This window comes from Carassius auratus, chromosome 46 (genome assembly GCF_003368295.1).
Source record: "Carassius auratus strain Wakin chromosome 46, ASM336829v1, whole genome shotgun sequence".
NCBI lineage: Eukaryota > Metazoa > Chordata > Actinopteri > Cypriniformes > Cyprinidae > Carassius > Carassius auratus.
Genome location: NC_039288.1, coordinates 5,023,540 through 5,167,718, shown reverse-complemented (window position 1 = coordinate 5,167,718; position 144,179 = coordinate 5,023,540). Strand labels below are relative to the sequence as shown.

Below are 144,179 nucleotides of genomic sequence, written 5' to 3'. Positions count from 1 at the left end.
GCTGAAAAGGAAATTATAAAAATGTTATACCAATTGACAGGAAACATCTATGTAGTACAGTATTTTTCTGTTTACAATAGCCCTATGAGATGTAACATGGTGAGGTATATGGACAACTCTGGTAGCGCTGCCCTCTCATTCATTGATTCGATAACCGCTATGTTATGCTCACGTGTTCTGATAATAATAGCTGTATAGGTAATACACGTGTTCTGATAATAATAGCTGTATAGGTAATACACGTGTTCTGATAATAATAGCTGTATATTATCCTATAAATATAATTAGGATAATTGGTCAATTAAAAAAAAAATTAGACTATTAGACTATAATGTGACAGTCACCATCAGGGCTAGAAGGAAATTAAAACAGTATGTGTTAAAAGATATATGTTAAAGAAGATATATGTTAAAGGTTGTATTTGCATCAATGAATCATAAACATGTCAGAAATAACAACTTTTGGGGTATTCTCTGGGTATAATCTTGAGGCAGTTTATGAGAAGAATTCATTTTGTAACCCATTTTCATTTCACACTTTTAATCTGATGGAAGGGGGAAAAAAATGAATCCGGTGATCAAGAACAAAGTCAATGTGTGGAACTCGAGGCTATTTATTCTCTTAAACATTGTACACAGGGATTAATTTCTCTTTAATACAGATGTTGCCAATGTATTTTTCGATGAGTCCGACATACAGTAGGTACAACCCTTTTGGACCATGTGCCTGGTGCACCTACCATTTTTCCCATCGTTAAAGGGTTAGTTCACCCAAAAATGTAAATACTGTCATTAATTACTCAGCCTCATGTCATTCCAAATCCTAACCTATGGAGAGTATCCACTAAACGCAAACAGCGTATGTTGTTCTGTGTCAGCTGTGCCATGTTGATAAGTTTTCTACGTTGTTTTTGCTTTGATTTGAACGAAAACAATGTATCAGCGTGTGGCTGACACAAAACAACATAAGTATTCTCGTAGCTTTGTAATATTACAGTTGAACCCCTGATGTCACATGGATTATTTTATCTCCTAGCTACATTTCTGGACATTGACCATAGTACCCTTGCTATGGAGGGTCAAAGAGCTGTCAGATTCCATCAAAAATATCTTAATTTGTGTTTCAAAGATGAACGTGGGTCTTAAGGGTTTGGAACAACACAAGGATGAGTCATTAATGACTGAGTTTTCATTTTGGGGTGAACTATCCCCTTAAACTGGCAAAACTGGTTTAGGACATGTCCTATGTGCACTTGTGCCATGCGCTTTAGACCATGCACTTAGATTGTTAAAATATGGCCCTAAGTCTCCATTCCTTTATAAAAGAGTATAAAATGGGCCCCTGAAATTGATCTAGATTTTTCTTTCTGTCTAAATAAACAGATGTCAGTCACAATTGTTAGGGATATTCGTACAGTACCATGTTTACTTAAAGTGTCAGCAATCTCAGGCTGGAAAAAGACAATCACTGTGGCATGTGGGGGCAGCCACACCTTTGATGAGACCTGGACCAGATCCATATCAACATATTAGAATGATTTCTGAAGGATTGTGTGACACTGAAGACTTGCTGTAAGTAATAATGCTGAAAAATCAGCTTTGCATCACAGGAACAAATTACATTTTAAAATATATAACTTTTTTTTTTCTTTTTTTACTGTTTTTTTAATCTAATAAATTTCAACCACACACTTTTGAATGGTAGTTGAATGGTATTTTCATAAAAGCACATGTTGAGAACTGCATCCACAAATGCACTCGATATACAATGGGCTCCAAGTGATTGAGACCATACTGAAAATTGGAAAACTGTATGGTGTAAAATGAAGAAGCCATATTTCTCAAATCAGGCTGGAGAGCATGATCATCATGACACACCATTCAGCTTTTCATTTTTTTTTTTTAAATATTTATATTCAGTGAGAATCTTTGTTTGCTGCTTCCTGTTCCTGGACCAAAAATCAAAGGATTTGACAAACAATTGCTCAAGGTAATAGAAAGATCCCTCATGAATCTCGGAAAAGGCTTGTGTCCAAATCAAATGTTAAAACATTTTCAGGTTAGCTTTCAGGTAGACTCTGTAATTGCAACATTTTTGGTGGAGCATTTTTTAGTTTTTTGTACCTTCTGACAGCTGATGACACATAGGCTATGTTTGAATGCTATTTAGTACTGTTTTATGCAACCATTGCAAGTTAATTTAAGCTGTCACATTTATTTCTATTAATACAATACAGATTAAATCAAAGCAGCTTCACAGTAATAAACAGAACAACCCTGCCTTATGAGATTGCTCACCCAAAAATGAAAGTTCTCTCATCATTTACTCACCCTCAGGTTTTTACAAACCTGTATCTTAACCTGTTTCTTTCTTCTGTTGAACACAAAAGAAGATATTTTGAAGAATATTGGTAACCAAACAGTTGCTGGTAGCCATTGCCTTCCATAGTACTGGAAGAATTGTATTCTTCAAACATTCCTCGAAATATCTTCTTTTGTGTTTAGCAGAAGAAAGAAACTCATACAGTTTTGGAGACTCATACAGATTACAGCCAGGCTGATCAGTGCACAACCAAGCAGTCATCTCACTGCTGCAAACCTGCTGTCCACCAATGGAACAGTGTGATGCCTCAGGAAGGCATGATGGTGATGGGAAACGGTTATGTAGTTTATGTAGTCTGTTATGTAGTCTTAATGCCATCTTACTAGCACACAGTGGTCCAATGCATGAATGTAGAAAAAAACAAACAAGCTGGAACAAGCCCACCACAAAACCACTAAACTGTCAACAAATCATGCCAAGCCCCGAAACAGGCACTCCATCTCCATCTCAGATCTTGCTACAGTGTTTTTTTTTTTTTCAGTGGATTATATATTTTTTTTTAAATCACTTTTTATTAGATTGTATTAGATGTAAGGGTCTTGTTTCACAGCTGAGGTCTGAACTTTTATGTAAGCACTGTAAAAGGCTGGATTATTGAAAATAAAGAAGAACCTTCAACATCCATGGAACCTTTCCATTAAATCTTTATAGTGGAAAAAACTTCTTTAGATTATTCAAATGTCCTTCACACTAAGAAAACAAAAGTTATTTTAAGAACTATCACTGCAATGCTCTTTGGGGAACCTAAAAATATTTCTTCCATGGTGCTGCTGTGAAAAACACAATTTTGGAATCTTTATTTTTAAGAGTGTGAGAAGTCATCGATTTAGTTTCTTTGACAGATTGTGTACTTTGATGAGATGACACTTATTAATGCCAAAACAATTTTCTTTACAATTAAAAGAGCTTTAAAAATGTTAAATAAAGTTTTTAAAGTTAAAATGAAACTGAAATGGAGCTGATTGTCTTTAATACAAGTTTCGGAAAAATTCACTTAAATTCTGCTGTGCCACTGATAGAATTTTTCCTTTTGGCTGCATATTAGTCAATAGCCAAATAGCCATTTAGTGATTGTTTTTTTTTATTTCATTGGAAATTTCATGGAAAGCCTACTTTTCATGATCCATGATCATGATTCATGAATTGCCACTGGAATTCTCCTACTGTATATTTAAATGCTGTTTTACTGAGAGATTCATGGTATTTTGGAAGTCAAATGGGTTATGAATGCCATTTTATGTTAACTTGTAATGATTTGACATATTTAGAGAATCTATTTTTCCAAGTCTGTAAATCCTTAAATCATAGGTAGCTATTGATTCATGTTTGCTTTGATATTAAAAAGGAAATTATAAAGATATTTTGAATATGTTAGAGCTCTGCATATATGCATTCAATCCAACCAAACAGTCATGTTGTTAATGTATAAATCACTAACTATTAAACCAGTTACAAGGAAAATTTTAGCTCTTCCAAGTGCAAGAGTCAACGTCCACATGTTGCCTTATTTTATGCATGAATCTCTGAAAGCAGGCTGAAGAGTATTTTTTGGAAGGGGTCATTTACATAAAATGTTTATTCAATAGTTATATATGTAGAAATGCATTTATATGTAACCTACAGATACTTTATATACCAATAAATAGCTTTTAGGTTTGCCTAAGCCATACATAAATTATCCCATCTAATTTTGTTGATTTATGAGTTATATCTTTATTGTTTACCAGCCATACATTCTCGGTTTCATGAATAATAAATCTTCACGTAAAAGCATTAATCTCGTTTAATAGTAGATTTCTAACTCACACACAAATATTCTATACTGTATCTCCAGAGTTTTGTAATGGATTGCTTGACTATTTTTGATTATCATAGTTTATAAAATCTATTTCATGTTTTTATAGAGAATTTTCATATTTTAAGATTTAAAAAAATCAATGCCTGGTACAATGATAACGCAATTAAAAATTAGAAGAAAAAAATGTAAAGGAATGGGAAAAAATAATGAGGCATTTTCCATTTGATAAAACAAAAAGAGAAATAGTTAGTTGTAATAATAAATATAATAATTATAATACAAGAATTATTATTGTTACTATTACTGTTTAAATGTCCATTTATTTGAAAATATTATTACAGTATCTACAGAACATTTTATATTCTGGACCTTTACATTTATTTATTTAGCATTATTATATATCATAGACACAACCTGATGAAATTAATCTTGATTTCATATACTTTTAGCCTTGAATTAACTGCATCATAAGAATAAGAATCTCAATTTTATTTTATTTTTCTTGAATATAAGATAATATTTAAATGAACAGCCCTGCCCTATCTGAAAACTACCTTGATACAGACTTTACCCCCACATACCATTGGCTGAGCTTGCCACTCCCCAAGCTATGTTAGGGGAAGAATTCACCACAATCAACAATTAATTTGTGGATTTGGAGCAGAAGAATTTATCTTTACAACAGCAGTAATGCATAAAGTCTGTTCTCGGCTACACGGTCCGACTCTGTTCGGGAAAATGGACCCATGGAATTCATTGGATGCATGTGTGAAATTCCACAAAGGTACCGGTAAGAATTAAGTTTTTTAACTTACATTTGTGCTAATGTTACCCTGTCAGGTTAACTAACAGTGGATAGTACAATTCGACAACAAAAAATTCTAACATTACATGTTAACTTCTGGTTTATTAACATCTACACCAAAACCCTAAACCTACCCTTACAGGACACCTAAACATTTATGTGAAGTTTTGATATTTAGTTGCATAAATTGTGTTTGCATACAGTATTTTGGCTCAAAATAATCTTTAGTCCGGGTTTCTGAGCATTGACTTACAAAATCATAATGGTGTGCTGACGATTTGTTCAAAATAAGTAAGTTTGGACTAGAGATGCTCTGATTGCAATTTTCTTGGTCGATTCCGATGTTCGATTTTTTGTTAGTGTTATCTGCCAATACCGATTTTTGCAGATTCCGATTTTTTCCCTAAGTGATATTATTGACAGCATATACAAACAAAAATCTACTTTTCTTTAATGTAAATGTTTATCAAAAGGTAATTTTCATTGTAAAATGTTACATTGTAAAATGTCTTCATTGTAAAAATTAAATACAAATGAATGCTAACCATTTAAGTTATAAAAAGTATTCAGTCAAGAGCAGAAAGTGATTTTCTTTATCTTTTGTTCTTTGATTAACACGACAGACAGCTGCAGGAATATTGGACTGCGGTTCCTTTAATGGTGTGTTCACACCAAATGCAAACCAAATATGCCCATTGCGTCCCTAACTCTAGCTATGTTTTTATTTGCGTGAGTGAGGGGAAAAACATCTCATGAGTAAGAATAAATAAGAACGCTGATTTGTACCTGTTGTGGAAGTCCCAAAAATGCCGGAAAGCCAAACGCAGACATATCTGTGTTCACAGCACCATACATAAGCGGGCACAACTTGGTGAAGTTGTATCATATTTTTCGGGGTACCTGCAAACAGCTACAATAATGCACTCCTCCATTTTCTGATTCAACCAGATGAGCTAATAAACTCTTTGCTGATTGGCTTGTGTGAGAACGTGTCAGGTGAATTTTCGGCTTGAGTCAAAATTTTTGAACTCACCCAAAAGATGCGATTGAGGCAAATATTTCGTGCTTGCAGCAAATGTGTCATGCATTTTGCGTCGCCTGGCAGGAATTTCACATCTTTGCACTGACTTCGTATGTAATGTACATGCACAAATGGTACAAATGTTGAATGGGCCCGAACTCCTACAGGAACTGGCAACCCTCTGCAAGCATCGGAGATAACATCAAACAACCAGTGTGACAAACTTTGCTTCGAAAATGGCAACCCTAGCCTGGCCTTTCCATGACAAACAAAAAGCTAAGAATGAGATTTTCTCAAAGGCTGAGTAACATTCACATAAAAATTTAATGCCCTTACAGTACATAGGAAAAGCAAGCCCTTTCTGTTTTGTCTGTGAAGGTGGTTGAAACTGTGCCATCTCCAGTATTTGATTCTTAAACTGGAGTTTAATTACTTTTGGTAAAAAGGCAGGGTTTGGCCAAAGTGACACCCCTGTGCCCTCTGGTTTCCAACATAGACAGTCATTGCTAACAGATAAAGCACATAATTATCCTACCCTTTTTGTAGAGCAAATGGCCAAGAGAAAAGCTTTAAGATTTGTGTAAGCCAATGGTCCATATGGGGGCTTAGTGAGATAATCTAATACAAGAGGCAAATCCCAATTTGGTGCCCATAGAGTGTGATTTGGACAGAGATGACGAACCCCTTTCAAAAACTGGCATACCAAGGGATGTCGGCCTACTGGCTGGCCATCAACCCTTCCATGAAATGCAAAGATAGATGAGGCATAAACCTTGATTGTGCTGGCCACTTTCCCTTGATCTAGTTGAATTTGCAAAAAACAAAGAACAGGAGTCACGGAACAGGTTATTGCATCAACATATGTGCCCAAACACCATTCTGAAAAAGATTCTCTATTTAATGGCATAGTTAGCACAAGTAGATGGGGCTCTAGCATTGTTTAAAGTCTCCCGCACAGCATCATCTAGCTACTGAGGGATGGGCTCTGCAGGTGCCACACCCACAAATGCAGAGCCGTTGGGTTCTGATGCCAAATTTGGCCACCCACTTGTGATAGGACATATGCCCATGATGGTAGCTGCCACGGGTGACCCTGAATCAGATGAATCATCTCTGAAAACCATGGTCTTCCTGGCCAACATAGAGCAACTAGCAAAATCACATAACAACCTCCCCTGAACCTCCGAATAACTTGAGGTATTAGGGGAAAGGAGCGAAAAGTGTACAATAAGATCTACCTGGGCACTATTCCCCAATGTGGCTCCCCTGTGAAGGTAACTCCTGTTCCTCCAGGGAAGTAAGGGTCGCATTTCAGGCCTATGAAACACACATATTCTTCCTCCGGTCATCTCTTGGACGAAGATGAAAAAATTTTAACCACTATTGTATAAGGCATGCCCTCAACAGACCTAAGGGAATTACAATCGATGCTGCTGTTATCATGCCTAATACTTTTTGGACCCTGTGGGCTGTCAAAATCTTCCCTGTCTGGAAGTGATTTATTGATTTCTCCAATCTGTCTCTTCTCAGAGAATTAAGACATACATCGATTGTGAAGGAATTGATCTGTAGACCCAGGAAATCCACTTGTTGTTTGGGTTTGAGACTGCTTTTCTTCCAATTCACAGTGAACCCCAGAAACGGAATATGGGCTAGAACTCTTTCTGTTTTCAGAATTACCTGTTCTCGGGAAGGAGCACAAATTAGCCTATTGTCCAGATATGGCAGGATCTTGATCCCAGGTAACTGAAGGGGAGCTAAGCCGGCTGCTACCACCCGAGTGAAGATACTTGTTGCTAATGACAGGCCGAATGGTAGAACCTTGAACTGAAAGGCTTGGCCTGAAAAGCAAACTGGAGGAAGGGCCTGTTCTCTGGGCAATGGAACATGAAAATAGGCATTTTATTTTTAGATCCAGAGATGTGAACCATTATCCTGGACTTATGGAGTGCATTACAATCCTTGTATGGATAATTTTGAATAGAAGAACTGTCAAGTATTGGTTGAGTCCCCTGAGGTCTAATATGCAATGATGACCACTGTCTTTTTTGGAACTATGAAACAGGTTGAATAAAATCCAGTCTTCTGTGCATTGAAGGGCACATTTGAAATTGCTACTTTTTGTAAGAGATTTTCTATCACTTCTACCAGTATGGACTTTAGTAGTGGGTCCTTGACAACTTTTGAAAAGGGTGTAGGTACAGGTCTGTACCCGTAAGCTATGGTGGATAAAACCCATGGGTTTGAGACAATTTTTACCCAACTGGCCCAAAAAAGTTGGGTGGAAATGTCGACAGCTGGGCCCCCCTATGCAGGTCCATTACTGCCAGTGCACCTAGACCAAGCAGGATGTTGCATTCCTTGGGATTTTTTATACTTCTGCCTGGAGGCTGTGGGAGGTTCATGACAGGCTCACTGAACAGTTTCCCTCATTGTGACAGAGCGCTCTGCCCTATCAAGTACTTTTTGTACCTCTGAATGACCTGACCAGGCATAACTGGCAAATTTATTAGCTCACCTCTTAAGGCATCAGGCAAAGTGGTTTGTGCCAGCTATATTTTGTCTACGAAATAAAATAGCTTAAGAAATTGCCTCCCCCACATCACGTGCCAGTTGAGAGTGGGCGGACAAAGTTTTTAGGAGACTGCAGGCCAAAAATCTTGGCTGCACTAATTACCTTAGTAATAAGGGTATTTAAAGGAAACTCCTCTTTCATTGTTGACTCATCATCAACTTCTGCAGAGTCTGAATGAGATCCATCACATTGGCTCCCTTCTCCTGACTGTTGTGATTCATCAAAGAGAGTGTGGGGAGCCAGATGTGATAACACATCATCATCCTTTACACCTTCCCCAGGACAAGACTGTTGCCCATCTGTTGGAACATCCTCTTTACCGGGAGGTGGAGATGAGGACGAGGACCGATTAGCTTCAAACTGCTCCATTCTCCATGATAAACTCTGAATAGCTGCTAGGATCTGCAGATGAGTATCAGTGTTACCACCTTCTGTTGCCAGCCACAAACTCAAGGCTTGATTTGTGTCTGGAGTCATAACGGTCACATGAGTGTTTGCGTGGGTGCATATGATCATGCCTGTCCGATGAGCATTCCCTCAACCTACCATGCTCTGTTGAAATACATCAAGCTGACACGAATCCAAAGACCCGCACCAGTAATTAGCAGGCCTTTATCAATCCCATCAACTGCGAACAGTGATATAGGATATGAAAAAATATACAATACTCACCAATATTCAATATCTACTGATGAATACTCTGAAAAGCAAATCAGAAAAATCCCAGTTGAACTGCTAGTATATATAACTAGCCTTAGACTAATCGGCCGGTCACCGTTACTGGCCGATCATAAGGAAAATCTTAAATCTTAAATCTTAAAAAATGATACAGTATACAAAATGTGTCCTTTATTAACACTGCAAATCTTCTGTCCTATTGCAAGGTTTCGAGGAGGTAAGCAGATCTCAGGGCAGGGCTTTCCTGCATGTTAAAAGATAAAATATCACTTTTGCATAAGAGCTGGCATATAACTGCCTAAATGTATCTCTGCCCAGGTGTGCTTTGCCAAAAATCAGCAGTGAAACACCCCCCACCTATCCTGCCCCAGATTCCCCCATTTGACTTTAAACCTGAACCATATCAGGTAAGAGGTTTATATCTGAGGGCATTTCTAACAATAATTATCAGAGAGAAATCAAATAATTTTTTAACAATGAACAAATCTCTCCTTTAGGGCATGTCTAAAGACCGTTTACTAGACATAAGGAAACACAACTGCAACCCCATGACTATGAAGGTAACATACTACAAGAAGCCAGTCTTCATAAACCAGGGTTACATGCAGTGGCTGTGGGACGTGGATGGAAAACGCTATCTGGACTTTTTTGCAGGGATCGTTACTGTTAGTGTAGGGCATTGCAACACGTAAGGTTCAGTTTGTTGATATGCAACATTTGTGTTTATTTTATGACTGTGCAGTACAGTAAGCTTGAAATTAAATGACTAAACTGTAATTAGATTAATGCATATTGATTTGCTGTGTTATTGCAATGAGCTCTTACATGGGCTGCTGTTTAAAAAAAAATTGTTTACAAAGTTGAATTATTTGTCAAATTTAATTATGAATATGGCTACAGGAAAGTGACAGAGACAATTGAGAAACAGCTGAGGCGTTTATGGCACACAACAGCCATCTATGTGAATCCGCAAATGCAGGAGTATGCGGAGAAACTAGCATCCCTTTTGCCAGACCCACTGAAGGTACTGTATGATTGATGGAGCCACTGCTATTCCTGGACGAGGAAGGTTGAGCGCATTGCATAATGGATATACTATATAGCATGCAGCATTCTCTTGCCTACTGTAGAAAATAATTAAAATATATAACATACATAAATGAAAAAATATATATATACAGTATAATATGTCATATATCACTTACTAAAAAGATAAATTACTTATATATAATATATAAAAAACAAAATTATAATTAAAGTCTTAATCAAAATAAAGTATAAATACACAGAATTTGACAAATACATTTGATTGTGCCTTTTAATGTTGGAATTCATAAGATTTTCCAATTCACACACACACATAGATGTGCATTTATTTTCAGCAAAAAAAAAACTCAAACAGGTGGAAGCATTGTCATTAATATCATAATGGTCTTCATTTCTAGGTTGTCTGTTTTACCAACAGTGGCTCAGAGGCTAATGACCTTGCAGTACTAATGGCCCGGCTTCACACAGGAAACTTTGACGTCATCACACTGAGGTGATTTACCTAATTTGCCCATTTTTTAACAAATAGAAGATGGTGAGTTCTTGGGAAAGCTGTTTCTGACAGATCAAGCAGCCCTGCACAGCCTTAGATTATCACGGCATCATTTGTGTTTGTGTGCTCAGGGGTTCATATCATGGTGGCAGTCCCCAAGCGATTGGTCTGACATCCAACACACGGTACAAATATCACATCCCCACTACTATGGGCTGCCATAATGTACGTCTCGCACCCACACATCTGTCCTGTCTGCTACCTGCTTTATGTAATGTAATATTCCTCTGGGTCAAGTCCACAAATCACATTAGAAGAGGAAACATCATAACAATATAACAATATAGTGTTTTTGTTTAATGCAAAAGTAACAGAATTACTGTAAGACCAAATTATCATATTTTATTTCGGCATTTTGTTTAATGAATTGAGTGCTTTTGCAAATAAAAAAAGCAATTTTTAACAAGATTCACTTGCTAACGCTAACTTGTATAAGTCTTATTTTATTTTATTTTAAGTCTAAAATATGTTGAATGAAGTTATTTTTTTCTTAATTGCAAATAGTATTTTAATAGTTTAAGCATAAGATTTAAGATTTATGATTTAAACAAGGTAAAAAAAATCCAATACAAAAAAAAAGTCTATTTCTCAAGTAATGGAAAATAAATAAATTTCATTTTCAGCATTTACACATTTTGCATTATCATATTTGAAAAAGATATTATAACAGTATGTTTTTGAGCTGTGGATTTTTTTCATGCAAATCTTTAATTTATATATATAATTTTTGTTCCTATATGGGTTGTGTTCATTGTAGACCATGTGTCCAGACGTGTTCAGGGGACTCTGGGGAGGAAGCCACTGTAGAGACTCCTCAGTTCAAACCATCCGAGAATGCAGCTGCTCTCCAGGTACAAACACACATTCAGCTTAATGTGGACATATCATAGACTTCTACTATTTTCAATATAAAGGTAATACTCTTTTGTAAATTCTACAGCCAAACATTTAACCAAATGTTTTGAAAGGGTTAAAAAAATATTAAATAAATGAACTGTTTCTTCTTGTAAATTTCACATATAATCAATGATTCCCTGTTAAATAGCTCAGAACAAGGTGTTTAAAATACAAGGTCTGATTGTCTCATCAGGTCAAATATTGACAGCAGCTACTATATTAAAAAATAACCACACAACAAATGATCAGAACTTGTTAACTACTTTTCACCGTAATTATTGTTTCTTGTAAGCCAGAATTACTAAGAACATCCTAGTAACATGTGGAAAACCACTCCCAACATCTCAGCCGGCACCCATGTTTATCACAAGCACCGCTCACATTTTCTTCAGAAAATGTCAAATTCTTCTTGTTAACACAAATGTCACATCGTGTAGATGAATCTCTTTCTCTCTGTTCTCAGGTCACTGTCAGGCCAATGACATGTATATTCGTGAGCTAAAAGAGATGTTTGCCACAACCGTTCCCGATCGCATTGCTGCTTTTTTTACAGAACCCATCCAGGTTTGATTAACACCACATCTGACATTGAAACTCAAGTACGAATGGAATCAGATCAAACATAAATGCTATGAAAATATAAACTGAGTGCTCTCAAAATCAGCATTAAATCAGCTGTCAAGGTATATTAAAGACAGTTTCTTGTCCAGTTGCAAAAGTGGGTGAAATGTTGAGAAATCTGCATCATTCACCTCTACTTAGTTAACTTTATTGACCTTAAAGGCAATTCTTTATGTAGGCAGCTGTATACATACGCATACAGAATATTACAAATAAAGATTCCTTATTGGCATCTATGGTTCCATCAAAGAACTTTTTCATCCATGTAACATTTCTACTCTCCAAAATGTTCTTTATAGAAGGAAAAAATGGTTCTTTGAAAATCTGTTGACTGAAAGGTTCTTTGGGGAACCTAAAAGGTTTTGTCTGGACCCTATATTTCTATAGAGTTTAACAAGGGCATCAGTTATCATTGAAACAAACCCTGTCAAACAAAATCACAGTTATAACCCAGCACTTTGAAAAGTTAGTAATGGTGAAAATAACTGTAATCTGTACTGTATATACTGTCGTCATTTGTGACCCTGGACAACAAAACCATTCATGCACGCTGGGGTATATTTTTATCAGTACCCAAAAAACATTGTATGGGTCAAAATTATTTTTTTTTTTTTTTAATGCCAAAAATCATTAGGATATTAAGTAAAGATCATGTTCCATTAAAATATTTTGTAAATTTCCAACCGTAAATATATCAAAATGTAATTTTTGATTAGTAATATGCATTGCTGAGAATTCATTTGGACAATTTCAAAAGCGATTTTCTCAGTATTTAGATATTTTTGCGCCCTCAGATTCCATGTTTTTCCATATTCAATAGTTGTATCTTGAGCAAATATGGTCCGATCCTAATAAACCATACATCAATGGAAAGCTTATATATGTATTGTGCAATGGCCCACCCATTTTCAGCTGTGGCCCACCCAGTGAGAAGCTGTTAATTTTCCAGATGAATATTTTTTATCAAAAGATAATTATAAATCTATATGTTTCACTATAACTTCATATATGTGCTTTAAAATATATTTTGTTAATTGTCAATTACAGGCAGTTTATTCATTTTCTTTTAGGTGCATACCATACACTTGCCAAAATAATGATTGGTCAGTTTAAGTTAGTCCCACCCACAGTTATGTTAACGCCGTGAGAAGGACACGCTTGTTTTAAAATATTGTTACATTTGTAAGTTTAATTTGAAAATAGTGAAACAAACCTCATTCAGTTTTTAAAAAGTATATATTGGATTTCCCAAATGAAATGTAAGTCTTAGCACTGAATATGGACCGCCTACAAATGAAACCAGAGCAGTGGAGGATGAATTTATGGATTAGACACTTCTGAGACAAACGTGTTTAAAGCATATTACCACAGGTACAGTGTTTGATCCACTAAATAGATGCATTCTTTGTAGAAAGAAAAAAAACTTTTTGCTAAATACTTATCTCCACAACGAACTGCATATTTGCAGTTTCAATTCTACGGTCCTCAATATCTAACGTTACTCTGCTATGAACGCGAACAGACAGCTGTAAGATCATCTGCAAAGCCCCAGCGTCTAATATAATCCATAGTTAACTTTAGCTAATGTTTGGCAATGCCTTAACTAACATTAACAATAAAAATTACATTTGGTACATTACATGGTACATTCGTTAATATTTGTTGACATTAGTTAATAAAATTTCAACTTTTCATTAGCTCAGGTATGGTTAACAGATAAAACTTTTAATTTTAATAATTTATTAGTTAATGTTGAAATTAAAATTTCATTTATTCAATGCTTTAGTAGTATTGTGTATAGAATCTTTTTGCTGTATTTTCTGTTGCCAACTTGATATGCAGTTTTCATATGCTACACTTTGCCTAGTTTTATGTAGGTCCACCCACTTAAACATTTCTGGCTTCGCCCGTTTCAGATGCTGTATAAATCTCAATTTCGAAAAATTGACACAGTAAGAATGGTTTTGTGGTCTAGGGTCACACACACACACACACACACACACACACACACACACACACAAACACACACACACATATATATATATATATATATATATATATATATATATATATATATAATGTATGTAATTTCCAGCATTGACTAAATATTCCACAAGGGTTCTAACTCATTGCTCCCAAATATTAACATGTGGCACGTTATATCATGAATATAATTTTTATCTTTCTACAAGGGTAACAGTGGAGCTGTTCAGTTCCCAAAAAATTACCTGAAAGATGCCTACCAGCTTGTTCGGGAGAAAGGAGGAATCTGCATAGCAGATGAGGTCTGAAAACGAAAATAAATGTGTTATTTAAAAAAAAAAACGAAAGTCTCTGTGTAAACTAAAAAACTGCTAATTTGTAAAAACTGTGAATCATGCGCATGCTTTTTATGTGTTTGTGTAGTGTTAAGGCCTGTTCACACCAAGGACGACAACTTTAAAGATAACGATAAAGATATCGTTCTAAAAATCATTCTCTTGTTAAAGAATAGCAGAGTCTACACCACAGCGATAACTATAAAGCCACAGAGAAACTTATTGTTGGAATCACTTTCAGGACTTTTCTTTCTAACTGATGAGTGCTAAAAACATTGACAACCAATCAGAATCAATACTGTGAGGAGCTCAAGAATTTATAGGAGCAGATGAACGTGTGCTTGGAATAAAGAGACTAATATTGTCCTCTGGTGTGGACGCTAATAGTATAATATAGTACTCTTTTAGTACTATACTGTACTTATTTAAAAAAAATATTCTGACACAAAAAAATATCTTCAAAATATAATATTTTTTTTGTTTAAGGCTTCATAATATGCAAATGCTTGTTTGATTATGGAATAAAATTATTACTAATGGCAGATGTTTTTGGTTCTCTTAGGTCCAGACAGGCTTTGGCCGCACAGGAAGCCACTTTTGGGGTTTCCAAGGACATAATGTTCTTCCGGACATAGTTACCATGGCAAAGGGCATAGCAAACGGCTTCCCGATGGGGGCTGTAGTGACCACAGCAGGTGAGGCTAGAGGGAAATTTAGATGAGCTTATTGTGTGACTTGCTTATGGCTTTGTAATATTTATTCAGTTTCTGCAAGTGTGTGCAAGACTTACGCTTCATTAGCCGCTGTAGCGAAATAGTGAAAAGAATAAAAGTGCGGTAAACGGTAGAACTGCACTACAAACCATAATTACGTCTATCACTGATGAGGCAACTGCACAGGCTACTCTTTGCATCGTGGTCGCATCACCACCTCGGGGGTACATTATTTTTCTAATAATTCAATGGCCCGGAGTCAATTATTCCTTACATATAATAATGTCTACAATTATGAGTGCACCTAATGCCTAAATCAGTGCCAAATGAATAAAAATCCTGATGAAAAAATCTTGTGATATAATGTGATTTGCATTTTTTTGCAGAGATTGCCAGGTCATTTGCGAAGGGACTTCATTTCAACACGTTTGGAGGAAACCCATTAGCATGTGCAGTCGCCTCATCAGTGCTAGATGTAAGCACAGATCATTTTATTTTTCAGGATTGTGTATAGTTACATTGGTGTAAACAACAGGGAATGCATAAATTGTCATTTTGAGTGTGAAGATTATCAGTATATTGTTCAGTATATTAAAATAATAAAGTATCAATGGTTTACAATCAAAAAAAAGAATGAAAATAAAAGAAATAAAGGGACCTACGGGAACATGACAGATGCAGTTTCTAATTTACTCCACTTGTTACTTTCCTTTTTATTTTTGCAAGTTTTTAACAATTGTATTTAAGTGTAGTTTTATTCACTGTATCAAATCATTTATAATAGCTAATAGTACTTAAATAATACTAATAATGAAATGCTGTATATTGCTTTTAGACAATAATAGAGGACAAGATGCAGGAGAACAGTGCTGAAGTGGGGACGTACCTGCTGACTGAACTGGCCAAACTCAGAGACAAGTACGAAATCATCGGTGACGTGAGAGGAAAGGGGCTTCAGATCGGGGTGGAGATGGTCAAAGACAAGGTGAAAGAAGCAGACATTAAAGTGAACAGATGTAACGTTCATTCATATTATACTGATCTGATCACAGGATGAAAATAAAAATATGAAAGTAATTGCAACATGTTATGTCACAATCAGACTGTTTTCTTGCAATTTTGAGTCTATACAGTAGCTGGGAATTTTGAAAAAAAATTTCCCTCCAAAAACTGACTTTACATCATACAATAGTTTTTTATCCTGTCACAAAATTATGAGTTTATATCTCACATTTTTGACTTTTTTCTCAAAATGCTGTTTACATCTCATAATAAAAAATATAAAAAGTAATTGTGACTTTTTCTCTCACAATTCTGCCTTTTTCTTAGAATTGTGAGATAATATCTCTGCATTTTTAGTTTATATCTAGCAATTCTTACTTTTTTCTTAGAATGATGTGAATAACTACAAATCTGTTTGGTCCGCAGACTACGTTTCATAACCAAACGCACATCAATAATCGATAAATCGTTCTCCTAAAACCCCACTGACAGCTCTCTCAAACCCATGTTTAGGCCAGCAGGGACCCACTCCCTTCTGAGGCCATGGCTGAGATCTTCGAGGACACTAAAGACATGGGTGTACTGATCGGAAAAGGGGGGCTGTATGGACAGGTAGGTGAGGGCTATCTGAAAGGCCATGTGTAAGGTGATTCTTGCAAAGGTGGAATATGAATGCATAGGGTGTGTGGGGATTTTGAGCAATGGGAAAGGTATTTCAGGGATTCGCTTCAGTCCTGTAGTGGGATGGAAGCTCAGTGCCTCAGGAATCCTGCTTTCTTAACTCATGGACACAGTTAGTCACAGTTAGCACTGAATGTACATTTAAAGCAGGGGTGTCCAACCCTGTTCCTGGAGATCTACCTTCCTGCAGAGTTCAGCTCCAACCCTCCAACACAACTGAACCAACTAATTAGGATTTCTTTTTTCTTTTTTTTTAATGAAAAAATTATTTTGTTAACAATTACAATAAAATGCATGGTAACACTTTAGTATAGGGTCCAATTCACACTAATAACTAGTTGCTTATTAGCATGCCTATTATTAACATATTGACTGTTTATTAGTGCTTATAAAGTATATATAATGAATGACATCCATAATCCTACCCAATACCCTAAACTTAACAACTACCTTATATACTATTAATAAGCAGCAAATAAGGAGTTAATTGAGGCAAAAGTCATAGTTAATGGTTAGTTAATAGTGAGAATTGGACCCTAAAATAAAGTGTGACCAAATGCATTTATAAAACCTTGTACAGAATAAAAAAGACTTTAAACTTAAATTCATATTAGTTTATATAAGTACATTTACAATTTGTAAAAGTAAATATAAAAAAACATCTATTAAAATATATATTTACTTTTATTACTAATTTATTTTTTTATATTTTAGTAATATAAAATGTGTATGAAAGTTGTGATATTTGCCAAGTATGGTAACCCATACTCGGAATTGGTGCTCTGCATGTAACCCATCCAACTGCACACACACAGCAGTGAGAAGTGAACACACACCCGGAGCAGTGGGCAGCTATATATCCACCACCCGGGGAGCAATTGGGGGTTCAGTGCCCTGCTCAAGGGTACTTCAGTCATTGGTATTGAGGGTGGAATAAGTGCTGTTCATTAACTCCCTTCCCCACCTACACTCCTGCCAGCACAGAGTCTCGAACCTGCAACCTTTGGGTTACAAATCCAACTCTCTAACCATTAGGCCACATTAGTAACATTAGCTTTATACACAGTATATTTTAAGCTTACTGTATCAAAATACAGTAAATATACACATTAGAACTTATATATATATATAAATATATATATATATATATATATATATATAACTTATACATATATATATATATATATATATATATATATATATATATAACTTATATATATATATATATATATATATATATATATATATATATATATATATATATATATTAAAATCAAAATACTTTTTTAACTTTCATTTAGTATATATAAGTAATATAAAATACAGTATAAAAAATAAAGATTTCATAATTTTTCTAGGAGCTTTTTTTAGGTTAATTTGGTAAAAATATGCAGTTTTGGTAAATATGCTGTATCAGACAACATTAAGGAATATATTTTAAAGTCCATATTTAAGTATTTGAAACTTAGTCTTGCTCAGCCTAATTTTTCCTCAAAAAATGTTTCCCCCTCTCACCTGTTCTTTTCCAGACTTTCAGGATCAAACCTCCTATGTGCATAACTAAAGACGACGCAGACTTTTTTCTTGCTGTATTCAACCAGGCAGTGCAAAACTACATGGAAAGAAGATAAGAGACGCAGAACATGAAGACAGATTGGATCATATTTCACCTGGAGAGTTATACATGACATAACAGGTCTGGGCAGTTCATCTAAAGACCACCAAAGACAACTAACACAATTTCACACTCACACTACTTAATGAGCACAATATATCAAGAGTGGTTCTTGTTGGAGCCCCTCTCACTTCTGTAGCTGTTTGAGTTCATTATATGTCAGAAATCTATCACCTTCACATCTAAGACCAGATTTTTCAGGAAGTTTCGGGAACTGGGACTAGTTTTACTCTCTAATCATTAAGAGACTTGTCTTATCAAACACTTTAATAAAAAGTGTTATAGAAAAACAATAATTCTTAGGGTTTCCACGGGTCCTTAAAAAGTAAAATTTAGTGTTTTAAATCAAATTTAAAGGCCGTAAAAAGTCTTAAATGGTACAAGAAAGTCTTAATTGTGATTTCAAGTGGTCTTAAATTTGGTGACAAAAAGGACAAATAAACTTCAAATGTTTTAAAAGCACCACCTCCTGGCAGAGAATGAATGTGCATTTTCAGTGAGCTCTTCTGCTGTTTATGTTCAGACCAGTGTAAAAATCAACTCACGTTTTTACGTTGCAAACATGCAGAGTTGTAAATGTGAACTATGGATCTACAAGAAGATAATGCATTATAAAAATCTAAACAATAAAGACAGTAAAATATATCTATATGTAATTTAATTAATAGAGTAATAATATGATACTTTAGACTAAGTATGCAAGTGTTGTGACAAGCCCCAGTTATTCCAGCAAAGTGGACGTAGCAAGGATTTTCTCTTTTTTATATAAAAGTAAATAAGTTAAGTTAAAATAGGTAAATAAGTTAAGTAAAAAGTAAATAAATAGAGAAAACAGAATAGAAATAGAAAAAGTAAGTGATAATATCATTGGGTCATTTGGCTTTTTTCAAATGGCTAAAGATAGATTTAGCCAGGAAGGTCATTCCACAAGCAGGGAACAGACTAGGAAATGGTGAATGAAGAGTGATTTTGTGCGTTTTCGGATGGGACCAAAAGGCGCCATTCAGTTGCAGAACACAAGCTTCTGAAGGGCACATAGGTCTTAAAAGTGAGTTTAAGTATAGCCAGTGGTTGTCTTGTAGGCAAATATCAGAGCCTTGAATTTTCTATTGGCAGCCAGTGCAAACTGATTAAGAGAGGCAACTTCCAAGTGTTGTATAAGGCAAATCTGCAGGACTGGGCCAGTGCAACAATATGGTTTGTGAAGCTTAAACAATCATCAATCACTAAAAAACTAAAGGGTTTCTGAATGTCCTGGAAGGAATTATGAGAGGTAGAGTTGTGTGTCATCAACAAAGCAGTGTTAGGAAAAAACATGTTCCTGAATGACAGATCCAAGTGAAAAGAGAAGTGGTCCAAGCACTGAGCCCTGAGGTAACCCAGTAGCAAGATGTTGCAACTTATGGTGTTTTCCACTGAATGGTACGGCACAGTACGGCAATGCCTGCCAATGCAATGCCTGCCAATTGTGAATGCCTGCCAATGCCCAATCTAAATATTAGTCAAATTTCTGAATAATAATTTATTATTATTCAGAAATAATACAAATAATGCACGCACATTTCTTAATTGCCAGAGGATATTTTCAACACCGCGGAAGCTGGTAAGTGGTGCTTCATTCTCAGCAAAGTGATTTTGATATTTATTTACTTATTATAATTTAACAAGAATGACGTGATGTGAGAACATGCAGATATGTTGTTTATATTGCGGTGTGTAGTTACTTCTACTAGTGAAGGAGTAACGTTAGCGTGCTGTTTGAGGGAGAAACGTTTCACAGGCATCGAGGGCAGAGGCGTCATGCTGCTAGGCTAAAATGAACCCAAATTGAGCTAGGCATTAAACTTACAAATCTTGTTTATTTTAAAAATCACTTTTACACACAAATAATAACTATCAAAAGGTATATATTTATTAAAAACAAGACAAATGTCAAAAAGTAACACGCATGTAAGAAGAAATGCAGAAAAGTATGGCATTTACAGCTATAGAGTTCATAAATAAAGCATTGAACATTTGTTGAATATAACTTTTAAGATCAAATTGGTTTTTTTTTTTATATTGTATAAAAATGTACGGAAACACTATTATACAATAAGTTCTTTACCAACTATTCTAGCATGACACTACACAAAAAAAAAAAAAAACATTAACATTGATATTATAACAATGTGTATGAATGACAGAGTGTAAACACTACTAAACAACACAGAACAAGCATTTAACACAGTATTTACAAATTATACACTTACAGTTTATTTCATAGTCCATGAATACAGATCATGCATCACTGTCAATTTTCATGATCTCTTTAACATAATTGATGTAATCATGGAGAAGCCCCATCAGCACAGCATGTGTCATCTTTTCCATCATCCAGGTCAGCGTCCTCCTTTAAAATCACTGCTGCATCAGTTTAGGGGAAAGGACGTTTTCCTCTCTGACCAGCATTCATCCCAGTCACCACCTGTTCTTCATCAGTGGCCTAAAAAGAGAAATGCATTTGAAAAAAGAAAACATTTACTTAAACTATCCATTTTCATGTAGAGGTGTATTCACATCTGTAAGGATAGGTAAATAGTCTGTTTTAAAGTTTCAACACTTTGTGTGGTTGTTTAATTTCTCCGTCTACCACAGCGCTCCAGGAGGCTATAATGGCAGCACTAGTGTGAGGGCATGTGAAATTGTTTGAATAAATATATTGCTTTCAGAAAGCTACTTTACTAAAACATTAAGCTGTTCTTCAAAGGGTTAGTTCACCAAAAAAAAAAAAAAAAAAAAATGGTCATAATTTACTCTCCCCTATGTTGTTCCAGACCCATACAAACTCTGCTTTGGAACACAAATAAATATATTTTATATTCTCTTCATTTTTGTCCTCCATTGCTAGTCTGGGAGACCAGTATTGTCTTTTGAAAATACATGTTTGCTATCATATAATTTAAAGGGGGGGGGGGGGGTGAAATGCTATTTCATGCAGAGTTTTTTACACTGTTAAAGAGTTGGATTCCCATGCTAAACATGGACAAAGTTTCAAAACTTAAGTTGTACGTTTGAAGGAGTATTTCTGTTCCAAAAAAACCTCTTCCGGTTTGTCACAAGTTTCGGAAAGTTTTTTTCGAGTACGGCTCTGTGTGATGTCAGATGGAGCGGAATTTCCTTATATGGGTCCTAAGGGCACTTCTCCCGGAAGAGCGCGCGCTCCCGTATAGCAGAGCACTGAGAGCACAGACATTCACTGATCAGAGCGAGAACATCGCAAAATGTCACAAAAGGAGTGTGTTTTTGGTTGCCAGGGCAAGACAACCCTGCACAGATTACCAAAAAAAAAAAAAAAACAGCATTACGGGACCAGTGGATGGAGTTTATTTTTACAGAGAATCAACGGAGTTGTGCAAGTGTTTTTGTTTGTTCCCTGCATTTCGAAGATGCTTGTTTTACAAACAAGGTCCAGTTTGACGGATAATGATAATGCAGTCCCAACGAAAAAGGGTCACGATCGTGTGTTGGAACTGCATGCGGTGAGTAAAACTGCTTCAAATATCTCTGTGTTGTTAACTTAGCTATCGGCGCGTAAGCACATCAAGTAAACAACATGCGATGTTGTCATCAAACTGCACTTTCCACATGTACAGCTTAAAAAAAAAAAAAAAAAAAAAAAAAAAGACGACATAAAGTGGAACTTAGTCATTTTCCAAAACCGCTAAGCAAATATATACAGTTTCAGTACATACCACATAGAGACGTCGTTGCTGATGCTGCTCTTGTTAAATTTCAGCCTCTGGATCTGATTCTGGATCATAAATAAACGGCTGAATCTGACTGTAAGCCATGGTTTGTTTTGGATGATGGTTTTTCCCTCACGGTAATGTCACAGCTTCCACATGCTCTCAACGCAAAAGCCTACTGGCGCTCGTGATTCTTTAGCTCCGCCCACACGTCACGCCACCAGCCGGTCGTGTTTTTCCGAGAAAAATAGGTACATACTATCTTTCTCTTATGAATATAATAAAACTAAAGACTTTTTGGAGTTATGAAGGATGCAGTACTACTCTATAGGTACTCAAGATTAACAGGATATTGAGTGAAAACGAGCATTTCACCCCCCCCCCCCCTTTAAGATTTATTCATACATAAATATTGGAATGGAGTACTTCTACAATAACTCTGTATTTATGAGACTTGAAATTACTGATTATCTAGACTATAAATGGATTAACAAAAAATTTATAAAATTAAAAATATATTCAGAACAGACAAAAGTCTTATAGGTTTGGAATGACGTGAGGGCAAGTAAATTATTTTTTGTGTGAACTATTCCTTTAAGAGGGAAGATCAAGAATGATGACTCTCCAAATCAGACAACTCCAAAGTTGGTTTGAGTTCTGCAATAAAAAACACAGACATCAATGGTTTTAATGAAATATAAGCACGTAATCACACTGTTGTTGCATCAAAATGTGAAGTAAAACAGCAGAAGACAACAAAAACATTAATATTTCTAAATAACTTGCATAAATCTCAAAAGAATGATGCTCTCCTATGTGTCTGGCTTTCAAAATCTACAAAAACAAAAAACAAACATTATTTTACTCTTAGTAAAAAACAACAACTGATAACTGATAACATGAAATTATGAAGTTTACTTGCCTTAAACTATCTTACCCTGAAGAAGCTGAGAAAACCGCCTCCTCCTCACACAATCAGACTTCTGTATCCTTAACTCCAAATTTAGTTTGAGTTCTGCAAAGAAAAAAGGGACATCAATAGTTAAAATATGTACATATAATCACACTGTTGTTGCATCAAAATGTGAAGTAAACAGGCATGACACAACAGAAACATTAATTTTCTAAAAAATAACTCACATCAGTCTCAAAAGAATGAAGTTATCTTGTCTCTGGATTTCGACATCTTCAAAACAAAAATTATTTTAGTCTTAGTAAAAATCTTTCCCGCTCTTCAGAAGAAGCTGAGCACACCGCCTCCTCCTCACACAATCTGTGACTCCTCACACAAACAGCTTCTGTGTCTTTAACTCCCGGCACGGGGATAATGAAGACACAAGCTCAACAAGTCTGAAATAATACATGTAAAACATACTTTTAACAATTACCACTTCAACAGCCTCAAAATAATTATGCTAGTCTTTATTACATAATGCCGTTTCCTTTAGGAAACTACCTTACATTCAAGTTTAACTGCGAAAATTAAGTTAACAAATTAACATGTGTAACCGTAACCATAACCGTCTATTAACACCTCAAAAAGTGCATATATTTAAAAATCGTATTTAAATATGACATAACACACTCACTGACGTTATATTAAAAAGTACCTCTGTTGAGACAGGGGCCGAGGCCCGGGGAATGGCGGCTTCACAACGAGGTGATGAAGCAGAGTTGGAGAGGTTGGCCAGACTCGGGTGGATCTGTTTGCGACTCGAGAGACATTGCACTGTCCCCTCTGGCTTCCTCTGACTCATCCAGCTCCACTGGGGCTGGACGCCAATGTACAGATGTGGCCGAAGCTTCATCTGTACATTTCAGAGTCCGGCTGCTGTTAGCAGCCCCGTTCAGGCTGGGCCGGGTTGGGTACGGTTCCTGGGCCTGATTTCTCTTTTTGACGCCACTCCATGGGAGGTTCCCGTCAGGAGAGATCTCCTCTCGCAGGCGGAGGGTACGCATGGAACTTAGAGGCTGCAGGTGTGGTCTCTGAGGAGGCACAACTCTTAGCTTCCAGTCTCTCAAACGAGGTTGTTGAGACCGTTCTGCAATTCATATCTCCGTCAATGAGGAAACTGTATGCCTTGAAGTGGAAACTACTCACTTGGTGTGGAGCCCGCCAGCTCGACCCAGATAACTGCCCGGTTGGTACAGTGCTGGAGTTCTTGCAGGCCTTCCGCAGGATTGACCCACTCCACCCTGAAGGTCTACGTGGCAGCCTACCGCGCCCCTCTCGGTGGCCAGTCAGTGGGCAGAAACCCTCTGGTTACATGTATCCTCCATGATGCGCTGAAGCTGAGGCCTCCGGCCAGAAGAAGCTTATGCTAAGCAGTGATCAGGATGCTATCCTAAGCCTTGAGTCCTCTGATCTCCCCTCTCTTGGGGGTCAAGACTCACTCCTTCTGAAGTTGGCCATTGGATGGGTTTTCCCCAATTAGTGTCAGGCTCCTGTCTCCTTCTCTTGCTTTAGATGTGCTCTTCCACACTAGGTAGAGATTTGAAAGTCTGGCGGCGTGGGCATTCTCGTCCCCCAAAGCGCCATCGACGCAGTTCGAGTTCCTGATGAACAGACTCAAACTAGCTGATTCTGGAGGTAAGAGCACAAAAAGATAAAAAGATAAGGTTTTTTTTATTATTGTTAATATGCACATTCTTTTATAGCAGGTGGATTGAACGAGTTGACAGCTAAGCTTTAAGGTAATAGAGGACAGGGATTATAGAACAATATTAATTTAGTATACTGAAACAAACTGAAAAAAACAAAGACTCACATTTTGCTTTAATCATATATACAGTTAAAACTATTTAGGTAACATAATAGACTTGTTTTGTGAACAAGTGAGCATGTAGGGATCTTATTTATTTATTTATTTTCAATTCAGTTTCTTCTTTTAGAATTGTTGTTTGGACTGCATGTCTTGTCAGCAGGGATTTTATGATTTAAATAAAAATAAAATAAAAAGGATAAACGCATAAAGAATTTTCCATACCGCTATTTTTGGCTTTCTGATGATTCAGGGAGTTCACATTTTTCTTCCTGTCCACACTCTGGATGAAATCACAGAGGAGAGGATCTGTACACTAGCCTATAATATTGCAGTGGTGACACAGGGGCAGAAGACAGACAGGCCTATGTGGTATGAGATCATGACAATTTCTTACTGCAAGCGGGCAGGCTTTATTAATCCTCAATGATGGAGATGTTTTGAAAAGTATGGTCAGTCAGGCAATTAAACTCTTTTAAAATCAGGAAAATGGTAAACAAATCAAACTGTCTCCTTACCATTTCCAGGGCACTAATTACAAGCGGACAATCACAGCTGCAGAGATCCAAAGAATCCAGAGATTATTTTTGGGTACAAGCAAAGGTATTGAGTGAGTTTTTATCTTAAATTAAAATGATTTTTTACATTTTAGAATAATTATTTGAAATTTTTAACCCATAGCATGGCATGACATTTATAATGATCGGAGTTTACCTGTTTTTATTTGAGAATTTGAACTTAGTACAGCAACATTAACATGTTACAAACAATACAAAAGCATACAGAGGTTAGTTTATTAATGTATTTTACAGAAAGAAGAGGAACAGCGGAGGGCAGCAGAGGACAGGACACAGAGAGAGAATGAACGATTGCTCCAGGAAAGGATAGAGGCAATAGTCAGAGGCAGAAGAAAAAACTGAAAATAAAGGAGCATTCAAATACTTCCATGTATGTATGCAAATTATTCCAAAGGGTCAAAGGTGAACTTTTTAGTTTTTTAATAGGAGGATACAGGCCCAAATGGAGGCAAAGAAAATAAAATGGGTATGATAAATTAGTTTCTGTGTGTGTGTGTGTGTGTGTGTCTGTGTATGCACTTATATTCTTAATCTCTTTTATATGACAGGAACATGAGGAAAAGTAGCTTGAAGAAGACATTAGAGCCTAAGCTGCACTAAACCCATCCCCTAAATATGTGCCCTGTGATTTCCTGAAGTGATGTAATATTATTTATGGCCACAGGAGGCAGCAGCTCTAGTGTCTCAGCGGGTTGTAAATCTCAAAGAGCTTTTCAGACAACTGTCCTCCTCAAGTGTCCCATCCCAGCTCCACATGTCCAGGTAAAGTGTAAGACAAAGGGATGTGTTTCTATTAGCTGAAACTGTGAGAGTAACTATGCTACTGCATAATCTCTTCACAAACAATGATGTCTTACATTTGAAAACTCATTTTGAATAATTTATTTTTGTGTTCTTATGGCATCGCAACCAGCTTTAATGTAAATATAAGTTTTAAATTATTTAGCATTTACTACAGTTACTGTAAAATGACAATAAACAATAGGCTATTTTTACAACATTGATCATGTTTCTACATATTTCTGCACTACTGTTCAAAAGTGTGGGGTCCAGAATATTTTTTACATTCTTTGATGCATTGATTTGATTACATTCTCATTCATTCAATCTTCAATGTCAAATAAATGCAGTTCTCTTCAACTTTATATTCACCAAGTAATCCTGAAAAATATGCATCAATTTTTCTACTAAAATATTAATAATAAGAAGTATCACTTAAATACCAAATCAGCATATTAGAATGATGTCTGAATGATCATGTGACACTGAAGACGGGACTAATGATGCTAGAAAAGTTCAGCTCAGCATCACAGGAATATGTAATTTAATCCTATAATACAGTAAAATAGAAAACAGTTATTTTAAATTGTAATAATATTTTGGAATATTACTGTTTTACTATTTTTGATCAAATAGTACTGTACTTGATTTTTGACTTTTTCAAAAGTGTAATAAATAAATAAATAAATACATCATGCCCCAGACTTTTGAAGTGTTGTATTAGCATGAAATCTAATGTACAGTAAAAAAAAAAAATCAAGTAAATTTTACAGCAGTTCATGATTAATGGATTAAGTTATGTTAACAACTATAAATTATTGTGATCTGTTATCAGTTATGTAAATATATAGTACACACACACACACACACACACATATATATATAGAGAGAGAGAGAGAGAGAGAGAGAGAGTTCAAATTCCTTGTAATCAGTTCATTTGATTTGTTAAAAAAGTTAATAAAAAAATAAAATAAAATCATATATGTTTTGAGCAGATATTTAGCATGACAAAGATGGAAACTGTGTTCCGGAACTGGACAAGTCTGTCTACACATCAAGTGGCAGTAAAATGACGCACGCATTACTGCAACAAACATGAAGACAGATTTGTGGATTATAATTACAGTAGTCTTGTTTTCTAACCATACTTTTCATATTTTAGTTGCCTATAGTTTGTTTCAAAAATTCTTTTTTGCAGTAAGTGGTCCCTATAGAGGATTACATCGAAGTCAGACGGACAATATCTACAGTTTTAAAGAATCACCTTCTTCTAAACCTACATCCTTCTTCTGCACCTACATCCTTCTTCTACACCTACATCCCCGTACAGATCATTCAATTCAATTCAATTCAAGTTTATTTGTATAGCGCTTTTTACAAAATAAATCGTTACAAAGCAACTTTACAGAAAATTATGTTTCTACAATATTTAGTAGTAGCTAGTAGTTTGTGCACATTTGACAGGATTTTAGAAAAAATAAAAATAATAATAATAATACAAGATGTAGTCAGCTAGACGATGAACTATCAATATTATTAATTAAGTTATTATATGATTCAGTCACACATTTAGCAATAATTGTTAGTTCTGTTTGTTGATTCAAGGTAGCATCATCTGGGGTCCTCTGAGGGTCAGCATCATCTCTTCTCAGGTGTTCTGGATCCAGACTGGAGCTTGTTTAAATCCTAGTTACCACGGGATGTAAATCCCGTGGCGAAACATAGAAACAAAATACAGACATCATTAGCATAGCTGCTGATCCAACAAAGTAAAATTAGTTTAACCCAAGTTAATGAATAAAAATGCACCTTTGAACAGATGCAACTACACTCACAATTTAAAAGATACATTATTCGAATGCTTGGTGAAAGAGATGTGTTTTTAATCTAGATTTAAACAGAGAGAGTGTGTCTGAACCCCGAACATTATCAGGAAGGCTATTCCAGAGTTTTGGAGCCAAATGTGAGAAAGCTCTACCTCCTTTAGTGGACTTTGCTATCCTAGGAACGACCAAAAGTCCAGCGTTTTGTGACCTTAGGGTGCGTGATGGGTTGTAACGTGGTAGAAGGCTAGTTAGGTATGCAGGAGCTAAACCATTTAGGGCCTTATAGGTAAGTAATGATAATTTGTAACTGATACGGAACTTAATAGGTAGCCAGTGCAGAGACTGTAAAATTGGGGTAATATGATCATATTTTCTTGACCTGGTAAGGACTCTAGCTGCTGCATTTTGGACTACCTGTAGCTTGTTTATTGACGAAGCAGGACAACCACCTAGAAGTGCATTACAATAGTCCAGTCTAGAGGTCATGAATGCATGAACTAGCTTTTCTGCATCAGAAACAGATAACATGTTTCGTAGCTTGGCAATGTTTCTAAGATGGAAGAATGCAGTTTTTGTAACACTGGAAATATGATTTTCAAAAGACAAATTGCTGTCTAATATAACACCCAGATTTCTGACTGTAGAGGAAGTAACAGTACATCTGTCTAGTTGCAGATTGTAATCTACAAGATTCTGTGTAGTGTTTTTTGGTCCAATAATTAGTATCTCTGTCTTATCCGAATTTAATTGGAGAAAATTGTGTGTCATCCAATCTTTTACATTTTTAACACACTCTGTTAGCTTAGATAATTGGGAAGTTTCATCTGGTCTCGTTGAGATATATAGCTGAGTATCATCAGCATAACAGTGGAAGCTAATTCCGTATTTTCTAATAATATTACCAAGGGGCAACATATATATTGAAAATAGAAGGGGACCTAGGACGGATCCTTGTGGCACTCCATATTTTACTGATGATAAATGAGATGACTCCCCATTTAAGTAAACAAAATGGTAGCGATTGGACAGGTAGGATCTAAACCATCTTAGAGCCTGCCCTTGAATACCTGTATAGTTTTGTAATCGATCTATGAGTATGTCATGATCTATGGTGTCGAACGCAGCACTAAGATCAAGTAAGACTAGAAATGAGATGCAGCCTTGGTCTGACGCAAGGAGCAGGTCATTTGTAATTTTAACAAGTGCAGTTTCTGTGCTATGGTGGGGCCTAAAATCTGACTGAAATTCTTCATACAGATCATTTTTATGCAGGAAGGTGCTCAATTGAGCAGACACAACTTTCTCTAAAATTTTAGACATAAATGGAAGATTTGAAATAGGCCTATAATTTGCCAGTACACTACAGATCATCAATTCTCTCAGGGGGGGCAAATGTTTGCATAATTAATGAGGATTGGTCAACTATTCAATTTGGAGCCACCACTGGTGATATCACTGATGATCTGTACGGGAATGTACTGTAGGTGTAGAAGAAGGTGATTCATTGAAACTGAAGATATTGTCCATTTGACTATTATGTAGTCATCTATAGGGACCGCTTACTGCAAAAAAGAGAAAGAATTTTTTAAACGAACTGTAGGCTACTAAAATATGAAAAGTATAGTTACAAAACAAGACTACTGTCATTATAATCCACAAATCTGTCTTCATGTCTAGTTGGGTTGGGGAGGGGGGTGGGGCGGCAAATGTTTGCATAAGTAATGAGGATTGGTCAACCATTCAATTGATAAATTAACGGCTAGTTAAAGATGTAAAGGGAACTGAACTACTATAGTATTAATTTAAAATAAACTGACATTAGGAATCAATCTCTTACTCTCTTTATGTTTCTATATGCGTGTTAACACAATTCAGCAAGAAATTAAGACTGACGCCAGGATGTGGTTTTTCCAAAAAAACATTTTACTTCAGTTTAATAAAAATAATTGAAGTCACATAAATCACTGTTTACACAACTCACTTATATTACACTGCTCACTTATATCACATTCCTCACTTACAGTATCCATATGCATCTTTGCTCTTTCGTGTTTTTTTCACCTTCTCCGAGAGATGATGCATTTCGGTGACACCTGTAGTTGTCCATGCGATGTCCGTCACGTTATCGCGACGGTACAAAATGCAGCGTTAAATTAGCAGAATAAAGCGTCATTTTAGAGGCAGAACAAACAGTCTAGAATAGTGCAAGCTAGCGTAATACTGTGGTTGATTGTAAAAGAAAAATAAAATAAAATCCCTCCCTTTTGCACTTTGGTGGTGCTTCGGCCAATCGCCCTAATGGAGAAACCGCCACAGGGTATCACCATACTTTCTGTTGACTCCAACATCCTGGAGCCCAATCCTTTTCACTAGCACTACGGCTTCCTCGCAGCTGAATGGGGCAATGGTATTCTAATCCTAACCATAACCCATCACCTACAGCCAATGCAACTGAATCTGAAATCAAAACTCCTGTCAGTGATATACTAGATAGTCTGGTCTTTTAATCACCTCCACCATCCCCTGAGCAGCTCCAACCAGATGAATCAGAGATAGCTGATGAGTTTCCTCCACCTCCCCCTGGTTTTGAGAATTCACCAGAACCATCTGTGGGCCAGCATGAGACACTTGACGACCCCTTAGACCCTCTTCTTTCTCCATCATGTGTTTCGCTAGCTGAGCTACCTGCCAGACCACTTCCTGCTATGCCCGTTTCTCCACAAACACTGAAAGACCTGGAAACGGAGGGATTTTACTCGGTTGAGGAGGAGAAGGATGAAGGGAATGAAACAAAAGAGATGAAATATGAAGGGAAAGATGCAACTGAAGAGAGTGAGAGGGGCATGAAGAAGAGAAGAGAAGCTGAGAAGAGAGAGCTGAATCTGGAGAGACGTTAAACAGAGGACAGGAAGAACATGATGGGATGACTATGGAAAAACATGAAAGTGAAAAAGATCAGGATGGGAAAATGTTGGAAGAACATGAGAAGAATGGGAAAACTGTGGATGCGTTTGACAGTGAAAAAGATGAGAAAATCATGGAAATATCTGAATCTGAAATGATACAATTTGCAAAAATTATGGGAAGATATTGGCTTGAAAATTTGCAAAACATGAAAAGTGAAGAAAAATGTGATGAGTAACATGACAAGAAAGACTTTTGAAGTAGTGTAGATTAGCATGAAGTCTGATGTACAGTATGTTCAAGTTAATTTTACAGCAGTTCATGATTAATGGATTAAGTTATGTTAAGTTAACAACTATAGCTTATTGTGATCTGTTTTCAGTTATGTAAATATATAGTACATTAATATATATAGTTCAAATTCCTTGTAATCAGTTCATACATTTGATTTGTTAAAAAAGTTAATTCAAAAAATGTATAAAATCATATCAGATATTGTTTGTGCATATATTCAGCATGACAAAAATGGAAACTGTGTTCCCCAACTGAATAAGTCTGTCTACACATCAAGTGGCAGTAAAATGACACACACATTGCTGCAACTAGACATGAAGACAGATTTGTGGATTATAATGACAGTAGTCTTGTTTTCCAACCATACTTTTCATATTTTAGTAGCCTACAGTTTGTTTCAAAAATTCTTTCTCTTTTTTTGCAGTAAGCGGTCCCTATAGAGGACTACATAGAAGTCAGACGGGCAATATCTTCAGTTTCAATGAATCACCTTTTTCTACACCTACATCCCCGTACAGATCATCAGTTTATCAGCAGTGGCGGCTCCTGCCAATTTTCTCAAGGGGGGGGGGGGGGGGGTGTTTGCATAATTAATGAGGATTGGTCAACCATTCAATTGATAAATTAATGGCTAGTTAAAGTTGCAAAGGGAACTGAACTACTATAGTTTTAATTTAAAGGTCCCGTTCTTCATGATCACGTTTCAAAAATATTTGATATTCAAAAATACGAAATATTTTATTTAACAGAATTCGCCTACATTAAACGACCAGTTTGGACTACATCCCTCTACTTCCTGCAGTAATGACGTCACTCAAACCATTTTTTGACTAACCTCCGCCTACAGGATGTTCTGTTAATGTCTAATAATTTTTTCAATAAAACTGTTTTGACATGCAATATTTAAATGAGTAGAAAGATAATTGTATTATCAGAAAACTGAGATTTTCCTTTTTACTTGTATTTAAAGGTACAATTTGTAAAATATATTTGCAGTAAAATATCCAAAAATATTTTGTCCAGCTGATTACTAACAATATCTCTAATGTTTTCAACTACTTGTAAATCATGAGAAAATTCCCATTCTAAACAGTGACACGTGGCAGTGCAGTCTCCTGTCAATGACGTTATTTCTTCTTAGTTTTATGGCAGATTGCAACCATAGCTTATCAGGTGCATACCGCCACCTACTGTATCGGATGTAGAAACCACATGACAACAGTGTTGTTCACATATGCAGAAGTAGCTTCACGACAAACTTAGATAGATGCCGATCTCGCTTGTGTATTAGTCGACATGTGAGTTGTTTTGATTCGTATCTTTACAGAAAACATATGCTATTATAACGATCAACAAGATTATAATCGGTCATATACGCCAAACGCCGGGGATCACATCTCTAGACCCGCGCGAGGACGCGTCTGATCCATAGTCTGATCACGTCTTTGCATTGACTTTGTATGTAATCAAATTGTTGACCTCGATTTACAGTAAATCCTTAAGATTTGCTTGCATCTGATTTGATTGCCGTCAGCGATTGGGTAGAAGACAACAAATCCCATCATTCCAGGCTCCTTCTTAGTGTCATCAAATCATGCGATTGTTATTGTTTTGATAGTGAGCCCTCTAGTGGCAGGTCCTACAAACTGTACCTTTAAATAAAAATAAAAAATAATGTCACAGTGCATAAGAAACATGTTAGGCAAATACATCCTAGCCAGTGACACAGATGTGGAGCAGAACTTAAAGTGTGCTTCTGACCCTGATCAAGTGAATGAAGACATTAAACATAAAATTCTGCAGAACTGCCAAACCATCGCGGAAACACCCAACGACATGAGGAATGATAAAGACAGCTGATGAAAAGTAGAGAACATAATTGGTAGGTGTGTACTGTTAACTGTTTAATGGAATGGATCGTTCACCCTCAGCCTCAGAACAGATTGTTCTAATAAAGAATGCAGTGCTTCTGGTTTTGATTGGCATTAAGTATAAAACTGCAAGGAGTGGAACGGTAATTTAGGGCTAATCGCACATTTGTGCTTTTCACCCCAGGATGGTTGCTTTTTGTCAATCTTGGATGGAAATCCAACAATGTGATATAACTGCTATAAATAATTACCCCAATTTAGAGATTAAGAGAACATTTTGTCATGAAAATTAATATTTTCATGAAAATTAGTAAATCTCAATTGTTTTTGATGGATGGAAATATAACAGTATAAACACCTCAACCTCAAATTATCTTGTCAAACAAACAGAAAAAGCAAACTTGTGCATGCACAGCAAAGGATTACAGGATAGAGGAGCCATCACTCATCAACAGACAGACAGGCGACATGTTTATCAGATACACACAGTTCAAATACTTTAACTGTAACATCAGTATCAGTATCTCTCTTCACACTACATTCTTCTGGCAAAAAAAAAAATAAGATAAGCTGCAGCACGAACAAAAACTTTTAACGAAACTTTCAAGTTACTTTCAAGGATAGTTGAAAATGAAAATATGCTGAAAATTTAGTCACCCTCTGTTGTCCCTTCACTTGTACATCCACTGATAAGTACACAGTAGTTATTATTGTTGTTAACTAAATTAACAAAACATATTTTAATTGCTTTAAATTAAATAAACATTAACTGAAATAATCCATATTATAATTATTATTATTATTAATAAACATTTAAGCTTGCTGCCAACATTTCTCATTTTGTGTAACCCTGAATCAACAAACAGAACTAACAATTATTGCTAAATGTGTGACTGAATCATATAATAACTTAATTAATAATATTGATAGTTCATCGTCTAGCTGACTACGTCTTGTATTATAATTATTATTTAAATTTTTTCTAAAATCCTGTCAAATGTGCACAAACTACTAGCTACTACTAAATATTGTAGAAACATAATTTTCTGTAAAGTTGCTTTGTAACGATTTGTTTTGTAAAAAGCGCTATACAAATAAACTTGAATTGAATTGAATTGAATTTTTGTTTACTTTAACTTTAAGGACAAAAAGAACTAAATAAAGTAAAACTGAAGACTTAATAGAAAACTAAAGTGCATAGACAAAATAATTTGAATTACAAAAACACAACAAAATTACTAAAACTTTAATTAACATTAAAATGCAACCAGAAAATATAAAAATGTATATAAAAATATTAATTAAATATTAACAAAAAATTTAATAGTATATCAAAAACACTGTTCTAGACAAAACACACATTTGAGTAATTAAACTCAAAACCTCAGGGTCTATTTTAACGATCTAAGCGCATGGTCTAAACTGCATGGCGCAAGTACACTTAGGGTGTGTCCGAATCCACTTTTGCAAGTTTAATGAGGGGAAATACGGTTGGCACATCGGACACACGGTCAAAAAGGGTTGTACCTATTCTCTTAATGACTACTGGGAGTGTTTTGGGTGTAAAATACCATAAACCAATCAGAGTCTCATCTCTCATTCCCTATAAAAGACAGTTGCACTTGCGCCATTGTGGATTCACTATTTACATGGCACACTTTGCAAGACCAAAGAGAAGAAAGGTTCTGCTCCATAGGCAGAATTCCTGGGGGATTTTAAGTTTAAAAACATTTTGAGTCTCCCCCTCCCTTGCCTCAGTGCTTTGGTCCAAATGCTTGCTTTCCTCTTTTACATCACCTCAGTTGCCGAGTCTGTGGTTTTACTTTACCTACTTTAACAATGTTGCTGTGGGTTGAAGCGACCCCAATAACATGATATGAATGCAGTTCACTCAAAAATCGAGCTGACAAGAAACATCTATGTAGTACAGTATTGTTTCTGTTTACAATAGCCCTATGAGATGTAACATAGTGTGGTATATGGACAACTCTTTTAATGCTGCCCTCTCATTTATTGATCTGCTAACCACTATGTTATGCTCATTTGTTCTGATAATAATTACTTTCCAGGACTAAACATTATTTGAATAAGTGATTAAAAAATAGTAATGATAAATCTCTTAATAGTCCTAAATTAAGACCTACCTTCATTTGTAGGCATTTCGATATTTTGTATGTGTGCTAACATTTGTAATTTCTTTATTTGTTCTTATTGTATTACTGATTGCTTACTTGTAATTTTTTATTCAATTCAATGTTTGAAATCAAGCCATCTCATGCTATTGCAAATTACCCCACTGTAAAATCAAAAATACACTGAGCGAGCAAAACTTTGTGAGATATCTAGTTATAACGGTAATTAAACAATGTTTACATATGAATAAAAGGCTACATTAAAATCTGTCATAAAAATTGGTCTCTTTATTAGAAATTAGCCATTGATGGACAATATTAATATTAAAAATATCTCCATTACAGTATATTCTGCAGTTCTTTCCTGCTTTACTGAATATCTATATTTTTCAAAGTATCATATATCGAAGTAAAAAATTCAAGTATTGTGACAAAATGAATTTTGTAGGGTGCCACAAATTTGTTAAAATTTCCAAAGGGTGCCGCGACTAAAAAAGGTTGGGAAACTCTGTATTCGACTTTAATGTGACAGTCACCATCAGGGCTAAAAGGAAACTAAAACAGTATGTGTTAAAAGATATATGTTAAAGGAGATATATGTTAAAGGTTGTACTTGCATCAATGAATCATAAACATGTCAGAAATCACAACTGAAACCTTTAGGCTATTCTCTGGGGATAATCTTGAGGCAATTTATGAGAAGAACCCCCCCATCCCAACTTTTAGAGGAAATTTACACCCCTGTTATTCTCGTGCGTGAGGTTAAAATGCACGAGCACACCATATGAACTACGGGGACAATAATAATCTTTTCCATTGTAATTCTTTCATTTTTATTATTTGGCATGTTTGTGCAATGCTGCACGTCCCATTTTCGGTTATCCAGGAGTGAAGTGCGGTGTCTGATGGCCCGCTCAACCCATCTTGAGCTTCAAAAACGCTCTTCAGGAATCTACGGGTGATGTCACGGACACTACGTCCATGTTTTTACACAGTCTACAGTAATAAGCAGAGTGTACATGCGTTGTTCACTCACTTTTTGGCTTACATTACTAACGCGTTCTTTAATAAAAAAAGAAATAAAAAAAGAAATTTTTCTGGTTAAACTACCAAAAGTTAATTCGGACAGGCACTTGTGCTGTGCACTTTAGACTTTGAGCTTAGATCACTAAAATATGGCCCTAAGTCTCTTTTCCTTTATAATAAAGTATAAAATGGGTTCATACAGGTTTATCTAGATTTTTTTTTTTACATTTTCTGTATCTATAGGTGGATGTCAATCTTAACTGTAAAAAGATATTATCATTGTGGCATGTGGGGGCGGTCACACCTTTGATGATCACGAGACCTGGACCAGATCCATATTCACATTCATATCATTGCTGCTTACAAAATTAATCTGCAAAAAGAAAGTTCCCATCATTAAAGAAAAATTCTGCAATTTTATAAGCAGACAAAAATGTTTACTGCAAACCAACAATATTTCAAGTTAACCCTGTGGCACCTTGCTTTAAATGAAGATTCACTGAAGTGTTAGTTTACGACTGGTATTGGTTAGAAGTGACAAATGAAATTGTTGCAACAAAGTGACACTTTTGCCAAATCTACAAACCAGGGTTGTTATTGTAAATGAAACTAAAACCATAAAAACATGTTAATTTCAAAACAATTTCAATAATAAATATGAAGTGAAATATTATAAAATAAAAAATACTTTTCATAGGGACTATTTATATAGATAGATAGACAGATAGATACTATCAACTTTCTATTGATAAACATGTTGTACCTGAGATCTGGAAAAAGTCCACTATAATTCCAGTTCCAAAAAAGGCATGTCCTCAGGAGGACAACGATTATAGGCCTGTTGCATTAACTTCCAATGTCTTCAAGGGCCTGGAACGACTTATGTTAAATGTACTTCGCTCAGAGGTGGAGCCAGTATTAGACAAATATCAGTTTGCATATACAAAGAAACGAAGTACAAGTGATGCCATATCAACTATAATGCACCTTACATTAAAGCACCTTGAATTCCCAGGTGCATATGCTAGACTGCTCCTTATTGATTTTAGCTCTGCTTTTAACACAATTCAGCCACATATTCTCCTAAGAAAATTAGCCCTTCTGAATGTAAATCCATTTTTAATCAGGTGGTACCACTCATTCCTTACTAAGAGGCCACAGCAGGTGAAGTTTAATTCCTCCTTATCAAATACAGAAATATGTAGTACTGGTGCCCCTCAGGGATGTGTCAGTTCACCATTTTTGTTTATTCTGTATACAAATAACTGTGTTAGTTCTGAGCCTAATCAATATGTGGTGAAGTTTTCGGATGATACAGCTGTTCTTAGTCTGCTCACTAAGAACTCTGACTCATCCATTCACAGAGATGCTGTGGACAGGTTTGTGGACTGGTGCGACAATCATAAATTACAGATTAACACCTGTAAGACTGTAGAAATGCTCTTTGATCCCAAATCAATTGGTGACCGAAGCCCTGTGACGATACATGGCAATAACATTACTCAACAAAATTAATGCAAGTACCTAGGCATTCACATTGATAGTGACCTGAGCTGGCAGACACAAGTAGCCACTGTGTGTGCCAGAATCCATCAGCGCCTCCACTTTTTACGCAGACTGCGGTTGTTTGGTGTCAGTAAAAACATAATGTTAATTTTCTATAGGGCAGCAATAGAGTCTATCTTACGGTATGGTATCACCAGTTGGTTTGGTAATCTGAGTGTCAAACTTAAATCACAGATTCTCAACCTGGTCAGAGTAGCGGGCAGGATTATGGGTCACCAACCCCCCCCCCCCCCCCCCCCAACCCTGAGGAACTGTTCAACGAGGCTGTCCTTACTCAGGCAAAAAACATTCTAAATGACAGTTCCCATGTTTTGTGCAGCGAATACTCGCAGATGCCCTCAGGGAGAAGATACAGGGTCTCCTTATGTAAATACAACCGGTTCAAACATTCTTTTGTCCCAGTGTCAGTTAAGCTCATTAATGAGCAAATGTAGGGAGGTTTTTATCAGAACTGTAACATGTACCAGCATCTTTTTAAATTCGTACCAGAATTTTTAATATGTATAGCATTTGTAGTATGTGTTCGAATGTGTATCAGTACTGTATTGTCCACTGCACTTTAACATGCACCAGCAATTTACTGTGCATTGCACTTTAAATGTGTAAATGTAATTGCAATGTACTTCAAGTATTGAAGCTTCATCCTCTTGCACTTTGGTCCCCATCTGGTTGCCAGTTATGTACCCTCTCCTTTGTTGGATGTTTTATGTTTTATGTTGTCTATATGTTTTATGTCTGCCTATGCAGCAGTACCCTGTCTCTAAACCAAATTTCTCCCAAGGGAGACGAATAAATGAACTTGACTTGACTTGACTTGACTAGATAGATAGATGTAAAATATTATGAAATATTAAAATATTTATTATTAAATATAAAAATATTTATTTGAATTAATTATTAAATTAATTAAATTAATTAATTATTAAATTAAAACGTCTCAGGTTGCACATTATCATGGTTCCCTGAGAATGATGCAGCCTGCATGACCGTTGTCTACAGGAGAGCGCTCACCGCAACTGCCAGTAAGACACAGCTAGCCTCGAAATTCAAAAATCAAGTATTGTGACAACATGAATTTTGTAGGGTGCCACAAATTTGTTACAATTTCCAAAGGGTGCCGCGAAACTCTGTATTAGACTATAATGAGACAGTCACCATCAGGGATAAAAGGAAATTTAAAAAAGTAGGCCTATGTATTAAAAGATATATGTAAAAGGAGATATACGTTAAAGGTTGTATTTGCATCAATGAATCATAAAAACATGTCAGAAATCACAACTGAAACCTTTTGGCTATTCTCCGGGGATAATCTTGAGGCAATTTATGAGAAGAACCCCCCCATCCCAACTTTTAGAGGAAATTTACACCCCTGTTATTCTCGTGCGTGAGGTTAAAATGCACGAGCACACCATATGAACTACGGGCACAATAATAATCTTTTACATTATAATTCTTTCATTTTTATAATTTGGCATGTTTGTGCAATGCTGCACGTCCCATTTTCAGTTATCCGGGAGTGAAGTGCGGTGTCTGATGGCCCGCTCAACCCATCTTGAGCTTCAAAAACGCTCTTTTGGAATCTAAGGTTAATCATTTTTTACATTGTAATTCTTTAATTTTTTATATTTGGCATGTTTGTGCGCTGCTGCGCGTCCGTTTGTGTGTGACAAGCAAGCGGCAAACTCCCGCTCTCTCTCTTGTAAAGCCATCAAGGAAGTGACTTAAACTGTAATTCATCGACTGGCCGCTAGAGGCTGAGTGCAAAAGGCAGTCAGTCCCATAGACTCCCCCTGTTAAAATGCCCAACTTTACAGCAGAAAAAAACGTTTACAACCTGGATAAAAAATTATTTTGGTTTATATAGCTAATTTTGCCCTTCATGAAAACTGTGAGTTTAAATTATATTAAGGCTTAAATTTCTAAGTAATTAAGGGCATGGCCACTTGAGTGACAGGTGGATTGCCACTGCTGACATTACCTTCACGCTAGGTGGCGTGGCTTCAGCAACCAGCTCCCGCCTTTTTGCCAATTTTCGGTTATCCGGAAGTAAAGTGTGGTCCCGACAGTCTGCTCCGCCCACTTTGAGCTTCAAAAACGCTCTTCAGGAATCTACGGGTGATGTCACGGACACTACGTCCATGTTTTTATACAGTCTACGGTAATAAGCAGAGTGTATGTGCATTGTTCACCCACTTACAGGCGTATATTACTAACGCATTCTTTAATAAAAAAAAAAAAAGGACAATCTCTGGTTAAACTACCAAAAGTGGATTCAGACACGCCCTAAGTGCACTTGTGCCATGCACTTTAGACTATGCGCTTAGATCACTAAAATATGGCCCTAACTCTCTTTTTGAGATGGGCCCCTGAAATTGATCCAAACAGGTTTATCTAGATTTTTTTTAAAATTTTCTGTATACATTGACGGATGTCAACCTTAACTGTAAAAAGATATTATCATTGTGGCATTTGGGGGCGGTCACACCTTTGATGATCACGAGACCTGGACCAGATCCATATTTGCATTCATATCATTGCTGCTTACAAAATCAAAATACAAAATTGCTGCTTAATCTGCAAATAAGAAGTTCCCATTATTAAAGAAAAATTCTGCAATTTTATAAGCAGACAAAAATGTTAACTGCAAACCAACAATATTTCAAGTTAACCCTGTGGCACCTTGCTTCAAAGTAAGATTCACTGAAGTGTTAGTTTACGACTGGTATTGGTTAGCAGTGACAAATGAAATTGTTGCAACAAAGTGACACTTTTGCCAAATCTACAGTTCAAACCAGGGTTGTTATTGTAAATGAAACTAAAACCGTAAAAACATGTTAATTTTAAAACAATTTCAATAATAAACATGAAGTGAAATATTATTATATATATATATATATATATATATATATATATATATATATATATATATATATATATATATATATAAAATACTTTTCATAGGTATTGTTTATATAGATAGATAGATAGATAGATAGATAGATAGATAGATAGATAGATAGATAGATGTAAAATATTATGAAATATAAAAATATTTGTTATTAAATATAAAAATGTATATTTGAATTAATTATTAAATATTTCTGCTAGTTGCCAAGGCAGTATTTCTCATTTCTGTTTAAAGTTACAGTACAAAATAGCAAAATAATTAACAAACTAAATACTAAAACTATATAGTTATATTTATCACAACACATTTATGAAAACAAAAAATATAAAAATTAAATTGAATTAAAAATATTAAGAAAAATGTCTTGTGTTACACATTACCATGGTTCCCCGAGAGTGATGCAGCCTGAATGACCGGTGTCTGAAGCATGTGTGAAACAATGCCAATCTATTGGTCCACTTGGCCCATGACATCATAGGCGGGGGTGCCCGGAGCTATAGAAGGGTATCTACTGAATATGTCATCCACTTAGCTGTCTGAAGGAGACAGCCGAGGGCATGGCAAGGGACATTGGAGAACAAAATCCAACCGCGCCATGCCAAGGCGCATGCCTGCCAACCTGGTGGTGGAGAACCAAGGAAGCGACAGACATACACCAAGCCTTTCCTCAGAAAGGCGCCATGCCACTGATCCATGGGCCACTCACACATCTTGGTAGAAATGGGGAAAATCCCACCCAAGTTAAGAACACAACTATCCTCAGATAGCTATGCTATGTGAGCCACACTGTATAAGCCTGGATACCCAAGACCACCGAAGAGACTAAGCTAGAAATCCTCTAGAGGAGCTTAAAGATCCAGTAAGGAGAAATAGCTTAGGAGCTAGAACACAGCTATCCTCAGATAGCTATGTCCTAAAGGTCTTATGAAGGCTTGTAGACCAGAATAACCATACACAGCTAGCCTAGATAGCCAGGCAACTAATCATTATAATAATAATTCCTTACATTTATATAGCGCTTTTCTAGGCACTCAAAGCGCTTTACATAATCAGGGGGTATCTCCTCTTCCACCACCTGTGTGCAGCATCCACCTGGATGATGTGACGTCAGCCATATTGTGCCAGAACGCCCACCACACACCAGCTTACTGGTGGAGAGGAGACAGTTTGATGAAGCCAATCAGTGGACATGGGGATTGTTAGGAGGCCATGATGGTCAGAGGCCAATGGGTGAATCTGGCCAGGATGCCGAGGTCACACCTCTACTCTTTTCGAAAGATACATTGATACAGAATTTAGCAGCGAGGGTTGTCTTCAATGAGCCAAAAAAAGCTCACATTACTCCTCTCCTCATCAGGTTACACTGGCTACCAGTAGCCACTCGCATCAAATTCAAGGTACTGATGCTTGCCTAAAAGACAACTACTGGCACGGCGCCATCATACCTAAACTCACTGGTTAAATCTTATGTGCCCTCCAGAAGTTTGTGCTCTGCAAGTGAACAACGCCTTGTGCTGCCATCCCAAAAAAGTTCAAAATCACTTTCATGGTCCTTCTCCTAGACTGCGCCCAGCTGGTGGAATGACCTCCCAATCTCAGTTCGTACAGCTTCATTTTTCAAGAAACATCTAAAGACTCATCCTTTTCACCAGCACTTCCTTCTTTTCATAAAAAAAAAAAAAAAAAAAAAAAAAAAAACCCTGGCTATGCATTCTGTACTACACTAACTGAGACTTGTCATGGCACTTGTATACTGTTGTTGTTCTCTTGTTGACCTGACTGCTTCTATTGTTCTCATTTCTAAGTTGCTTTGGATAAAAGCGTCTGCTAAATGATTAAATGTAATGTAAATGTAAACCCGAACCACGAGACACAAATGCTTGTTACTCATTACTCAAGAATAGGGTCAAATGTGAATGGAGCTTCCTGTTGGAGACACTCACAATGAGCACATTCAGAGCACCGGGCGTGCAAGCTCCAGATCAAGACACATGACCGTGAATGCTGTGATGCAAGTCTCACCATGACTCAGAAGCAGCTGGACCCGAAACCATGAGACACAAACGCCTGTCACTCATCACTCGAGAAAAGGGACGAATGAGAACGGAGCTTCTCATTGGAGATACTTACAATGAGCGCGTTCGGAGCCCTCAAGCATCGAATACGCAAGTTCCTAACCAAGACACACAATATATAGATTGTGTATACCAAGCCGCGAATCCTGCGATTCGAGTCCTCGCCGTGCCTCAGCCACAGCTGGTCCCGAACCAAGAGATGCAAATGCTTGTCACTCATCACTCAAGAAGAGTGAAAAATGGCACAAACATGAACAATGAGTGCACTCAGAGCCCTTGAGCACCGAATTCCAGACCAAGACACATGATGTATAGATCATGTGTGTCCTCAAGAGTCAGAAACCTTGGGCGCAGAGGCACACAGTCATACACACTTCCAACAGATGCATCCTGAAGACAGCAAAGAGGATGACGTATTCAGCAGATGCCCTTTTATACTTCCGGGCACCCCGCCTATGACGTCATGGGCCAGGTGGACCAACAGACTGGCGTTGTTTCACACGTGCTTCAGACACTGGTCATGCAGACTGCATTCCCCAATGTGCCCCCCTAGTGAGCGCAGCGTGAAGATCCCTAGAATGGGAACTAAATTTAAGATACTAAAGTAACATGATGCAAACAGCTGAGAGCTACATACCATTTAGAATATTTGATATTTGTGCACAGAATTATCCAGGTGTTCAGATGTAAGAATTCAGTGACTCAAATAATATAAATTTTTAATAAGCAAAAAATTGCATTTATATTTTAGCATATGATTCTTTTTATATTCATTGAAATATAAAAGAATGTATAACACTACCTTTCAAAATGTTGGGGTGGGCAAGATTTTTTATTTATTTAATTGAGCAAGGATGTTTTCAATTGTTAAAAAGAACAATAAAGACATGTATAATGTGTAAACTTTTTGTTTATCTAAATAAATAAGCAGAACAAATATTGTTTAACAAATAATATGTAATAGATCTTTCTTAAGCAGCAAATCAGCATGATAGAATGATTTCTGAAGAATGTGACACTGAAGGCTGGATATATAATGCTGAAAAACAATATTATAAAAAAGGAATCAGTTATTTATTTCTATATCAATGGTATACACCAAATTATAATTATATATAGCAAATGGCAATTTGGGCAAGTTGTGTGGCATACAATAACCCATGAACATAATTACACAAGGTAAAATAATATAGCAGACATACTATTATATACAAGTTCACGGATAAATTAGTTATATTGTTCGATCACCCACTCAAAAGTATAACGTTCATTGTTAATTTTTACGGAATTCAAAATCACTGTTCTCAATCATAAATAATATAAAGTATGTTTTTAAAGAAGTATCCATAAAGAAATTTGCATGAATCACATCTTAAGTTTTTCATTGAAGATTTTTCATCTTTTTTTGTTTTTGTTTTTAATCTAATAAATACCAACCACCACTTATGAATGGTAGTATTTTCATAAAATTGAGCCCGGCAAAAGACCACATGTGTACAGTGTGTCTTATACAAAGACATACATCAAATACCGCAAAACAAGTGCTATAAATATACCATGTCATAAAAACATATATGTGCATGTTCCTGGAACTACGATCCCTCTGACATGGGGAATTTACTAGCAACAAGTTTGATCTTTTTCCATAACCCTCCTTGATACATGTGCTGTTTTCCCTCTTTCATTCTTCCTTATAAATTCTTTACATCTACAGTATAGTTTTTGAGTTGCCTTGCTTCTTATTCTTTAGTTGTGCTTTAATTTAATCCATTAAGGAAAATAAAAATATTTTTCATGTGCTTCTACATCCACCTAATCATTCATTATTTCTGTATTATTCTCTCCATCTCTTTCATGCAGGAGACATCATGGGAACACTGTAGCAATCGTAGAGTAGCCCGTTTATAGAAATAGACCAAAAGATGTTTCTCTCAACCAATTACCCAGCCAGCAATGACATGTGGGGCCCAGATGGGTTATGTACAGGTTCCATGGTTACTGTGTGGGCGGGTCCCATGTAGGTTTTGTAGTATGAGTCCCACATAGGAAGCCCACATGAGCTGATTACATGGGACCCATAAGGGACAGGCAATTGGGCACGGGTTTGAACTGAGAACACATTTATGGGTCCTGCACGGCATATTTATGTTCTAAGCTTGCTTTGAACTGGGAACACATGGGTCCTGCATGGCAGAGGCGCAAAGTAACTATGTAGGTCTATTGAGTTATGTGATTACTTTGAGATTGAGTAATTGTAACTCAATACATTTCAAGTCATACTAGTCACCAAAGAACAAACATTGCATAAATGTAGATCTTTTGCCAAAACAATCCATCAGTCATTTTTGTTAGTCGTGCAGAAAATGAAAAATGTAACTTCCCCAAAATGTAAAAAACATCAAAATAGGTCAACGTTTACGCTGTGTTGAATTATGCTGATTAGTGGACTCTCAGAAAAGTTCCAGGCCTACCGTAACACTTCAAATAATAGCCCAGTCCCATACTCCTGTCCTTTCAGGCAGAAACACACATTTAGACAACTAGGGATGCTCGATATTATCGGCCGATATTGGCTTTAAAATTCAATATCGGTAAATATCAGTATCGGATTAAAGATCCTTACAGAGCCAACTTTAAGCCAATAGGGGCATTCACGGTTGAATCCTGGTGCAAGCCCACTTTAAACTCCTTTAGGCAGGTGGGGCCCAAATGAGTCTGACATGAATTGCCCGATTAAGACACATGCAGTACCCTTACAGGTCCCACTTTTAGTACGTCTGGGCTTCCACGGCTTGCCTCAATGTGGATCCCGGGTGCAAGCCCATAATGGGGCCCTAATTCGCCGCCCATGAAGCCCTCATCTGGGCCCCACATGTCATTGCTGGCTGGGTACTGGAGGCCTTTCAGTGATTTTCTCAAAATTGTTTTCATATGTGCACAATAATGCAATATAAGCAAGTAGCACATGTTCAGAACTGCGTCCACAAATGCACTTGATATACAGTGGGTCTAAAAATGATTAAGACCACACTGAAAATTGGAAAATTGTATAAAAAATTCTTATGAATAAAAAACAGGGGAAAAAAATAAAAAATAAACGTCACGATGTAAAATAAAGAAGCCATATTTCTCAAATTAGAATTAAAAATGCACTATATTACAAAAGAAGCATTTTCAAAAGTGGACTCAGACTTGCTAGAAATGTTGTTACTGTATAATGGTTCTTACTTTCCAATAAACATTTCTCTGCCATCATCTGCCAAAGTAGTAAATATGGTGTTGCAGGCTACTCATGTGACTTATTTGTTTGTATTTACAATTTAGATGGAGATCTCTTCTCGAGAGCATATGTGTAATGAATCTGTTTGCAGGGTCATCAGCTGTCCATATATCTGATTTGAGAATTAAATCACATCAGTTAAACACAGTCTGTGCAAACATAGTCAAAAAATAAAAGAAAACTTTAATAGCAAATATAGTACTTTAAGCAGATGTAAACACACCATTGGCATTCTAAGATTCACTGGTATACGTGCTTTGAAGAGGTCCTGCTGCAATTTTGTTCATCTCATGAAGATAATCATGTGCACCTGGTGATAACATATTTGAAATACTTTGCACGTTTACGTCATTTTCTGGAAACTATCGTTAAATAATTTCAATCTTGTGACTGGTTCACAGGTGAGGCGGCACGTGTTTGGCTCATGAATATTAATCTCATTATGCAAAATAGTATCTTTACATCTTTGAAAATATTTTATATGATGTACTGATCCAGACAAGTGAAAACTGACATGGAAACCATATTGTTAAAAAAAAGCACTCTTGCAAAGCACTCTTAAAAACAAAGGTTATCGGGGCAAGTAGAACACATGCGGGCATTACGGAAATGTGTTACTGCTATGCATTCATGCAGTTGTGGGGACAAAATCAGCCATTGCAACAAGTGAAAACTGCATTAATTAACCCCATGCAAGGATGCATTTCAAGCATGGTATGTGTTTTAAAACATGATGTTTGTCCATTCTCTATGTGAGCGTGTTAAACAAAAATGGCAAAGAATTAGATCTTTTGACAACTGAGGTAAAAAAATTGGGACATTTTTTGAAAACCGATGCTTGCAGGAAACGGCCTAGTTGCTAATCAGGATCTGAGAATGAAATGAGGAAATATTCCTTTTTCGACGGGAATTTTTCAGAATGTTCCTTTTCGTTTCTTTAAAAAAAAAAGGTGCAATGCATAGCAGTTGGAATCTTATCTAAGATCAATCTTTAAAAAAAAGTTGGAAAAAATATGTAGAGACATTTTTTGAAGAACTATACTTGCAGAAAACAGGTTCAGGATTTACTGCCAATCATTTCATCAGCTCACATTTAGTTGCTAATCAGGATCTGAGAGTGAAATGATATGGCATATTTTCCTTTTTCAATAGATATTTTCATAATGTCCCTTTATGTTTCTTAACAAAACAAATATGCTGCAATGCATATCAGTTGGAATCTAATCTAAGATAATTTATATATATATATATATATATATATATATATATATATATATATATATATATATTCCTTTTTTCCCCTCAAGTTTCATGATTAAATATGATTTAAAAATATCAGAAGCTTGAGTAACCAAATAAATTGTAACTCTACAGGTAACATGCATTAAATACAGGGATACCATTTTTTTATGTCCTTTTATGTTCCTCAACATAAGTTTAATGCAATGCACCCTGGAATCCAATCTAGATAAAAAAAATCTTTAATAAATACTCCTAATTTTAGTTCTCTTTTCTTTATTCTGAAATGTTTACTAAAAAAGTTGCATGCTTAACATTATTTTTAGTCTAGAATTATCATGCATTAAAAAAAATGATGAAACTAAATATCACAACAAATGTCTTTTTAAAACTAGAGCTATTTTCAGAAAAAGATCACTTTTCTGATACATTTTTGCAATGACTTTAAACCAACTGCTCTCAAGATGATTTAAGTAGATGTATTTTGTCTCTGTTTTGAACAACATAAATAATTGCTATATTTCCTCACAAAAAAGCTACTTTGTTATTGTGTGTCTGTAAAGAAATTGAACCTTTTTAAGTGTGTATTAAATGTCCAAATATTTTCCTGCAGTCACTGTTTTTATAAGAAAATCTGGTTTTTCAAGACAAGAAAATCATGCTATTATTAGGAAAGTATGACCTTAAATATATGGTTGGATAAGTGTGGACAAGCACAAGTGAAAAAGACAGACAACACAAGTAGTCTGTCTTGCTGCCAAAGCCCTGACAAGCAAACACATCAACACCGTCGCACTTCAGTCTGTCTAGCACCATGCCAAATGAATGCTTGTAATCATGATGGATGGACTAACTTTAACCCTGTTTTCAACATGTCATTTCGAGAGCTGACAACTTCTCAAAAGAACGTAAACCTATACCACAATAGCCAAGACTCTTACATAATTTCAGTCCAAGTCATGTCTGTTTCTATTTGCTTAGTGACATATTTTACGCTCACGTTACTATTAAGGAGGGAAATAGGAGAACAGGTTCTATTTGCGGTTATTTTTTCCTCATGGTTTGCAAATGAGTCAAAACAATTCCAAAGTATCAATAGAAGATAAATCTGCATGACAAAGGTACATTTTATGAGTAGATGACAATCTTTTAATTTATTTCTGCTTTTAACCTCACCTGCCCAAACAAAGCATGTTGTCTAGCAATGACCTTTTTCTTAACCTACGAACAACTGTTTCCTCCAGTCTGCAAAAGAATGTATATTTTGAGGAAAATTGTCTCAGATGTACCAATGTCTCAGATTTACTGCAATACCAATACCAATCTGCAATGGAAGGTTAGATCTCGAAAATGTATTCATGCATTTCTCTCAAATAATTATTTCCATCAGTAAATTCTGAGTTATGTAATCTTAATATTAACGAAACATATTACGGCGTCTATGTTTATTCATCCTAAGAAATCTTATACTTCTATTTAATATTTGTTGGCAATGAGACATTCAACATCTGACCAAAAACTTGTGACAATACTGATCAATTATAATATTATGAAAGACATTTTCAACAGTTGGCGCGTTGAGGTCAGCTACAGTATGTAAGTCTGATTAAAAACGTGTCTTTATTGATATAAATCTTATTGTGGAATGCATTGCCAATTAAACTTGGGTGTGGAAGTTATTTCATATAGTGTATAAAATAAAAAGTCATTCATAAGAAAGAAGAATGACACTGTTCTCCTTGGAACAACAAACCTTGATGATTAAGTATTAACGTAAAAATCAGCGATATTTATACTCTGAGGTTTTGGCATTTGTCTTCAGAACAAGAAGAACCTGTTCAACTTAACATTCCAAACAGGAAGACAGTTGAAAAGACATCTCAGTGCTATGAGGCCATGATTTCATTCAGGTGTAGAGAAACCGTGTGCAAGCATCACCAAACGCTTCTGTGAAACAAACAGGATACTTAGCTTCCTCTGGATTACTATCCTCCAAATAGGATCTATCCAGCAATCCATCATCCCACTGACATAAATCTGAAGAGGAGCAGGTAAGATGTAGTGGATGACGCCAAATTTGGGTCAAACATAGTGGTTGCTTAAAGACTAATTCTCTCAAAAAATAATGTTTACTCACCTTCGTCATTTCAAACCTATATGGCATTAGTTTTTTCGGACAGAAACAAAATATATTTTGAAAAAACAAATGTCTTTTTTTAATCATATATTGAAAGCCAATGGGGTCCAGTGTTGTTTTGGACACCATTGGTTTTCGTTGTATGAAAAAACTCAAAGTTCTGGTTTCTTTTAAACCTCAGATCCTAGATGGCTGTGTTAAACTGATTGCATCATGATTAAAGATTAATAGTAAGTTTGATTGTGCTTCGAGTAAATGATCATAGGGAGTTGTCAATAACACAAAATAATAGTTTGAGTCAAGTAATTGGCTCCACAGCTTATATGAAGCATTGGTCATTGTTTATAAATCACAGCATTCATGCATATCATTTAAAAGCCTGAAACTGTTGCATCAACCTGGAATGATCAGACATCTTCACAGATTCACAAGTCCATCACTGGTCTTTTTTTTATGAGTGAAAGCAAGAATGAAAGCTGTATTATTATAAGTTTTCAATGCATCATTTCAAATCATCTTAAATTACCTTGAGGAATAAGGAATCAACTAAACCGTATGCATCAAAAAAACTAAAAATCAAAGTGGTAGGAAATATTAGAAAAGGTGTCATAAGTGCAGCTAACAATGAAAGATTCAATATTGCTGTCAATCCACATTTTCTACTCGTGCCGGATAAGCATCGTGTGCGTCAGACACGTTTAGATAAATTACTTCTGACGGTAACAAGTCATGGTACACTGAGTGTTTGAGACAGATAAGTCATGAGTTTAGGATATTCTTGATATGTCATGATTAATATATTAATCTGCCACACAAATCGTAGGCCAGGTAAAGTTTGATCTGAGGATAAAATAACTGATCATCTAACAGAGCTTTGCAAAGTTAACCGGTTAAGGATGGGTTGAAGATACAGTTAGTAGATTAAAGGGTTGAAGATCAAGTTCATATATAAGTTACTCTGTGCAAGAACAATTTGTGAGTATTACTGTACAGTATGTAAAACTGTTCAGAATGACAATAAGAGATACATAGATAATAAGTAGCATCATCATTTAAGGCAATCAAAAAATAGAAAATATATTAAGTAAATAATAAAAACCTTTTTTGAAAATGTGAAAATCTTAGCGATTTTTAATATTATTATTATTTTAATTGTTTTATTATTATTAAACTGTATTAATGGATGCTTAGGAGCAGATAGGGGAAGGAATATCAATTTACAATGAATTTGTACATAATCCCCATACTGCCACGAGTGAAATTTCATAGTGGCATTTTCAATTATTTTCAAAATGTGGAACATAATATTAAAGAAAAAGCAGGTTTCCGAAACTGTATCTAGATAAAATTTGACCTTTTATTTTATTACCCAAAACGTGGTCACTATGAAATGTTGAACATGCTGATTCTGTATTTCCAGGTCAGCGCGATGGAGCAGGAAGGCCCGCAGGAGAACAGATCAGAACAGGGAGAGGAGATGACAGAGGAGAGCTTCCTCAAAGACCTCTACCTCTTTATGAAACAGAGAGACACTCCGATTGAGAGAATACCTCATCTAGGCTTCAAACAGAGTGAGTGAGAAATACAAGTTTCTCACATGTCTAAAAGCATTTATTTCAGAGTATTAACATCTACTTTGTTACTTTTCCTTTTCAGTCGATGTGTTCCTAATGTACAAGACAGTAAAGGAGCTTGGAGGCTATCAACAGGTAAAAAGACATTTAATGTGCGCCAACCACAAAATGAAAACAGAATCGCTTCATCTTGGAAAACAATTTCATAAATGCTCTTACATACAAAAAAAAAAAAAAAAGTGACATTTCAGATCAAAGGACTCATTTCCTTAGAGCGAAAACCACAACGGTACTTCCTGTTGGTGTCATCTTCTATGTTCTTGAGATTAATAACTTCAGATTCCTTCCTTCAAAAAAAAAAAAAAAACGTTTATTTGTCAGCAAAAAATAGAAATGCCCTGTGTGTATGATTTCCAGGTTACAGCGCAGCAGCTGTGGAAGAAAGTTTACAACATACTTGGAGGAAACCCGCGCAGCACTAGTGCAGCCACTTGCACTCGCAGACACTATGAAAAGTAAGCGCATGTAACCTTAACCAGCAGCTGCTCATATATAATAAAATATTTTTTACATAAATTATTTGAATACATTTTAGTCAGTCACAAATCTTTTTTTGTCCAATCAGGCTGCTTCTTCCTTATGAGTGTCACCAAAATGGATACAGGGATGATATTGTCTTCAGGACCCCTCGATCACAAAAACGCATCCATCCCAGCAATTACAGTGACTTTGAGCACGAATACTCCAGGAATGGCAAGCGTGCAGATTTCCAACACCTCCCGGCATTCCCTCGGGTATGAGATCTTAAAAATAGAATGTATACTCCCAAAGACATTCTCTCAGAAAAAAAGGGACAAAAGCTATCATAGGTGGTACCTTTTGGAAAGGTACACACGTGTACTATTAAGGTACTCACATGTACATTTTAGATACTAGTAGATACTAGATACTAGTACTTATATGCACTTTTTAGGTGTAGACATGGTACAACAGTGTAACTTTTGAAAGGGTACCACTGTAGTGACGGCTATTGTACCATTTTTTCTGAGAGTGTAGTAAAAATAGAAACTACAGATTTTTTTATCAGAGCACTAAATTAATTGAATTCTACTCTTATTTCCCTCTCAAGCCCTCTCTGAACATGTTTACGGAGCATCAGAGACAGATTTTTAACATGCCTTTGAACATTGCTTCGTACTTCCCACACGGCAGTACATCTCTACCCAATTATATGGCTCTTCGAGAATCTACACTTCCCCATCTGAGCCTCAGCCCTTCTCAAGACCTTTCCCAACCACCTGCTTCGTATTTAAGCACATCATCTGTGGAGGTTCCAGGCTGCAAAGAGTCTCTTGATAGGCTACGCCACTTAGCTAAAGAGTTCAAGTCGTCGGCTGGTTGGGAGGAACCGCTCAACCTCAGCCAGAAAGAAAGCAGACTTGAGACTCTGAGTGACACACCATCATCTTTCAGCCCACCTTCAAAAAAGCCCAAGTTCCTCAACGAAGCCTCACCTCTTTACCCACCAAGGGGTGTGACAACCGAAGAAGATGCAGAAAAGGAGGAAACAGCGGACAAAACTTCCTCAGGAGAAGGAGATGCGGAGTCTGTCCAAGTAGGACCGAGCCCAATGACAGCTGACATCGTTGATCTCACTAGCTCTTCCACCGCCAATCCAGTCCCACGTAGAGCAAGTCCTCCTTCAGTGAATCTCTTCAACCGGAGACCGAACTACTCAGAGCCATTCGCTATGAAGGCACGGGAGCGAGACCAGCACACGGACTGGTTGAAAGAAGAATCTTCTGGTGCACCTACACCTAAGTTAGGGATCCTAAACCGAAGCAATCCCCTTGGACACCCACCCGTAGATCCGAACGGCAATATGGAGATTAAGATTCCTCTAAAGCTTCTACATGAGTTGATTAGGAGAGGACTACTCTTCAACCCAGAATTTGCGGCAAACAGCCCCGCACCGCAAGAGCCAACTAAAGCTGAAGCACCAGCTGAGCACAAGTTCCACATGCGATATCACTCAGAAACGTCTGAGAGCTCCACCAAGGGTGAGGAGCCAACCAATTTGAGTTTGAAAAGTCTTTTCAAAAACCTTTCTGATTCTAACCCTCAAGAAAATGGCATGAGGAAGCAACGGCTCTTTGGTGTCAATCGCATCCCAGCAGAACCAAAGCTCCAGATGATCAATTCTCTGGAAAGTGACGCACCAAGATCTTCTCAACCTCTACAGGCACAAATTCCTATGACAAAGAACCAAGAAAGCACAAATCCCAGACCACACAGTTGCAGTGAAGATAGTCCACTCTCTTTGACCATGAAGCCTGGAAGAAAGTCAGAGCAAATGATGGGAACATCTAACCGTGTGGCAAAGGAAATCTCGACTTCCCCACCTTTCATGCAAGTGACACCAGACAACCTAAAACTATTTATGGCAAACCTACCCTTTAGAGTTGAAAGAGGGCAGACATTTTGAGAATTTGCACATCTGACAATTGACCACCTCAGTCAATGTTGCAATCTTTCCAAATCAGCCTCTTGAGTTGCATTACTGAAGGATTTTTGAAAAGAACTGAAAAGAAATTGTTAACGATATGCAACTGTAGCATGAAAGCACTGTCCACTCCCAGTCAAGATGTTAAATTAGACAAGACAGATGCTTTTCAATGATTCATCTTTTGTATAAAAAGATTTAAATGGTCAGATTAGGAAAAACACTTTTTGTTTGCCTTTTCATTTGTAAATCCTATTTAATTGTGACACTTCAAATAAGCAATGATACATTTTTGTTAACTCAGTTTATGAAGAAGCACTGATATTTTTTTTTTGCAACAAAGCATAGACCTTTTTTAAAAGATGTATTTTTGTTCTTGCAGTTTATTAGGATAGGAAAGTATTGTAGGCAAGAAGTTCAGTTTGTTTGTGTGTGTGTGTGTGGGGGGGGGGGTCTGCGAGCTGGGACTTGAACTCGGGATGGCCAAAGCGCAGCAACACTAAACGTCAGCGCACTGCCCACAAGGCTATTGTAAACATGTAAAATTGTTATATAAGGTTGATAATGTTTTTGTTATATTACTGTTAAATACTGTTATTGTTTTTTCAATAATTCATTTTTTACAATGTGTTTTTTTTTTATTTCCTAGAAGTAAACTCACAGTGACTTTAAAACAAGTACATTAAGGATTATGATTCTTTCCAACTCTATGACAAATATACCAATATATATATAATTTACAGTATGTATTATATTTTGCATTCTTTTGTACCGAATATGAAGTCTTGACAAACAGTACCTCTGAATTTCTAAAACTATATTAGGTATCACATGCACATTTTATTGTTTTACTGGTTGCACAAGAACCTACTGGAATATCCCGCAAAGATGTACCCCCGATACTTCAATACAAGACTACAATTAAATATGAAAAAATGCTTTGGTCTACATTTGTTAGTTCACACTGTGCACACGTATGCAATAAAACAAACACACAGCATGTGCTCACATGCAAACACACACCCATAAACAAGAAGTGACAGGGATTTCCAATTGTTCATTTTATTATCATGTCACTATTAAAACATAATTGTCATAAGGAAACAACAGATTCATACTGCAACTACAGTCTGCTCAAAAAGACCAGGAACAACGTCTCAATGAAGCAACCTGACATCTTGTTCATGGACACAATGGTGGCAGGTAGCTTCACCTAGGATTTGAACCTATAACCTTTGGATTACCAGCCAAATTATTAATCAATGAATCACAACACCCCCATATTACATAAACAAATAAGACTACGTTTGATAGGATTGCCAAATTATTAATATAAAGAGCGTTAACTTCTTAGTCTATGCTAAAGTGGTTACAATCATACAATAAGACAAATCAGTCAATAACTTTAGCTTGCTATTCAAACCTTTGTTCTCAGAAAGGAACTGCATCAGTGAAAATCTCTGATCAATGCATTCCATTTCTTATGCAATACAAATTCAAAGTCAAGAAGCTGTAGGGTGTACCTTTCTAGCTATCACTGACAATTTGACATTGATCTTGACAGATCGAAAATAAAAATCCAGGTAAAGTTTATAGATGGTTATATTCATAATTTGGAACTGTGATTGATTTGTCTTAAATAAATGTAATTTTAAAGATAACTTTTTAATTTGATAATTCATTTTAAATCATACAAATATTTGACAATATTGGTTGCTCAATTCTCTTGAACAGCCTTGGGGGATATGATAACAACTTACTGTGAATGAAAAACAAACGAAAACAAAACGAAAGGGTTAAACTGTCAAACTCCTGTCTGGTAGGATTTCCATAGCTTGTGGCAAGTTTGGAAGTTTGAAGATTGCAGCAGATAGTCCGGACCGCTGAGCGAATCGCTAGTACAACCTTCTCCACTCTCCAAGACCTGTACTGATCCAGAGTCAGTAAAAAGGCTGGCAAAATCATTCTGGACCCCTCACATCCAGGCCTCTTCCTCTATGAAGTGTTGCGGTCTGATCAGTGCTATAGAACACCGAGCACCAGAACAGCCAGTCATAAGATCAGTTTCTTCCCTCAGGTTAAATTACAACATACTTGGCAATAAATGTGAAATAACAACACTATTTATACATTTATCTATTTAACACACATACTTATTCACATTTCATTGCATCTGTACATATCATACCTGTAAACTAAATTACATCTACTGACTATTTTTGTATATTGTGTACTTTAAAAAAAATATTTGTTGTATATTATTATTTTCTATTATTCTATTTTTATTTTCTGTGTCCTTTCACTGTAATCTGTTTGTGCTGTTAAAGCTTCTTCAAATTAAACCGATTCCTCGTCTATGTGTAAACATACCTGGCAACAAAGCTCTTTCTGATTCTGAGGTAAAAATGTTCAAGTCAATTTTAAAGGTGAGTGTTTTTAATACAGCAACAAATGTAATGGGAGTCCTGATCCAGCACATGATCGAGTTACACTGCCAGTACAGGCTTGTAGAATCAAACAAAGAAGTATTAGGGTTATTTCTGTGATAATGACAAACAGTTTTAAGCCAATAAGGTATTCGGTCATGAAGAACTTGGGTATGCATTTTGGATTTGGCAAATAAACATGAAAAAAATACTCTGGGGTGTGTTGAGCTGGGTACAAACAGTTTTTTTCTTGCTTTAGTTTCCTTGATTCTTCAGTAACTGAAACAAAGAAGCAGAGGGAGAGGAGTGTGAAAGAACTAATTAATTATATATACTTATTGATTCTATTTTGGTGTGGCATGCATTTATGTCTTTAATTCTGGGAAAGTCTAAACTGGTAGAGTGACTCTGTGAGACTGCGGAACTGCAGCCATAAAAAAAATTTAAAATAAAAATAGAAAAAAACTGTCAAAATCATGTACATGTAATCTATGCATGTGTGTGCCTCCAAAACTATGAATACATGCCAATGCATAAAATGTCTTAAAATAGAAATCAATTTTTTCGTGTGCTTTAATGATGATGTATCCAATAATCATTTGTACTCTGCACATAGTCAATGGAGAATAAATCGCACACCGTGCAATTTTACAACAAACCTATTAATGCAATTAGCCTTAAACCAGATTCCTCACAGCCATTCATGTTAATTTACAGATAATTATTGTTTAATCACGAAATTTAAAAAAAACTAAATCACTAGGGTTGGCCCATCCTAATAGTCTTCTTTGGACTTTAACAGGCAATTTATTACAATTTGTACACTGAAGGAGTTTTTCAGCAAAAGCCCTGCTATCTTTCATAGTCAAAACTAACCGGATAAATTCAATTCTCTGATAGTAATCGACCAATTTATTATTTTTGCAGAGTTACAGCTTTTGGAGCTTGAATATGAAAAAAGAGCATTAAAAGTTAAGATTAAATCAAACTTGATTTAACATTCTTTTTACATTCTTACTAAAAGTCCCTGATAAATTATTTTTCAGTGCATGTTATTCTGAAGAAATACAATAATTGTTTTTGCAATTCCATTCTGTAATGTAACATCCTATAAATAATCCAATCAATTCTTGGTGGATAAAAGTCCAACCCTACACTTTTTTTCTTCTTCTTAAATATCCTGTTTCACATTGGGAATCATATTATGGAAGTGAAATGGATTACATTTACACTACTTGCCACATAAAAAAAAGTTGTAAAAAAAAAAAAAAAAAAAAAAAAAAAGTAATTCAACACAGTGTAATAACTGTCCAAATGTTTGGGTCGTTGTTTTTAAAAAAAATGTTTTTGTGTTGCATTTATCTGAACAAACACACAATTAAAACATTAATATTGTAAAAAAAAAAACAACTTAAAATATATTTTCTATTCTGAAATATTTGAAAATGGAATTCATTTCTATGATGGCAAAGCTGAATTCTCAGCAGCCATTACTCACATGAACCTTCAGAAACATTTTCTAATGTGCTGATTTGCTGTTAAATAAATATTTCATATCATCATCGATACAGAAAACAGCAGTGCTGCTTAATATCTTTGCAGAAATATATTAATTCTATTTCATTTATTTAAAATAGCAATCTTATGTAACATTATAAAATGTCCTCGTCAAAAAAACACAAATGGACAAATTTATGCTTTTTCATAGTTCAGAAACATGCATAACTGTTGGCTCAGATCACGTACGCCATAATTATCTGCAACTTCCTCATGCCACAGCACAGCTTTTCTGGGTGGATTTAGACACGTGTAGACGTGTACAAACGCCTACACACGACCACAAACACCCACACACTGCACATAGTCATTAACAGATACCAGCAGGTGGTGGCTGTTGGAATGTGACCCCACAATACAGACGTCGCAGTGCTTGTCTGAGAGTTCACAATCTTCTCAGTCTACCCTCAAATGGTTGTCAATAGAATGAATGGACCCACCTGACACAAGGCAACCACAGACTGTTGTGGGCCCAGTGGTTCTCTGTTTATCAGATGTGTTAAGTTTCATAAGAGAATAAAATGATGCAAGCTATGTCCATGACCATTACTGGAAATACTTTTTTTTTCCCCCTCACATATTTTCTTTTCCATTGCTAATTAATTATATTACCAGCATAAGAATTTCAGTTGAACTTTAAAATAAACAAAGGAATGTTTTCATATTTGGTATGTCCCTCTTTTGATTTACCGGCAGCAGCACTGAAATTAACATGTAAAACCTGATAATCATGTTATCCATCTCATGATTTGAGAACAAGCATCCTGGGTCCAATCTGTCTTTCGTCAATCTGGCTACTAATCTATTATTTGTAACCTTAAAAATACTGCAAACAATGCAAATAGTGAATCTTTGATTTATTATTTTTGGGTCAAAACATTTCTTTCCAAAATCCAAAAACTTTTTTTTCTTCAGGTTTAAAATAGAATTTTGAATGCCGGATTAAAATGTGGACACCAATGTATATTGTATTGCCTGTTTAAAAAAAATGTCTAAAAAAAAAAGTGTCTAATACAAAAACTATTTTCCAAACAATAGACTGGGTGTAGCATGCTGGGTGAGTGATTTCAGATCCTGTATTTCATTTATTATTCAACAACAATATAAAAAAAAACAACAACAATGAACAGGCACACTTGTTTCTCCATCAATGTTAATAATGTAACTTGATAAGGGGCTTCAATAGACATACCACCACTCCCATATCATCCAAAAAGGGGCTTTATGATGAAATAAAATCCAATAATAAAATATGATGTTTCTAAAAATATTTTTCTGATGTGATACTACTGCAAGTCATTTTATCCCTTTCTCTGATGACTCCTGGGCTGTGATGTCAAAGGACACTTAGACTATACAAACTTACAGGTATCCTTTCTTCTCAATACCAGTGAACACTTAATTCATAGCTTATACATGACTTACTAAAACACATACCAACAAAGTTCTCTTGTCAGAATTTCATGTAAATAGTCCAAGTCAGAGTAGTTTGTTCTCAGCCGTCTTATCAAGTATGAGTGTTCCTGTAGCTCAACTGGTAGAGCATTGCGTTAGCAAGCAAGCTAGCACAAGGTTCGGGGTTCGATTCCGCCGGGAACACATGATATGTAAAAATTGATAGCCTGAATGCACTATAAGTCGCTTTGGATAAAAGCGTCTGCTAAATGCATAAAAAAAAAGTATGAAGATATAGCGTAAAAATGCAAGTCTCGTCACTTCATTAAAACAAGCTGCAGATGATGAATCAGAATTTGTTTATAGATGTGTCTCAGAGTTTGGTATGTGTGACAGTGGCTCCACACCTAAACTATTATGGCATGTGTGAACACGACTGAATGCAATGACATGCCTCTCTATAGCTTCCATTGAAATTATAATATTCTTTCAATGCAAGGGTAAACTAAGTCAGATGATTTCAGAGTTTGGGAAGCCACTCCCTGGCATTAAAACTAACATGGATGCCTAGAATCTATTCAGGTGTCTCAAGTACATTGTGAACCATTACAATGCGTTTCATCTGATTTAAAGGGTATCTGGTACGTGTGCTAGTAGATGTCGTTCTGCAGCACGCATGCCTTCAGAAGTGTATATGAGGGCATTTGCTATCCAGGCATTGGTGTGTGTGTGTGTTTACATGCTTGTGGAACAGTTGTCTGAATCTGTATCACCTGTTATCGTAATAAGTGGACAGCAGGCTTTGGATCTCAGAAGAAACAGGTCTGTTCGGGGATAGCAGATGGTTTCTGGTCTGGGTGGAAGGTGGCGTAACTGTAAAAAAAAAAAAAAAAAAAGTAGACAAAAAAACATAAAACATAATTAGAGACCTTGAAAATAAGTCACCAAGTTCTAACAGACATTTTACGGTCTTATTATCTGGTGAGATATATAAACTGTGCTTAAATATAACAACATGTATATAAAAATAGATTTTTTTTATTATTAGAAAAAACTTTTTTAAATGAATAATTAAAATTTATATAATCGTAAAATACATAAATGACCAAATATTAACTAAATGGAAAATATAAATCTAAAATAAATCCTATTTAAACAAAAAAAAACTAATGCTATTTAAAATATGCAAATGAATTACAAGTCTATATTCTCTGGCAGCCCTAATTATTACATTTTTATAATTTAAATTCCTTCAAATTTGGGCTTTGCATATTTTAGCATACTGTGAATGTATTAAAGAAACACACTCTAAAGGTTTTTTTCCCTTTTTCGTCTGTGGAATGCAGAAAGAAGATATTTTGAAAAAATCAGTTTTCTCCAACAATCCAAAGTCACTTTGATTCAAACATTCTTGAAAATATTTTGTTTTGTGTTTTTGCAGAAGAGTGAAAATAACTAATTGTTTTTTGTTGTTGTTGTTTGTTTCTTTTAAATCGGTCAGCATGTCATGTTCCACACGCATATTTCTCAGTTTCTCTGCTCTGCTGAACAGGTATGATCTTCAAAGAACACATGTCTAAAGATGGCGCACAACTATGAACTGCATCTTAGTTCACTGGCTGTATATAAGCATCAAAGGCAACTGGAAATGAATAGCCTGACGGCACGTCTGGCTCGACACTTGGCTGAACTGTCTGTCAACTAAATTGTCTGAAAAGAAAATACATCCCCACCCAACAGGGCGAGGTGACTAGGTGAAGTATGCACTACACTCAAATTAGTATCAAACGTCTATCATACACTTAGACTGGCAAGTTCAAGAGAAAGTCTGTATGTGTATTTTTCAATATGTGTCTGATGACTGACAAAGTACATTCAATCCAAATGTGCAGTCATGTCTTCGTACCTACTGTAGTTTGTTTCCATTTATATAAAGAAAACGCACACATTTCTTCTGTGTGTGCTATTAGCCAGCAGTCTCTAAAATATTTTTGAATGAAATATGTTTGTAATATGTAAAATATGATCCTTCTGAGCATAAATATCAGTATTAACGCAAAACTGAAACAGTACTTTTACCATTAAATATATTTTTTACTTTTGCATGAAGATCTTTTTCACAAATTTTTTCTCACTTCCTGTAGTTTTCTGTTCTGCAACTCTTTGAAATTCTATCACATTGATTTTTTTTTTTTTTAATATTTTTGAAATTCCGCATGTGGATATTGTGTAATCCTAACATACAGTACAGATTACACAAAAGGATCTCATCTCAAAATAGTCTTTATAAAATATTTACAAATAAAAATCATCTTGGTTCTGTAATTCACTTTTTGTGCGTTAAAATTTTTTTAGCGTTCCCTTATCATCAAGAAAATAAAAGTTTTTAACTTAATTAATTGAGCTAAAGAAAGTTACTAAATACACACTGCTACCCCACACATTACACACCTGACCCTTACAATACACCATATCTCTAAACACATTCAAAATATAACATGATTAAGTTTGATAATGTATATGCTTGCAAATTTCACTTTAATTTACACTAAGCTAACAGCTCTAGTGATTTTTTTTATTTAAACTAATTATATCAACTATTTATAATAATTTATACAAAACATTTTTAGCTATTGTATGCAAAAGGGTTATTCTCAAAATGTATGCATAAGAGACAACAGTCATTTTAGTAAAATTTAGATTATTACAGTTTTTTGTTATTTTGAATTCATTTTTAATTTTAGATTTTGCGTTTTCATTTCAATTTGTTATTTTTATTAGTTTTTATGTCTATATAGTTTTCATACATTTTTATTTCAGCTTTAGTTTTGTTATTTTATTTTTTATGATGGTATTTTAGTATTGTTGCCTTGGCAAATGTTTTTATATCTTAATTTAAGGTGAAGTGTATTTCATTTAAAGTACCAAAATAGTTATTTTTTATTTTATTTTTTACTTTTATTAATAACCCTCCAAGAGACAATTAAAAAAACCTTGCCTAGAAAATAAATGTGTCTTAATTCCCTCAATCCCACAATGCTCTTACCCATTTCATGATAAAGGGAACCTTGTTTTGTCACCACCACCATTTTCTTTGGAGATGGTTCCTCAATCTTCATGAGCTCCTTACAGCACTGTTTCCACTGGCCTACATAAAAAAAAAGCACAGAGCATCAATTAAAAGACAGCCCTTAGCTGTTTTGTTTGAGTGAAGTGCATCATTTTAAATATCTGACTTAAGAGTTTCAGTGTAAATGTGAAAAATGGACAAACTAGACACAGACGGGACCATCTGTTAACATTAAGAGAATGTAGGCCATAAAAACCATCGTTCTTGCACGCCATGTAATAAATACCTAGCACAAAAATAGCTGAAACACGGTATTAACAAGGATGTTTTTTAGAGAGGAACTTCATGCTCGTGTCTACATAATTGTGTTAGATATGTATTGAATTCCAATCCTTCAGGAACCGCATGCTTTTCAACTCATCATGACACATGAGCCATTAGACAAGAGTACAAAACAAAAAACCTTTTTTTGAAACACAAAAATAATCTCCTGACATCACTGCGCAGAAACCAAAACCAACTGTACAGAAACTGTCAGATCAACCGCTTCAACGCATGCCTCCTTATCTTTTCAAAACGTGAATGCGAAACATCTATTCTATAATCAGAGATAAGATATTATTCCGAACAAGCATTGAACTATTTCCAGTTGCCTAAACAATAAATCATATTTGATGTTGTGATTCAGCGCAGAGGAATCGAACGCTTTTGAATAAGAATATGTAAAATTGCTCAGTGTCAAATAATTTTAGAAATGTTACACAGCAGGGGCATCGCTAGGCCCTTTTTAGGGGGGCTTCAACTTCTGCCCAGCCCCCCAAAAAAATTATTTAATTAATTAATTTGTGTATTATTAAATATAATTTTGTATTAACTTTAAGTAATCATTAGTGTATCATGATACATATATTAGAGTAAGAGTAAAGGGATCTGTGTTTTTCAGGATCTGTGATAATTTTTCAGGGGATGACTTGATGTATAACCAACTGTAATGTTGATTAAAAAGAATATATTTCATTGTAGATGGATATGCAAATGTTTTTCTTTCAAATGAGCAAAAGTCAGGTGAGAATAGAACAGACAGCCTCTCAAACACAATACCCAAGATTCATTGCAGTCATTGAACCCTCATGTTGTTTTAATTGTCTGCCAATTTCCACATTTCATAAGAGAAAGTAGTGGTATCGTCAAAGGATAAAATCAAAGGATAAACATGAATGTCCTAATAATGAATCAGGAAGTCTTTATTGTAAAAAAAATAAATAAATAAATCTACATTCCCAACTCAAAATCTTCTAATGACGGGACTAAATTTTTCAATTGTTTTTTTTTTTTTACAGTGTTGTATATGGCTCAGTCAGTACTCCTACTCCCATAAATGAAATACAGGGAATACAATGGAAAAGTGGATTGAAATAAGGTTAGTAGTATACAACCCTAAGCTAATAGTCAAATAATATTTTTTAATCATACCCTTATTGGGGGCTGAGCCCCCCTAAAATGAAAATCATAGAAATGCCCCTGTTACACAGTAGTTTCGTAGATCCGAGTCGCATTACACAGTAGTTTTGTAGAATCGAGCCTTTAAATTTACACTGCAAAGGTGGCTAAGAAGCACCTCTGAAGTAGAGTTGAATGGGATTTCAATTGAATGGGATTTTAGACATGTTTAAACCCATCTCTACTTTCTTTATTCTATTAATAAACAACCACCATGTCTTATATCAAAAAACACTGATTAAAAAAAAAAACCCAAAAACAATAGCTGATGAATTTGAAGATAAAAAAAACTGTAATTTGCCATGAAAATGAAATCAATATTTATGAATACAACATATTCCTAGTGGGTGAGAATACCGGTCTTAACTTTATATAAACTGAAGTATGATAACCAACCCACACTGTTCTATCAGTTGCTATCAAACCAAAACAAAGAAAGCATTGTTCTCGGTGCTTGATTCCGTTATACATTGTATCTACTGAGTTCTAAAAACACGTATTCTTACTAAAAAGTTCAACTTTTTGATTGTTTAAAATATATATATATATTATATAAATGAGTCATCTTATAATCCCCAGTGAAAAATAATGTAAAAAAGCAGCACAAACAGCAGAATAATTCCTGTTATAACAGAAACATTAAGTTTTTTTTTTTTACAATTAATTTCTTAAAAAGTTTTCTTTTTTCACTATGTAAGAATAATATGCATGTGTGTTTCAGACAACAACAGCATTATCTTTTTTATCAACAGTTTGTAAAGCATTTTAAAAAGCATTGAGCAAAAAAGTGTTGAGCAAGCAAGCACGATGATGCAGTTAACCACAGACAGTCTGCTGGTTGTTTTACAATAATGTATTTCATTCATGATTAGTTCAAAACTTTTTTTGTGGGGGGGGGGGGGTCCTTTTAACATGAAATCTTATTACAGTACCCTTATTCAAGTCATTTTCCACCTAAACCAGTTTATCCACATCTAGTGACAAATTATCTCCAAAGATCACTCACTTTAGCACACACACCCACATCTTTCTGTGTTTCTGCTTCTGCAAGTAACTTGGTTTCAAAGATGCCAAAACCTGTTGAATGTAGATTAAATTTCCACGGTTGGCTTACTGGTAATAGTTTGTATCATTTCACATACTGAAATCATAAATATGGGCCAAATGGTATTTGAAACCCATTATTGGTGATATCGACAGTGGTTTTGCCAATCGTCTTAAGCTGTTGTGGTATTGTAGACACGCTTGTAAGGAAAATCCTGACAATTAAAATGTAAGAAATTAGAAAAATAAAAAAATGTAAAATGCCATTATGCAATAGTTACGACATATACAGTAGTATATAAATGTTTAAAAAAAATACAGTAAGTCTCTGCAAAGTCGCTTTCTATATTGTCTTTTGTCGCGGCAGCGGGGATTGAACCTGCGAGTGGAAGAGTCCTGAAGAACATCTTCGCCATGTGTCGATGCACTAGAGTTGCACAATTAATTGAATTTCTAATTGGAGACCAACAGCCAATCACAATTGACCTTTTATTTTCCGATTGGTTGATTTTTTGGCACACTTGTAATGCTGTTGTAAGTTGTGCGAGCGTGTGTCAAGAGTTGAGCGCGCACAGTATTAAGAGGTTGAGAGAGAGAGAGAGAGAGAGAGAGAGAGAGAGACTTGACAGGAGCGCAGAGAATAAGTTTGTGAGAGAACACCTGAGTAAACCGCGTGAGATGGGTTATTTCTGCACGTTAATATGGATAATAGCAAACAAGCAAGTGAATTTTTTTTTTTTTTGCGATTGTTAGTTTCAGTTCAAAATATAAAGTAATGTGCTTGCAAAATATAGTTCTCTGTGCTCAAAACGTACAATTACTCTCTCAGGATTAAGGCACAAAAATAACACCATATTACTCCCCTTAAAAAAACTACCATTTTGTAACTTGCATTGCATCAAATAGGCATAGCAAACATTTGTAAAACAAAACAAATCCTCAGAGTTTTTGCTCCGAGGATAAAACTAAGTAATATAATAATTATAGTATTTTAATTTCTGGATGAACTGTCCTTTTAATTTTACAATAATAATAATAATAATAATAATAATAATAATAATAATAATAATAATAATAATAATAATAAATTATATGCATTACAGAAGTGGTTTATGTAGGTGGAAAATTAATTTAACAATATTTTACAATCTCAACTTTTTTTTCTCTCCCTCTCTGACCTACTTTGGCTCATAGTTTACCGTTTTTTGATACTCATTTATCTCATGTTCTTGTCCTTCATCAGTTTATCTGCTTTTAAGAGCGATTGGAGGAAAGAATCTGTTTGACGGTGCTTTTCTTGTCAGTGATGTCAGCACTGTCCTTCAAGCGTATCAGTTCCTCATACCTCAGGAAAATGGTTATGCACATGCAAATATGAATGCATGTTTACTTTTATGAAAGTATCTTGTTTATCATATCAGCAGATCATCAGAACAACCTTCGTGAACCCTCTTATTCTAAATTGTTGAAAAAAAAAAAATCTTGCAAATGAAACCTCACAATATATAACTGCTGCAGTCACTAAATACCAATAAAAGTGTGTTGCGTACTTTGCTTACTATAGCTTTAAGTTACTAGGGAACTTAAAAGCAGTTATGCAAAAACTGAACAAATCTAGTTTAAATCCATGTTGACTTATTGCTATGCAGATGAAACAAAGTAATTTAGTAGTTACATTTTTGGATGGATCATTCCTTTAATCTTAATTTGTTTTTCTTAGTTTAATAAAAATAATAATAATAATAATAATAAAAATCAATGCATTACAGAAGTGGTTTATGTAGGTGAAAAATCATTTTAACTAACAATATTTTAGAATCTCACTTTGACCTAGTTTGGCTCATAATTTACTGTTTTTTATACTTTATTCTCATGTTCTTGTCCTACATCAGTTTATCTGCTTTTAAGAGCGATTAGGGGGAAAATTCAGTTTGATAGGGCTTTTCACATCAATGATGTCAACACTGCTTATAAGTTCCTCATACCTCAAGAAAATTAATGAATGCAAACCTGTGCAATTATTCATGTTTAACTTTATGAAATAATCTTATATCAGTGGATCTTTAGAATGGCCATGTTGAACTTATTCTCAAGCCAAACTTAAAAAAAAAAAATTGAAAATGAAACCTTATATCTAACTGTTGGAGTCACTGTATACCAATAAAAGTGTGCTGCATACAAAGGAAGTCTTTGCTTACTACAGCTTTAAGTCACTAGGGAAATTTAAAAAGCAGTTATGCATAAAGTGAACAAATCTAGTTTAAAGGGCTAGTTCACCCAACACATTTTTTTAATTAGCTTGTGTTTTACATACCCTTGAAGCATCCTAGGTGTATATGACTTTCTTCTTTCAGACGAATCCAGTCAGAGTTATATAAAAATGTTTCCTGTCTACTCCAAGCTCTATCATTGCAGTCAGCGGGTGTAGCTAGCGTTGTCATGGTACCGAAATTTCAGTATTCGGTACTGATACCAGTGAAAATCCACGGTTCTCGGTACCAATACAAAAGACAAAAATGTTCTAATTAAAAAAAGAAAAAACACTTTTTATCACTAAAAATAAAACCAATGCCATTCTTTATACTTATATACAATTATGTTTAAAGTTTTTCTACAAGTAATATAATTACGAAAAACAGTAAACTAGTTTCACCCAAATTTAATTTGCCTTTTAATTAATGAAATGAAATTATTATTATTATTATTATTATTAAAATTGAAACATGGAAGAAATAGTGTGATTTATTTCTTTAAACAATACAGTTTTATTAATTTTTTTCAACAGTAGTAGCAGTATCGCATACATTCTACTAAATAGTAATATTTCTAGCACACTGCCTTTGTAGCCTATCAGACCCGGACCAGACAAATTAAAGAGTCGATCAGGACTGTGGTTGAAACACAAGCCAAATTCCTCATAAAAGGCAACAGGATGTTGTAAATCAATTCCTAGTGCCACAAGTCAGAAACAAGTTAACCAACCAACCAACTCTTTCACAGAACAGCTTTCGACATTAACACCATTAGAACAATTATTGACAATTTCAATTCAGAAAAAAGATAGTAAAATTTGGGGCAAGTAATTGAGATGCAACGCCGGACATCACACGTAAACCCATGAGAGTAATACACAAGATCCTTGGATTGACTTAAATTGAGACTAAAATTCCGGAGGGGGCCTTTTAACCTCTCTCCACAGAAATGTTTATGTCAGAGAATGGCACAAGAAATGTCTTTTAATGAACTCCAAAAGACATTGTTAAAATGAACTTCTGCTTCGCGGAAATCATAGCGCTGTATGCATCAAGAACCTGGTTGACTGGGTCCTCGGTATCACCGGTTCTTGAAGAAACCTGGTACCGTCACATTTTTTAGTACAGACTTGGTACCGAAGTACCGGCTCTTTTGACAACACTAGGTGCTGCAGTTGAACAGTCCACAAGTTGTCAAATGAAGCACACGCATTCATAATAAAATGAGCCACACACAGCTCCGGGGGGTGAATAAAGGCATTCTGTTGTGAATGTATGCATTTTGTAAGAAAAATATCCAAATTTCAAACATAATAAATCCCTTTTTTCACTTCCTTATCTGTCATACGCGGAAGCCGTTCCGGCAGATGTCATAAGCTGCATCCGAAAACTTGACTTGCTGCCTTGCTGTCTAATCAGGCAATGACTTTGCAGGCAGCGTTTTTGCACGAAGGCACCTCATGAAACTGATTTCGGACAGGCTTCTGAGACAGCGTAATGGTAAAATGATCTACAGCAAAATATTTAGAGCCTTGGTGAAAACTAGGTGTATATTTCATTACTGCAATATTAGTTTCATGCTAGAAATTGCATAAAAAAGGAAAAACATACATTTACACACAAACTGACCACCGACCGCAACTTTCAGATGCCATCTTTATTTTTTGGCTTAACTCTCACGGAATGGAACGCACAGGATTGTGGGATATCAAAGGCAGCGAAGGATACATCTACGCCTTCAGAAATCGGCCAGATGAAGGCATCTCAGGAGACAGGAAGTGAAGCTAACTTTGAATTCGGACGTGCCTTGATGCCTTCCCACCTTGGAATGCGTCCTCCGAAGGCAGCATTTTGCAGTTTTTCGGATGCAGTCATAGTATGTGTGCAGCGGGCACCTCTGAGATACCAGGGGGGCAGGGTTTCATATTTTTTTGAAGCACCCCTGGGCGCTGCCATTGGCTTGTGGACCCCCACCTGCTGTTAGCATTCCATTGACTCCCATTCATTTTGGCGTCACTTTGACAGCGAATAACTTTACATCTGAGGCGTTTAAAGACTCCATTTGTCCATTCATTATTTCTTAAGAAACATGAAAATGTATAAAAGTTATGGTCCCGTAGAAGCAGTTTTTGAAAAAAATAAAAATAGGCTAACGATTGCGACATAACCAGTGACTCTCTGACGCACAGTAGATAAATTACCGCATGGACAGGAGGAGAAGCTCGCAGGCAACCTTTTACTTTCTATGAGGCTATCAGGGGGACGTGGAGGCATAAATTCAAGGGAGATAATTAATCAGAATACTTACCAAAATTTGCTCCTGTTCACGCTCACCTTCTCTGGAAGATTAGGTGGGTGATTCAGATTTGTCTTGGCACAGCGGTTAGAAGACTTACAGGTTGCTCACATGACATCTACGTCATAAGTTTGAGTCTGCGCAGTACATCTGACCCCAAGGAAGTGTGTGCTTCTAATTGACTCAATTTGTCTCCGTTGAATCCAATGGGGTCGCTGTGTCCATTGCTTTTACTGTCTATGTGAGATACTAGCATCGTGAGTTTGATTATAGGAGCAAAAGGAAAACCAGCCTCCTATTGGTTTATATCGAAATCCGCGACATTTTTCTTTCCAAATCCTCTGTTAATTTGTGACCGGCGTTTTGTTTTGTTCTCTGCATTTGTCAAAATCACGCAATGCTGATGTACTATGACTTCCGCCTATGACAGATAACGGAAGTGAGAGTAAGGGGTTTATTACGTTTGAAATATGGATTTTTGTTTTGAAAAACTCATGCATTCACTACATAACTCCCCTTTTAACCCCCCCTTAGGTGTGTGAGGGACATTTTATTATGAATGCACGCACTTTATTTTGATGACTTTTGGAATTTTCAATTGTGACATTTGCTGACTGCAATGATAGAGCTTGGAATGGCCAAGACAATTTTTAATATAACTCTGACTGGATTTGTCAAAAAAAAAAGAAAGTCATATACAGCTAGGGTGCTTCAAGGGTGAGTAAAACACAAGCTAATTTTCATTTATGGGTGAATGGACCCCCTTTAAGCCTCCAGCTTCCGGAAAGGAAAGCAGATCAGCTGATTTCACAATAAAAAGAGTAAACAAGTCAGGCCTAACAGGTCTCAAAACCTGTCGCCAACAAGCCAGATTTTAAAACAACAAGGCTGGATTCCTTGCAAAGTTCAAGGTCACATGTAAAAATTCTTACAAGTTCAATACCTTTAAACTGTCACTCATTTTAATCAGTCAAAGACTTTCTCTCTACTTTGGCTCTTTGAGCTAAATAAACCAGTTCAATGCTTGGTGCTTATTATTTTTACTAGAATGCTAAACTATAAAAACTGTAAAGCTGCTTTTCTGTGGAGGTAAACTTTATAATACAAACATTTTGAATGACCTCTCCATATTAAGCAAATACATAAGAAAATATATAATGTGTATTGTGTACACAATAAACAGTACTAATGAAACAAGAGGTAATAATATCTTGCACTCATTTCAATATGCGACACTAAATTATCTTCAAAGATCACTTATTTAAAAACATCCACCCACGTTTGTTTGTTCCTCTTATGTTTAAGAATGTAACTTGGTTTTGGCATTTGAAATAAAAAGGAAAGTATAAAAGTAAATCTATAAGGGTGTACATTTAATTTGATTCCTTCTAATGCAACAATAATCATCTTAAAATCTAAACTTTATATGATTTCACTTAAAAAAAAACAAAAAAAACAAAAAAAAAACATTAAGATGAATGATATTTAAACATTCACAAGTTTAATTCCAAAATTGACTGCTATGGAACGACTGAACCGACTGATAAACCTTATATTGTATTCATTTATTGATTTTATGTTACATAAGCAACACTCCCAGTTCCGATCACTCACTCTTTGTTGTAACTCAAGTGGCTTTTATGTTTAGGAATGTAGGCAAATAAGTCTTGTCATTGTTCTTTGTTTTGCCTTTGATTTCTTATGAATGCATATATGAATATAAATTTGCTGAATCCAATTAATAAAAATCCCTTTTAGATCAAATTGACAAGCAATCAATAGTGTATAAACTGATATTTTTTGTAAACCAAAATCGAGACATATTTTTTGTTATTTCTTGCTAAATATAATGAATCTCAATTATGGGATGGGTTAATGCTTACAGGTGCATCTCAATGAATTAGAATGTCATGGAAAAGTTCATTTATTTCAGTGATTCAACTCAAATTGTGAAATGCATGTATTAAATAAATTCATTGCACACAGACTGAAGAAGTTTAAGTCTTTGGTTCTTTTAATTGTGATGATTTTGACTCACATTTAACAAAAACCCACCAATTCACAAATCTCAAATTAGAATATGGTGACATGCCAATCAGCTAATCAACTCAAAACACTTGCAATGGTTTCCTGAACCTTCAAAAAGGTTTCTCAGTTTGGTTCACTAGGCTACACAATCATGGGGAAGACTGCTGATCTGACAGTTTTCCAGAAGACAGTCATTGACACCCTTTCCAGGGAGGGTAAGCCACAAACATTCATTGCCAAAGAAGCTAGCTGTTCACAGAGTGCTGTATCCAAGCATGTTAACAAGAAATTGAGTGGAAGGAAAAATTGTGGAAGAAAAAGATGCACAACCAACCGAGAGAACCGCAGCCATATGAGGATTGTCAAGCAAAATCGATTCAAGAATTTGAGTGAACTTCACAAGGACTGGACTGAGGCTGGGGTTAAGGCATCCAGACGTGTCAAGGAATTTGCTGAATCACAGACAATGTCAGAGGCTTCTTACCTGGGCTAAGGAGATGAAGAACTGGACTGTTGCCCAGTGGTCCAAAGTCCTCTTTTCGGATGAAAGCAAGCTTTGTATTTCATTTGGAAACCAACGTCCTAGAGTCTGGAGGAAGGGTGCAGAAGCTCATAGCCCAAGTTTCTTGAAGTCCAGTGTTATGTTTCCACAGTCTGTGATGATTTGTGGTGCAATGTCATCTGCTGGTGTTGGTCCATTGTGTTTTTTTAAAACCAAAGTCACTGCACCCGTTTACCAAGAAATTTTGGAGAACTTCATGCTTTCTTCTGATGACCAGCTTTTTTGAAGATGCTGATTTCATTTTCCAGCAGGATTTGGCACCAGCTCACACTGCCAAAAGCACTAAAAGTTGGTTAAATGACCATGGTGTTGGTGTGCTTGACTGACCAGCAAAACCCATGTCTAACCTGAACCCCATAGAGAATCTATGGAGTATTGCCAAGAGGAAAATAAGAAACAGGAGACCAAAAAATGCAGATGAGCTGAAAGACCACTGTCAAAGAAACCTGGGTTTCCATACCACCTCAACAGTGCCACAAACTGATCACCTCCATGCTACGTCGAACTGAGGCAGTAATTAAAGTAATTAAATTAAATTAAAGTAATTAAAGGTCGTTAGCCTAAAAGGAGACACTACCAAGTATTGAGTACATGGACAGTAAAAGAACATACTTTCCAGAAGAAAAAAATAAATAAAAAATTATTGGTCTTATGAAGTATTCTAATTTGCTGAAATAGTGAATTGGTGGGTTTTTGTTAAATGTGACCCAAAATCATCACAATTAAAAGAACCAAAGACTTCAACTACTTCAGTTTGTGTGCACTGAACTTATTTAATACACAAGTTTCACAATTTGAGTTGAATTACTGAAATAAACTTTTCCACGACACTCTAATTTATTGAGATGCACCTGTAGTTGAATGGAAAAATAAATGTTAAGTGCTAACTTGCCTACAGTTTCATAAGTTCATATAAAAAATTAACCTGCATTTCTGAAGACAACTTATCATACTTTCATTCCAAGTATAACCAAAACTATGAGGAAAAAAACAAATAAAAAAAGCAATACATACACAGCCAAGTACACACCCCAAGAAACTTAAAGACTACATTTTATCCAACACAACTTCAAGGTTGGGGTTAAGAAAACCGGTCTCATTATGGGAACAGAGCAGGTCTGGGACCCCATCTCTGTTTTAGACTTAGACCTGTAGGCACTGGACCAGTTTATGACTGCAGCTAACACACACAGCATATCAGAGACAGTGTTGATTGCATACCACACATGTCAAAAGGGGAATAAGGAAATCTGAAATTTGATGAAGGACACTGCTGTGATTTCCGTATGGACATACCAGTGGCTTTACCTCATCAAAAAAAATTATAAAAAATAAATGGTGTTGACGTTAGGCTTGTTGCAATAGTCGGTGTTACCGGTGATACACGGTGTTTAACCCATCTACCGGTCAAAGCACTTGACCACCGGCACCGTCCCCATCATGTTGAAATTTTAGCCTATAGCAATAAAGCACTTAATTCAGTTAGTGACTACGTGCCTTCGTAATTTAACGTAAGCGGAACGAGCGCCGCAGTAAAGCAGCAGGTGTCCGATTTCATTTATCATTTGAGGAGAGTGAGGCGAGCTAACTGGCAAAGGATGGCGGAAGATCTGGTTTCAAAGCAAAATGCAAAAGCACCTATTTGGAAATATTTTGGATTCAAACCAAATGCCAACAGGGAACCTGAAAATGTTAACGAGCCAACCTGTAAACTTTGCCTGATGAAAGTGGCAGCATGCGGAGGTAACACTTCGAATTTACACGCACATCTTCAAGCACACCACAAAAATGAAGCGGCCAAGATGGGTCCAGCGGCAAAAAAATCGACCACAAAAGCCTGACAAACAAACACAGCCTTCAATAAGTGGTGCATTTGCGCAATGCACAAAATATAAAAGGGACAGTGCGAGGTGGAACACGTGCACTGACGAAGTGACGAAATACATATGCAAAGAAATGGTGTCTTTTAATACTGTTGAAAAGCAATCTTTGAGAGACCTCATAACCACACTCGACAGCCAATATGAACTGCCAGGGCATTACTATTTCACCAAAACAGCTGTCCCACGTGCCTACAACCGTGTCTGGAGTGTTTCGTTATTTCTATTTTGTAGGCTACCTTATTAAACGAAGTTTTTGATGTTCGTTCGTTTCATATTCGATGGTTTTGCGTTTATTTTATTTTTTTGCTGAAAAAGGCAGGCACTTTATTTAACGAATAGTGAATTTTTTTCATATAATTTCTTGTTTGATGCTTGCACGATGTGTGCAGAGGTTCGTTTTGTTAATAAATGCACTTTAAAGGTGTTTCATAAGTGCTTTGGTTTAGTTTTTGCATGGTGTGTTAAGTTATTATTCATTTTGCAATAAAGATGTGTGTAATACAAGCGAGTGTCTTATTGTTTTGTGTATTTTTATTAAGAATAAAATAAATTAAGCCATGAATAATTCAAACAAATGCTACTGAATTGCCGCTAATTAAAGTGAAAGTAAACTGAGACGTGTGCACCTCTGCACGACCGCATTTTCGGCCACCCGAAATCTCCGGCGACACGCAACCCCGGTGACACCGGGATTACCGTTTTTTTTTACACGTCGATTAACCTGTGGAAAAAATCCGTCACCGCAACATCCCTAGTTGACGTTTTTATAAAAATTTCAGTTCAAAACATCCATTAAAAAAATTACACATAAAATTACACACACATGCACACTTTCTGGGAATGCATTCTGGGAACTCTGGTACTCACTCATGTCATAGAAATGCTGCCAGAAGGCTTCCATCCAGTTATGTGTGTCTTCAGAGGAGTGCGTGAGAATCGTGTGTGTGGTCTCATCACCACACTGGTTTATTATGGTGATACTGTGAGTATGTAGAGCCGGATCTCTCTCTCTGGCACACACACGGGTCTCCTAAAGCATGTATGCACACACTTGGTTTAAAGACCAGGTTACAACTGCACAACAATTCATAGTTTGTAATACGTGGGGTCAGTGTTGTAAACAACTTCCAAAACTAGGTATGCTGTAACAATGGATTTTAAATCCCTGGCTGCACATTACATATCCTCTTACTGGAAAAACTCACATAACACAATTATTATCAAAGACAACTTGGCCATCTGTTGACTACAAGATGCAACTACAACTGTTCTATTGAGAACAGCGTATCACTCTTCCAAATACACTGACACTCCTCACCTTATTAATGGGAATCGTGAACAGCGGTGTCTCTAAAGAGTCTGCATCGTCTTGCTGCTGGTAACATTTTAAATCTGACCCACTCAGGACACTGTAGACATCTCTCCAGTCTTCAGGATTGGTCTCTGACTTGGGTAGAAAAATACATGAAAGGTGAATGAATAGGGAATTGGGAAATTCTGGTTATTTATTTTTGATTACATTAATATGTCATCTTTTACAAACCCGAATTCTGAGTTTTCCACACATAACAACTTGAGTCATACAGAGAGGTTGGGCCACGAGCCGACAGCACATGTTACCATAGAGCGGCAACCAGAACGAAGACTCCTCTGAAATACAAGAATCAAAAACAAACATGCTATCATGTGCATAAAGATACAGTGCTGTGCGAGTTAAAAATCCTAAAACCTTGATAGTGAAAATGTTGAATTCAAAATCTAAATTCCCAGACTTTTGGACTCGATGTGTAAACATAAATTCACACATAATAGACTCTGTTCTGAAATATTCCATTAGAAAGTGCAGAATAAAGGGTTTTCTTACCGGTGTCTGATATTGTCAGGTCATGGGTTCGGAAAGAGTTCTGTACGTGGCACAGGGTCAGAGATGTGTGGGCCAGGAGGTGATATTTAGGGCCCCTGAGGACAAGAGGTGATATTGAGGGCCTCTTGAGCACATTTATATTGTACAAAGAATGTTTTGGACTCAAACAAAATATCCAACCCATGTTTAAACTAGTGAGGTTTCATTTTAAAATGGTCTACATTCCATTACACAGAGATTTCAAACTAAAACGGGATGTGCAGCGTTTTCGAAAGTCTCTGTTTTCAAGGGTTAAGTAACACCGGGGTAGTGTAAATGACAGGCGTAAAACTAGCACAAGTTATGCGTTTCACTCTAGGGTAAACATAGCCTCCGTTCTGTTCCAATAAAATTGCTTTTAGAACATATAGAACTGATCTGAGTTGAAGTACACACAAATATTTTTAAAGATTCAAACAACACTGATGCCTTTTTCATAAAGTGAAACATTAAAAGTAAAGAAAACAAAACATTCTTAGTTAAATTAAAAGAAAACTTAGAAACAAAGAAAATAATTTTCACTTGAAAACAGTATATTTAGTTAATATTTTACAAGAAAATATAAATTATTGTGTGACAATAAGATTGCTTTTTTTTTTTTACTTTATTTTCGTTACAGTTAAGCACATCCATTCACTCACATTCTTACTGGGATCAGATGTTTTATATTTGAGTTTGTCTGTAATCAGGGTCAACAATGATTCTGTAATGTAATAGGGAAAACTATCTTTTCTCAATAGATATTTTGTTATTATTATTAAAACTGCAAAAAAAGAAGAAGAAAAAAATACATGACAAAAAAAGAAAAAGAAAAAATTTATTGATGTATAATTACTTTACAATTAAAATATTTAAATAATAAGAATGTAAATAAGATAAATAATTTAAGTGGTGTATGCTCAAGAACACAATGACACAATATATACTTCTATATAATTCTATATAAAAATGTAATTCTATATAAAAATTGAATATATATATGACTTAAGCGTTTTGAAAAATCCCCGTTTTGTAACTCGCTGTTTTGTAGTCTATGTCGTGTGTCACTATATGAGGACGCGAACGCATAAACTGTCACTTCATGAGAATTTACTGTTTCATTTGAGAAAACTGTCATATCATAAACACAGACACTCAAAGATCTTCATGGCAACCCATCAAAACAAATGTTCGGTTTAACGTGGGTAAATTGACAATATATTAAGCTACTGTTGTTGCCTAGAGTAGATTTAGCTATGTCTCTATGTAGTAATAATAATACGTCTCTATTAATAATAATAATTATTATTCCTAGACCGTTGCTTGTTTTTTTTACTTGTTTTGTTGTAATGAGATTATCTGATTAATATCATTTTTTTATATTCCTAGACTTATTTGTTGCAGTTTTTTATACAGTTAAACTAAAACTAAAATAACTTTTTAGATTTAGATTTCTGGTTGCATTTGAAGTTCTTTAACGCTTAAGAAAATAAATAATATTACTGTCAAATTCATGTCAGATAATAAAAATACTGTAATAAATTCAGTAGTTCACCATGTATTTGTTCATGTTTTATTAAGGGATAAGTCTGAAGCACACCATAAAATAATTCAAGCAATTTACATAGGGCTAGTAGTATATACAGCTGTACATACAGATGCACACCCAGGTATCGGATCAGTACTCGGTATCGGCCGATACCCTTAGCCCAGGTATCGTAATCGGTATAGGGAAGAGAAAAAGGGTATCGGAACATCTCTACCTGATATGTCACAAAAACAAGAGTGCACACACAAACACACACACACACATGATGCTAAAGATGAAAAATTACCCAGACTTGTTTTTGACAGCCTTCATGACACTCACCCTTAAAAATATTTAAATGGTTTCGACATCTCTCACCATCCATCTCTTTAATTTTTTTTGCTGTGCTTTTTTAGCCTATTTCTCAGACACACTTAATGTTGAGAAAATAAACAATCAAGGTGTGTCTGTCTGTACTGACAATCACTATGGATGTGTTTGTTTCTGTTTATGAACTGGTTTCAGCAAACGCAGCCCAAGTGTGAGACCATATCAACATTTAACAATCTCCCATGTGTCACGTATCTGTTTGTACACCGCTTTGGTATGTTGAATAGTATATACTGTATGTAATGGAAAATATTCTTCCCCCTCACCGTTCTGACAGTACAGGCAGCAGAACTGGTGATTCTCCTCTGGGTGAACTCTCTCCCGATCTGGTTCCACTGCTTTGGGAACTGCAGGAAGCTGCTGTCTCTAAAGATGCCATGAACTTCTTACTGGAGGCACTTCCCAGCCGGCTCAGCCTCCGAGTGGAGAAGCCCGTGTTGAATTCCTCCTCCACACAGCAGCTGTAGAGCTCCACCCGCAGGTCAAAGCCTGGAGGTACGTCAGTGCTATGAAGACGGGACATACGGAAACTGGACTTAAAAAAAGAGCTTTATCATTTTATTTTAGTTACAGACATTTTATAAATAAAATATTTAAAATGTATACACTACTGTTTAAAATATGCTCTCTGCTTTCTTAAATATTATACATAAAATTATATATTAAATATATTAAGATATAATCAATATTAAAACATACAATAAAATATTTTGGTAACACTTTTTATGTACCAATTCTCACTATTAACTATTTACTTATTAGCATGCACATTACTGGTATACTGGGTGTTTATTTGTACTTATAAGGCACTTATTAAAGGGTTAGTTCACCCAAAAATGAAAATTATGTCATTAATGACTCACCCTCATGTCGTTCCAAACCTGTGAGACCTTTTTAACCCTTTAATGCCTTATTCTGTATGAGCATATTTTAGATCCCTTAACCCTACTCCATACCTAAACTTAACAACTACCTAACTATTAAAACTATTAATAAGCAGCAAATTAGGAATTAATTGAGGCAAAATTCATAGCTAATTGTGAATGTGTGTTCCCAAAAAAAAGTTTTTCCTGTCACTTTTGTTCAATTCAATGCATTCTTGCTTATTAAAAGTATAAGTTTCTTTCAAAAACATATCTTTATGCTTTTTGAATGGTAGTGTAAATTGACCAAAATATATATTTAAAAAATTCCTTCTTTATCTAACAACTAAACTAATCAACTATATATAATGAATATGACATGGTGAGACATTTTAAAGGACATAGGACAAAAAAAGGACAAAAAAAGTCAAAAATTTTGTAATGAAGTCCATTTTAGAGAGGACCATTTCTATTTTGTCCATTGATATCAGAGAGATAAAAGAAAGTAAAAGCTTCTCACAATATCACTGGTTCAACGAAACAGATGTCTGTGAGCGTCCTGTCCACTATTACGAGATCTGTATCATGAATCTCTGTCCCCACCTGCAGCAAACAGAACACAGCACACTGGTGCAGCTCTAAACAGAGAAAAGAGGGACAGAAGTTTAGAAAATCAGTGAAAAAAATGTACTGATTTTGTAGGCAAACAGATTTCGCCACCTTAGTATTTTTAAAGGTTCTGTCTGCATTGATCAGTTTAGTGTTACTGAGCTTCAAAGTTTTTGCATTCCATATACTTTGTAGACAGAAAATTTTTGTTTTCTAAATAAAAGGTGCCCAAAATGTTAATAACTTTACATATTAAAAATAAAAATCACATAATATAATTAATTTGTGACAGACTCAATTTGGACAAAAATGTCAGATAGATCCAAGATGACGATTTGTCCAACTCACCTCCTTTGTTTTTGAAATACTCGGAGTCTTTCCACATGAGAGGAATGCGAATATCTGAGGATAAGTCAAGCAAATAGAAAAATAAAAGCAGTTACAAATCAATGCAAATAAATAAGATATAGAATTTTGCAAGTTGTTGCATTTGTCTCTGTCTATGTAACCTGACCTGAAATGGCTATTTTTCCAGAACAAGGTAATCGCTGATCAACAGACCCACCATCAGATGACCTAAAAACATTGAATCAATGGATCAGCGGCTCTATTCCAGACATTGTGAGCCATTTTAAGTGCACTTACAAAAGAACCATTACAACAGTTAGGCATCATAAATATGTTATACTTTCATTATTATTGTCTGTTATTTTTTATGTTTATTTCTTTTTTTTTTCTTTATTTCTATTTCTTTATTTCTTTTTCTTTTCATAATTGCAAGATATAAAGTCAGAATTGTGAGATATAAAGTAATAACTGCAAGATCACAAAATCACAATTCAGAAAAGTGTGATTGTTAAACTTGCAATTACAATCAATAAACGTACAATTCTAAGAAGAAAAGTCAAGGAAAAGTTGCAATTGTGAGGAACATTTTTTTCAGAATTGTGTGATAAAAAGTCGCAATTACCTTTTATTAATTTTATTTTGATGGCAGAAACAAAACCAATTGGTAGAATAAACTCAAAAAACAACAGATTAGTTACTTAGTTCTTAGATTTAAACTCAGAATTGTGAGAAAAAAAATAGTTAAAATTGTAAGATATAAACTTGAAATTGAGAGATTTAAACTTAGAATTGTGAAAAATCTTGCAATTCTGCAGTTTTGTATTACTATTCTCAAATCTCATGGCAGAAACAGGCTTCCGTAGTAATGCCAAACTATATGGAAATCATTTGCGAGTTGAAAATGTTTTGTTTGAGGAGACATTGAGTTGCTATTCATTCTGTTACTATCTACTCGGTCCAACTTATTAAACTTCCATTCCCCAGTCCAGTGACTCAATGATATACCTCCGTTCTGCTCTTTGCATAGCCTGGGCTTCCTTCATGCGCTGCAGCTGGGTCATGAGGGCCAGTATGCGGCTGTTGGATGTAAGGAGAGTCTTGGAAGCTTCCAGAGCCTGATCTCTCTGAGAACATGCAGCTAAAAGCTTACAGGCCCCTTCTCTGATCCTCACCTCCATCTCGATCTGTCTCTGAACCTCACAGTCCTGCAGAGAGATGAAGAAAGAGCAGTCATAACCTCAGACGATACACCCAGAACCATTCACTGACTGTCTGGTGCATATTAAAATAAAAATAAGGTAAAAAAATAAATCTGGTCAGCTGAAAGTTGGAATAATTAAACCTACACGCATACTAGAAGTGATTTCAGTGGGTTAAATTTTGTTCATGATCCACATCATATGACCTTATAAGCCCTAAAGCATGTCTTTTGTTCCATGTATTTAAGTTTATTTAAGATAAAGCTTTAGCTCCAGAGCATGCTACAACATTCAGAGTATTTTTGTTAGTATGTTAAGCCGTTTGTATAGATTAGCATGAGATGTTTTGTTAAATGGGGTTAATTTGATCACATGCCTAGCTCAAATCGATCTTCTTATGCCATTCAGCAAAAACTAAACTTATCAGTTGCAATTTAATAATTTGACAATTTGTCTTAATAATATTGTTACAATTAGGAGTTGACAGATTATCAGCCTAGCCGATATTAAGCATTTTTTTGTTACCATTATCGGTCGTTTTCAAAACCAATTTGCAGATATAATAAATTTAAAACATTTAAAGAAAGTTTTTTTTCAGAGTCCTTGTTATTATTAATTTTGACATAAATTTACATTTTTACAACAGACACATATATCGGTTCAAAATAACGATTATCGGTCTATTTCATCTGCAATAATCAGTATCAGCACTGAAAAATACATATCGGTCAACCCCTATTTACAGTTACTGTCTGGATAGCAGTGTTGTATTGCAAAGTAAAACTACTAAAATTATTATATGGAAAAATGTACCTTAAAATATGAACAAACATTAACAATTAAATAAAACTGCTGAAAACAATGACAAGCAAATATTAAAATTACTTAAAGTAAAATTAAAATATTTTAAAATATAAAAGCGATTTCAAAATATTAATAAATACTACCAAAACAACACTGCTTAAAAGTCCTAATTCTTTCTTTTGATTATTTTAAGATACATCCCAGTGTGCCACAAAATTTGCATTCAGTCAAACCAGAGCCACACGTCTGGTCACACACAAACAAACACTATGCAAAAGCAGAGGAGAGCTCTGAAAACATTCAGCTAACAAGAGAAACAAAGTTGAACAAAAAGCTAAACTTCAATACAACAAAACCTCACCATTTATGGTTGGCTTTTATTAGCAGTAGGGATGTTCATTTTGGTTATTTTTCCTAACCGGCAAACGATGCTCGTTAACCGATTATTAACAGTTAACCAAGAAGGTTATTTTAAATTAGAACTGAAGTAAATTAGAAAGGATAAGTGTCTGTGAACCATTAAAAATACTAACATTTGTTTCCCGGGAATACATTTTACATGCGCAAAAAGCAGTAAACAACAGAGCATGAGGATTCACATGGTCATCATATCACATCAAACACCTGCAGAGCTTCTGTGAGAAGAAAAAAAAAACATAATAAACCTAGGCTATATATAGGCCTATACATATATAACTATTAAATAGGTCTATGCGAGAAAAATGAACAAAAAACTGTTCAAATAGCCTAATATGCAGAGTTTCCGTTTATTTTTGTGCTGCGCGAAAGGAAACAGACGGCAGAAAGCGGCATTATATTTTTCTTTAGGCTTATATTACAAAAGCACAAAGATTTGTTTTCATTGTGAATGTACACAAATGAAGGCCAACTTTTTACAATTACGATTTTCTTTATTATCGCTACCTTGACAATGCAGCCCGTTCATTATCATAATAAAATAAAGTTAGTCAAATATATGGAGAAAAAAAACAGACACTGCTCAGTTTAAATATGTAGTAAAATGATAAATAAATAACTTTTTAATCCATTTAACTGACTGTATTAATGGGTCAAAATTCTTAACTGTCGCTTAACGGTTAAAATGAACATCCCTAATTAGCAGGCAGTCAAATACCTTTCATCTGTTCACATCCTCTCAACTGTGATGCAAAGCACCACAGTTATGTAAGAGGGAATAATCTAAGTTCTTAAGATTACCACTAAAAAGTGCACCTTGATGTTCATAAACAAGCAATTTAAGGGTTTATCCATCAGGTACGAATGGATTACTCATAAAAGCCAAATGAATGAAAGCTATTTACTAATGAAATTCTCAATTTACACTGTCCTCAAGCTGCAGTTAAATATGTGTCAAAGTATCTAACAAAAAGATTAGATAATGTGGACATTAAGACCTGATATGGACTGTTAACTGATAACATTTGTGATTTGGGTTCACAAGTACAATGCAACTGCAATGCAGGATGAAACAAAGCCATTTTGTTCAATTAAACAAAAGCACTCGCTGAAGATTGATTAAACTGCTCTTAAACTATTAGTCCCTACTAATAGCAGATTAAAGCATGCTGGCACCGGCTCAATGCCTGTCTGCTCTGATGACAGCGAGCCCTGTGAACTGACTTGAAATTCCCTCGGGGTCCTATGTCTAAGAACAATTTCAAACAGGTTGTGTCTAATTCTAATAGGCAACATTAAGACGACATATTAGCCAATTCTTATTACTCTAAAATCTGCCCCGAAAAAATGCCCTAATAAAACAGTCATTGCCTTTGTCTAGTCATAAAAGAGGTTAGATATATTGTAGAGGAAATTAGGCAGAGCATAGTTGCATTGCTCAGAGGGCTCGGTTACAGATCATTTGTCTTTTTGTCTGCAAGTTACTTTAGAGAAAGAATAACAGCTACAAATGAGAGAAGTGTTGATATAAAACAAGTGTGGACAATCTCTGAACAATGTTTTAAAGAAATCTTTCAGAAACTCCAGATGTGTGAGATTACTAGAGCATTTTTCAGCATTTACACTTGATGCGCCCAAAGAGAAAAATAAATAAATACTAGATATTCCTGAACATGCAAAGTTGTTTAAAACATGCCACAAAATTAACTTCAGGAGGAAAAAAAACTCAACAATATGCTTTGCAAATTCAAGTACGCTGTCTTCTATGAATGCAGAACAATTCAATATGCCAGAATACATTGTTTATTTTAAACAATATGACGTAATGCAGTCTAGTCACAACAAAGGTGACTTCATGCAATAAATTCTTACAAAACACGACAATAAATCTAAACTGAAGAGCACAATTCAACAGACACTGGACTCAGAGCTCATCAATGAGTTTAAATCGAGTTCAAATAGAATCTTTGGCCATCCATATGCATATTATACCCCAACTTTGTGTAAACAATGGTCTAATTTATGTCATTTTTCTTCTCCTAAAGCATTTTACAAGACACATCTGAGGCAAAGTTGCCATGTATACAAACCATAAGCGAGAACTAACTCCATTCGATCTCCTGGGATATGAACGAGCAACATCTGAGCGATAAAATCTTTTTCTTTTCTTTTTTGAGTCGTGTTGTGGATCTGCGCCTGCACATGTGAGGTGCTGCGGCTGCTTACTTCAGCGGAATCCTCCAGCATGCTCAGGCGGAATCGGCCTCTCTTCACCTCCATCTCCATCGCGGATCCCCGGGCCACAGTTGCTCTGGAAGTTTGGTTTCTGCAGAACATTGCTGCTGTAGGTATGTTGAAGATCCAAGCACCAACAGAAGCGGTTGAGTGTTAAATCAATTAAAATATCTCATTAAAATAAACATAAATCCCGTCCCAAATGTTTAAATAAATCTTATACTAGGCGCGTATAAAATCCAACCGGACATGCTGCAACAACTATGGATAAATGGGATGTGCTTTCCCCAGTTCTTCGTATGGGTGGCGCCTGAAGTTTGGAACACTGAAACAGCGCCAAGCGTGTGGGTGGAGCTTACATGAAGCAAATGTGTCACACGTTAATAACGTATAAACGAGCTGCTGTTCAACAGCAGTTTGAACGTTAATTTGCACAACACTCAAAAAACTTAACAGACATTGTCTTTATAATACAGTTACGAAGAAAATACAAGACTTTATTTAAACTCTATGCTTAAAAACAAAAAAAGAACTAACGTCTTTGTCGCTAAATACAACACATTTTATGTTAAATTTAATTGCTATTAATTTAATTATATTTCTGTGGAATTAAAGCACGCTATTCATACACTTATCCACACAAGGTAGCTAAAAATATATATTTTATTTTCATTATTTTATTAATCTAATAATTGTGTAAATTCTTAAAAAGAAATGATTCCTCATATTCAGACAGATAGAAAACATAACATACTGTAATGTTTTAATTAAAATATTTACAAAGACGTACAAGTTAAACATTTGCTTGAGAACCTTTGCATACACATGAAAAGCAAATATGAACAGCATAAAACTGAACAAAGGTTAAGCTTTGTGACTAAAAGATGAATACAAAAAATGCTACAAAATAATGTGGAGAAATGCATGTAGACAGCATGGAGCTAAAAACTGAACAGTGCTTATTTAAAATTGAGGCTTGTTTTAAAGCTGCTAATTAAAATTTATATATATATATATATATATATATATATATATATATATATATATATATATATATATATATATATATATATATATATAAGAAACGCCACTTAAAAAAAAGCATACAAAATTGTATGCCATTTTCAGATAATAATACAAAAATAATAATAGCAATTGGTGTAAGAGAACTGAGAGAAATTAGCATGTTGCTGATTCATAACTATGAATAAAATTTAAAACAACAACAACAAAAAATTCAGTTCAAACATGAATCATTTCAACTTTACTTTTACACAAAAGACTGCAACTGTATCAAAAACATAAGAAAATGAATACTTATTTATCCTTAAATAAAAATATAATAGCATGAAAGACATCATTACATCGACTAAGTTACTGAGGTACGTTTTCACTGCATCTCTTCATTTGTGGTTCTTCTTTATAAAATGTCCTGGTAAAAACTTCACATATTCACACGTCTATACACCTGCCTGATGTCCAACTATATTCCTGACTATTTAGTTAATTGTGACTGGTTCGTTATTTCAACTGTTGGCCTTAATCCATGTCTTCTAGCTCATCAACTTCAGTAAAGATGTCACTGAAAAAGTACTTGGAGACACTTGTGGGTTCTTCGTCTGAGTTCTGCTGAGTGGAGAGAGATATAATCCAGTTTAATTAATGCAAATACACAAAGTGGCCATAAGTACTGCAATATCTGACTATATGATACCTCGATGACAGACGCAGTGGTGAAAGCAGGGGTCGGAGAAGGCTGCTTTACTCCAGAGTTGGTTGGAGTGGTAACGGGTCCAGCCGCTATCCGTTTTCTCTCAGGACGTGCAGTGTTGACTGATGGTTTTGGGGGGCCTGGTTTGGCCCCTCGATGAGCTGCTGGGGGTCCTTGTGTACTCTTAGAAGAAATGAAGGACAGGAACCCCTTGGGTCTTCTACCAGGTCTATAGAAGACATTCAAATTAATAAAAATCAATGGTAATGTCAAAATATCTAGAATATATTTGTCAAGAATAAAATGAAAGCAAATGTCAATTTACTGTCCGGCACTGGACATATACAGGTGCATCTCAATAAATTTGAATGTTGTGGAAAAGTTCATTTATTTCAGTAATTCAACTCAAATTATGAATCTTGTGTATTAAATAAACTCAATGCAAATAGTCTAAAGTAGTCTAAGTCTTTGGTTATTTTAATTGTGATGATTTTGACATTTAACAAAAACCCACCCACTATCTCAACAAATAATAATATACTTCATAAGACCAATAAAAAAAAAAATTGTGAATTGTTGGCCTTCTGGAAGGTATGTTCATTTACTGTACATGTACTCAATACTCGGTAGGGTCTCCTTTTGCTTTAATCACTGCCTCAATTCAGCGTGGCATGGAGGTGATCAGTTTGTGGCACTGCTGAGGTGGTATGGAAGCCCAGGTTTCTTTGAAAGTGGCCTTCAGCTTATCTGCATTGTTTGGTCTCCTGTTTTATTTTCCTCTTGACAATACCCAACACATTCTCTATGGGCTTCAGGTCTGGTGAGTTTACTGGCCAGTCAAGCACACCAACACCATGGTCATTTAACTAACTTATAGTGCTTTTGGCACTGTGAGCTGGTGCCAAATCCTGCTGGAGTATGAAATAAGCATCTTCAAAAAAGCTGGTTTTAGATTTATTGGTAAACGGGTGCAGTGACTTTGGTTTTCAAAAAACACAATGGACCAACACCAGCAGATGACATTGCACCCCAAATCATCACAGACTGTGGAAACTTAACACAGGACTTCAAGAAACTTGGGCTAATATTGATTTCCAAATGAAACACAAAACTTGCTTCCATCTGAAAAGAGGAATTTGGACTAGTGGGCAACAGTCCAGTTCTTCTTCTCCTTAGCCCAGGTTAGAAGCCTCTGACGTTGTCTGTGTTTCAGGAGTGGCTTAACAAGAGGAATACGACAACTGTAGCCAAATTCCTTGACACGTACAGTATTGTTCAAAATAATAGCAGTACAATGTGACTAACCAGAATAATCAAGGTTTTTCGTATATTTTTTTATTGCTACGTGGCAAACAAGTTACCAGTAGGTTCAGTAGATTCTCAGAAAACAAATGAGACCCAGCATTCATGATATGCACGCTCTTAAGGCTGTGCAATTGGGCAATTAGTTGAATTAGTTGAAAGGGGTGTGTTCAAAAAAATAGCAGTGTGGCATTCAATCACTGAGGTCATCAATTTTGTGAAGAAACAGGTGTGAATCAGGTGGCCCCTATTTAAGGATGAAGCCAACACTTGTTGAACATGCATTTGAAAGCTGAGGAAAATGGGTCGTTCAAGACATTGTTCAGAAGAACAGCGTACTTTGATTAAAAAGTTGATTAGAGAGGGGAAAACCTATAAAGAGGTGCAAAAAATGATAGGCTGTTCAGCTAAAATGATCTCCAATGCCTTAAAATGGAGAGCAAAACCAGAGAGACGTGGAAGAAAACGGAAGACAACCATCAAAATGGATAGAAGAATAACCAGAATGGCAAAGGCTCAGCCAATGATCACCTCCAGGATGATCAAAGACAGTCTGGAGTTACCTGTAAGTACTGTGACAGTTAGAAGACGTCTGTGTGAAGCTAATCTATTTTCAAGAATCCCCCGCAAAGTCCCTCTGTTAAAAAAAAGGCATGTGCAGAAGAGGTTACAATTTGCCAAAGAACACATCAACTGGCCTAAAAAGAAATGGAGGAACATTTTGTGGACTGATGAGAGTAAAATTGTTCTTTTTGGGTCCAAGGGCCACAGGCAGTTTGTGAGACGACCCCCAAACTCTGAATTCAAGCCACAGTACACAGTGAAGACAGTGAAGCATGGAGGTGCAAGCATCATGATATGGGCATGTTTCTCCTACTATGGTGTTGGGCCTATTTATCGCATACCAGGGATCATGGATCAGTTTGCATATGTTAAAATACTTGAAGAGGTCATGTTGCCCTATGCTGAAGAGGACATGCCCTTGAAATGGTTGTTTCAACAAGACAATGACCCAAAACACACTAGTAAACGGGCAAAGTCTTGGTTCCAAACCAACAAAATTAATGTTATGGAGTGGCCAGCCCAATCTCCAGGCCTTAATCCAATTGAGAACTTGTGGGGTGATATCAAAAATGCTGTTTCTGAAGCAAAACCAAGAAATGTGAATGAATTGTGGAATGTTGTTAAAGAATCATGGAGTGGAATAACAGCTGAGAGGTGCCACAAGTTGGTTGACTCCATGCCACACAGATGTCAAGCAGTTTTAAAAAACTGTGGTCATACAACTAAATATTAGTTTAGTGATTCACAGGATTGCTAAATCCCAGAAAAAAAAAATGTTTGTACAAAATAGTTTTGAGTTTGTACAGTCAAAGGTAGACACTGCTATTTTTTTGAACAAACCCCTTTCAACTAATTGCCCAATTGCACAGCCTTAAGAGCGTGCATATCATGAATGCTGGGTCTTGTTTGTTTTCTGACAATCTACTGAACCTACTGGTAACTTGTTTGCCACGTAGCAATAAAAAATATACTAAAAACCTTGATTATTCTGGTTAGTCACATTGTACTGCTATTATTTTGAACAATACTGTATGCCTTTACCCCAGCCTCAGTCCAGTCCTTGTGAAGTTCTCTCAAATTCTTGAATCGATTTTGCTTGACAATCCTCATATGGCTGCGGTTCTCTCGGTTGGTTGTGCATCTTTTTCTTCCACAATTTTTCCTTCCACTCAACTTTCTGTTAACATGCTTGGATACAGCACTCTGTGAACAGCTAGCTACTTTGGCAATGAATGTTTGTGGCTTACCCTCCCTGGAAAGGGTGTCAATGACTGTCTTCTGGAAAACTGTCAGATCAGCAGTCTTTCCCATGATTGTGTAGCCTAGTGAACCAAACTGAGAGACCTTTTTGAAGGTTCAGGAAACCTTTGCAGGTGTTTTGAGTCGATTAGCTGACCATATTCTAATTTTTTGAGATAGTGAATTGGTGGGTTTTTGTTAAATGTGAGCCAAAATCATCACGATTAAAAGAACCAAAGACTTAAACTACTTCAGTCTGTGTGCACTGAATTTATTTAATATACGAGTTTCACAATTTGAGTTTAATTACTGAAATAATTTAACTTTTCCACAACATTCTAATTTATTGAGATGCACCTGTATGCTAAATGAAATCCAATTTGTTTCTTACTAATGTCGGGGTGCCGATTCCAAAAAAAGTGTGCATTTTGCTCCATATATATACTGTACATAGTTCTAGCACATTTGGCACGTACACATTTAGACAAATTTAAGAGCCACTCACCTTGTAAGCACCCCACTTGTAGCAATAGGTGTGATTTGACTGACACCTTGCAAGTCTGATCCACTTGCTAACTCAAACGTCTCTTTGCCTGAGAGGTCCACTTTTCCCATGATGCCTTCTTGGATAGACGCTTCAGGGACAGGTGAACAAGTATTATCGCTGGTTGCAGAATGATCTGTAGTTGCTCCTCTCTCTGAGATTGTGGCTGATATCGAGTTGTTGGTTGATGAGATGACAGCCGGCAGAGTTTGCTCTGGAACTGATCTTGTCTTTTGTGTTGAAATGGGTAATGAGGTAGTCTGTTTTAAAGAAAGCGCTGCTGTGTCCTCTTTAGCATCAACACCTTGAGCATTTCTCCTTGAAACGGGGGTGGGTTTAACTTGCAGCTTTGCTAAATACAAAAGAAAGAGCTCACTGGTAAAACCCATGTTATGTCTTGCAATCTTTCTTTAAAAAAAAACACAAATTCCAGTTAGAAGAAAGTAAATTTTTAATGAATTTAGAATTTATAATTTTATGGATTAAAATAACATTTAAAAATGTTCTCGACCACAAACTTTTGAACACTCTTTTACCTCTCCTTGTTCTTTCGGGTAGTTTTCTTTTCTTCTCCATATGTTCCTTATCATCAGTCCCCTCTGCCAAAAGACTTTCCGATCCTTCCACTGCTAACACAAAGAAATTGGGTTATAGTGCAGTGCAATGCATGAACAGATGTTACAATCCGTGCGATATATGCTCATTTTTAGAATATAATGATGTACTGCAAAAGTTCTCACCATGATGTTCTGTCTGACTCTCATCTATGGTACTCTAAGAAGGAAATGCCCTCACTATTAGTCACATATCAGCATTTATCAAGCATTTATAGTGCTTAAAGTCAAGATGCATGTTTTACCCCCTGAGATGTGGAGGCTGGTGTCTTGCGTTTCAATTCTCCCTTCACTGATTTGTCCACAACCCTCCATTCACTTTTCTTTTCCTCGTCCTCTGACATAGGAACTAAAGCATCTGTGATCAGAAGGTGAGATACCTCCCTGCTCTCACAAGCACTGAAATTAGAGAACATGGTAGAACACGGAAACATTTGCATTGGTTTAGACTTAAATGTGCATTTATTTGGCTAACAAAATCTCAACCAGGAGAAACAAGGACAAAACTCACAACATCATTCGAATGTTTATTTATTTTTCTAAGTGTTTTACGGCATCAGATAAAGTGTACCTTTGACCATGAGAATGCGACTCGGGTGCTGCCACGGGTGGGAGGGGCTCTGTCTGAAAGCCCGCCCCCTCATCTAAATTGGGTGGGATTTCTGTGAGAGACAGTATAAACACAGGTTCCTCGGGCGTGGGCTCAGCAGATGTGTCTTCTGATTTACATCCAGAACGATTCACAGTGGCGTCTTCAAAAACTTCCTCAGGATTGTTTCTGTTGTTCTCATCCAGCATGACTACAGTTTTCTGTCTGGAATTGTTTTCAGAAACAACTGGCAGGGTGACATCTTTGACGGTCTAAATTACAGAGACATAACACAAGATACTTATTATATGTCCTTAGTAACTATTATAACTGTCGAGGGTTAAAAAAATAGGATTTAACACAAATTTAACAGGTATTTTACCTGTATTGATTCCACGCTCGATATCACCACTTGTTGAGCTGTGCTTGTGAAAACATCAAGTTCTGTGGTGGCTACAGCATCTTCTTCAGGACTTTTAGTGGAAGACTCCATAGCTGGCTTTTCATTTAAAACTGCAGGGAAACATTTGCAAACATAAAAATAGATTGTTTTTGTTTTGATATTTGTGCTTGTTTTTTATTTCTTATTTTAAAGGGGTCATCTGATGCGATTTAAATTTTTATTTTCTCTTTGAACGAGTTCTTGGTACATAAAGAAGATCTGTAAAGTTGCAAAGACTTCAGTCTCAAATCCAAAGAGATATTCTTTATAAAGGTTAAGAGTCAACCACCCCCTCCAAAAAAGCCTTGTTTAAACATACCCCCCACATCTACGTCACAATTTGGCAACATTTGCATAATGCCGCCTAAATGTTCACGCAAAGAAAGAAGGTGTAACGTTTGATTCTTGCTGTTGCCGCTAGCGCAGTGTCGTGGTTTCATTGTAAAAGCAAAAATATTTTGTTTGGTCTTCCAAAAGAGGACACAACTAGAAATCAGTGGTTAAGTTGTATTTACAACACTGTTTCAGAACAGTTCAACCCAAATATACAGATGTGTGCAGCGCATTTTATGGAGGATGAGGACTGTTTCCTGTGAGAGTAGCCTACAATGCGTCTGTGGCATAAAGGCTGTTTCTATAAAGTGGGGCAGTTCCAACTTTGCAAGTACAGTCTGGGGCTTCTAACTCACAGCCTGTAAGTAAATTTGTTTCGGTATTTAAAGAATTTGCCACTGTTGATTCAAACGGAAGTTTTGAGCAGTGTAGAGTAGAGCTCTACACTGCACTCTGGTTTTATGTTTATGCAATGCGTAAAAAGACAATAAAAGTCATTATAATCAGTAATTATGTCCCCACTGGATGCTACAAATGCCTTGTTTGTAATGGGTTTTATTTGTTTTGTCTCATAGTGCTGGGAGATGGCACCACAGTATGTTGGTGTAACAATTCCATCACACGCTTGAGGCAATTGGCCAATCAAAACGCATTGGATATCTGGCCAATCATCATATACCTCGCTTTTTTAGAACAATGAGCTTTGTAAAAACTACACGTTTAAGAAAGGCTGGGCATAGAGGAGCAACAATAATGTACATTATATGGAAAATAATGTGTTTTTGAACCACAAGAACACATTGCATTTACACCAAATAAACAAAACAATGTTCTTTTTATCAACGTCATTTTACCCCTTTAACAATCATATCACAATCATGAAAATGAGAATGTAAATATATAAAAAATATAAATACAAAAAATTTGTTGTCAACTGATATGTGTTTTTTGACAACTGATGCCGATATCTTGGACAGCAGGGGGGATAGCCGTATAAAGCCGATATGATTTTAAAAAATATATTATTATTAATATTTATAAGTATAATGTTTACCTTTTCTATTACTAATAGGCATAATATAAAATGAATCGTTATAATACTTTCAGTATACATTAATTTCTTTGTTTAACCGTTCTCTGATTATTAAACAGACTTCTATCCATTTTAGACATAACTGTTTATGGCGACAACAAACAAGAGAGAGAGTTTGAGCACTCTGCGCTGTCAAAATAAAAGTCCCGCCTTGAACACATCGGCCAAGCAGAAAAACTTATCGGCCGATGCCGATATTTGAAAAGAAAAATAACAAATATAGGCCAAATATATCGGTCAACCACTACAAAAAATCTATATGCAAAATATATAGCCAATAGATACTACATAACAGAGGCTCGGTTTTATATTGTCTTACCTGTTGTGGTTGATGTGGTGCTGTGTTGTGTCTGAGTGCGCCTGGATGTCTGAATCAGGTTTGGTTTAGGTTTGGGTCCACGGCACCTCCTGACAGGTTTAGAGGGCTCATCTGATGTGCTCTCAGACTCACTCACACTGAAACACACAACATACAGACATTTCATTTTGACAAATACACATAAATATCAGCCTCATTATGGAATCTGAACTGTTGCAATTTGAAGTGCTGCTTTTAGATAAAGGAAAGATTTGAATGTGCAAATGATTCTATCCTTCATATTTATTGTATTTACTGATACAAATTAATTCAAATACATTTTAAAAAGATAAAAATCACTAAAATGAGAACACAGACCAACAGAATCACTGAAAATACATGGACAAATCATTTTAAAAAAACTTAATAAATGAGTGTTATACAACACTTAATACCTTTTAGTCAGCTGTGGTTCTAATCTCACTGCTTCTTGTTCTTGTATAGTTTCCTCTGCGATTATATCATCATTCTTTCTTTTTAAAGATGAGACAGATCGATTATCTTCTTTAGTCACTGTTTCAGGAATGACTTTGGGACTGTCTTCTCTTCTTTCAGATGATAGATCCGGCTGTAGTACCTCAGTGTGGACGGTAGAGGAGTCTGGCAGGTGAGCCACAGGGACAGAGTCTTCTTGCATGGGTTGTGTTGCATTTTTATCCTGTTCTGTGGAAGATGGATCCTTAGAGGTCCCAAAAGAACCAGCGATTTGCTGCAGTGGAGCACGTCTGGTTCTCAGACCTTGACCAATATTGGGTTTGGGTTTGGAGAATCGTCCTCTTTTACTTGGTGGAACCTGTGTCTCATGTTGAATGGGACGATGATGATCTTCTTCAGTTGTCTGTGATTTGATAGGTTCCTCATTCTGGGTGGGGGTTACTTCAGAAGAAGCTTCTGGAATAATAGCTTCATAGCTTGAAATTTCAACGTCATCTTTTGTCTCTGACTCGCAGCTTACAGAAGAACCGGACAGGACGGCGGTTTCTGTGATAACTTCCTCATGGACGACCTCTTCATGTACAATGCTTGACTGTTCAACAATATCATTTCCACCTGAAAAAGATTTCAGTCATCTAATGAAGATTTCAAATTTGATTTGAAGGAAAGTGTTAAATCTGTATTGAAGCAAATAATAGGGTTGAAGATTTTTCTTACTTGTACAGGGCATTTCTGATGTCTTGATCATCTGAGCTGAGTTCCCGATGGTCAGAAGAGTCTGGGCGGCTTCATTGTTGATCTCTCTACAAACTAAAAGAAAGAATAGTAAAGCTTTTGTGTAAATTGGGGGATGTAAACTAATTTAATTTAAATCACACAATATTCTTTAAAGTTTGGATGATAGCATAATATGCAAATTCTAAATATAAAAGTAATTTAAAAATACTGGAAATAATAATACTATATAATTTATAGTAGGAACAACACATTTATTATTGTTTTTATTATTTGTTATATGATCATGTAAAGTGTAATAAAACAACTCGTATACATTAATAAATTAATGAACAAATAAATAGTTTTATTCAATAAAAAAAATCTGACTTCTATCAGTGCATTTCCCCCCAGTTTGATTACATAAATATATTTTTCATTATCTGAATAATAATTACAAATTATCATAAAAAAAAAAAGTTTAATCCAAACAGAAAACCAGGCTTGTATGTGTGTATTTTTTCTGCTTCATTTGATTGTATAATTGTTTATTTTTATTATTATTATCAACTATATACATGGAAATTAAATTACAAAGTACTATTTATGTTTATTTTTATTTGTCTTTTCAAAGAAAACGGTGCTTCTATCTGTGCATTTTTGCCCAATTTGATTCTGGAATATAACTTTTCAGTGCATACTGGAGACCTGAATATGATAACTACAAATAAATGCATGGTTAATCCATATAATAACAATTCATGTGGCAGATTTTTTTTGTTCATTGGAAAAGCTTAAGAGAGTTTCACTTTACCCTCCATGTGGTCTGGGTCAAGGAATTCAATGACGTCCTTCAAAACAAATCAGACACAAGTAAGTACCATCTCATCAAACAATACAAAAACATTCCAATTCCAAAGTGAAGAAACTAGATTAAATTTCACTGCAGATGACAAGAAAAGCAAAATGTATGTGCATTCAGGATGGACACCACAACATTTACCAGTTTACCAATGAGGAAACAGAGATGATGTTGGAGAGACTTACAACAAGCAGGTCCAACTGGTGTTCACAAGGGAAAGGACCGGCAGGCACCATGGCCTGCTCACAAGACAACTCGTGGCAAAATGCATTCTGGGATGTGCCCAGGATATCAGGCACATTCACAGAAATGTCCAGCTGGGAGCCAATGGGAATGAGTAATAAAAGAGGAAAGGACAATGAAAGGTAGGAGGGTTGTGAGTTTATGATATGACACGCATACATTTATGGAAACCCGTTTCCACCACTGAATAAAAAAAATAATAATAAAAAAAAAAGGTTATTGCAACTTATTATGAGATATTAAATCAGAATTCAGATTTTTTTTCAGAATTGTGAGATATAAACTTGCAATTGTGAGTTATAAAGTCAGAATTGCTATATATTAAGTCACAAATGCGAGATAAAAACTTGCAATTCTGACTTTTCACACAATTAAGAGTTTATATCTCGAAACTCTGACATATCAGACCCCCCCCCCCACACACACACAAACACAAACACAATTGGACTTTAACTGGCATTTGCGAGTTTGTATCACACATTTCTGATTTTTTTTTTTAAGTTGCAATTACCTTTTTATTTTTTATTCAGTGGCAGAAATGGGCTTCCATAGAAATTAATACAAACAAAATAGTAAAACAAAAATTAACATCACTCTTTGAAAACCAGCTTAACAACACAATTTATGCAAAAAGAAAAACTCAATGAGGCTCAAGCTGGGGAGTTTATGAATGGAACAAACACACTGATGGAAATAATATGTGAAGAAGGTGGTCCCACTAGGGTCCTCTATCTTATTAAAATACATAAACATACCTCTTCCATGGTTTCTTCCACCTCTGAATTAACTTGTTGTAGAGGGCGTAGACTCATTGGCACAAACGCTTGGTTTTCCTCTTCAGGATTTGAAGGAAAGTCTTCCTGGCTCAGGATACACTCTTCTACTTCCTCTTCTCCCTCATCCTCATCATCATCTTCAGTTCCAGAGGCAAGTAAGGTCACCAGCCTAGATTTTCCCCTCCTAAGCATGCCCCGTTTCAATCTGGGACCTGGTTTTAATTTAGCTCTCCTGCCAGGTGCCTTGATGCCCTGACCGTGAAATCTGGAAGACACAGGAAGATCAGAGAGCTCTTCCTCATCTTCCTCTTCCTCTGCCACTGCCTGGATTACATGCCGGGAGAGCTTAGGGATCCTTCCTGACCTAATTAAAAGAGACACAATAATTAGCATGACTACCAAAACTGAAAGAACTAAATAACTCCAACTATTTAAATTTATTTTTAGTAATTGAAAGCTGCAACAAAACAAAATATACATATTAACTGAACAACTTGTTGAACAGCTTAAATTAAATTAGAAATTGTGCCCAGGTTAGTTCAGTTTGAGCTGAAGTACTAAAACTAAACATAAATGTATAAATACATTAAAAATAGATTGCATTGTTTAAAAATTATAATAATAATAAAATTACTAAAAAATCTTACAAAAACTAAAAATATAAAAGCTCATTTAAAATATGAATAAATACTATAATTAAAAAAAATACAGTACTAAATAATAAAAAAAAGAAAATGCAATTTTTGCATTGAGATTCCTAAACATAAATAAAATCATTTAAAGATTCTCACATACCTGGTTGGTTTATTAAATATATGTTCTTGTACAGCACTCAGGTCAGGTTCTTCCTCTAAATCTTCCAATTCCAGGAGAACTGCTGACTGCTGCTTCTCTTTTATAGCCTAAAAAAGAGCGAATTATACAAATTGTCAGACAAAACAGATTCTTCTGTGAAAAAAAAAACACACATTAGTCTACTGTACTGACTTTGTACAGTAATACACTAACACACATAAAACTAATGGATCCAACAGTTGATAACATCACCTTGGGGTCCATCGTACTCCCCTCCCCGAGTGAGGTCCTGTCCTCCTGGGTATTTCCTCTGGGCACAGGGTTCCTGTTCCCCCATCCGCGGCTGAGGTTCGGGATCGCCCTCTGGGGTCGACCTTTGAGCTGAGCTGGTTTAATAGCAGGACTCTTGTATCTTATAGAGAAAGTTTCATTTTCAGCCCCAAAAAATGGTAAATTAAAACTTCAAAAGTAGTGCAGAAATGATATTACTGTTCAAAAGTTTGGGTTCAGTAATATTCCTTTCAAATAAATGAATACTATAATTGGTCAAAGAACATTTTTCTTTTAATAAATGCTGTGGTTTTGATCTTTCTACTCATCAAAGAATCATAAAAGAAAACGTTTTTATTTTAAGCAGCACAACGGTGTTCAGCATTGAGGATAATAATAATAATCAATTTTATTATTGATTTAAGCACCATATCAGCATATTAAAATGTTTTCTGAAGGATCATGTGAAACTAAGGACTGGAGTAATGGCTGATGAAAATTGTTTTGCTATCACATGACTAAATGGCATTTTAAAATCTGTTTGCAGTATTTTTGTTCAAATAAATGCATCTTTGGTGAGCATGAGTGACATCTTTTAAAAGCATTACAGAATGGTAGTGTGCATGTAAATGCATCTTTAAATTGAATAATGTGAGATATCTATAATCTTTAGATAATGTATTTGAGTTCATTCTTACCTGTCATCAGAAGTAAGATTTTCACACTCCTCAGGTTCATCTACTGCAGCTACAAAATATATGAATAAAAAATAATTGAATTCAATACTTTAATATATTATATATATATATATATAAAAGCAGTAAAGTCTTATGGAGCATAGGCTCTGATTTCCAATTCAGCTGGACTTTAAAACATTTTTTTCAACTGTTCTATCTTAAAGCATACCCTCTCCATCTGTCCTCTTGATTCTCCTCCCTTGAGTATTTGTCCCTCTTCCTCTGTGATTCTTTGGAGTGGTATCACTTCCTCCATCATTTGAGAGGTCCTCGTTCTCCTTTTCTCCAGACACCACATCACTGTCCGAATCCGTTGAAGAGTACAATTCCTTTCTTGTAGCCGCTGCATCAGAAAACATTGCAAGAGTGTATGAGAACTTTTCCAAAAAAACTATGAATCATAAACAGATGGACAGACAAAAAAAATATATACTGACCTCTCACTTTCCTTTGTACTCTCCTCTGTGCTTTAGCCAACTTAACAAGCTCTTTGTTCTTGTTTCTCTTATTTTCCTCGGCTTTTAGGATCTGCTCCATTAATTTTTTGAAGAAATCTAAATCCAAACGCCGCTTCTCCTCTGAAAACATACTTCATTTTCAACCAAGTGTCTTAAAACGTAATATAATAAGGAGCCAATTTAATTTTTAGAAGTTTTTAGAAGAGAGAAAAGGTCTCTTACTGAAAGCTTTATCTATTCTCCAGGAGTTATTTCTCTCCTCTTTCTTGAACTTGTTCTGAAGGAATAAGAGAACACCAAAGATGATGGTATTAAGATGAGCTGGTACTTTCTGGCACCAGACCAGCATATTGTCTGGAGACTGGACTAACGGCTGCTGAAAATGCAACTTTGCTATCATAGTAATAAATTACTAAATATATTAAAACATTTATTTTAATTTGTAATTTGTAGGGGAATTGGGGAAGTCGTGGCCTAATGGTTAGAGCCCTTAAACAACCCCCAACTGCTCCCTGGGGCCAGCAGCATGAATGGCTGCCCACTGCTCCGGGTGTGTGTTCACGGTGTGTGTGTGTGTGTGTGTGTGTGGGTGTGTGTGTGCACTTTGGATGGGTTCAATACAGAGTATGGGTTACCATACTTGGCTGTATGTCACTTCACTAAACAAACAAATACAGCTAAGATGAGCATAAAATACATCTAAAAATCATAAATCAACATTTAAAAGTCTTTCAAACAACAAACTTTTAAACAATAGTGTAGATGGTGAAATCAACTACTATTATCAAGTATGCAGGTGTTCAGATCATGAAAGACAATGATTTTGCGACCACCTTAATCTCCATTCGAGCTCGATGCGGAAACAGCTGACCAATCATGGAGAAGTCTGTCCCCACCATGCTGATGGCCAAGTAAAACATTTCAGTCTCTGCAATTAAAAAAAAAAGAAGATCCTACATAAATTAAATATACAACACATTTCAGATTAAGAAGTGTGTTTTGACTAACTTCTGACCTCCACTGGACCAGGGTTTGGTGTAGGTGCCCTTCCTAAAGCTGGAGTAGGTGGTGGTAGAGCCACGTTCAAATATGGGATCTCTGTCTTCTGCTGGATTGGGTCCTTTCATTCTTGACACCTGGACTGTTAAACTACACACACCCGCACAACAAAATAAGAAGCTGTTCACCTTCACTTCAACTAAAACGATTTCTCTAGGTTCTGGATCTCTAAGATCAGCAGCTCACTGACCTTTCCTCGTCTATAATCAGAGAACCATCCTCCGCCACCTTCACCCTGGGCACTAGAAGAGGCTCTTCCTCCTCCAACTGGGTTTCTTCCGTTCTTTCCTCGTCTTCTTCTTCATGACCATCATCTTCTACAACCACCTCCTCGACTGATGGAGCAGCTGGAGTGTTAGAAGGCCTGAAGGGAAAACCCATAGTTCTATATTATATATAATTACAGAGAAGACACTTTGTTCTATTCAGAGTGGCATCAAGGGGACAGACAGAGATATCAGGCTTACGCTGGTGTAGGAGAGTCATCCAATACTGTCTCTGAAGCTTTCTGCTCCTCTTCTGTGAAAGACCTGTACAGAAGAACAAGTCAGGGTTTGATATAAATCAAGGCACAGAAGATCCTTTCATTAGAGGTTTGTCGCAATCACTGCACAGCATCGCAAACCCAATATTAACATTTCCATTCCCATGCACTTCTACAACACACAGAGGGTGTAAGAATGGTACTTACTTCATTGGGTTGGATACAGGGAGGTAATAGATCAGCTCTCTCATGGTCATTTTGGTGTGGTCTTTGGGTGCTTTGCGTTCTCTGATTCCCAGCTTGGGTTTCTTTTTGTCTTCCTAGATTTAAGAGTCAATGGAGAGGCCAGTATAACATATTGAAAACACTGAAATATTTCCTCTATTAAACTGCGTTCCCTAGCTGGGATTAAACATAATCTATATCAAGAATAGAGTTCATATATATATATATATATATATATATATATATATATATATATATATATATATATATATATACACACACACATACAAGTCACAGCATAAGCAAACATTGCATAACCTGCATAAAACCATTATACAGATATGCAACAAAGCAAAGCTGTGATTATCAGTGTTAAACTTCATAAATGTGATTTCATATATTTCTTTAAAATGTACACTACTATTAAAAAAAAGTTTTTTTTTTTTTTACTTTTTGGAATTTATATTTTGCATTAAATTGCTCAAAAATGACTGTAGTGAATTTTACAATGTTGCTAAAACTTTTTATTTTTATTTTTTATAAATGCCTATTTAAATTCTGTTTGAATCTATCATGGCTTCCACAAAAATATTAAGCAAGCTGTTGTCAAATAAAAAAATTTGAACACACCTATATAGTACTATACACTAATATGCACTAATAAAAAAACACATACACACCTTTTGTTTGTTCATTTCTTTTTTAAGAAGTTCCCGAAGCTTCCTGGCCTGAGCTAACCTGAGCATGTCTGCTGGGTCGTTCAGAGATTTCAAGGAATTTATTATCTTTGATGAAGACTTCATTTTCGTAAGTCTTTCTCTTAACAGATCCATTTGGCTTTGGTCTTGAGGTGGCCCGGAATCACTCTCCTGAGGTACAACCACATCTTCCACAGCAGGAGGAGCCAGAGGGTTTTCATGAACCAAAATGGATTCAGGTTGAGAAGTTATTAGGGGATGCTGGGACTCCCCTTGCTGGACAGTCAGTGGCACAAGAGTGTCCTCCAATCCCCCATCCTTTTGCGTCTCTGTCTCTTGGTCATTCTGCAGTGGGGCTGCAGGGATGGGCTGAACATTGGCCTGTCTGCCTCCTCCAGAAGGTCTCCGTCTTCCAGGAAGTCTGGGGTTGTTTACAGGCTCAGGTATCTGAAGGGAAGACTCTTCGGTGGAGGTTGAGTTTTCAGGGTCACTGGGTGGTACTGGTTTTACTGGGGACTTGGGTGGGGATTTAGGAGCCCTAGAGGAGGCTGGGGAGGCTCGTGGTTTGGCCAGGTTGGGCAGAGCTGCGAAGCGTTTCCTCCTCTGAGGGCCAGAAGTCACTGAGGTGCTTGTTGAATCCTGGGCATCAGAACTTTTAGATGTTGCATCCCTGTTGTGACCCATAGCATTAGTGATAAAACATTCAAAAGCCCTTGCATAAAGTTATATGCCTCGAAACAAAAATAATTTTGAGAAACAGACCAAAATTTAAGAGTAGTTTACATTAAACTTCAAGCAGATTTAGCAGTATCCTACAATGTGACATGCTATAATTTAATCAAATGAATCTTCTGTTATCATTAATTATTGGACATACGTTTTTTTTATGACTTAATATTATCTGACAACTTAATTGGACATTTGAATTTTAAAAGATTAATTTGATACACTTCAATAAAAAACTTGACAGTTAATACATTTATTAAAAAGTGAAACTTTTTAATCAAAAGATGCTTTAACGCTGAATTAATATTAGTTAAAATATTGTAAAAACATTTGCAACATCATTAACATTTTTTACATATTATATTTGCATAAAATATGCATATGAATAAAAGTTGTGTACACTACCCTGATGTCTTTTTTTCAACAGCATGATTCTAAATAATAAATGTACAAAACTACTCTTTAACTTCATGCTGTTGACTTTTATTATTAAATTGAAGGTGTCAGACTCACTCTCCATGTTTACCAGTCTCCAACTGGTCTCTAGGGCAGCTACTCTGAGATGCTTCCTCATTGGTCGGATCCAAAGCTGTTATAGGAGAGTCAGTCTTCACCTTTTCAGCCGTGACCTGTGACCCCTCAGATGAAGCGGAGCCAGCAGAAGCCTGGGGAGGCTGAACATTATCTACAGATGCATCTCGAGAGGCTGTCTGGGCTCGGCCTGCGGGCTTTACATTGGGCCGAACACTGATTCTTGATCTGCGTATCATGTTTCGCTGTATAGAGGGAAAAGCATATAAAGAGGAATAAAGAGGATGAATGAATATATATATACACACACACGTACATATATGCATGACTAGTTTGGATATATATATATATATATATATATATATATATATATATATATATATATATATATATATATATATATATATACATGCATGGAATATACCGTCATGTAAGCTAAAAGTCCTTCCTCCGGTATTAAATTAATTTTGACAGTTGAAGATGGTCAAGAAGTCCCAAATACGATTAAATTTAACAGACCCATTATACGTCTCTGAAGTTAATAACAACAACAAAACAGCAGAATTTGACAACTAACGTTAACGTTACTACAGTGACGTTTACAAAATTTCTGTTCATTGACATCAACATTTACGTGCTACTTTAAATCGAATTCTCATTTCCAAAGCACAAATATTTAGTTTACAGGTACATTTCTACAAAGCTGAATTTCTACGGGATTTGTTTTGTGTTTTTTTTCTCAACTGGCCATTGAGAGGGTCCTGTACCGTTCAACTTCGTCCTTTAACCTCATAACCTAGTCGGTTTAATGGAGCAAAGATATTTTCTACTACTTTACAATGAGTTTAAACCAGTGACAGTATCAAAAACTTACTTTATTTGGTAATCCAGGGTGATTTTATAGTAAAATCTTCAGCGGCTCACGTCCTCCATGCTTGCTGTTTGTTACTGGGCATGCGCACTGTGAGGCCCGGAACGAAAGTTTTTCTCCTGATTCGCGGTTCCCCCCGGACGATTTTCACAAGCGGACACGTTCCTGTACTTGCTGTTCACCAAGGCACAATATCATAGACATTAACAATTCAAGAGATAATTTTTTCCTTATGCGTTATCTTAGAGCAAAAAGCTGAATTTTCAGTATCATTACTCCAGTCTTCATTGTCACATGATTCTTTAGAAATCATTCTAATATACTGATTTGCTGCTCTAGAAATATTTCTTATTATTATCAATGCTTAAAAGATGTGCTGCTAGGTATATTTGTGGAAACCCTTCTTTAAGGTTTTTGCTGAACACAAAGTTAACAATAATAGCATTTATCTGAAATAGAAAACTTTTCCGACGTTATAAATGTCTTTTGATCAATTTAATGCATTCTGGCTGAATAAAAGTATTAATTTCTTTAAAAGAAAATCTCACTGACCTTAAACTTTTGACTAGAAGTGTAAATGTATTGCATATGTATAAATGTGTGTATTGAGTGTTATAGTGGATTGTATTTGAATCTGAGATTTTTCTGAATATATATGCAGATTCTTTTAAGACTAAATGGTTAATTCTGAGAAAATTTTTTAAAAAAGTCATTCAGGTTTGGAATAAAATTTTTTGAACGTTTTGGTGGACTGTCTCTTTAACAATAACAGAATCACACCTTTGATTCTTCAGGAATGGCACACTTCCAGTACTTAGCGACTGGAAACCATCATTTTGTGTAAACACCAGAAGAAAGAATTCTAAGAGTCCTGTGCCTCTTTTCCTTCCTCCTCCCATGTCAATTTCTTGTCAAATTTGATGACAAAACTATACCAACAGAATCTGTAGGATAGCTACTGTGATGACATAGAAAATTTGAATAATATTTCACAATATTCACAGTATTTTTGATCAATTAAATACTAAAATTCTTTCAAAATCACAAATTCAAAATAGTTTTTATAAAAAGAGGCTGTAAAAAATCTGCTTGCACAACTATTGACAAACATGGTGGAATGTTATGGGAAAATGTCCTTATCTTATCCTTATACCACCTGTGCTCCACAGCTATTTCATTTTGAAATAATGAGTCATTTGATTTCGCCTTCGCAGCTTTTCGAGAAAAGGCGCATATGGTCTCGCAATGCAGTCAAGGCCAACATTAACATTCACCCAATGAAGCACCTCCCCCCGTATGTGGCATACTACATGGAGAGTAGATGAAAAGTTTAATAAACTTAAATACAATGTGTTAAAATACCATCTTCTATCCCAGTTTATTGCACAAAAAGCCAATAGTGGTGCAAACACTCATATATGGTGGCACTATCAAATTTTCTCATTTGTTAGTATGGCCTGTTGCACCAAAATGATTTGAACCAAAGGTGTGAGACTGGGGTGGGATTTGGCTGGTAAATATAGGCTGGTTAACCCCTGCTGATAGATTCCGTAAATACACTTTTGTGTTGCCAAATAGCATCGGACTTCAGGTCTATGCAAAACATATTGACACCTGTTTTGATTTGAGTTCACAGAGAGTGTCACACATTTGTTTATTTGATTAGTGACCTATAATCTGATAAAAATGTTTATTTCCAAGCTTAAATTGCATTTTAATTTCATGTGGACCCTACTGTATATCCCTCGTGCATCAATTTAAAACGGTTACACAGAAGTCAGGACAAAAATGTCCATGCCAATACAAATATTTTATAATTAAAAAATTTCCCCTTTTTTAGTAATGTAGATCATTTTGCCATCATCAGTCCTGATTATAACTACCAAAAATTTATAAATTTTCATTATTTTAATCCTTGAAATGCCTGTTTGTTTACATACTGTAATTTTTTTATGATTGTTTTTATTTTCCATATACTAAATACTAAGCAGATTTTTATTTTATTTACTTTTTTGTATTATTTAAGTCTGATATACATACCCAAAACACCCACAAAATGATAATCACAATCATTTAAATTCAGTTGGCCTATTTTCAGCGAAGCAGAAAAAAAACAAGTAATTGCTCCATAGGCAATTTTTTTTTTTAAATAGTGCCATCAGGTGACAAATAGTAAAGATTAAAATAGAATGTATATTATATTATATTATATTATATTATATTATATTATATTATATTATATTATATTATATTATATTATATTATATTATATTATATTATATTATATTATATTATATTATATTATATTATATTATATTATTACTCTCTCAGGCGCTCTGTCTGAATCTAGAGGACTAGATGCAGGTATTATAACTTATGAGGACCTGCAAACCTTCACTCTGACCATGCTAAGTAAGACTTCCTCTTCTTATTTACCGATCTTTAAAATGAAACTGAATAGTAGAAACTTTAAAAACAACTTTTTCTTCCCCTTCTATAATAATGAAAATAAAAAATAAGAGTATTATGCTACTTGGGCTGTCTATTTTTGTGCAAATCCAGTTCTTTTAGTATTGAAATTATTATTATTATTATTATTATTATTATTATTTTCTATTTTTTATTTTCTGTTTTCGTTTTAATTTCAGTTCATATTTTACACATTTTTTCTGTAATGGAAAATGTGTGTCGTTGAGATTACGAATAACACACATTTTCCATGAGAGTTTAACACAACTCCACATATGCTGTCCAGCTATTACAGGAATTGTGTACTTTAAAGATATGGTTTTGGCACACCTTGAAACGAGATATGATTTGGCCTGTTTATAAAGGCAACAGAACTCCCTTCAATGCCACTCTCGCAGCAACTGTCTGATGATGATGGCGATGCTGGGAGTTTTCATCTCTGTCGCCCTCATTCTGGGCACAGCAAATGCAGCTTCTGTGAGTCTTCTGTATGTTTAACAGTTCATTATGTTTATGTAATAGAATAGTTTAATAATGAAGTTGTTATTATTAAGTATCATGTTACTATATAATACTTATATAGTATTATATTATTATATTACTATATACTAATAACTCTCTCACTTAAAATTCTATCTATTTGAACTTTTAACATCTTAAGACCCCTATGGAGATTATAATGTGGAAAAATGATTTGAGTGATTTTGCATTCTTCTGAGGAACTTTGCCTTCACTTGCAAATCTTTTCATTCAATTTAGCTGAGCATGGCTAAAATGTTAAATATGCTAAACTACAATTTCTACCAAAATTGCGCTGCAGTTGGGAGCTGTGTACACCGAGGGAGGGATGGTACAGGGAGAAAGCTATAGTGTTGGACTCTTCCGCTATATGGACGTGTTCAAGGGAATTCCCTTCGCCGCCCCACCTGGCAGATTAGAGAAGCCCGTTCCTCACCCAGGCTGGGGGGGTGAGTATGCCTGTCTCTTGTGAAAGTATGTTTAGATGTCTTCAGGCACAGATAGTGTCTAAAATATGTGAGTGTACTAGTGACAGTGAACTCCTGACTCTATCTGCACAGGTGTTCTGAAAGCCACTGACTACAGAAAGAGGTGCATGCAGCTCAATCTTCTCGCTACTGATGTCGTGGGCAGTGAGGACTGTCTCTACCTGAACATCTGGATCCCTCAGGGCAGAAGTGGTAATGCAAGCTTTCTCTAATTCACAAGACAAAACAAAAATGTATGTTAAATCACCCTTATGTCATTCCAGAGTTCTGAGGAAAACAAAATAACATTTTGTCCATACAATTAAAGTAAATTAGGTCCAGTGTTTCATAGGAGAATTTTTTAATTTGGAGGGTGAACTAACCCTTTAAGGATCGTTTATTTCCAAATGTCGTGTCAAATGAAAGATTTTCCACCTTCTTCTTTGCAGTGTCTACCAACCTGCCTGTTATGGTGTTCATCTATGGTGGTGGCTTCCTGCTTGGTGGTGGTCAGGGTGCAAACTTCTTGAACAACTACTTGTATGATGGACAGGAGATCGCAGACAGAGGAAATGTCATCGTTGTGACATTCAACTACCGTGTCGGATCCCTCGGATTCCTCAGCAGCGGAGATGCTGACGCACCTGGTAAGGAACTGTTTAAAAGATTTAATTTGAATAAAATTGCTAAATAATTCATGTGAAAGCATTTAAATCAAACTTTTCCTCCTTATATTTTTTTGCTAGGAATTGTAAAATGTATTGCGTTCCCTTAAGAAACTTGAAATACACTTTTTCCTCCCTTCTCATATTATTTCCATAAATATATATAACTTAAAAAAACCTTGCCTTAATATTCCCTGTTAGCTCCATTCAAACTTTTGGACCCCACTGTATACATGTATGGAAGGATTGACTGTAGTTTTTAAATGATGACCTGAGCATGTACTGTTCAATAGGAAACTATGGACTGTGGGATCAGCACGCTGCTATCTCCTGGGTGCACAGAAACATCAGGAATTTTGGTGGCAATCCAGACAACATTACCATCTTTGGGGAGTCAGCAGGGGGAGCAAGCGTGAACTTCCAGGTGCTGCATAAAACAACAATAAAACACTGGTTTATTAAAACATTTAGTATAAAAGCTTATGCTTTACCTTTTAGCTTTAAGACATGAGTTTTTAAAATGTTCACTCTACACCTAATGGCAACAGGTTTGCAAAAGTGTTTGATTTATTAGTATGAAAGCCATGAGATGTTCTCAGTAATGTAGCTTCTTATTTCTGTGTGTGTGTGTCCATTCTGCACAGATTCTTTCCCCTAAAAACAAGGGCCTGATCCGCAGAGCTATCTCACAGAGCGGTGTTGCTCTCTGTCCCTGGGCTGTCAACAGAAATCCACGAAAGTATGCTGAGGAGGTGAGCTTCACTTTTGCTCATTATAAAACAGACTTGGTACAGTACTAGCATTTGATATACAGAGGTCGCAAAATCCTATGGGTTTATTTATTCTCATTCCCTGCCTTCTACTAAATACTTTAGTGTACACTTGCTAATGTTTACTTAGTGACGTCTGTTCGATTTCACATAGAGACTGACATCTCAATGTTTTTGGTCAGTTAATAATTAATGTACAGATATCACAGCTTGGTTTATGTCTACAACAATTAAAAATACAATTATTTCTTTAAAACTACATGAGTATATTGTTTTTTGTGCACCTTTAGGTTGCTGGGAAGGTAGGATGCCCCACTGATAGCGGGATGATGGCTTGTCTGAGGAGGACAGATCCGAAGACTGTAACTCTCGCTGGGAGTGTTAACTTTAAATCATCAGCTTCTGGTAAGAATTTTTTTATTTTTTAACCCATTACATGCTTTTTAAAGCAATTTAAAATTAATTTACTCACTCTCATGTTCCAAACCTGCATGACTGGTCACTTTTTCTATTCAATTACAAAGTATGGGGAAGCCAACATTTTGACTTCACAAGTCAATGAAGAAGGTCACCTGCGGGTGAATAAATGATGACAGAATTTCATTTTTAATGATAGAAATACAGTGTCTGCTAAAACCATAGTAAGTGCAATGCAAAGTCAAAATATCTAATCTGACCATTTTTTACAGAACCCATTGTACACAATCTAGCTTTGTCCCCCGTCATCGATGGTGACTTCCTCCCCGGTGAGCCTGAAACCCTTTTCGGGAATGCTGCTGACATTGATTACATCGCTGGAGTCAATGACATGGACGGCCACATCTTTGCCACCCTTGACATCCCCTCTATTAACAATGCACTGGTGTCCACCCCTGTGTAAGTGTGCTACATTAAAAAGTCCCCTGGAATCATTCTGAGGTTTTTTTAAAGACCCCATAAAATCAGAAACAGAGTTCCATTGCATTTGTTTATGTTTGCTAGCTTTGAAGCATCTATAAAATGAAATTTTTTAGCGGACCTATAAAGACATTTTTGCTCTGGCCACAATGTATTTACCCCATAATACATTTTTAAATATATGCCTAATGTCTGTAAACAGTGCAGCTTTTCTTCTTCAAAAAAATCATACCAATACCAAGCTTTTGAATGGTATTGTCTGTATGAAAATATAAGTTGTACTGCATGGGCATATACACATATAAAAATTTAAATGTTTGTATTTTGGAAAAACCACAACATAAGCTCATAAGCAATCAGCATTTTGACAAAGGGACTAACCAATATATTCTGTAAACACCCGTCTAATAATTTCATGTGGTCTTTTAATGGTCCAAACTTGAAAAGAGTAAAAAAAACCTACTATTGATTTCTAACAGGAAGGATGTCAGGGCTCTCTCAGGTGCCCTGTCTGAATCTAGAGGACCAGATGCTGGTGTCACAACTTATAATGAGTACACAGCTAATTGGGGCGTCAATCCTAGTGATAAGGACATTAAGAAAACAATTGTGGACATGCAGACGGACTACATCTTCCTGGTGCCAACCCAAGCGGCCCTATACCTCCACTCTGACCATGCTAAGTAAGACTTCCTCTTCTTATTTACTGATCTCTAAAATGAAACTGAATAGTAGAAACCTTAAAAACAACCTTTTCTTCCCCATTAGATCTGGACGAACCTACTCCTACCTGTTCTCTGAGCCCTCTCGCATGCCTGTCTTCCCACTCTGGATGGGTGCCGATCACGCTGATGACCTTCAGTATGTGTTTGGGAAGCCTTTCGCCACTCCTCTGGGCTACTTTCCTCGCCATCGTGACGTCTCCAGATACATGATTTCCTACTGGACCAATTTTGCTCAAACTGGGTACATAAACATGAAAATGCTTTACAATACTACAGTATAAAAATACTTCACCTTGTAGAAACAATTATAACACACACATACACACACATACACATAGAGAGAGAGAGAGAAACAGACAGTACTATGGTACTAGGCCTGTCTGTTTTTGTGCAATCCCATCTAGTGCCAGTCAGTTATTTTAGTATTGATATACAATTATAGGTTTTCCTTTTTTTTTTCATTTTCAATGTCTGTCTTCCTTACTCCCTCACAGTGACCCTAACAAAGGTGAGTCCAGTGTTCCTGTAACCTGGCCTGAATTTGCCGGCAGTGGCCATCGGTACCTAGATATCAACAACAAGATGAACAGGGACAGCGTGAAGCAGATGTTGAGAACACGCTTGGTTTACTACTGGACTACCGTCTTTGCCAGCTTTCCTGCCGTACAGAAGAGCTGAGCACTTGCAATTTGAAAGTGCATATGATGCTAAGATTCATGCAATAAACTAAATATAAGTTGCTCAGAAGAAGCTGTCATATTTTCTGTAATAACTCGCCATTAAATTAAAAGAATGCAATGCTGTTTTGTCCTCCAATAAGCTGAGAGAATATTACTAAAGGTAATGTTTTCTTATCAGTTAACATCATTTCTATGATTCTTATAAGCTCAGATAACTCCAATACATTTATACAGTTATCTAGCAATATTGTGGATAAATGTGGAGATTTTGAAATGGCCATATAACCCTAAACAATACAAGGGGCCCTGAACCAACTGCCCCTGGTGCTTTCAGTCCCCTTAAAGATTGAATTTAGTCAGGACCAGGACATAGAATTTATGTATGTTTATTTATGTTCAAATATATGTAAGGACAGCAATTTGAGCTGATTTTGAAAGTAAATAATGGAGCTGTAAACCCTAAAATGTGACAAATATACTTATGTGTTGGTGTATTACTGTGTATATTATTAACCTTCATGCATAGTTGGAATAAGTCTCTATTAAGCGAGAGTGCTGACAGTTAAAGTCCATTTCTGACATGTTGCAGTATTACAAAATATTTTTATTTTTGTTCTTTTATATGCTCTGTTTGTAGTTGGTGGGCTGGTATCACCAAGGGGGATATTTTTATTTATTTATAGATAACACAGTGTTTAATGGGAACAACAGATTATTGACATTTTACACACATATTGCATACATCAAAATTATATAGAAAATAATTGTTATATCTTTTATAACATAGTTGATAATCATTCTTATACAAAGTTTTGTTTTAAAAAAATCCCAAAACCTGAAAATCGATTGGTGTTTTTTGTTTTTGTTTTTTTTTTACATCCAATTTTTGGATTTTCAAGTCTATTCATGTCATTTAATTAATTTATTTATTTTTAGAAAAACTGAGACCTGCTGTCTTCTACAGAGGACACAGCATAACATGAATAATATATATATATATATATATTAAATTAAACTAAATTAAATTAATTTTAATTAAATTTTTTATATATATATATATATATATATATATATATATATATATATATATATATATATATATATATATTTTTTTTTTTTTTTTTTTTTTATTATGCTCTGAAGTTAAAGTGATTACATGAACAAATACAAAATTCACAAAGCTTTTTTTCTGGTTCTCCGGAGGATATATATACTGTATATAAACTGATAATCCAAATAAAAATTCTTCAATGCACTTTGCTCATGAAGTAAAACTGCAAGTGTCGCACTGTACATTTATAGCTCTGAAATCTCACCTGTGTGTGGGCGTGGCCTCGTGAATGTCAATCACGCGCTGCGTCACGTATCAACGGCTCTCCTGAACGCTACGGACATATGCTGTGTGTGACCCCTAGAAAAAAAACATAGCATGCATAAACAAACACTACAGCTATCTGTCTGCATAGAAACTAAAATGACAAGGTCTTATCGAGAGCACTGACTGACTGTCATAGTGTATGTGACATTGCAGGTGTCATGGAGAATTCACGGGCATCATTGATGTTCAAAGTGGTCGCGGTGGCAGCGATCGGTCTCACCGCCACGTTCGTCATGCTCGTCCAAGATCCAGATACGCTTTTCGGAGGGGGATACCCAGAACTGTGGCGGAGAACCGGTCTAGCAGGAGCCCCTACGCGAGCGGCAGCCTGCATATTCGCGGGCGTGTTCCTCTTAGCGATGGGCTGGCTGTACAGACTGTTATTCGCTCCTCTGGAGCTGCTCCGCGGTGTGGATGAGGTGGGGTACATCGCGGAGGACGGGCGCTCTCGTGCCCAAGCTGCGAACGAAGTGCGGCGGCGACGGAAGACTGGAGAATTACCGCCCGTTTATCCAAACGGCTGGTACCGGGTTTTAGACTCTCACTTGCTGGAGAGAGGAGATGTGAAGAGTGTGACAGTGCTGGGTAAGTAACAACCGCCAAAAACAGTTAATAAAACTGCGCAGGTGAAGTAAAATCACGTCACTGGAAATGTCCCACAGTTTTATTTCGCATTTTTGCAGCGGTTGAAGTGTCATAGTATCCCTCGTTTATCAAATGATAACATAAAAATGATATAAAACACATTATAAATTCAGAACGCGTGGTAGAACATTATAAAACCACACGGGACGCTTAAATGTTTTTTTGACGTATCGAATGATGCGTCACAGAGCGCAATGAAACTGAGCGCGTCTCGAGACGCGTTTTTACAGGTCGAATCTTGTAAAGGGAACGAAAGTGTACTGTCTTCCTGTGTGAACTTCCCCTACATTGCGCCCTATCTACATTATTGGAACGCAGAACTAAATGCCTCCCCAGATTTATTAATGAATTAGAGACCGCCAGTGTTTCCCTTTGAGACTCGGCACGTTTTCAGCCGTGTGTCTGTGCTGCGCAGATGCAGATCTGAGACTTAAATAGCTCTCCATTGACTGTTTTGGAGCCAGATAGGTTTTAAGTTCCCTTCAAGAACACAAACAGTCGTTTACATCCCTGCATTTCTGGCTTGGGATCAATAATGCAGCTGTTTTGCCGCATATTTTACATCCCAGGTCTGTTACTGCAGAGCGTATTTGATTATACACATAATGATAAACTGTAGATCTGGCATGCACTGCACTTAGTGCATATATATATATATATATATATATATATATATATATATATATATATATATATATATATATAATTGACTTTTTTTTTGTCAATTGATTTATTCCATATACAGAATTTATACCAAAAGTAATTATGACAAAATTAAAGTAAGTGGTTGCTGTTAAAAGCATGAACTGGTTTGGGTTATTTCTTACAATGTTGTGTATGCTGCTGCACTATGGATCAGTTTCTGATGTAAAATCAGCAAAGTTACTGAAAACCTTCTTGAGAGATGCTCAAGGCTCTTATTGATTTCAAGCAAGGTTGCGCAAAGATGTGTCTGTGAAAAAATATAATCATTCTTCATCATTTTGCATCACTCTGACAGCCTATATCAGGGTTAAGCATTTGTGTACATGTAGCCCTGTCATTGCAAAGTCTTTGTCTTTTGTTACTGGCTTTTTGTTATGTTTAAGTGCCTGTTGCTTAGCCGAGTTGCTGTGGGATGCACTATCATGTTGCAAAGACCTTTGAGTTTTCGAGGTAAACCAAACAAAACACCTTTGTAGTTTTGTTTTTGGCATACAAAGAAACACTGTTGTGTTTTTGCATCTTGGATACTGTTGAACCTGTGATGCCCTTTTCTAACCCTTTTCACTTTTAGAAATGCTGGATCACTGTCACCACCAAAGATCTAAGATAATAGATACGGTAAATTCAATTATTACATTAAAGATTGGTTCAGCCTAAATTCGGTTAACTAATAGAATGCTTACTAGAAATCATTATGCGTTTACATTTTGTAGTTCTTAATCTAATCTTTATCTTAATCTATTATATATATATATATATATATATATATATATATATATATATATATATATATATATTTAAAGACTGTACTTGCAGATAATATTAAAAACATAAATGGCCACTTCAATGTACTTAAAAAGAGTTCCTATTAATTTCCATAGTATATAAAGAAAAAAAATACTAGGGAGGTCAATGGGGATCAGAAACTGTCTGGTTACCCACATTCTTTGAAATATTGTCTTTTGTGTCCAGCAGAAAAAGAAACTCATACGAGTTTGGAACAACTTGAGGTTGACTAAATGATTTTTGGGTGACCTATCCTACTTAGTTGGTCAAAAAGACTCTTAAACTAACCTATTTGCATTTAATTTCAATTTCAACTATAATTTATTTCCAAAGATTGCTTCCATATATTTTTTTTAAAGAAGGCTACTTACTGTAAGTGTACAAGATGACCTATGTTTGCCAAACGTTCAAGACATCTGCTTGGTTAGATGCCATCTAGACACTTCTCAAAGGGCACAGCATTTAATTGCATGCAGTTACTGCTACAGTGTATTGATGTGTGCTTTATAAAACCTTAGTTAAATGGGCTATCGGCTAGATGCCTCATAGGAATCATATCAGATTACAAACATGATACCTGCTATGCTTATGCAGCTTAAACACACTCCTCTATGTCTCTATTTATACATCATTTGAAAAGAACTTTATATGACCACTTCAATGCTATTGTTGTTCGTACTTGCTGTGCAGAATTAATGACTTTCATAGATACTATTAACATTCGCTATTGCCATAATGTATGTTGAATTCCACTGACGTTTTCTTTGTGAGATTTTGTCATTTGAGTCTAGTAGCTTTTTTTTCTTTTCAGGGGCACTGCACTGCAGGCAAATAAACCCCTCAGGTCAGCATTACAGAAAGAGAGTTTTTGGGTCCTGTAGCTGTGTAGACCCAATAAGAGAGAGAGAGAGAGAGAGAATGAGTGTGCAAATCAGGATTTATAGTCTTGCTACGCCTTTTCCTGCTTATATAACATAATAAGCTTAATTATTAACTGACATACTTGACTGTTTGTTTTTAAGTAATTATTAACTTTTCTATTTGGATAATGATATAGGGTGAGACGTAATATCAAAATAGTTAATAGCTAAAACAGTGTTTGGACACACACTACTCTTACCCCATATCTGCATATTAATTGAACGACTGTTATTTTCAATACACTACGTAAAACTGCACTGCTGGCAAGAGTACGTGATATAATATTAGATGTGGTAACTTTGGGAATTAGGGGCATAGGCAAGCAAGCCGGGGTCTTTTCTGAAAGGAAATGAATCCAGAATCACATTCATTGGTAGTTACCCAAATTATCCTGAGGGGTCCTCTGGTTCTTTTTGGGAAAGACCAGTGCTGCCCCCTTTAGGTTATCACAATTAATTGCAGCATACAAATTTTACAGTTATTTTATTGTTTAAGGAAAATACCAAATTGACATATATTTTTATTTTCCTCCAGGACAACAGGTGGCAGTGTTCCGTGGGCAGGATGGCAAGGCCTATGTGGTGGACGCTTACTGCCCCCACTTAGGCGCCAATCTGGCTGTGGGTGGGCGAGTCGTAGGGGGATGCATTGAATGCCCTTTCCATGGATGGCAGTTCCGTGGGACTGATGGGAAATGTGTCAGGATTCCATATGCAGATAAAGGTGAGAGATCAGAGAAGAAATTGAGACATTTTCCTTCTAACAATATGTATTTTTCGATGTATTTATTGTATACAGCTTATATATAAGTTGCTTATGTATACGTGTATAAGTGCACGTGATATGTATAAAATATATAGCGTACTCAATAGACATACACTACAGTTTGAAATTTAGTGACGGTAAGATTTTAAGCTAATTAATTATTTTTAAAGAGTACATTCATTTTGAATAAACATGTGTTAAAAATACTGAAAAAAACTTGCAATTTTGAAATAACATTTCCATTTTAATATATTTTAAAATGTAATTAATTTCTATATGTTTTTAGTGCCTGAGTTTGCGAAGGTGCGGTGTTGGCCCAGCTGTGAGATCAACGGGCAGGTTCTGGTGTGGTTTCACTGTGACGGGCTGGAGCCCAGCTGGAGAGTCCCAGAACAGAGCGAAATCACCCGCGGGGAATGGGTGTACCGCGGCCGTACCGAACATTTCATCAATGCACACATTGAGGTCAGACGGCATATATGTAATTCAGCTTTTATGTGAGCAATATATTTTATATATATATATGAGTGGATATGATGTTTGTATCTAGCAGTCTTGATTAATTCACACTCTCGGCTCTGTCTTTTCTCAGGAGATTCCAGAGAACGCAGCGGACATCGCACACTTGGCTCATTTGCACACTCCAGGTATCGTCAGTGGAGTTGATCTACGCTACACGAACAGCAAGACCTGGGAGTTTATACGGCACGACTGGAAGGTTTGAGTCCTCACAGAGACATTCATCCCAAGGAGAAATAACAACAGCAGTCTAACTTTAATCTCAGTGACATATTAGTATAAATTAGATTATATTTTTATATTTTCATTATTCATTTTAGTTCAAATTTGAGCAATTTTGTTATAGTTATCTTCTTTTTGTTAAATCATAATTACCATAATTGACTACTTTTATTATACTCTGGATAGTTCATACTCACAGACACATGGACAATTATTATTTCTATGGAAACATTAATTTCAATACAGAAATCTAAATAAGCCTTCATGACATGTCTTCTTGACAAAAAAATTCTAAAATGAGAAATGTTGCATTGGCAACCAGCTGAGTCAACAGATTTTATGTTTTTATGTCACAGAAAACTAGTATACATGGTAGAATTAAAATGGACAACACTATCATAAACCCATAAAAATATAGCAGTATCTACTGTAAAAACATATCACTTCCTTATGAGATGTGTGCTGAATTTGTACTTGGTTACAGGAGCTTTATAACTTTTGTTGCATTGTAGTTATGTAATTCCATGTATATTGTTCTACAAGATTTATTTGATCAACAACTGTCTAAATTTACTTTAAACACTTGTCAATGCACATTTAAGGAAAAAAAAATGAATATTTAAATTACTTTTGTCATGACTTGTTTACCTTTTGCATGTGAAATAAGCATGTCTGTGTGATCTTAATTGTTATTTTTCCAGGTGGAGTGGAAGCCTGAGCCCGAGCCGGACAAGCACTGCTCGCAGATGTTGGTGAAACACGCTCTCACCGTGTTCGGACGCCACTGGCCTCTTCTTGATTTGGACGTTGTGGCCAGACAGGTAATGACTGTTTCATCAGCTAGAGGGCGCGTGTGAGCCGTGCAGACTGAGAGAAACGCCTGGAGACTGACTGTGATTAGCAGAATGGAAATCAAGTCATGACTGATCTCTTGAACACAACAGCGGTGTCTTGATCTCTGGGATCTGTAGGTTGTTCGCTGTATTTCAAGCAGTTAGTCGAGTGCATACAGAGCATGCTTTTATGTCAATTAAATGTGTGTGTGTGTGTGTGAGTGAGTGTGGATGTGTCAGATTTAAAAGTGAGATGCTTTTCTTGTATGGTGAAGTATGACTGCAGTTTCAAATATTATGGGTAATTTATTTATATTCTGTGCTACAAAAAATATTTAGCTTTTCACATTTTTTTTTTTTAATTCATAAAAAAATGGCAACACTTTAAAATAAGGTCCAATAGTTTTTATTTTTATTTTAAATGTACTCCCATATCTAATATATAATCAAAATGTATTTATGAATTTATTATTTATTTAATTTATGTTTTTACTGGTTAATTTATAAATATTGTTTGCTTATATTATATGAACTAATGGTCATTTATATGACCTGAAATATTAAAAAATGCATTTTTAATATATTTAAAATGGATAATTAAATAAATGTATTTTTAGTATATGTAAAAATTCACATTTTTATTCTTATTGTTTATTTGGTGCAGCCAGTTTTTTTTTTTTTTTCACGTCTTTGTAGCTGTTCAAATCTCAATGTCATCATTTCCCCTCATGGTCAGTTGTGCAACATTTGTGTGTGTGTGTGTGTGTGTGTGTGTGTGGGTGAACTGCCTTGTCGCCATAGAGACAGCGAATGATCCTGACAGTATGTGTGAAAACAGTTATAATTCACGGCCGTGCTTGGATCTTCACTTGAAGTTGATGTATGTTTGAGAGTGGAAAGTGCTGTTGGCATGAGAGACAGAATCTGAATTAGGAAAGATTTTGTTACAGTTTATGTGAAATAATCTATTTTATTTGGTCTCAAACATCAGCATAAATTACATGATTTTACTCCCTGGTGATATGAACTATATATTGCATGTTTGTAGGTGGGTCCAGGTGTGGTTTTCCTGCTTTTTGAACACAGTTTTCTGGGTCGGGGTGTGATCATGCACTGCGTTACCCCAGTCGAGCCATTACTACAGTGTGTATCACACACCATCTTCTACCAGAGCACCATCCCTCCCCTGGTACCCAAATTCATTCTTCGGGCAGAGTGCATTCAGGTAATGCATAAGTGAGTGTATAGTGTTTGTGTGTGTGTAGTTAATATCAATGTTTATTTAAATGAAGCTGTTACAATAACCATACCAAAGGATGCTTATGGGATCTTAACTTATGGTTTTGCCGTTACAGTTTGAACGAGATGTGATGATCTGGAATAACAAGACGTACATCTCCAAACCTATGCTTGTGAAAGAAGACTCAGCCATTCAGAAACACAGACGCTGGTTCAGTCAGTTCTACAGCGAGAACAGTCCGCGACTGCGATACCAGCACGACACTCTGGACTTCTGAACATCAACTATGCTTCAGCCCATATGGGTTGCTTAAAGACCAATACCAATATTTTTTTAACCAAATCTGATATTTTGTTGGCATTTCAAAAAAAAAAGAAAATCATTATGCAAAAATTATAATTATGCATAATAAACACAATGCATTTCTTGAGTAGTTCTCTCTTTCAACAAACAACGTGCAAAGACAATAAAGCAAATGCAAAATAAAAGTGCACCTGCATTTGAATTTTACAAGTCAAAATCTGGATATTATTAAGTAGGTGACATGTTTTCTGTTCTGTCTTAAGAACGTTCTGTCCTTGTTGAAGTGCTTCCGACAATCATCTGTCTGTAAATAACATTTACAATTGTACCTTTCTATCTATGCACTGCTGAACTGATTGCAGAATTACACACTACAGCTCCTGCAGTCTGGCTTCACTGCTGTAATTGGGATTGGACTGTCTGAGAGTCTTCTAAGCTTCAGCAAGCAGTAAGCTAAAGCCCAATATTGCCATTGTTCTTGCAGAAGCTCCAGTTCTTGTACACAGACCTGTTCGGTAGCACACTAGGAAAAAGGACACAAAGTTCCCATCTCCTAGATGTACCCTGAATAATGCGAGCATGTAGTTCTACCCTCAGACAGATATAACTGTTCCATCTTTGGCACATAACTCATCCCACACTGTTTGTGCTAGTTACAGGATACCTAAAAAAAGAGGTATACATTAACTTTCATATGAAATTAAAGTTAGGATGTTTGTCTGGTGAATGATAAATGGGCAAAAAAAAAAAAAAAAAATCATCCCACAGACTTACAATAAGGGCTTTCTTGACTTGAGGCAGCATAGCATAGTGTTTTTTATTTATTTATCTATTTTATATTTTAATTTGTTTAAAATGTTTTTCTAAAATTAAAGTTATGCTTAATATATATATATATATATATATATATATATATATATATATATATATATATATATATATATATATATATATATATATATATATATACAGTATATAAACACATTTTTATTTCATATCATTTTAATAATTTTTATTTTATTCCCAGAGCATAGGGGTTGTTTTTTTTATCTATTTCTATTTAGTTTTTTTAGTTTTCTAAAATTAAAGTTATATTAATAGTGTTAGACACACAAATACAGTTAACACACACACACACACATATATATATATATTCTTTTTTTTATACAATATATATTTATATGTTCTAATGTTATTCATATACATACATTTATTATATTTTTCATTTTATATCTTATTCTAAGGATTCATTTTGAAGGATATACAAGTATATATATTTACATTTTATATCTTATTCAAAATATTTGTGAGGATTTGTTGATTTAATTAGTATCAAGCTTAGATTTGTGCACTGTGACAGCTTGACTGAAAGCCCTTCTTCAGGTTTCAGGCTCCACCCTAATTCATTGTTTATCCTCCACGCTTGTTAATAAAGGTGCCTGCCATTATCCAATAGACCAAAACACACTGTGGAAATTAGTGTCCACCAAATAGCTGCCAAGTAGTTAGTACAATTACTGGACATGTTGCTATCAATTACAATCAGTGATGGTTATCTGCTCAAAAGCGCCACTGCGGCAGTGCAGCGCTGTTCCAGAGCAGTTCATCGGTTTCCATCCACTGTCTGTCTCATAACGCTAAGTGGCATTAATGAATATGTTTGACCATGCTGACAGGATGTGTCTATGGCATACACCATATGTCAGGTCTTGCCCGGTTAATACATCCTGATTGTCATGTAGTGAGATAGAGCGATCATCGTGCTGGGTACATATGCTGGTATGCAGATGTTTCGCCCTCATTAATTAAGCCTTCTGAACAGCTCATCTCCTGTCGCGCCTGCAGTGTCTTGTGTGTTTTATGTTTCTGTGTTCGAGGAGCATGCAATGGATGTACAGACTGTTCCACTGCAGAGTGTTTCTGTGCTAGCTGGTGCAAAAGAAGGGGAGGAAAATTATGACAGACACTGTGACAGCCTCTAGGCGCTCTGAATGAGATAATCTATGATTGTATAATAATTATTTTAGACATTTGGGTTTTATTGAGTCACAATAGTTGCGCAGCAAATTATTTTCTGCCATATAATGTCAAAATATATTATAAAAAAAGATATATTTTTTATATATATATATATATATATATATATATATACACACACACACACACACACACACAGTTTATTGCATTGTCAATGCCTTTTGGTTTGTATTAGCCTGCATGGCCAAGTGAAAAAATGCATTTGAAGTTCTTGAATGTGAATGAATAAAATGTGTATTGTATTATAAAATAATCTTCTTCTCTTCTTCTTCTCCACCCACACTAAGAAGCGTATTAGGTGACGAGAGCACTCCAGCGACTGCAGTCAAGGGCCAAATCTTAAAAATAAAATAATTTTACAATTATAAAATAATAATAATAATAATAATTGAAACTCTCAATTAGTTTTTTTTTTTTTTTTACAATGTAATTGCAACTGCTACAGCATTTACGACAATAAAATGTAAATTAGCCATATGTGTTTCAGGAGAACTGATTATGCACTTAATTATTTATAATTGCATTAAGAAGATAGGTTATATTGTTAGATTTTACTAATTTTAAATAAACTTGTTTGGGTCTCAGATCTGCCTTTGACTTGAGTGCAGCTTCTGACTTTGAGACTGCTGATCAGTCAATTATCAAAGCTGAACTCACCTAAAATCTGCTTTAATATCACCTTTATATGTAATGACTCATGTCCAAGTACTGGCAGATGGTCCTCATGGGGATTCTGAATGAATGACAAAATGATTGAGTTACCTCTAAATAACCTTCATAATAAAGCAAAAGATAAAATGAAAAATTTTGACTCGGGAACTAAAGAGTGGTGAAGCTCCAGTGATGCTGAACACAGGTGCAATAGTGGTGTAACTTCTTCAGATTTCATCTTCTTTTATTGAAAATTTTAATGAACAGATTCCACAGGGAATTCCATGCACAGAGTCAGAACCAATCCTGACAGATGGAATGATCAGCATGAAATATAGAAAAACGAGCCAGGAACCTGTTAGCTCGAGACCACCATGTGTGGATAGTATGGCCAGCCTGAGCTCCAATTCCAATGATTGCCCAGTTTGCAATGAATCGTACAGCTCTATGGGCAAGCAGAGCATGGCATTCCTGAACTGTGACCATAAAGAGTGCCAACTCTGTTTGATCATCATGCTGAGACTCCAGCCATGTCAAATGCCTCCTATGTCACCAGAAAACCCCTTTTTTTCCCTCTGGGAGATCCATAGAGATAGCTTTTATAGTTCTCACCTGAGATTGTGCGGCTGTTTTGGACTCTCTTGCAAGCTTGTGCAAATTGACAAAGATTCAGCAATGCTAGATTATGCAATTTAACATAGATGCCTCATTTTTGTTTTCCTGGCCATTCTTTTGCAAACTAGCCACAGGCCGAGAATTCCAACGGTGAACTAATTTATTGAACTGGACAACAGATGCTACAAATTGTTTTTTTTTTTTTTTTTTTAAAGAAATGTGAGCGATGCTTGCCCATGCAAAATCTGCTGCCAAAATGCCAGGGTGTTGTTATGTGGTTGCTAAGCTAAGCCCTGCTTTTGATGTTTATAACTGAAAACTAAAGAAAATCCGTAATCAGAATATTGCAGTCTAGTTCTGTAGGCTACACTATCATGGGGAAGCCTGCTGAACTGACAGTTGTCCAAAAGAAAACCATTGACATCTTGCACAAGGAGAGCAAGACACAAAAGGTCATTGCAAAAGAGGCTGGCTGTTCAAAGAGCTCTGTGTCCAAGCACATTAATAGAGAGGTGAAGGGAAGGAAAAGATGTGGTAGAAAAAAGTATACAAGCAATAGGGATAACCGCACCCTGGAGAGAATTGTGATACAAAACCCATTTAAAAATGTGGGGGAGATTCACAAAGAGTGGACTGCAGCTGGAGTCAGTGCTTCAAGAACCACTACGCACAGACGTATGCAAGACATGGGTTTCAGCTGTTTCATTCCTTGTGTCAAGCCACTCTTGAACAACAGACAGTGTCAGAAGCGTCTGGGCTAAAGACAAAAAGCACTGGACTGCTGCTGAGTGTTCCAAAGTTATGATCTCTGATGAAAGTAAATTTAGCATTTCCTTTGGAAGTCAGGTTCCCAGAGTCTAGAGTAAGCGAGGAGAGGCACACAATCCACGTTGCTTGAGGTCCAGTGTAAAGTTTCTACAGTCAGTCATGGTTTGCATTGCCATGTCATCTGCTAGTGTTGGTCCACTGTGTTTTCTGAGGTCCAAGTTCAACACAGCCGTATACCAGGAAGTTTTAGAGCACTTCATGTTTCCTGCTGGTGATCAACTTTATGGAGATCCAGATTTCATTTTCCAACAGGACTTAGCACCTGCACACAGTGCCAAAGTTACCAGTACCTGGTTTAAGGACCATGGTATCCCTGTTCTTAATTGACCAGCAAACTCGCCTGACCTTAACCTCATAGAAAATCGTGAAGAGGAAGATGCGATATGCCAGACCCAACAATGCAGAAGATATGAAAGCCACTATCAGAGCAACCTGGGCTCTCCAAACACCTGAGCAGTGCCACAGACTGATCGACTCAATGCCACGCCGCATTGCTGCAGTAATTCAGGCAAAAGGAGAGCTAACTAAGTATTGAGTGCTGTACATACTCATACTTTTCATTTTTATACTTTTTAGTTGGCAAGGATTCTAAAAATCCTTTCTTTGTATTGGTCTTAAGTTTTATATATATATGTGTGTGTGTGTGTGTGTGTATAATACACAATGTATTCAGAGTAAATTAAATATATAAATATACTGTCATTTATTACTGTGCACAACCTTGAAACACCATTCAATGTTCCCTGTTCGCTGTCACCAAAAATTAGAACACACATGCATAAAGAAAACGGTTTAAAAATAATAAAACATTTCAAATACACTGACGGAGCCACATATTTCATTCTCTAGATCCTGACAGAAGTCTTTTGATATGGATTAACATGGTCAAAAATAGAGCAGCTATACTGTGCCTCAGTGTACGAACAGGCAGTCCTCTTTTTCGTTTTAAATAGCATGTTTTTGGTGTAACATTTGGCTGGTCAAAAGTTATACTCTTGGTCTGTGTCCTAGTTTCCTAAAGAAGAGATTGGACTTCATTTATAACCATAGCAACCCTCTGAGGTTGGTGCAATGCCACAGCACTTCTGTGTGCATATTTTATCCAAAAATTTAGTTGTCTTGTATTTTATTATTTTACCCAATCTGGCCTAAAAACGCACAGTTTTCCATCTTCTCATGCTTTGTATTGATGTATAATATTTAAGTAATAGACACATTCTTGCATTTAGGCTTTACATACTAAGTCACTATTTATGGCAATAGAAAAAGAACAGAGATGGAAGGATCAGTAATCAATTATAGATTGACATACCGCATACACGAGAAACATATCAGGTCTGCACGGTCTTCCGTTGGCATCTAGGACAAGCCAGAACAGCAGTGAAACGTTTCTTCTTAGCCCATTACCAGCCTGAAAACACACAAAAGGATGATATAATAAATAATTCTGAGTTTTTGAAGCAACATACTTTGAAAAATGCAATACTGTCATTATTAACTTTATCGGACACCTATAGTATATCTATATATATATATTTATAAAAAAGTAATTTATGAAGGATAGATGTATCCCAGCGTATATTAAAGCATAGCACAGTTTATTAACACTTAAACACATTATTTTTCTGATAACATAATTAGGATCTTAAAAAATCCTCTGGACATTAAGCATTGCCTTATCTTTTCCTTTTTCTGCTTCCATTGCCACACACACACACACATATTAGAGATGTGTCATCTCCTAATTAATCCGGACTATTCTTTGGTAAACTGTCTGTCTCTATGAGCGTGTTGGCAGGAGCATCATTATATAACGGCTGCAGTGCAGGCTGGCCCAGCTTTATTGATGTGCAGAGATGTGGGAGTGGGGCGGGGGGGAGCTGAACACGACCGAGGCCGGTAAGAACCTTGTCGCTTGGTCAGCCTTTTTTTGTAGCTCCCAGCAAGTGAGAGTCATCCGAGTATTACAACACCTCAGACAGCGAGGTAGCATGCGTCACTGCCATCATGGCATGTGATACATTATTTAAAGTAGAAGGCATAACTAGATCAATTGTGACCTAATTTACAAATCCCCTCTTCATTTCAGACTGTGACAATCCCATGTAAAGGGGTTATTTCCCACGGATAATGAAATATTAATAGGGTTTCGATTGCAGGTTCTCTAACCTAAGGAAATTCAATCAAATCAAAAAGACAAAATCACAACACAAAGCGAGGCAAAATGAGTATATACAAGAAAACCTGCATATTAATTTACCAACATTAACCATTCAAGGGGTTCACATGTTTTGTGTTGCACACTACTGTCACTTCGTCTCATTAACACCCCTTGTTGCCAGCGCGTACAAAATGCCTGCATGTGAATACTTTGAAACTTCACACTTCAGGAGAGAGGCTTGTTTCCTTGGTAACCATTTTTCCCCTTTTGTCCTTATGTGCCTACAAGTGCATAATGCTGCTCAGCACAAGCACCTGCATAGAGAGCGCTACACTTTTCCCCCCACAAGCCAGCAGTACACTTTTTTTTTTCAAAACACCGCTCTTGTCTGGATCTTTGACATGCACTAGGGCACTCATCTTTGAAAATAAAGCAAAAATGAAGGGTTTGCACAGCTGCCATTTGAAAACACACAGCACTTAAAGCTGATGTTCAGAGAAGCGGGAAGACCTCTCAGACCTGCCACTTTAAGTAATTACTTTTAAATTCTAGGTTCGAGAAATGGAACAAGTGATTTCATGATTGAAAATGTTGAAATATAGATGGTGTGCTTACATAATTGAACATCAGTCCTTAAAATACGACTTTGAGCATTGGTGGTAACATTTAGCCATCTTAAGTCTTTTTGGGTGGGAGGCTATGCTAGAAGAAGGTGGGCTAAAAATAAAGGTTTCAAACTGAGACTAAAAGGTTTTTTTTTTTTACAGTCAAGGTGAACATTATACAACCATCTATGTGTTGGTGCTTTAAAGAAACCAATACAGTCATCAAAATACAGCTTGACAAGAAGTTTCTTTGCAGTACCTTGAAAAACCTAGCAATACACTTTTTCTGTTTATCTATTTTTTTTTCATAAACACTGTTCACACCAACAGTATAAGGGAAAATCTCAAATTGACCTTGACTTATCTCTTCACACGTTTTATTTAACCCTTTTAATCCGACAGTTTCTAGTTGAGCACATGCATTTTACTTTTTGGATGGAACAAAGAAAAAGGAAAAGAAAAATGAAATTATGTGTTTTATTTTAGGGTCACAATTGGTATCAATATTGCTCAGTTGCAAAATTATCCCTCATAGAAAGTTGCATTATATAATCTAATAATAACACAATAAAAATATTTTTTTTCCTCATTTAATGTAACAGTACTTTGAGATGTACAGTTTTATAATATTAATAAATCAGTTACTTATTCAAAAGGGCCTTTAACAGATTTGAACAATGACATGTTTAGCTACATTGGGAACTTTTTTACCATGTTTTGTGCAATTTTATTACATTAATAATAGACCCTTCCAAAAAAGAAATATATATATATATATATATATATATATATATATATATATATATATATATATATATATATATATATATATATATATATATATATATATATATAATAGCTGGATTTGTATTATTCATGTTTGGCCTTTATTTTAAACAACTCTGTTGATGTTAAAAATGTTCACATGAAATCAACCCTTTTATTTACAGTTGCTGTACTCTTATAAGACCCATTAAAATCGAAAGAAAATGGTCAAGAAGATATAAGTGGGATTCAATGCGTTAGAAACTCTGGAATGTGTCAAAAAGGGTCGACACCACACTGTCAAAACCATGGTTTTTTTACTCGTTTATGCTTAATTCGGTACAAAAACAATTCTAGCCTTTCCAATTTCACGCTTGGATTGTCTGTGATATCTGAGCGTTTCAATTCTTGCGGGACGCCAACGCGAAAAACTGGAGGAGGTTGCGGGGGCGCGCGTAAAAGAGCGCGCACAGCTGTCAGCACCAAGGACAGCGCTCCGCTGCAGAACAACAGCCGACTCGCAGAGAGACGGACGACACGAGACGCATCACTGATTTCTGCTGCCAGGCTTCATGCAGTATGCGACTTTGTTGCTCTGCTTGTCTACAGCCTGACTTACCAGGAGGAATTGAGAGAAAGGATGCAGTGGATGCCGGTTCTCTTAAATCCCATCGCCTGAATGAACCAGGCACTATGAACAGATCGCCACAGTTTGTGTGAATTTCTTACCTGGGATTTTTTTTTTAAATCTACAATTGCCACACTGGACATTGCTTTCATTCTTAACAAGCAAATAGCCCAAACACGACACTGAGCCTCCAGCAGCACTAAGGTAGGACATTGGGGCTCTCCGTGCGCTGTTCTGGCCCTCCACACGATGCGTCTGCTTCTGCTGGCCGCGTTATTCTCTTGCTCCTGCGTGCTGTGCGGCTGCGAGCCCAAGATTGTGAACATCGGAGCCGTCCTGAGCCAGAAGAGATACGAGCAGGTGTTCAAGGATGCGGTCGCTCAGGCGAACCAGGTGTACGGAAGGGATAAATTCAAGTTGACCGCCATCTCTGTCACTCACAAAGCCAATGCGATTCAGATGGCGCTGTCTGTGTGTGAGGATCTCATTTCCAGTCAGGTGGGATTTTAGTATCAGCTTTGCACTGTGGTACTTCCATGTGGTTAGATCGAGTATAAAATGGCTTAAAGGGTTGCCTGGGGTGTAAATATGTCCATGTAATATGAACATTCGGATTGAATTAATTTACTGAGCTTTCATTAGGAAGTGTTTTGAAATGATATTGATATTATCCATTACAAGTAGCATAGTTACGCTATTGAAAAGTGTTCCATTAAATATGCAAAAATATTACTTGAAAGATCTACAAATGTACTGATCCCGTTTTTTTTTACATTTATTGCACTGTAACACTGCAGTACTATCTCTCCCTTAAAAATGACTTTTGTTTGCATACTTTATCTATTCAGTTGATTTAGTTGTATAAAATCATATTTTGTAGCCTACAATTAATTGAAAAGCATATTATAGTTTAGACAATTTTAGATTTTTTTTTTAGACAAACTACATACACATTCATACATACATACATGCATACATACACACATACACACACACACACACACACACATATATATATATATATATATATATATATATATATATATATATATATATATATATATATATATATATATATATATATAGTTGACTTTTTCAGACCACATTGCTAAAATGTGTCCTGTCCTACAGATTTGCTTTATGCAACATTAGTAAGATCAGGCCCAATCTTTCAGAACATGCTTCACAACTCCTTGTTAAAGCTCTTGTTCTGTCCAGGCTGGACTATTGCAATGCTCTCTTGGCAGGTCTTCTAGTCACTTCTATCAAACCTCAACAATTAATCCAAAATGCAGCTGCAAGATTAATCTTTAATGAGCTTAAAATAATGCATGTCACACCTTTGTTCATCAATTTGCACTGGCTACCAATAGCTGCTCGCATAAAATTTTATTTTCAATTCAACCACTGTCTCTGTACCCCATTTACAAAAAAAAAATAAAATAAATTACTTCAGAGTTATGTGCCTTCTAGAAGCTTGCATTTTGCAAGTAAACATGCTTGATTGTGCCACTTCAAAGAAACACTTTCACAGACTTTTACATTAACTGTTCCCTCCTGGTGGAATGAACTCCCCAACTCTATCCAAGCAGCTGAGTCCTTAGCCATCTTTTAGAATCGGCTAAAAACACATCTCTTCCATCTTTATTTGACACTTTTACTCTAATTCTTTCTGTTCTATTTTAATTCTACTTAATCTTATTTCTCTTCTTTTTTATTTAAAAAACAAACAAAAAGCTTTCTAGTTTTTTTCTATTCTATCTACTTGTTTTACTTTGTGTGTGTGTGTGTTTGTGTGTGTTTGTGACCATGGACTGGACATGGACGCGATTTAAGACGGGATTTGTGGTCCAGGGACACACAAATATATACTGTATATATATATATATATATATATATATATATATATATATATATATATATATATATATATATATATATTTAAAAAATGACTAAATGTAAATATATATAATAAAAAGAGGAAATAAAAATAACAATTTCTACATATTTTGGCATTAAAATGTAATCTTATGTAATACTGTTGATTCACTCATATTCAATAATATTTTTAACTTGAATAAAACCTGTTATTCGGATGTTACCACATGAAGCACACTTTTTAGGATAGCCAACAAAACATTTTTATAGTGTAGGCAGACACTGACCTGTTATTTGGACAGCTAAACTTGGTTTGGATTGTGGCAGTAGATTGAAGCTGCATAATTTGTTTAGATGTTTAAACAGGACAGCCTGTCAGTTGATGATCCAAGCAGGTCGATGGACTCACGGTGGGAGAAAAGGTTAACGTACTGTAGCTGACCCCACAGAGCTTTGATGTCAGGAATGAGTGAGATTACGACACTGGCTGAGGGCAGCAGCTGCAAAACAAACTAGGTGACGCATGAAAAATCAATGATTTTCAAAGCAAGCAGTTCCTATTTTCACAGAGTATTACTGTGCTTGATAAAAATAAAGATGGGGGTGGAAAGGTCATCATGGCATTGCTATCTGCAAACATGTCTTTGAGAGAGGATGTTATTTCAAGTCAAAAATGCCTCAGAGATACAGCTATGTTCAGAAATACACCATATTAATAATGTGGTTCACTATACATACAGTTTGAACAGTGAAAATGTGTCACCACATTTGAATTTCCTTCTTGATCTTACCCATTAAATTTTTTCTCAGTCACTTTGGTGCATTTCTCAAATCAGACATGAAATTCTCAAAACTACTTGTACAACCTCTACATCATCTAGTTACTATTTATACACATCATAAAACCAGTTCTCATTCTCATTCAGCAAGTTGCAATTGCTTTTGTACATTCATGCAATTGATTATACACATTTATCTGCGGTTTCCTACATTATCAGTTGCTAATGTCATGCTGCTCAAAATTTATTATATAGTTTTCTGTGCAACAGTCTTACCGCTCAAAACGTCTTTAGTTCATCGTATAAGTCATTCAATGCAAAATGGTTAATCTAGTTGTCAAAAACTGCCAAGCACTTTTTTATTTTTACTATTATTAGATTTTGTTGTAAATTTGGCATGAATTGTGCAAGTGAACCTTGACTAATGAAGAGAATGTAGATCAACCAAAGATAAACCATTTCTCTGAAATAGCTCAAAGGATCTTCCCGTGGATCCTCAGTTGGAAAGCTCATACTGTATAGACAGAGGACAACACAAGAGTTACAAATTCTGACAATGCACTTATTTTTTATTTTCATCTTTGTGACCATATTTCTTTTTCCTTTTCTATATCACATGACATTGTAAAGGGTTTTTCTATAATTATGTTCTTGGTCAGACCACTAGTAAAAGTATAACTGGGAATTCTATCCAGTCTCTTTCAATCAATATCCCACATACAGTAATGTATAAATGTGTACTTTTGAAATGTATATATGGCATACATAAGCATATGGCATACTGTTCAATACAGTAACGGTCTTCCTAAATGTTGCCATAGTTTACATCAGAACATCCCTCCAGAGTACACTGTTATATTGACAACATGACTAAGCAATTTGACTGTCTTATCCATAAACTATGACACAAGGACGTGTCATTCTGATGGCACTGACATGTTCATTGCCACAGATATTTATTTTTGAGAGACAAACTAAGGATTTTGAGCAAGAGATTAGCTTTAGCAGGTAATCTATGGTGTTTTGCTATTCGAGTTGTTTTGGGAAATGCGCTTACTGTTTTGTAAATGTCAAAGCAACTGAGAAAAAATGTAAAATGACATGCTAAATGATATTTTAATAATATTTTTGAAACATACAACCACTTAATTTAGATCATGCTTTACTATAAAGCACAATTTGTAAGGACAGCGAACAAAATATTTTATACAATGTAGTTCAACAGAATGATAGATAGATGGAGAGGTGGAACAATTGAACAATAGAATGACAGGTAGAATGATAGCTGTAGAACAACAGATAGACCGAAAGACCGATAGACAGACAGACAGACAGACAAACAGATAGACAGACAGACAGACAGACCGATAGACAGACAGACAGACAGATAGATAGATAGATATGCCAAATACAATTCAATGTCAAATACAATTTTATGCACAAGCTCAAATTTTTTTACTTATGTTTTAAAGGATCAAAATATACATCTAATCATTAATCTGCTCATAAAATCATCACCAGTTAGTTTTGAGTTGTTTTGTTGTTTTTTCATGCCATGCTTTAGCCTGAGAAGTGTCGGAAGAGAAACTATAAAGGATTGCAGTAGCAATGCCTTACATGAAGTGTAAATGAGAGGCATTTTCACTACTGAATAACAACTTTCACACTCATGGGAGTAATTCAGCCTGATGCGTTGTTTCATTAAAAGCCTGCATACGCAAAAATCACATTAAGCGGTTGTGCATTAAGTGCTCTCAGTGCCAGTGATGTCATTTAAAAAGTGCTGAGGTAGGAGTCTATCTTAGACCTGGATAACGCACTGAACAAAAACTGGGCTGAACATTAATCACTCTCTCCCATCCTGTTTATGGCGCTGCCTTGTTTGTCCTCTCACTAATATTCACACCAACTTTGCCGGTCAAACCAATGGGTGTCTACTAATGCTTAATTATGTACATACCTTCAACAAATGTATGCCTTAAGGTTGTGTAGCTATTTAGCAGGAAGTCAGGATCATCACTGAATTAATTTCTTGGCTGTGTGAGATTCTTCCATGCAAAACTTTTTAGTATTGCTCAGTTTTAGCGCCTTTGGCTCACTGATGTCTCTGCCCACTCTGAAGATGCTTGGTGACAGATGGAGCCAATGCCGGAGGGCCTCTCTGGAAACACATAATGTTTTTCTCCGTTGTTTTTCCTTCTCAATGCAGCATATTTTGGGAAAAACAAACATTTTTATATGTGATGGACAGATTCCTCGTTGTCTCTCTTGCTCCCTTGAGTCCAACCATAGATCCTTCATCATCAATCAATTAAATTGTCAATCTGTGTGCCTGTGAAGTGATTTATAGATTTAATCACAGAATGAAGCCAGATCCATGAGTCATACCAACCAAGCCTCTGTGATCCAGTCTTGACTGCTAGTTGGTATTTAAACGAGTTCTCTGATTTTATTCACAGGTCTATGCCATCCTGGTGAGCCATCCACCACAGTCCAGTGACCATCTGACGCCTACTCCGGTCTCCTACACCGCAGGCTTCTACCGCATACCTGTAGTAGGGCTCACCACCAGGATGTCCATTTACTCAGACAAGGTGAGCTGCAATAAGAGATCAGTTGTATTATTCAGTTTCAGTATGAATCATTTTGCGGTTTAATTTGTTAAGCCAGTCTAAATTGAATATAAATAAAGTCTGAATTTTGAATGTCTGAAAGTTTTTATCTTGTGGTGGAAATGGGCTTCCATTTGAAATACCCTTTTATTATTTTACTAAATAAAATACATTTTTTAAAAGTCTTTTTTAAACTGTATGTGTCCCACCTTTCTTTTCTTTCTACTCTTCTACCAGTAGACAAAAGAACAATAATAATAAAAAAAACAATAAAAGGGTAAAAAAAAATGCCTGTAGTTGAAGAAAAGCCCTTAATTATTTGAAAATCGAATTTATATTTACCCTTCTTCCAGAGCATCCATCTCTCATTCCTCCGCACGGTGCCACCCTATTCCCACCAGGCACATGTGTGGTTTGACATGATGCGGGAGTTCCGCTGGAATCACATCATTCTAATCGTCAGTGATGACCATGAAGGCAGAGCGGCACAGAAAAGACTAGAAACTCTTCTGGAGGAGAAAGAGACCAAGGTAAGATATTCCCAGTTCCAGGATTCCCAGTGTGTGTTAGTATGCAAGCGTGTGTGTATCAATCGCAAAAGTCTATGTACGTAACTGTTTTACTTTTTTGTTGTGTGATCACATCTCTCATGCCATGTTGTTAATGTTGGCTAGCATTATAAAACCAAAGGCGTCAGCCATGTCCAATGTGGTCTGATTTGACTTAACGTGCGTTATTTGCTCATTTCATGTTGCTTTCTATCATAGTCAAAAACTCCTGTGTCAATCCTGTGTCAACAGGAGCAAAATGAAACCCTTAACCTGGGGCGTTGCAAAGCATCAGAGACTTTTTGAACACATTTATGCAATGTTTATGCATGATATTAAACTGGTCTTTTTGTAGCCTTGAGCTACAGATATGATCCTTGCAATTAGATAGTCTATCATCAGTGTGTCTCATGAGGTGGTTTAGAGCTGTTATTGCTTCATAAATACAGTGGTGCATTGTGGGAATTTTGCTCTTGCAGAGGTTCTGCTCAGTTTCCTTGGGGATGAAAGTTAAATCACCAGCCCACATCCCCCCTGCTCAGTGCTGAGGTAATTATTGTTGCCCTAATTGGTGCGAGAGATTATTAACAGGTATGGTGCGAATTGAGCTACATACCCACAGAGACATTGTTGGTGCAGGAAGACTGTTGAAATCCCAAAAAGCCTGCTTTATTTTTTATTTTTCATTATTTTTTCGACTGGTCACCAATGGCTGTCCTAGCTTACTATGTGTTCTATAGGAGATAAGACACGGCCAAAGAAAAAAAAAATACACTTAGTATAGGAGCATATATGTAAGACACATATGTGCATGATTTATCTATTCATCTAGTGATAAAATCACATTTATGCATAAGTTTATATATGAGATCTGTGGAAAGTGTGAATGGTTGGTTTTCTGCCACTTAAAAAAAAAATGTGCCACTTTTGCTATTTCTACTTTTGCTTTTGCGCTTTTAATTGTAATAATCCAGTGAGATTTTCGGATGCACGAGTCTGACAACAGCCAGTGCTCCACACAAAAAACTGATCTCACCATTGAGTCCATCTGAGATTACATGAAGAGAAAACGTCTCCAAGAAATTTTAAGAAACCTTCCCACAAAGTTACCTGAAAGTGGACCCTTTTTTATGTGTTAATCATGCTTATGTTCTTAAATGACTTTAGACTTGATTTGTCTTCATTTCTCTTCGTCATTATGCCAATGAAAAGCACAGATGTGCTAAATAAATACATTTGCCTAGTCTTGCCTAAGCCAGATTTTTATCACATTAGAAGGAATGAGACATTGCTATTGATCTTTTTTTTTTGTAATTTATATTGCCATTCCCATAAATAAAACGGTGCCTAAATTTCACACTATTTTTGCTTAATATATTCTAGTGCATATCGGACTACATTTATGCACTATGTGCCAAGGATAATTTTCATATTCCTTTTACTATGAGAGTGTCAGGTATAATGAGCTATTTCCAGTGAACGCACAGCGGGGTTCATGGCTGCAGCATGAGTTGGGTTTAAGAGGTGCTCAGGAAAGGCTGATGTGCATTCACCTTATTAATTTCCTTTGAGTTGCCATATGAGCAAATGCCACAGCACGCATATACAAGTAGGTCACACATAATTTCAGATTCTTGAGCATGAGAGTGTGTCCAGCTTAACGCAGTACTAGGGCAGTGTTGTGTGTCTAAGCAGGGGAGGTTTATTTATATCACTGCAAAATGGCACTGTTTGAGCCGGGGGTTTTCCCCCGAGGCCACTGCCCTCAAAAATACAGCAAAATTGCAGCAGAAATTGCAGCAGAAAATGTCTTGTGAGTGTGCTTTTGCAATCATAGAGGACCAAGCAATAAACAGTACATATGTATTATTATCAAGCAATCTGTTAATTTGGCAGCCCATCAACAGTAGTCTGTCATTTTTATTGAATTTGAAGTAACGCTACGTCAATAATTCAGAAAGCGTTAGGTAGCAGATCTGGATGGATGGAAAAGCACCACTTGGTTCCTGAAGTTTGTAATGTTTTTAGCTTTGTTTAGGTCTGTGATTTTATGCCAGATGGTCTATGATGTTTTTTGCAAGTCCCAGTTTTAGGGATTCAAATTTGGAGCAGAAAAGTGAAAATTTGTTGGTTGCTTTACTGCCCACCATTTTCAACTGTTTATAATATTCTTCTGTGTCTGCATATTTTCTCTGTGCACATTACTCATCAGAATAAAAAAAGGAACTATGAAAACCAAGACCAACTGTCCTATGACAACAAGAGAGGACCTAAGGTATATTTGCATGGTCAGTGCACGCCGCCCTCCAAAATCTCTAAACGTAGCTCCTAGAACCAGCCCAACCAATCACAGGCAAACCCAGAAATGCCCTTCTCTTGGTAGCACGTGTTTCTTGTTACGTTGAGACGTTACTTTTCCCTTTCTTATGATTTTAATGAAAAAATTAAAACGCTCCGCTTCTTTCATTACCATATTTTCCTTTTTAATAAAGGATGATGCATGATTCAGACTTTAAAAAAAAGCAAGCCCATTCTTCTGTGGCGATCCGATATTTTGGAACACAACACTATTTCTACTTCTACTTCCTATTGCAGCATCCCCTCGTTCTTTTTTCTCGACTCTTTTTCTTTGGGGAAATGACTTCCTCTCACCTGTCACTCCTCTTTCCACCTGGTTTTAGTTTCCGGTTGCATCGGTCTCACTCCCCGAAACCTCTAACATGCACGCCCTTCTCAGAAGCCTTGATAACCCTCAGTTTGCATGCAACAATGCCGAAGATTTTTGTTTTCAAGCTTTTTTATTCTTTTATTTTTTATTTTGAACCAATTTACCTGGAAATTTTTAATTTCCCCCCTTTTCAGTCCTAAAAAACAACAACAACTAAAACAACCAAACCAATCAAATTGCTAAATGAGGCAGCATGGTTCAGTTATTGGAGTAAATAGCCTCTTTAAAGGATTAGTTCACTTCCAGAATAAAAATTTCCTGATAATTTACTCACCCCCATGTCATCCAAGATTTTCTGTCTTTCTCTCTTCAGTTGCAAAGAAATTAACCTTCAGGATTTTTGTCCGTATAATGGACTTCAGTGGTGGCCAGCAGGCTGGGGTCCAAATTGCAGTTTCAATGCAGCTTGAAAGGGCTCTACACAATCCCAGCTGAGGAGTAAGGGTCTTGTCTAGTGAAATAATTGGTAATTTTCTTTTAAAAAAACTACATTTATATACTTTTTAACCACAAATGCTCATCTTGCACAAGCTTGACTTCACGCATTATGTAGTCATGTTGGAAAGGTCACATGAGACTTAGGCGGAAGTACCGAACCAGTGTTTACAAAGAGAATGTGCAAAGAAAGTCAAATACTCCAAAAAAAAAATCAAAAGGTTCCATTTATTTAATGTTATCTAATGTATTAATTAACATGAACAAACAATGGAAAATACATTCATCAATGTATTTATTAATCTTTGTTATTGTTAGTTAATGAAAAGGCAATTATTCATTGTTAGTTCATGCTAATTCACAGTGCATTAACTAATCTTAACAAGCACAACTTTTGATTTGAACAATGCATTAGTAAATGTTGAAATTTACGGAAGTTCTAAGCAGACATGCATTATAATTTTTTCCTTCTTGTTTTCTTGTTATAATGACTTAATTTTCTTGTTATCCCAAAATAACGAAAGTTGTTAACGACTTAATTTTCTCTTTATCTCGACATAACGAAAGTTGTTTTCTCGTTATCTCGACATGACAGTTTTTACTGTTGCTGTAGTAACGAACTCAACTTTGACAGGCATCTGATGGACAACCATGCAGGCGCTCTTACTGTAGCCTATATTTCAGCTAATTTTGCTTCATCTAGGTAATAAAGTCTACAATACATAAATAAAGGCTGTTCAACCACTGTTGATTTTTCCAGAGACAGTACACCAAACGTTTTGTTTTTGTAATTAACATTTCAAAACAACACCGCAAACACAGGCGCCTTCAGAAGGATGCAGAACTATTCTAAGATCTTTTATAGCTGCTTGTATTAAACTCACTTTAAATTTTCCCTTTATTTGAAATAAAATTATATATCATTTGTAATTTTTAGTAGTCATTATATGCTGTGACAGATATCTTATGCGTTACAAGCTTCTGTTTGAAAAGAGCGTTCATGTGTACGTGCAGTGAACATTATAGAACAAAACTGAATTAAATGCACTTTACATATACATCACATTTCTCATCAATATTATTAACAATAAAGATCAATAATAAGGAAAAGAGGCACATCACAAATAGCCTACATCGTTACATCCCGTCTTACTGTAGATAAACAGAAGATAAACATCTCATTTGCCTCAAAGAAGCACAAATTAAGATATAGATGCAAACAGAATGTACAGTGAGTTCAACTTTGGTTTTGATAAGCAGTTATTTTATGACCCAGAACGCGTTGGTGAAACTCATGCATCTAGTAAGAACTTAATACACAAAATAATCATATTGATTCAGGCATTTAACATTTATGAATTAATTAAATGTCAGTAATGAACAATACTGCACAAATTATAGCGATCACAAGGAAGGTCCGCGTACAGTAAAGTGGATAGTGTACAAGACCCCATCAGTTATATTCAGTTATATAGTTCCACTTGCCTGGCACAGTTTTGTAACCTTTTAGGGAACAACTTTTGCGATGTCGAGATAACAAGAAAATTAAGTCGTTATAACGAGAAAACAACTTTTGTTATGTCGATATAACGAGAAAATTAAGTCGTTATAACGAGAAAACAAGAAGGAAAAAAATTATAATGCATGGCCACTCAGAACTTCCGTAGAAATTAACATTAACTAAGATTAATAAATGCTGTAGAAGAATTGTTCTTGCTTAGTTCATGTTAACTAAATGAGTTAACTAAGATTAGTTAACATTAACTAATGGAACCTTATTCTAAAGTGTTACCAAAAAATTTCAAACAACGATGTCGGATGATTTTGAAGTTGGAGAAGAAAATGAGATGGAGTTTTTTACCGTACCCTATTTTTTTTAACCGGAGTACACAGACACAGAGCTAACTGTGTGTGAATTTTCCAAAGTGATTACATATTACGTGTATTTGCAGATGCACATTGCAGAGCTAATGCAAGACGTGCGTTTGTGGTTAAAAAGTATACACATTTTGCTTTTAGGAAATGGCTGAAGGTTTTGCTAGATAAGACCCCTATTCCTAAACTGGGATCGTGAAGAGCCCTTTGAAGCTGCACTGAAACAGCAATTTAGACCTTCAACTCATTGGCCACCATTTAAGTGTATTATATGAAGAAAAATCCTGGTATGATTTCCTCAAAAACTTTAATTTCTTTGCGACTGAAGACAGAAAGACATGGACATCTTGGATGACATGGGAGTGAGTAAATTATCAGGAAATTGTTATTCTGGAAGTTAACTAATCCTTTAACTGATTGTGTACCCCAATATCAGGCCGAGAAAGTGCTTCAATTCAACCAAGAGACTAACTTAACTGCCCTGCTCCTGGAGGCCAAAGAGTTGGAAGCCCGAGTGGTCATTCTCTCTGCCAGGTAAGAGGTTTACTTTTGGCAGTCAGCCAAAATCTCTGCACTTCACTCTTCAATGAATAAGTACCTGCAAAAGTTAAATGAATCAGAATAAGCAATCAACATATGTATCATTCTTTTCACTCTGCTGAATAGATCACCACAAGATGAACAAGCTGAAACATTAAAATTACTAGCAAGAAAAAATAGGACCAAACCTAAAATAAAAAACACTGCTTTGTTGCCAAAATAATGCAACAATAAAGAACATTTAACAGCTCAAACAACAGAATTACACTTATTTTTTAGATGAGACTTTAGTTATGCACTTTAATAAATCCCATTTACTGCCTTTTTTTAATGCTTTTGATCGAGCTTAACTTGTATTAAACATGGAAAATAATTAGTTTAAGCAGCAAGACTTGGCAACAACCTTTGCAGTACCTGCTATGCTGGTCCACCAGCAAGACCAGCACAAAACCAGCCCTTACCAATTGGTCTTTTCAAGCCGGGCCTTAAAACTCTTTGAAATAAATAATACTAAAAAAACAATTTCATACTTTAGTAAGCTTGTCATATTTCTATCAGTGGTTGTAAACCTGTCTGTCTGCCTTTAGCGAAGAAGATGCAGCAGCCGTGTACAAAACAGCACGCTTCCTCAACATGACAGGCTCAGGCTATGTATGGCTGGTTGGGGAGCGTGAGATGTCCGGTAAAGCTTTGAGCGAGGCCCCTGATGGTACGTACACCCACCTTAATACAACTGAGACAGGCAAAGGAAAAGAAGCCTTTTGTCTCAGTTTTTCTGTTAAAGTAGAGAGGTTTTGAGAGTGTGTGTGTGTGTGTGTGTGTGTGTGTGTTTGTAAAAATAACCGTTTAAATGTTTAAGCACTTTATGTGTTTAAAGGTTTTAAATGCGTCACTAGATTACATGATAATGGTTGCATTGTCTGGTTAACTGGCAAGATTAATTACAGCTGTGAATTCAATGTTGACCTCTAGAGGTTTAATTAAGAAGTTAACAAAAAAATTATATAAAAAATGTGTGTTAACTCACAAAGTGTGGTTTTATCATAATATGTGTATTATATTAATAGTCTGGATTTCGTGAATTTAAAAAGGGTGTTTTTCAACCTTCCCTATCGGTAAGCTATAAATGGCCTTTTATGTCCCAGGCACTTCACAAGTCACACGTTTTTTAAAGTTCACACTATTGTCGTTGTCACTCCCAATACACTTGCTGACCTTTTACCCTTCCAGTGTTTTTCTTGTCTTTGTCCACACTTAAAACACTTGTGGAGTCTTCACAGTAAAGTTTTGGAGCTCTCTTACAGAACTCGATCTTTCAAACCCAGCTCCAGTAACAACAAAAACTCTGAAGTTGGATTTATGTATGAAGTATACCTTAAATCTGATATATTTCATCAATCAGTGTGTTAGTGTCTCACCAATTGGACAGGACTCACCGCAGTTTGGACGTAGGTGGTGCTGGTGGGCTCAGTTCATTAAATCCAACCTCGAGGGTCAAAGCTTGCATTTTCGGCAAAATGTGTCTGTGAAGAAAAACATTCATTTTACATGCTGACTCTGATTGGCTAAACCTACCAGTGGAAAAAATTGACAAAACATGACTTGACATCTGATTTCAGAGTCATTTACCCATGCTGGCTCAAAAGGTGACCCTATGGGTTTTTTTGTGTTGGAAAGGGCTCCCTAAATGTCAAGGGTGAGCAGCTCACTGCTTCATTTTTAACGTCATCACATAGGGTTGATTGGCCTCCAGCTAATCAACGGCAAGAATGAATCAGCGCACATCAGTGATGCTGTTGCTGTCGTGGCCCAGTCCATCCAAGAGCTCTTTGAGAAAGAGAACATCACAGAACCTCCAAGGGGCTGTGTGGGCAATACCAACATCTGGAAGACCGGGCCACTCTTTAAAAGGTCAGTAGTAATAAAGATCATGCATGCAGTTTGTTTATTATTCTCCATGACATTATGCTTGAAGGGGGATTGTGTCATTCTTTGATGGATTTTGACAACCACAGACAGATGTTCACAGTGATCTAATGCACTGTCACAACGCATGATATTTCATCTATGCATATTTTTCAAGCATCACATCCACAGGGTCAACAATAACTCACAGGTCAATATTGGCTATGCTATTCAGGGTATTGATGTCTTCCAAGTACCCAGAGGGCCTAACAGGACGCGTTGAGTTCAATGACGACGGTGACAGAAAATACGCTCATTACAGCATTCTCAACTACCAGAAGAGCCGACTGATTCAAGTCGGAATTTACAATGGAACACAAGTACTAGTCTTTTATTTCATAGTGTTTAATTTATAATTTCAGGACATGGGTCCTGAATTTTGCATTAGTTCATATGAGCCATACAAAAACACATTTTACAGAAAATTATTCAAGAAATTCAAGACAACACTAGTATTCCCATAATTGTATTCATTTCCAACAATGTAATGGTACTTTTGGAATCTAGGCAAATTATTTTAGATTAGAGGACTGAACAAAGATTATGATTATATGCCTGTTAATTACCTGCTATAATTATCTGCTTCATCAGGTGGTGATGAATAAACAGAAGAAGATAATTTGGCCTGGAGGTGAAACCGAAAGACCGAGAGGATTCCAGATGTCTACTCGATTAAAGGTACATGGTTCTCTTCACTTATCCAAAACTTGCTTAAAATTTAGGGTCATGAATTAGAAATGATCTGAATGCAATTGATGTCACACAAAATCCCATCCTTCTATTGCAGATAGTGACCATTCATCAGGAACCCTTCTTGTATGTGAAGCCAACTACATTGGATGGGACCTGCAAGGAAGAGTACACACCTAATGGAGTCTTAATTAAAAAGGTGATCTGCACTGGACCAAATGAGACCATCCCAGGTAACACATCAGGGACGTTTGTCACTGTGCTTTTCTACATCCGCTGTCTGGACATACATACATACATACATACATATATATGCACCAGCTATTTCTATATGTATGAATGTAGCAAGAGTGCAAGCGTTGTCTGTGCCTGTGAGCATGTGTGTTTGTATTTGTGTTAAATTATGTATAAAAGACAAATTTTTAATGTGTGTGTATGTTTGGTTTATGTAGCAAGTATGTGATTATTTTTGCTCAGTGCAAAATGTATGCATGTGCTGGATGTTTGCAAACTTGTGAATGTGTTGCTTGGGCTTCCATCTTAGCCTTTTGCTTTGGATATACTGACAGATGTGGGTGTGCCTCGTGTAAAAGCCTATATAATCTACAGGTAAAGTGTGAAATATAGAAGGATTGTACTTTTAGATGTTGATACTCCAATCTGCCTTTTGAGTTTGTCTGAGATCAGAATACATGGAAAATACATCCATTCCAAACACAATAGTTGTGGCTACTTCAATTCAGCCAGTACCGCAGATCAATTGAAAATTAATTCACATAGCTTGTTAATATTTTATTCCGTTATCATCGTCAAAAAATCTATGACTGGCTGAGTAGCAGAGCAAAAGCCGACTTTATTGAAATGGAACTGATTGGACCTCAATGCTTTCTAGTGGTTGAGAGCACACACACTTTCTAAAAGAGAAACACAATCTCTAAATGAGTGAGGCATTTTAATATTGGAGTGAATGGACAGAGTGGTGGCTTTCAAAATATCGATCTTTCCATCAGTATCACTGTCAGATCAAATGAAATTCCACTTTTTCTGGTTTGGTTACAGGACGTGCAACTGTTCCCCAGTGTTGCTACGGATTTTGCGTTGACCTTCTGATCAAATTGGCAATGACTATGAACTTCACCTATGAAGTACACCTGGTGGCAGATGGGAAATTTGGAACACAAGAAAGAGTAAGTACACTTTCACTTTGTGTCAAGTACATGCAGGAAGATAATCATAAGATTGCCTTTTACATATCTTTTGGTGATATAGGTAAATAACAGTAACAAAAAGGAATGGAACGGCATGATGGGTGAGCTCCTGGGTGGCCTTGCTGATATGATCGTTGCACCCTTGACGATCAACAATGAACGAGCCCAGTACATAGAATTCTCCAAGCCTTTCAAATACCAGGGACTAACTATCCTTGTGAAAAAGGTGCAATCACACTACTCAAACTATCACATTCTATTTGTATTTTAATTACAGACCATCAGTATAGCCCTTTTGAAAAGATCAGCATTGGTAGTCACCACATGCTACTGTAGCCTCATGACGGAATTGATAGTACCTAACAGAGCTGGTACTGAAATGTGAAAAATTTATGCAAGTTACCATGTAATGTGTGTTTCAGGAAATTCCTCGCAGTACACTGGACTCGTTCATGCAGCCATTCCAAAGCACACTGTGGCTATTGGTGGGTTTGTCGGTACATGTGGTGGCGGTGATGCTTTACCTACTAGACCGGTTCAGGTACAACAAGACGTTGGGTCGAGAGTGTGGCTAGCTGTTCTATGTATGTCCATGGGGTGGCTGTGTGCACATGTTGTTTGTTCTTAGAGGTAGTTTGTTTTACTCATTGGGATCATGTAGCACCTTTGTTTCAGGATGTCTCCAAAGAATATGAGAGTGCTGAACACGTTTCATTGTCAGTGTTGCCATGAAGGTGTGGGAGGTTGGGTGGCTGTACTCTGTGAGCCTGTTGTCTTTTCCCTTTCGTTCTGTCTTTTTCTGTATGTTCTCTGTCTCTTTGCCTTGCTTCATGTTCTCTCTATGTTCTCTGCAATCTGACCAATGCTAAGTGATTTGGGATACTGGAGCATTTATTTGAGGACAACTTACAGGGGATCTTTGCCTAATCTCTTTCTGATCATTTTCAATGTTTGACCTGGTTTCCCCAGCCCATTTGGAAGGTTTAAAGTAAACAGTGAAGAAGAAGAAGAGGATGCCCTCACCTTATCTTCAGCTATGTGGTTTTCCTGGGGCGTCTTGTTGAACTCTGGAATTGGAGAAGGTGTTGTCAAAGTCAAACTTTGTTTTTATGATCATGTTAAATTAAATAAATTTTACTTGACATATGTTTGACTACTACTGTACTTAACACATGTTGTCCAGGTGCCCCACGTAGTTTTTCAGCAAGAATTTTGGGAATGGTGTGGGCTGGCTTTGCTATGATTATAGTAGCATCCTATACTGCCAACCTGGCTGCCTTCCTGGTGTTGGACCGGCCTGAGGAGCGCATCACCGGCATCAATGACCCAAGGGTATGCTTCTCTAAGCATTTCAACTACCAAAGTAAAGCTTTTCAAGATGTAAAGAGTGAGTTTGCTTTTTTTTTTCAGCTAAGGAACCCATCAGACAAGTTCATCTATGCCACAGTGAAGCAAAGTTCAGTGGATATTTACTTCCGGCGACAAGTTGAGCTGAGCACCATGTACCGCCACATGGAGAAGCACAACTACGAAAGCGCAGCTGAAGCCATCCAGGCTGTTCGGGACAAGTGAGTCCCTGCTGGGTAGACACCAGCAGATCTGGCCTCATGGTCAGCCAATCAGTCTGTCAGTCTCAAGGGTTCTGGACCTGCGGGTCTCAGGTATATAAATCAGTGCCAGCACTTACTGCACTAACCTGTGACCCTGGTCCATAACCCCACACAGGAGAGGCCCAGCTATGTGCCACACATAACATATATTAACAATGAGCTAAAGAACACCTTTTTCAGGTTTTCAGCAAAAACGTCATTGAGGGAATCCAATGGGGGACAAAGCTCCACTCGTCCGGCATTGGATTTCATTTGTCTATGAGGTGGCAGTCTAGATTTCTGGTAACACAAGTCGCACAAGAGGGGTGGGTGGGGTCGGGTGCCATGAGTGTGTTGTTTCTCACTGTACTGTTGCACCGTAACCCCTCATCCTTCCCGTCCTCCTCCCTTCCCCCTGCCCCAACAGCAAGCTGCATGCTTTCATCTGGGACTCTGCGGTGCTGGAGTTTGAAGCCTCGCAGAAGTGCGACCTGGTGACCACGGGAGAGCTGTTTTTCCGTTCGGGCTTTGGCATAGGCATGCGCAAGGACAGCCCCTGGAAACAGAATGTGTCCCTGGCTATTCTCAGGTCTGTCCCAGCCGAAGCAGCATATTGTATGCTT

At 36.1% G+C, this 144,179-nt stretch overlaps 7 protein-coding genes across 20 annotated transcripts in view; 5 read left to right on the top strand and 2 right to left on the bottom strand.

Annotated features, from left to right (window-relative positions):
- The first annotated feature begins 4,870 nt into the window (after positions 1 to 4,870).
- On the top strand, positions 4,871 to 18,722 carry LOC113063715 (alanine--glyoxylate aminotransferase 2, mitochondrial-like). Its single transcript, XM_026234044.1, has 14 exons — positions 4,871 to 4,970; positions 9,578 to 9,666; positions 9,757 to 9,947; positions 10,160 to 10,283; positions 10,705 to 10,799; positions 10,931 to 11,024; positions 11,617 to 11,710; positions 12,220 to 12,320; positions 14,570 to 14,662; positions 15,258 to 15,390; positions 15,795 to 15,883; positions 16,244 to 16,393; positions 16,924 to 17,022; positions 18,621 to 18,722. The coding sequence occupies exons 1-14, from the start codon at positions 4,871 to 4,873 to the stop codon at positions 18,720 to 18,722; spliced, it is 1,554 nt and encodes a 517-aa protein (XP_026089829.1).
- A 30,904-nt stretch (positions 18,723 to 49,626) lies between these two features.
- On the top strand, positions 49,627 to 54,879 carry arid6 (AT-rich interaction domain 6). The gene is made up of 6 exons (XM_026234394.1): positions 49,627 to 49,786; positions 51,293 to 51,443; positions 51,529 to 51,581; positions 51,864 to 51,961; positions 52,072 to 52,240; positions 52,576 to 54,879. The coding sequence occupies exons 2-6, from the start codon at positions 51,302 to 51,304 to the stop codon at positions 53,929 to 53,931; spliced, it is 1,818 nt and encodes a 605-aa protein (XP_026090179.1). The 5' UTR covers positions 49,627 to 49,786; positions 51,293 to 51,301; the 3' UTR covers positions 53,932 to 54,879.
- On the bottom strand, positions 51,603 to 84,543 carry LOC113063933 (rhotekin). Of its 2 annotated transcripts, none has more exons than XM_026234395.1 (13): positions 84,229 to 84,543; positions 80,588 to 80,787; positions 79,749 to 79,810; positions 79,583 to 79,636; positions 79,146 to 79,263; positions 78,029 to 78,268; positions 75,827 to 75,921; positions 75,506 to 75,612; positions 75,281 to 75,409; positions 74,830 to 74,992; positions 62,374 to 62,475; positions 60,101 to 60,200; positions 51,603 to 51,793 (listed from the first exon to the last, which is right to left on the bottom strand). In XM_026234395.1, the coding sequence occupies exons 1-13, from the start codon at positions 84,337 to 84,339 to the stop codon at positions 51,694 to 51,696; spliced, it is 1,581 nt and encodes a 526-aa protein (XP_026090180.1). In that variant the 5' UTR covers positions 84,340 to 84,543; the 3' UTR covers positions 51,603 to 51,693. The 2 variants fall into 2 exon arrangements, with proteins under 2 accessions (XP_026090180.1, XP_026090181.1); XM_026234396.1 differs by lacking the exon at positions 51,603 to 51,793 and adding an exon at positions 56,189 to 56,654 and having other exon boundaries at positions 84,229 to 84,541.
- A 945-nt stretch (positions 84,544 to 85,488) lies between these two features.
- Positions 85,489 to 103,191, bottom strand: zgc:162472 (transcription factor TFIIIB component B'' homolog). Of its 4 annotated transcripts, none has more exons than XM_026234392.1 (28): positions 102,914 to 103,189; positions 102,022 to 102,284; positions 100,765 to 101,452; positions 100,067 to 100,179; positions 99,843 to 99,905; positions 99,566 to 99,739; positions 99,332 to 99,465; positions 99,150 to 99,244; positions 98,539 to 98,593; positions 98,296 to 98,436; positions 98,028 to 98,201; positions 97,820 to 97,868; positions 97,104 to 97,263; positions 96,852 to 96,958; positions 96,036 to 96,420; positions 95,223 to 95,354; positions 94,990 to 95,026; positions 94,179 to 94,271; positions 93,422 to 94,076; positions 92,988 to 93,124; positions 91,183 to 91,313; positions 90,783 to 91,072; positions 90,457 to 90,610; positions 90,338 to 90,371; positions 90,134 to 90,226; positions 89,559 to 89,949; positions 85,952 to 86,177; positions 85,489 to 85,863 (listed from the first exon to the last, which is right to left on the bottom strand). In XM_026234392.1, the coding sequence occupies exons 2-28, from the start codon at positions 102,276 to 102,278 to the stop codon at positions 85,777 to 85,779; spliced, it is 5,055 nt and encodes a 1,684-aa protein (XP_026090177.1). In that variant the 5' UTR covers positions 102,279 to 102,284; positions 102,914 to 103,189; the 3' UTR covers positions 85,489 to 85,776. The 4 variants fall into 4 exon arrangements, with proteins under 4 accessions (XP_026090177.1, XP_026090175.1, XP_026090176.1 ...); XM_026234390.1 differs by having other exon boundaries at positions 85,489 to 85,866; positions 102,914 to 103,188; XM_026234391.1 differs by having other exon boundaries at positions 85,489 to 85,866; positions 90,134 to 90,223; positions 102,914 to 103,187.
- A 2,558-nt stretch (positions 103,192 to 105,749) lies between these two features.
- Positions 105,750 to 110,218, top strand: LOC113063930 (bile salt-activated lipase-like). The gene is made up of 11 exons (XM_026234389.1): positions 105,750 to 105,856; positions 106,200 to 106,347; positions 106,459 to 106,578; positions 106,815 to 107,012; positions 107,324 to 107,454; positions 107,675 to 107,782; positions 108,091 to 108,205; positions 108,490 to 108,676; positions 109,177 to 109,380; positions 109,466 to 109,663; positions 109,917 to 110,218. Exons 1-11 carry the CDS (start codon positions 105,788 to 105,790, stop codon positions 110,098 to 110,100), a joined length of 1,662 nt encoding a protein of 553 aa, XP_026090174.1. The 5' UTR covers positions 105,750 to 105,787; the 3' UTR covers positions 110,101 to 110,218.
- A 1,279-nt stretch (positions 110,219 to 111,497) lies between these two features.
- LOC113063929 (cholesterol 7-desaturase) lies at positions 111,498 to 119,227 on the top strand. Of its 2 annotated transcripts, none has more exons than XM_026234388.1 (7): positions 111,498 to 112,065; positions 115,072 to 115,260; positions 115,589 to 115,767; positions 115,895 to 116,020; positions 116,745 to 116,864; positions 117,925 to 118,112; positions 118,232 to 119,227. In XM_026234388.1, exons 1-7 carry the CDS (start codon positions 111,639 to 111,641, stop codon positions 118,245 to 118,247), a joined length of 1,245 nt encoding a protein of 414 aa, XP_026090173.1. In that variant the 5' UTR covers positions 111,498 to 111,638; the 3' UTR covers positions 118,248 to 119,227. The 2 variants fall into 2 exon arrangements, with proteins under 2 accessions (XP_026090173.1, XP_026090172.1); XM_026234387.1 differs by having other exon boundaries at positions 111,501 to 112,065; positions 117,925 to 118,101; positions 118,232 to 118,479.
- A 7,291-nt stretch (positions 119,228 to 126,518) lies between these two features.
- Positions 126,519 to 144,179, top strand: part of LOC113063927 (glutamate receptor ionotropic, NMDA 1-like) — a 26,314-nt gene continuing 8,653 nt past the window's right edge. For 2 of the 9 annotated variants that reach the window (XM_026234379.1, XM_026234386.1), the window contains exons 1-17: positions 126,519 to 127,207; positions 131,826 to 131,960; positions 132,332 to 132,508; positions 134,739 to 134,801; positions 138,001 to 138,098; positions 138,692 to 138,813; positions 139,841 to 140,015; positions 140,245 to 140,389; positions 140,661 to 140,747; positions 140,857 to 140,992; positions 141,819 to 141,946; positions 142,029 to 142,193; positions 142,390 to 142,508; positions 142,937 to 143,049; positions 143,151 to 143,299; positions 143,378 to 143,535; positions 143,984 to 144,145. In XM_026234379.1, coding sequence (XP_026090164.1) covers positions 126,959 to 127,207; positions 131,826 to 131,960; positions 132,332 to 132,508; positions 134,739 to 134,801; positions 138,001 to 138,098; positions 138,692 to 138,813; positions 139,841 to 140,015; positions 140,245 to 140,389; positions 140,661 to 140,747; positions 140,857 to 140,992; positions 141,819 to 141,946; positions 142,029 to 142,193; positions 142,390 to 142,508; positions 142,937 to 143,049; positions 143,151 to 143,299; positions 143,378 to 143,535; positions 143,984 to 144,145 — 2,381 coding nt within the window. In that variant the 5' untranslated portion in view covers positions 126,519 to 126,958. Of the gene's footprint in view, positions 127,208 to 131,825; positions 131,961 to 132,331; positions 132,509 to 134,738; positions 134,802 to 138,000; positions 138,099 to 138,691; positions 138,814 to 139,840; positions 140,016 to 140,244; positions 140,390 to 140,660; positions 140,748 to 140,856; positions 141,005 to 141,818; positions 141,947 to 142,028; positions 142,194 to 142,389; positions 142,509 to 142,936; positions 143,050 to 143,150; positions 143,300 to 143,377; positions 143,536 to 143,983; positions 144,146 to 144,179 lie in introns of all 9 variants that reach the window. The other 7 variants (XM_026234382.1, XM_026234378.1, XM_026234383.1 and 4 more) reach the window with 6 other exon arrangements.

Coding starts and splice junctions, on each gene's coding strand:
- LOC113063715 (XM_026234044.1), top strand. CDS start 4,871: ATGCATAAAGTCTGTTCTCGGCTACACGGTCCGACTCTGTTCGGGAAA. Junction 11,711..12,219: donor AGAATGCAGCTGCTCTCCAG/GTACAAACACAC, acceptor CTCTGTTCTCAG/GTCACTGTCAGGCCAATGAC. Junction 15,391..15,794: donor GGCTGTAGTGACCACAGCAG/GTGAGGCTAGAG, acceptor ATTTTTTTGCAG/AGATTGCCAGGTCATTTGCG.
- arid6 (XM_026234394.1), top strand. CDS start 51,302: ATGGAGCAGGAAGGCCCGCAGGAGAACAGATCAGAACAGGGAGAGGAG. Junction 51,444..51,528: donor TCATCTAGGCTTCAAACAGA/GTGAGTGAGAAA, acceptor TTTCCTTTTCAG/TCGATGTGTTCCTAATGTAC. Junction 51,582..51,863: donor AGCTTGGAGGCTATCAACAG/GTAAAAAGACAT, acceptor TATGATTTCCAG/GTTACAGCGCAGCAGCTGTG.
- LOC113063933 (XM_026234395.1), bottom strand. CDS start 84,339: ATGTTCTGCAGAAACCAAACTTCCAGAGCAACTGTGGCCCGGGGATCC. Junction 79,811..80,587: donor ATGCAAAGAGCAGAACGGAG/GTATATCATTGA, acceptor CAATGTTTTTAG/GTCATCTGATGGTGGGTCTG. Junction 51,794..60,100: donor TCCACTTATTACGATAACAG/GTGATACAGATT, acceptor TTTTTTTTGAAG/GAAGGAATCTGAAGTTATTA.
- zgc:162472 (XM_026234390.1), bottom strand. CDS start 102,278: ATGATACGCAGATCAAGAATCAGTGTTCGGCCCAATGTAAAGCCCGCA. Junction 99,906..100,066: donor CCTGTATCCAACCCAATGAA/GTAAGTACCATT, acceptor TCTTCTGTACAG/GTCTTTCACAGAAGAGGAGC. Junction 98,594..99,149: donor GAGCTCGAATGGAGATTAAG/GTGGTCGCAAAA, acceptor TTATTCCTTCAG/AACAAGTTCAAGAAAGAGGA.
- LOC113063930 (XM_026234389.1), top strand. CDS start 105,788: ATGATGATGGCGATGCTGGGAGTTTTCATCTCTGTCGCCCTCATTCTG. Junction 106,579..106,814: donor GATCCCTCAGGGCAGAAGTG/GTAATGCAAGCT, acceptor TCTTCTTTGCAG/TGTCTACCAACCTGCCTGTT. Junction 108,206..108,489: donor CTTTAAATCATCAGCTTCTG/GTAAGAATTTTT, acceptor CATTTTTTACAG/AACCCATTGTACACAATCTA.
- LOC113063929 (XM_026234387.1), top strand. CDS start 111,639: ATGGAGAATTCACGGGCATCATTGATGTTCAAAGTGGTCGCGGTGGCA. Junction 115,768..115,894: donor TCATCAATGCACACATTGAG/GTCAGACGGCAT, acceptor GTCTTTTCTCAG/GAGATTCCAGAGAACGCAGC. Junction 116,021..116,744: donor TTATACGGCACGACTGGAAG/GTTTGAGTCCTC, acceptor TTATTTTTCCAG/GTGGAGTGGAAGCCTGAGCC.